This window comes from Dermacentor variabilis, chromosome 1 (assembly GCF_050947875.1).
Source record: "Dermacentor variabilis isolate Ectoservices chromosome 1, ASM5094787v1, whole genome shotgun sequence".
Lineage (NCBI taxonomy): Eukaryota > Metazoa > Arthropoda > Arachnida > Ixodida > Ixodidae > Dermacentor > Dermacentor variabilis.
In genome coordinates, this window is record NC_134568.1 from 267,273,959 (window position 1) to 267,411,625 (window position 137,667).

The window sequence follows — 137,667 nt, forward strand, 5'->3', positions numbered from 1 at the left end:
TACCAGTGCTGGCATATGGGGCAAAGACTTGGAAACTGACAAAGAAGCTTGAGAACAAGTTAAGGACCGCACAAAGAGCGATGGAACGAAGAATGATAGGCGTAACGTTAAGAACCCAGGAAGAGAGCGGTGTGGATCAGAGAGCAAACGGGCATAGCCGATATACTAATCGACATTAAGAGAAAGAAGTGGAGCTGGGCAGGTGATGTAATGCGTAGGTTAAATAACCGGTGGACCGTTAGGGTTACAGAATGGGTGCCAAGAGAAGAGAAGCGCAGTCGAGGACGGCAGAAGATTATAGGTGGCGTGATGAAATTAGGAAATTCGCGGGCGCTAGTTGGAATCGGTTGGCGCAGGACAGGAGTAATTGGAAATCGCAGGGAGAGGCCTTCGTCCTGCAGTGGACATAAGATAGGCTGATGATATATATATATATATATATATATATATATATATATATATATATATATATATATATATATATATATATATATATATATTATAAAGGAGGTTTATTGGGGTTCGTAACGACCGCCGGTTCTAGGAAGCACCGAGCAGTTCCCGAGCTCGAGCCTCTGCTGAGCGCTTGATGCTGCCGATGTTGCTGACTCTGTGCGCACGTTCGTTATCTTCCTTACAATGGCCCCGCGGAAATAAAAGGGCCATCCTGGCGACTTAGTTTTCTGGAAGGACGGTAGAATGGTGGTACGGCTTGAGACGCTGAACGTGAACGACTTCGCGGTTACGACGTCGCATGTCGGACGGCGGCGCTAGCGGCTCAACCAGGTAATTAACGGGTGATGTTCGCTCGAGAACGCGGTATGGCCCATCGTGCTTCGGAAGGAGTTTTGAAGCGAGCCCAGGCGTGCGGTGTGGCACTAACAACCAGACGAGAGCGCCCGGGAGAAAAGTGGGAGTCGAGTTCTGGGCATCGTGAACGGCTTTTTGACGGTTCTGGTCGTCCGAGGTGAATCGGCGGGCCAGCTGGCGACATTCCTCGGCGTGTCTGGCAGCTTCCGAGATCAGCAGGCATTCGGATGGGTCCGGCCGGTAGGGCAGAGTGGTGTCAATTGTGTGCGAAGGATGACGGCCGTAAAGAAGGTAAAAGGTTGATGCCTTGATGCCTTCACGTAGCATATGTGGGTTTATTGGCCAGTTGCCTTCACCCAAAAGTATCACGTTCTCGTGACGCCTGCGGCAAAAAGGACGTTCCACGTCCGCCGCCAAGGTCTGCGAGTGGTGGCACTGGCTAACACTCCCAGAGTTCTACTAGGACACATAAATACCCAAAAAAATTGGAGGACGCTTAAGCTTCGCCTTCAAGAGTGGAACGCGACAGCGTTCCCGTCGACCCGCCAAGGGGTGTAAGACAATGGGCTACGGCGCAGCGACTACGCGCCCCGCATCGGACGCGGTGAGCGTCGAGCAACGCAGCGTTCGGCGCGACAACGAAATGTGCGCCTGAGCAAGCGACGCACGCCTGAGCCTTAGAAACAGCTCGTTTCTAAGGCAACACCGCGTTCACTAGAGGCGCTTTTGTACCGCTTTGAAGCATCGAACTCGTGGCTCAGTGGTAACGTCTCCGTCTCACACTCCGGAGACCCTGGTTCGATTCCCACCCAGCCCATCTTGGAAGTTGCTTTTTATTTATGAAGTGCCTGCCGTGATTTATCGCTCACGGCCAACGCCGCGGACGCCGACGCCGCCTTTTCTGCGACACGAGCTCCTTAACGCTATCGCGTTAAAAGTGGATGGGTAAACGACGCCGCGGTAGCTCAATTGGTAGAGCATCGCGCGCGAAAAGCGAAGGTTGTGGGTTCGGTTCCCTCCTGCGGCAAGTTGTTTTTTCATCCGCTTTAATTTCCATTAATTTATCATTTCTTTATTTCATTTATTAAGCACAAGTAACTTCCCCTATGTTGTCCTTGGTGTCAGTGTTTGTTGGCTTCTTATAATTAACTGTTCGTAATCTGTGGGCTAGTCTGTCTATCCTGGCTGGCCGGGACACTAAAGGTTACTATGAAGTCAACGTGGACTGTTGAAATACCATCCCAGAAACCTCGGAACGCTTCTTTCTTGCCAAGGAGAGACTTATTTTAAGAGAAAATGCGTTCTGAAGCGTCCACGTACCTCTAGCGCAGTTCAAATCGCCGGCCCCTCCGATCGAGGAGTGGTGACGTCATGGTCTCATAGTGACGTTGCGCTGTCGGTGAGTAAAACGGCGCCCGCAGACTGCGCTACGGCTTTTCTGCGCAAAACGCAAACGCGCGGACAGAAATAGAGCAAGACAGAGCCGACCGGAGAACGAAAGCGGGAGTATGGTGGCTATAGCGGAAGGAGAAACGCGCGACCATAAGCTGGTACTTCATTCTATGACGCAAACTTCGACGCTCGTCGCAATGGACCCTGACAACGACAGATTGGCTCGCGATGGTGGGCTCAACTCCAGCGATTTGAGCACTGACGAGCGCGACCTGCTGCTGAGGGCTCGCGCTGCCGGTGTCGTTGCGTACTACGACGGCGGCCTCGACACCGGCTCTCTGGAGCGGGAAAGCAACGAGGGCTTCGCACGACATCACATGGACGTGGAATTCTCGCTGCTTCTTCAAAATGAAAGTTTCGCGAGCCAGCAGAACCCTCACAGCACGACGCGATAACGAAACTACTGAAACTCCAAAGCGTGCGCGGCGCACAGTCGAGCGCGCAGATTCGAGCGAAAACGAAACCTTTCGACCACCCATATTACTGAAGGGTAACGTCAAAATGTTATTTTTTTTCTCAGAATCGAATAGACGTAGACAAGTAGCATTTTTTTCCGTCTTATAATCGAATGAAATTATATTTTTAATACGAGTAGTTGAGTATTAGTAACACAAATTATGAGGAGTGCTTTCGTCATCGGGCTAGTACCGGAATGTCGCTGGGGGGTCTCAAATCGTGTCATGCATTTACCTCAATTTCTCAGTTACTAAAGCTCTGTTCGCGATTATACTGACGCCTTAGACGTTCTAGAACATTGATCTACCACTTTAACTTGAGTTTCTGGTAACCTTTAGTGTCCCTTTAAGATATACTGCAGTCCGAGGACCAAGCAGGTGGACATATATACAGCAAAATGCAAAATATCTAAAGACAAGCCAAATAAAAACAATAAGAAGAAAGAAAGGAGAGTAGTGATGACCCTAGAGAAAAAGAAAATTTTGGCAAGAAGTTAGATACAAGATAAAGGAAAAGCGCTTAATAACACATCTGCATGCTTTCACATCTTCAATCATCGGAACACTTTCTGGCAAGACGTTCCATTGTAGGATAGTGCGGGGGGAAATGAATGTCGAAGAAGCGCTGTGAGAGCAAAATATGGTGCTAAGTGAAAATTATGAACGTGCCGCGTTGTTCGTGATAACATGAGCGTAAGTGCGACTTAGGACTAATATTAAACTGACTGGAGGGCAATAAAAACAGCGTTTAGTCTAGCGGAGGCTCTCCTCTTATCTGAAGACAAATGTCGGCGCATCGTTGCGACAATAGGAGTTAAAGATGAAACAATCTGCCTTTCTTCGAATCATTTCAAGCTTGTAAATATCCTTTTTTTTAATTACGGATCCTAAGCTATGCTCGTGTATGCTAGTTCTGGCCTCACGAGATTATTATACGCGAGCCTTTTTATATGAGATGGGACGTGGCTTTTAGTTTTTGTCAAAGGAACATCTAAGCATGTTCTTTCTTGTGGCCTTTGTCCCAGAACACAGTCAGAGCTTTTAACATAAGAAATTATTAAAAAGTCACCAAGTATAGTCAAAATGCCTATAATATGCTTAGTCTACTAAAGCAGATATCATTTTTTAAAGCCACATAACTATACTATGCATAACACAGGTTACAGATTTAAGTGGGCCGGTGAGCCGTTTAATGAACTGGTTCATTTCAGTGAGCTGAGCCGTTCTGAGCCCCTCACTGAAGTGAACCATATTCCGAATCTCTAGTGTAATACGGTTCACTTCACGCTCTTGACACTGCCCAGGCGGCGCGTCCTAGCAGCGATCGTCAGCGCCTCTTGCGGCACCTACATCAAAACTGGCACTGACGGACCACGCTACTCACGCGGATCTGCCAACGTGATCGCATGTTCATGCTTGTTTTGAAACGAACCAATGGCGCAAGTTTTGCTATGTGGTTTCAGACCAATCTCAAAATTACACGGTCGGATACGCCCTGCCATTCGTCGTAAAGGGGAAAAGCTCTTACGCTTCCGGGCACGTTCACAGCGTGAAAGAAGTCGCCGGTGTGACTGTGCTGGCGAAGTGTCACTCCCAGCTAGGCAAACACAACTGCTGCGTATCTCTGGCCTCAGTACACTCAACTATCATATTATGCTTCGATCAAGCAGCTCAATTGAGTGTGCAGGCATGGCTGAGCTTATTAAGCGTTAGGCGTGGGTGTTCTTATCCAACCATTTGAGTTACCGTAGACAAAATGTGTCCTTCCGTGATGCTGTTTTGACACGCTTGCAAAGCCTCATTTGCCAAGAATGATGGGCGCCACATCTTTTAAACAACTTGCACAAAAATGTTATTAGACTGCTATGTTCTGCTAAGCAATCGCAGTACTTTGTTACTCTACACAAAACACAGTGCTCCTCTACACAGTACTCTAAAACAAAATTACACCCTATGGGTTGTACCTTGCCACACAACAATAATCGTCATCCTTGTTGCCCGCGTTTCCTTTCTTTAACGCTGCGAGCCCGGCACTTCCCAGTCACGAACGGCACGCGCGTTATCAGTGTGACGCAGCATTCTCGACAGGAAAGTAGCGAGCGCCGAGTTTTCAAGAAAGGAAACGCAAGCTACACTCTTAGAAATACTTACACCTTTTGGGGCGTATCTTTTCCCACAACAATAATCGTCATCTGTCTTGCCCGCGTTTCCTTTCTTTAACGCTGCGAGCCCGGCATGCACTTCCCAGTCACGAACGGCACGCGCGTTATCAGTGTGACGCAGCATTCTCGACAGGAAAGTAGCGAGCGCCGAGTTTTCAAGAAAGGAAACGCAAGCTACACACTTAGAAATACTTACACCCTTTGGGACGTATCTTTTCCCACAACAATAATCGTCATCTGTCTTGCCCGCGTTTCCTTTCTTTAACGCTGCGAGCCCGGTACTTCCCAGTCACGAATGGCATGCGCGTTATCAGTGTGACGTAGCTTCTCGAAAGGAAAGTAGCGAGCGCAGAGCTTTCAAGAAAGGAAACTCGGGCAAGACAGATGACGATTATCGTTGTGGGACAAGCCCCAAAGGGTGTAAATATTTCTAAGAGTGTAGGCAGATGACGATTATTGTTGTGGGAGAAATATACACCCCAAAGGGTGCAACCGTTTTAAGAGTGTGTAGGCAAAGTTACACCCTTTGGCTTGCCCCTTCTGCCACACAACAATAATCGTTATCTGCCTTGATGCGTTTCCTTTCTTTAACGCTGCGAGCCCGGCACTTCCCAGTAACGAACGGCATGCGCGTTATCAGCATGACATATTCCCGATAGGAAAGTAGCGGGCGTGGCGTTTTCAAAAAAGGAAACCCAAGCAAGGCAGATGACGATTATCGTTGTGTGGCAGATATACACCCCGGGGGAGGGGGGGGGGGGGGTACCTTTGTCTAAGAGTATACAACTGCCGAGGCACCGGCACGACCTTGAGCCGCTCCGGCCGCCAAGACTCGGGTGATCGACCTTATCCGGCAACCTGGAACCAAGCAGAGCCACACAGCGTGAAGTGCTCAGCGACTCACGCAAGCCACCACGCACTACGCTTCGTACAGCAAAATTAATAGCTCTAAAAGATATGGACAATTTGCAAAAATATGCAAGTCGGCTGCCCGGCAAGACTCTTTCTCGACCAAAAACTTTAGTCTACTGACTACAATCATTTCTAGCGCGATCCTCCAGGAAGGAAGCGCGAGCACAAAACCACGGCCGGCCAGGAAATCTGTAGAGTCGGGGAGCAGGCAGCTCTGCACGGCCTTTACAGCCTTTGACGCAGCAGTACCGCCGTCCCCACGCTATTTTTTCCTGGGCTGTTTTCGATGTCTTGCACATTTACCATCTTAAAACAGTGGTATGAGAACGTTTGCCCGCAGGACGGTGGCGCAAGTGGTTCAGAAGTTTCGAATCACACGCGGTCATGACAACAATACGTGCGCCAGCTGGATTCTACGCCGTCGAGTGAAGTTGTATCAGAAGTTTGTATAGGTGTTCTGTGGTATCAGTACCAGAGTTGCGCTTTTGACGCTACAGGTGGCGCGCCCGTCGTCGGGAAACTCCACTGTCAGGAGCGTGAATTTCAAGCTCCCCGCGCAACGTCCCACTCACCTATATTTTTTAATGAGTGACTTGCACATTTTCTTTATTCGCAGCCCTCCGAAGCAGCACCTTGTCATTTCGGGAGTAGTTGCCATGATATGTATGTCCTCCATCTCTACAGCACACATTAGGGGGGCATAGTTCTATACATAGCCATGCTTTCCGTTCTTACCCTTACTTTAACTTTACTAGTGTTCAACTATACTCACGGAAACCTTATGGTGGCTATGAAGGGAAAGCTACAAAGGCAAAGCGCGCACAAGAGAGAGCGCTTCTGAAGAGTCCCGTGCACCTTAGTTTAAGCTGGGGAAGAGAAAATATAAACGCCTTATTCATCATCATCATCATCAGCCTGTTTTATGTCCACTGCAGGACGAAGGCCTCTCCCTGCGATCTCCAATTTCATCGCTCCACATAGTCTTCTGCCGTCCTCGACTGCGTTTCCCTTCTCTTGGTATACATCTGTAACCCTAACGGTCCAACGGTTATCTAACCGGCGCATTACATGACTAGCCCAGCTCCATTTTTTTTCTCTTGATGTCAATTAGAATATCGTCCATACCCGTTTGCTCTCTGATCCAAACCGCTCTCTTTCTGTCTCTTAACGTTTAGCAACAGTTACAACACACCACTGAATGTAAAGGGTAAAGGTTTACTTATTTTGCGGCTTTTCCCTTCGCGGCTGGTCAAACGCGAAACCGTCTCACGTGGAAGCTGTATCGATTCAGCGTCTATTCCGAGGGTTCCGAGGAACCAAAAGCACTGTGAAGCGCTGGCGGACTACTTGGCGCGGTAACACATGTGCAAAAGCCCCCAAGCCACGGTGGAAGATAGGCTAGGCGAGAGAACGGAGCGCTGTCAGCGCTCTGTGGAAAGGCGCGGGCGGCGTTCTGGTAACTCGGCGCGACGAGAGAGGGCGCGCGAGTGGCGGGCGAGGAGGACATCAAGGCACCCTAGTGCCCGCTTTGCTTCCCGCTGGTGCCCGCACGCCTGCCAGTGGGATAGACAAAATTCCAATCAAGTTAATGAACTTGGCCCAAGAAGCAAGGAAACGCTGATAAAAGCATTGGAGGCAGTCACAACAAATAAGCAAATTCCGCACAGCTGGAGACAGAGTAAAATGAATTTGATTTATAAAGGGAAAGGTGATAAGAAGAACATAAAATCCTTCCGACCAATTACGATAACATCAGTTATATATAGGCTGGCGATGCAGGCGGTGAAATTAAAAATGCACCCATGGGTAGAAAGTAATAGAATACTCGGATAACTTCAGAACGGGCTCAGAAGTGGCAGACGCTTAGATGATAGCCTGTTCGTGCTTACCCAGTGCATAGAAATAGCTAAGGCGGAAAATAGACCTGTGTATTTAGCCTTCCTGGACATAAGCGGTGCATACGACAGCGTCAACAGGAAACTCCTGTGGAACATATTAAAAGATGAAGGCATCGGTCGTGAGGTAATTGATTTTCTACAGGAAATATATCGAGAAAATAAAGTTGAAATAACATGGGAAGGAATTAAGAGTACGACAACTGTCGAGGTACACAAAGGATTAAGGCAAGGTTGTCCTCTATCACCGCTGCTGTTCATGCTTTATATGATAGGTATGGAAAGAAGGTTACAACGAAGCAGTCTAGGGTATAATCTGTTGTACAGATTAGGCGGAAAGGTTGCTGAGCAACGACTACCGGGTTTAATGTATGCGGACGATATTGTACTGTTAGCAGATAGCCAGGAAGATTTGCAAACTCTGGTTAATTACTGTGGAGACAGGAGACAGTTTAGGTTTCAGTTTTAGTGCAGCTAAGTCCGGTGGGATGTTTTTCAACGATACAACTGATCAGGAGCTTACAATACAAAGCCATGAAATAGTACCCCAAGTGGCCGAATACAAATACCTCGGGGTATGGATAAACAAAGGGCAGATGTACATGGAAAAGCACGGACAGTCTCTCATAGCAAAAGGGCGAAGAGATGCCGGGATAATGAAACATAGGGCATTGTGGCGGTACAACAGGTATGAGGTACTGAGAGGTATTTGGAAGGGAGTAATGGTGCCGGGGCTTACTTTCGGGAATGCGGTCTTGTGTTTAAGGGCAGAGGATTAGTCAAGACTAGAAGTAAATCAGCAAGCTGTGGGAAGATTAGCTCTAGGTACCCACGGGAAAACCACAAACGAAGCAGCACAGGGGGATATGGTCTGGGCGTCGTTCGAAGCACGGGAAGCTCAGAGTAAAATTCTATACGAAAAATGCCTGAGGAAATTGGACGATAACAGGTGGGCAGCTAAGATATCAAATACCTATACAGAAAGAGCGTTCACTCACAATGGCGGAAAAGAACTAGGAAGCTAACCAGTAAGTATGCCAGACACGAGGACGGAGAAAGAGAGAGCATTAAACGACAGGTTAAAAACGCGGAAGGTAAAAATTGGATAAATTCAACGGAAAAGAAGCATAGTGTGGAACTATATCTATACTGGAAACAGCAGATTAGGAAGGAAGCGTTTTATGATAACTCAAGAGGCAGTGCCCTAGCTACTCTTTGAAGCTAGGCCAGGGTGTCTCAGAACGCGGATCTATAACAAAATTTAACGAAGACACATGTACTGTGTGTGGTAAATATGTAGAAACATAGAACACCTCATACTAAAATGTGACGGTATCAGTCCCTATGTCAATGCGGCCACAGTAACGCTCCCTGAGACCCTAGGGTTCAGAGATAACAATAGTCATGTAAATAAATATGCGGTGGAAATTAGCAAAAGGCGATTGGAGGATTGGTGGCTCAAAAGCAGAGAGGTGAAAGGTTAAAAGGGTAGGAATACGTATTTAAAGAAAATCGCGAATTTTAATAACACACAGCACAGGTAAACAAAAATAAAAGGCAAAATAAAAATCTGAGCACGGCGGCAACTACCATCACCCTGTTTCAAAGGGGACGCTCCCACGTTCCATCCATACATCCACTTTGCTTCCCGCTGGTGCCCGCACGCCTGCCAGCGCCTGCTCTGTTCTGCTGACACCTTCGCTACGAGACAGTCGTATTTGCTTTGTGTGTTAGTAATTTTATCAGCTTTATGCGGCTGTGCGATGGGAAAGTGCTTTGTGCCCTTCTTACTTATTTGCAAACCTGAGAAATAAGGTCTCATCATGATGTTCTGCCCGGGACTGTACATACCTTCTTGGTGGTTACATAAAGCAGCTGGTGCATCAATTTCTCTACCAGTGCTAAATGGGGTGATTACACTGCTTGAAAGCATGCTCGTAAGTAGGTTCCATTAGGTGTACAGAATAGATAAAGGACCGCGGAATCACTCCGTTGAAACTGGCGCAGCCACGTCGGTAAATCGCCTTCACCTCATGCCGCACACGGTTTTGACTGTTCTTTTGAGTCGTACACGAAACATATGAACCCTTTCGGTAATTCGTGGAAATAGTATTGCACATACAATGTAAGTGAAATCAAAGCGCCCACTGTAACTATGTACTATCACGCTCGAAATTTTCAGGAACGCGATCGAGTGCTCGGAAAGAATTTATATGCTGCATAGTCTGCAGTCGCCTGGAATGTGTCAAGGTATGAGGGGTTTGGCATGCGCTATCTGCTTGTAGCAATACCACGCAACTAACGCGGTTTAACTGTAGAGCTACACTAAACATTTTTCTGAAAATATGTGTCCCGTAAAATTTTTATCGGGACTTCTACGTGCTGCTTTTTAACACAGGCTGAAACAGCGACGATACATGGTTATTTCACCTAGCCCGGCGTTCTTTAAAGTGGGCATATAAGAGCCGTCAGTGAACACATATTTGATGGACTTTGCGCGGACGGCTGAAGTTACAGCTTAAATCGGTACAGGGGCCAGCGCGGAAAATTGCGCATCCGCCGTCTGCTTTCAGGCGCCTACGGAACACCGAGGGCCTCAGTTCGGAGCGCCACTGGTGGCGCGCTGCGGCTCCCGGCGTCGTTCGCTCACCTAAAGTATTCTTCCACCGTGCCCCAAGCTTAGAGTTACTGTATGTGCTACCGCAGGTACCTACGGTCCTCCACCCAAGCTCCCCCTGCCCCCTCCCGTAGCTTTCCCTCCATAGCCATAGAGTTTCCTACCATGTTTCCTACAAAAGTAGGAAACTCTTATGTTCATAGCCACAGAAAGTTGCCCGCTGGTCGACTCGGCAAATTACAATGTGCAATTTTCTCTGTGACTATGTCTAGCCTTATAAAGTGTTCGAAGATTGACAAGAATATAATATTGCGCATTTTTAGGTTAGAGATTACAAGTGATAACGCGCACCTTCAGAGGATGCATAGTTATTTGTAAATGTGTAGCGATGTCTAGCTACGGCAGAATGGTTATGGCATCTGGCCACATTCATGGCGACGTGCACGATAGTAGTTGTTGGAGTCATGGTGCTTGGAGTTATTGCGTTAACCGACCGCAGTGCGTCGAATGCCTGACTGGTTAATGTCTAAGCTGCTATGTTCAAGAGAATGGCGAAATATTTTAATCTAAGCACCTAGACGACTTTCGTGTAAACACCTCTGGGGTTAAGCAAAATACAAATGATTTGGAAAAAGCGATGGCAACGACCTTGACTGGACTTCGGCATCTAGCGCTTCGGAGGCTTCGAAGAATTGCACCTGCTTTGTGCCTGACCGTTCCTAAGCAGCAGTCACGCTCGCGGAGCGACCTCTTTGGAGCGCCGAGACTAGGTCCTCCAGAGGTAATGTCTTAAGTAACATGCGGAGTGTCCGCCTCAAATAACCTTCATTCCCACCTTTCGCATCATTTTTGGAGTTTTTCCTATAATATTCTGGTTCCAGTCAAAAGACAGGCCTCATGCGAACACCACGCTCTGCCGATAGAGTGGTTTTCGTTTTTCATACTGTTATCTGTATCAGAATTCACCGCATGATTCGCACGCTGAAGTTTTGTAAATTGTCATATAGATTTGGGAAGGGACTCATCTGGAACTGTTTATTCCCGCAGGTATCAAAGATACTCCGAAGCAATGAAACGTCAAGAGAAGTACAAGCCCGGTCTCTGCGGTCCTTCGATACAAATCAGCTTGCGTCCAACAGCCCCATGGAGGACCGCCTTGTTATTGCTCGCTGCCTGCTCACTACGGGACATTTATTCGGCGTGTTCGATGGACACGGTGGACCTGGTTTTGCACAACTTGTGAGCCAACGCTTGTTTGACTATATAGCACTCTCTATTCTTCCCCACTCTCTACTTAAGGAATACATAGAACAAAATAATAGGACACATCTTGTTCAAATTATGCACTGTATAGACTCTTTAACAGAGGAGCAAAATCAAGCGCACTTTGACAGCCTCTATGCCTTTGCTCGTAAACTGCTTTCAAGTGTGGGAAGGCCGTTTTCAATGCAAGATGCCCTGCACCAAGCTTTTTTGCAACTGGATGCTGACATTTCATGTGAAGTAACTGAGCAAAAGTGGCAAGACTCCCTTCGGTATGCTCTGATGGGAGCCTGCGCCTGCGTCGTGCATGTGGATGGGCTGCATTTACATGTGGCCTCGGCAGGTGACTGCAGAGCAGTACTGGGAAGCCTCACTGAAGACTCCAGCTGGCGAGCCAAGCCACTCAGCCTGGAGCACAACACAGACAACATAGCAGAGCTTCGCCGTGTGTTGAGTGAGCATCCAGAGTCTGAAAACAACACAGTGGTGCGACAGGACCGGTTGCTGGGCCAGCTGGCGCCACTAAGGGCCCTGGGAGACTACAACTACAAATGGCCTGTCAGCCAGGTGACCAAGCTTCTGGTGCCATTGGCTGGACCTCATGCCCTGCCACATAACTACTGTACACCTCCTTACCTGACTGGTGCACCTGAAGTGACGCACCACCATCTGGGCCCCCATGACAAATTTTTGGTGCTGGCCTCTGATGGCCTTTGGGAGCAGCTACAACCACACCGTGTGGCAAAACTTGTGGGCCAGCACATGAGTGGCCGGCAAACATTGGACCGATTGCGCCTGCCACAACCCAACATGCGCCTCATCCAGGTGGCACGCATTCTTGCTGCCCGCCAGAAAGACTTGGCCCAGAAACCTACAGATGCCAATGCAGCAACTCACCTCATCCGCAATGCACTGGGGCGCACTGAATATGGCATTGAGCACAGCAAGCTGGCTGCTATGCTGGCACTTCCGCAAGAAGTGGTGCGCAGCTTTCGTGACGACATCACTGTTGTTGTCATCTACTTTGACTCTGACTTCCTTCGGCTTTCACCTGCCGGCTAACAGCTCTGGACATCATCTATTTATTGCTCCGTCTTCATCTGCTTCACACTCTCATTGTGATATTTTATGTAAAAATATTTATTGTGCAGAAAAAGAAGCAAGAAAAACTGCCACTGCCATGGTGCTGAGGCACATAGCAGCTAGAATGAGGTTTGTCTAGTCTACAAAATGTTCCACGCAGCACAATTTCAGAATGTGAAAGTCATGCAACCAGGTGTTCAGTACCAGTTGTTACGATAGGAATAGCAACAACTTGAAAAAGGGTAAATAGTATATCGGTGTTTGAGGACTGCTCTGGACACCTCAGTGTGTAGTAATTACCTTAGGGTTCTTAATAAATTATGTTCACCATCTTATGACACAGCAGAATCTTTTCTTATCACCAGTTTCAACATAATTTATCAAGAAATTGCAGTTGTGCACAAGCAGTGCTCACTACTAGAACGAGGTTTGTCTAGTCTACAAAATGTTCCACGCAGCACAATTTCAGAATGTGAAATCACACTATGTTGCAGTAAAGAAGCAGGAAAGCACTGCAAGTGCATTCCTGCTACTTTGTGGCTGTTTAACATAGTCTTTTGTTTAATAAATAAATAATAAATTTATTTATTCACATGACAGTACATGGAAACAGACTGTTAAGTGTCACTACCTGGCTGCCTATAAATGCACTTCTGCAGTTTGACATGCACCAATAATCGCCAAGGTTTGGTACTGTTTTATTTTGCAGTAACCTTTCAGCGAGGTCTTAGCTGGGCAGACACATTGTTTTGTGCCTCAAAAAGTATCCTTCTACATGTGATATGCCAGTCTGACTGTTATTGACAGTGAAATCAGTGGTATATCAATAATAAAGTTGTTTTACTATAGTGATTCAGAGAGAAAAAATATAAAGCAAACGTCACATATGTTTAATGGTGTTATAAAGAGTAGGATTTTCTTTAGGCAAGCAAAACTGCATGAAGTTATGAATGTGGAAAAGCCAACAGGTTCACTGGAAGAGGGTGCTAACCAACATGTGGCCGCACAAGTTTTAAGCCTTGCTGCCCTTTTCTGCATTTATAACTTGGTGCTGCCATTTATGTCAATGGGTCACAACTTAAATTAAGTTGCAGCAGTGCTTGCAATAAAATTTTATCTGACCTGTTTGTACAAGTAGCACATGCTACCTACATTTAGTTTCAGTGAAATGGCCTTTGCTGTGTAAAGTTTGCTGACAGACGCTTTTTATTGAGGATGTCTCTTGCTGCAAGCAGTTGTTAAAAGTGTATGCTCATGCAAGTCTGGTATTAGCCTTCTGCCATTGCTGATACGAACATATAGTATATGGTGGTAGTAGTAGTAATTTATTGTACACATTAGAAAGGGAGAGGCCACATGCATCCCAACTGCCTAGCCTATTGGTGTAAACTGCCGCACTGCCATGGAGTGGAGGAGCATGAAAGTTACAATAAATGAATAGAACGGCAATATGGTTTTTAAATAGTATGAGTTTTTGATTAGACCTGATTCCACCACTATGCTCCACCTCGGTGGTTTGCCTAAGCACAGTACAGGCAGCCTCGGCAAATAAGGAATGCAAAGGCCTGCTGATGTCTGTCATTGTATTGTCAGTAACTTCATCTAGTAGCATCCACAAGTGCATTAACTCAGAAGTGACAATTACAGTATCACAGACATTGCATAGTTATCATCATCATCAGCCTGGTTACGCACACTGCAGGGCAAAGGCCTCTCCCATACTTCTCCAACTACCCCGGTCATGTACTAATTGTGGCCATGTTGTCCCTGCAAACTTCTTAATGTCATCCGCCCACCTAACTTTCTACCGCCCCCTGCTACGCTTCCCTTCCCTTGGAATCCAGTCCGTAACCCTTAATGACCATCGGTTATCTTCCCTCCTCATTACATGTCCTGCCCATGCCCATTTCTTTTTCTTGATTTCAACTAAGATATCATTAACTCGCGTTTGTTCCCTCACCCAATCTGCTCTTATCCCTTAATGTTACACCCATCATTCTTCTTTCCATAGCTCGTTGCGTCGTCCTCAATTTAAGCAGAACTCTTTTCATCAGCCTCCAGGTTTCTGCCCCATACATGAGTACTGGTAGAACACAGCTGTTATACACTTTTCTCCTGAGGGATAGTGGCAACCTGCTGTTTATGACCTGAGAATGCCTGCCAAACGCACCCCAGCCCATTCTTATTCTTCTGGTTTCAGTCTCATGATCCGGATCCGTGGTCACTACCTGCCCTAAGTAGATGTATTCCCTTACCACTTACAGTGCCTCGCTACCTATTGTAAACTGCTGTTCTCTTCAGAGACTGTTAAACATTACTTTAGTTTTCTGCAGATTAATTTTCAGACCCACCCTTCTGCTTTGCCTCTCCAGGTCAGTGAGCATGCATTGCAATTGGTCTCCCGAGTTACTAAGCAAGGCAATATCATCAGCGAATCTCAAGTTGCTAAGGTATTCTCCATCAACTTTTATCCCCAATTCTTCCCACTCCAAGTCTTTGAATACCTCCTGTAAACACGTTGTGAATAGCACTGGAGAGATCGTATCTCCCTGTCTGACACCTTTCTTTATTGGGATTTTGTTGCTTTCTTTATGGAGGACTATAGTGGCTGTGGAGCCGCTATAAATACCTTTCAGTATTTTTACATATGGCTCATCTACACCCCGATTCTGTAATGCATCCATGACTGCTGAGGTTTCGACTGAAACGCTTTTTCGTAATCAATGAAAGTTATATATAAGGGTTGGTTATATTCCGCACATTTCTCTATCACCTGATTGATAGTGTGAATATGGTCTATTGTTGAGTAGCCTTTACGGAATCCTGCCTGGTCCTTTGCTTGGCAGAAGTCTAAGGTGTTCCTGATTCTATTTGCGATTACCTTAGTAAATATTTTGTAGGCAGCATACAGTAAGCTGATCGGTCTATAATTTTTCAAGTCCGTGGCGTCCCCTTTCTTATGGATTAGGATTATGTTAGCGTTCTTCCAAGATTCCGGCATGCTCGAGGTTATGAGGCATTTTGTATATAGGGTGGCCAGTCTTTCTAGAACAATGTTCCCACCATCCTTTAACAAATCTGCTGTTACCTGATCCTCCCCAGCTGCCTTCCCCTTTGCATAGCTCCCAAGGTGTTCTTTACTTCTTCCAGCGTTACTCGTGGGATTTCGAATTCCTCTAGACTATTCTCTCTCACATTATCGTCGTGGGTGCTACTGGTACTGTATAAATCTCTATAGAACTCCTCATATCATAAGAAGCCAACAAACACTGACCTTCAACCTTCGCGAAATGCGAAAGTTGTGGGTTCGGTTTCCACCTGCGGCAAGTTGTTTATTCATCCACTTTAATTTCCATTAACTTATCGTTCTATTATTTCATTCATTAAGCACAAGTATTTTCCCCTATGTTGTCCTTGGTGTCAGTGTTTGTTTGCTTCTTAAATGATATGACTAAAAAACATCGGGCCCCTTAGTTAACCCCCTTCTCGTATAGAACTCCTCAGCCACTTGAACTATGTCATCCATATTAGTAATGATAATGCCGGCTTTGGTCTCTTAACACATAGATCTGATTCTTGCCTATTCCTAGTTTCTTCACTGCTTTTAGGCTCCCTCCGTTCCTGAGAGCATGTTCAATTCTATCCATATTATAGTTCCTTATGTCAGCTGTCTTACGCTTGTTGATTAGCTTAGAAAGTTCTGCCAGTTCTATTCTAGCTGTAGGGTTAGAGGCTTTCATACATTGGAGTTTTTTGATCAGATCTTTCGTCTCCTGCGATAGCTTACTGGTATCCTAACGGAGTTACCGCCAACTTCTATTGCACACTCCTTAATGATGCCCACAAGATTGTCGTTCATTGCTTCAACACTAAGGTCCTCTTCCCGAGTTAAAGCCGAATACCTGTTCTGTAGCTTGATCTGGAATTCCTCTAGTTTCCCTCTTACTGCTAACTCATTGATCGGCTTCTGATGTACCAGTTTCTTCTGTTCCTTCTTCAAGTCTAGGCTAATTCGAGTTCTTACCATCCTATGGTCTCTGCAGCGCACCTTGCCGAGAACGTCGACATCTTGTATGATGCCAGGGTTAGCGCAGAGTATGAAGTCCATTTCATTTCTAGTCTCGTCATTTGGGCTCCTCCACGTCCACTTTCGGCTAACCCGCTTGCAGAAGTAGGTATTCATTATCCGCATATTATTCTGTTCTGCAAATTCTACTAATAACTCTCCCCTGCTATTCCTAGAGCCTATGCCATATTCCCCCACTGACTTGTCTCCAGCCTGCTTCTTGCCTACCATAAGAAAATGTAATTCAGTAAGCGTGCTTGCAATATAGCTTTACAACAAACTGTTCTCTATAAGCTTGTCATATTTGTAACTACCCATAAAGCATCCTCTGAAAGAGTAAACAAGGAGCTAGATCAATGCTTGAAACAAGAAAATAACGCAAAAGGCATTTTTTTTTTTTTTTTTTTGCAAGAAGTTAACTGAGGTCTGCTCAAATAGTCTCTACCAAACAATTCTCACAGTTCCCCAGGCTAGTCAGATGCTTGCCACCTGCAGCCTAGTGTGCTGCAAATAGGCACACACATGGCCTTTGTTTCTGGAGAGCACCTTCTTTACAAAACTTACCTCCCTTCTGCACTTGTTTAAAGTCAGTGGGGTCTTTGACAGCCAGGCAACTGGCCACGCATTCCGTGCATGCACCCAGTATCACAACATCTGGCATACAAGGTAAGCAATCTTAAAAGCTTAACCGGCCTATTCTGTTTGGCAACTTCCTGTGCACTGAACGGGCTCTACTGACAATTTTTGAGCTATGAGAAGCTTCCACTGTAAATCTTGGTTTACATGTTGGGCATTCGTGAGACTACTGTTCCACAGTTTTGCTTAGTTTCACTAATTCTAACCGAGATGGTAGTGCTCCAGAGGCTTCTTGTTAGATTTTCTGGATGATGAAAGGTGTTCATACTGAGTAATTTCTCAAATTGGGGTTAATTATAAATCACGACATCAGTTCAGAAAGAATTCCATACAAATCGAAGCAGCATACTTTTTACTTTCATAATGTACTATCATTGTGGTAGATGGTAATGTCTTAATGTAGTGAGTGCACCAGATGTCTGTGATCTATGTGACCCAGATGCAAGGTCATTTTCACAATCTGTCACTTGCATGGACCTGCACTTTCCAAGCATTGTAAATAGTACGACAGACCTAATATTTGTAGAGAGGACATGGGATAAATGATGACTTGAGCCCTCTTACAAGCTTTGTCTGTAGCACTTCAATAAATCTGCCTCACAAGCTGAGCCAACAGCTTTCTCGCCCTTCAGCTTTAACCAAAAAAGTCATTAGGTCATGGGAATTTCTCGTATGGTGCATACGAAACATGACATTTCAAGTTTGTTCTCTGCAGTCCCTTTTATTTCAAATGTCTTAGCTCATTACAAAAAAAAAATATAATGCTTACTAAACACAGGCTGTCTACAAAGGACAGCCTGTGATATTAACAGAAGCCCGATATTAGAGGCTGTTCCACAACCAAACATGCAGGTGATGAATAAACAAGGATTACTTCTATGCTCCCTTTGCTTTCCAAGGATGGCAAGACCTATCACAGTGCTGTTCAAACATATATTCAATTGTGTGCTGTGCCATATTAAAACTAAGCTTCCCTGCCTGTAAAGTCTCTCAGCATTAAGGCTTTCCATAAAAATTGTGTTGGTTCAGTACTATCAGCATAAGCGGAAACGTGAACAGGAAAAAAAAATAGTCTAAACACTTCTTCCTTGTAACCACTAGAGTTGCAATGATTTCCCAGCAGGTTATTGAGCATGGTGTGGACCCAAATGCACATTGCAAGGCTTTAAAATTTATGCCGATAGCACATGACAATTCATTGGCGATAGGTAGTTTGAATTTTAGTGGTTTCCCATCACTAATGGTAGGGGAAATCATCCTGAGAAGCATCATTTTGCATATGGGGTGTTGCAGCAAAGCAAAAAAACATTTTAAACATTACACTACACTTTTAAACAAAGCCCTAATGGAACCTCACTTCTTTTTCACTTCTTGTTCCCTCACTTCTTGAGCAAAATATTTGCAGTGTGTCTGATTAGCATACAATGGCTGTTTCATCTGCTATAAATGTAAATGCATAGTCATACAATGTTTGAATGACAGGTGGAGTCAGATGGGCAAGATACCGAGATGTGGACAGAAACCTATTTTGGAGACTTTGCTTTGAACTTTGCAAATGTCACAATATTATGTAATTTTGCTGGTTGCTGCTAAACATGAAATGTCTGTTTGCAAGATCTACACAAGAAGGTTCAGTACTGGTTGAGTGATTATAATATAGTGTTATCCAGACTGCTTCAAAAAATACCCATGTCCAAAGTTTAACCTTTTGATGGCATTTCATGTAATCTAAATGTGTCCCAATGAATACTTTGCCATGCCATCATTTCATATATTGTATGACTCAAACTTTATTACGACCATTTGTATGCTAGTACCTGATCACCAGAATATACAGTGGCATGTTTACTTTAATAACTGCATTTCTGACTGCATATTATTGTGTGTGCACACTGTGCAACATATAGAACTAAGCAGTTAAATATTACAGCAGACTAAATAACCAAACAAGAGCTGGTATAATGTACAGGTGCGGCCACTGATACCAGGAACACGGGGGGCCTGTGGCAGCGCTCTGTAGAGAGCCACTACTGATGCCTCATGAAGTGCTGCTGTGCAGGCGCAGTCAAAGCGATAGGCAGAGTGCCTGGCACGTCGTCTGCTACCAGTTCTCTCCGCCGCTCCCACTCACACTGCTTCGATGTTCGCATTACTATGTTGTCGACGGCAACAAACTTTTGTGACTAAAGCGGGATTCACATGACAGAATGGATTGCAGATCCAGCCAACGGATGAGCATGACCTGGATTAGTGCCACAGAATCATGCCGCACACAAAAAACACTGGAGATGAGGTGCTACAGGCGTTAGTTGCAGCCCAATCGCTTCACGGTCGTCCTTGGACTAAATCGGCACTACATCCCGTCATGTAAATCAAGCAAAAAAGCCAGGTCGTGTATGTAGCTGTATTTTTCTTGATGCAAAGGCGATAAAATGCGCAGCTACACCTGCATTGCCAAGAATAAAGAACAGCTAGAGCACACCAGCCCTTCTCAACGTCAGTGGGTTTATGGCAAATACTGAAAGACACACTGGCACAATTGTAATGATCCCAACTTTTGATATGACCTTGATCTCCATAACACTTTATAAAGAACTGGCGCAATTTTGCGCCACTTCACTTTGTAGCAAGCTGCTGCGCAATGGCTAGAGTATCAGAGGACGAATTCTGCACGACTATTCCCGGTGGTGATGCGACCAAGTATTAAACGCTAGTTGGTGTCGTTCACATGGAACACACAAGCTGCATGTGTCGCTTATGGAATGCCTCGCTGCTCCCTGCTATGCTTGATTATTGCACAATTGTCGTCAAGAGCAATGCAGCAAACCAGAGCTAATCGCATCATGGGCTCGAACCACACAAGCTGAATGCGTCGTCCTACAGGGGTGGTATTCTCAAGCGTTCACTCTTGGGAACATTGAAAGTTCTTCAAGACTTGGCACTGCTCTCGTTGAAGTACATACGGTCGACAGAGCACTTGGTACTTCGTGAAGATAGCGAACTTGGTACAGCGCCAGAAACAATGTTGTCCTAAACACAGACGCATCTGGTGCCGACAGAGTTTCATACTAGTATAACTAGAGGGAAATCTGGCGCTGCGATCGTTCAATCATCATGGGAATGATGGGAAGTAGAGGCTACGGATTGGCATTTTGTTGACTGGCGAACTAGTCTACAAGTATTTTTTGGCAGTTTTAGTTTCACTCGAAGCGCAATTGCTATAACCTGCAGTGGTGGACAGTGCGACTCAAAGCTCTCTACCTTTGTTCCCTTGCTCGAAGTGGCGATAGAGTGGTGGGGCAACGGCTGGGCCGATGCTTGTGTCGCAGTGTAGTGTGGAGGCCCTGACGAGAAAGCGACGGCATCGTAAACATTGAAAGAACGTGTCTGGACTGTTTTGACCTTGGTTTGTTAAATGTGTTAGGTTGGTGCTGTAGTGTTACATGCTTTATGAAACTTCAGAAGAGCAAAAAGAAGGCACTACTGATACAAGACATAGACAGTTGTACTTCTAGTGGCTTGACAATCAAATTTTATTGAGGGCTTCATTATGTATTGCTCGTTTATGTGCTCATTGAAATGCGTGTTTTAGGACTTTGAGAACACAAACTTACTTGTGGTAGGAAAGGTTGCTGCTTCCTGGCTGTAGTCTGCTGTCCCAAAATTGGTAAGTACAGCTACTGGCGGACGCTTCAGAAGCGGTAAGTCAATATAAAATATAAAGAAGCATACTCATAGGAGGCCAGAAGCATCCTAGCTAGCACTGCAGCAGATGTGCTCAAAAGTACTTGAAGACATTCAGCAATCGTGACAGCTGACGCAGCCTTTCGAAAGAGCGAGAGAGTTCGCAAGTGCCTGTCGTCTGTGAAGAAAGTGTCGCGTTCGCAGCGAGCATATGGCAGCGATCAGGCATCGTAGCAGACGACACTTGTAGCATTGCTCTCAAAGGTGCAACACTTTCTCACAATACGAGATTTTTATTTCCATAAGTGCTTGATGAGTGTGTGTGTATATATATATACATACAGACATGCACGGTTGTTATTGCTGTTGTAAAAAATAATTATTCTCTGGCGCTATATCGGGAACAGAATTGCAGAAGAATGCATACCCTGGTGTGCTGTGCTGGCAAACCGTGCTTCAATCTCAAAGTCATACGTTTGTGTAATGTGTTGTATATTATATAAGATACTGTAGAAATAAAATTTGATTTGACAAGATAATATTTGAGTATAGCTTCGTTTACTGCACCAAAAGCAAACGCCGCAAGTCTAAAGATCGAAGTCAATCCGAAGCCTGTACTCTCCATCATTCCCATGTAAGTTGAGGCAGCGCTCAGGAGAGCCCCCGTAGAGACTAGCGCCACATTTCCCTTTAGGGTATTTATCTAGAAACTCTATGGGTGCCAAGTCACGCAAAATCGCACTAAAGTGAAAATATCGACGAAAGTGATCACCCAAGAATACGACCCAGCTCTTATCCCCACAGATGCTGGCAGAGTCTGATGGCTCCTCCGATTGTTGCCCCAGTGAAATTGCCATGATGCTATCCATAGTCCTTGGGAAGGGATTTTTCCCATTTATTTTCTAATGAAGTCAAAGCACGGCTTTTCGAAACCAGCATTATTCTTTACAAAGCAATAACAAAGGTTAAAATGATCCTTAGCAAACAAAAACTTCGTAGAAGTATTATTCACATTCCAAATTCTGTGTGCCTGCATTAAGCATGATAAATCAGCCTGCATACATTTGGCTTTCGCAGCACTTGCATGAATACTCAGAACCGCTAGTGCGCACGATACCAACGCGCACACGGCGAAGGTAGCAAAGGGAAGGTGCCATAGCTGACGGCGCGCCGGGTGCTCCGCCTCACTTTGATTGCACCTGCGCATGGCCTCTGAGGCGGGAGTGATCTCGGAGGCTATGACTTACGCCACAAGATTTCGCGAGGCGGTGGCACTCCGCGTAGCGCTGCTATTTATACTGCCACGGGCTCCCGTGCTCCCACTAGCAGTGGCCACGCCTGTACATATTCCTCTCGCTTGATTCTGTACCGTTTTTATCATCCACCATTCACAATCGGCCAATCAATCCCTCTGATAATGTGGATGGAGCACCGCTCAGGCTACTGACGAAGCACGATAAGAAAAGCACTGGAATAGAATCGATACATTATTCCGGCCCTGGTTGGTAAAAAAACTATATACCTTTTTGGTTTCCTGCCTCTTCCCTAATGTCCTTCAGATAATAAAAAAATGAAAGTCGCAGTTTCGCCCGTAAGGCAAACCATCGATTGCAACAGCAAATTAGTAAACAGCTATACAAAGTAAGAATAGTAGTTTTATCGGCCGTATAAACTTGTAAACATTCGCTAACTAAATTAACAAGCATGGGGTCACGTGCGCACAAGCAAACATGACCACATCTCACTCGATGACTGCGGAAACTAGCTGTCAAAACCCTGAGGTGAGGAAGTGCAACAGCAGGAGGGTGCGAATTGACCTCCATGCTGCCTCCCGCTTCAACGTGAACTAAGCGTCGAAACACAAAGCTTTGAGCCCTCCGCGCACCTAGACTCTGTACTCATCACAGTTTGCTTATAAGATAGCGACCGCGCTATACACAGCAGCTGCAAAAGTAGACACCCCCCCCTACCGGCGCCTTGTATGTGACCGAAGATTGCTTTCAGATAGGGTCTGCACAGCTGTGCCATACGCAGCAGCCGCCAGAGCAGAATGCACCCCCCCCCCCTCTTCCCAGTGTTTTGCGCGCGACGGAAGACTGCGCACTTCCACCCCACTTTCCTCCCTTGTGCGTGCGCGAGATTGAACCGCCATGGTCGGCTCACTCTCGCACGCTTTCACTAGCACATACAGCATAAGGCGCGTGGCGACGGTGTTATTGCCCTTGAACTTTATACGGAACATCACGGCGACAGCAGAAATGCGCCTGGAGTGTCCATACAATTGCTTTTGCAATATAAATGAGCGAGGTGTACAGTGGTGAGGCCTATTTCTTGACTTCACAAGTGTAATATCACCACTAAGCATAAATTGAGCGAACACAAAACTAATGAAACAGCTCAGCCATACTTGGGCACTGCGAGTATGCCTATCACTAGCACATTCTACCACCAGTCAAAGATAGTTGAGGGAGTGAGCGATTGTACATGGGTACCCTACCAACACCTCCTATACAATAGGACTATGCACTTCAAGCCATGGCATTAGACAGAAAGGCCAACAACTCATGCATTTCAGTTAGGGATGTGGGCAATGCCTAGTATGATCATTTCTAAGAGCGGTTTTCAATGGGAGTGTCAGCCTTGCAAGAGGATATCAGAGTCAGAGCATGGGTATCCTCTTATCTATTTGGTGTTCACTCAACTTGTGGGAGCTTTTGAGCATGTAATTTGGGTTAGAAAATGCTTCAACATTACCACAAAGTTCTTGGTGCAAACAGCCTACAAAGCACACTCATGGCACAGAAACCGCTTGAATCCCATGCAGGACACTACAGCAGAGGGCTCCAAGTTAATTTCGACCGCCAGGAGCTGTTTCATACGCACCTAAATATCTGTGCACAGGTGTTTTTGCATTGTCTCCATCAAAGTATGCAGCCATCACATCCAGGTTTCAATCTCTCAACCTCATGCTCAGAAAGAGCACACTATTAACCAAGTCACAATGGTAGGCACACTTGCATGTTGCTTATGTGCAGCATGTATGAGACGACACCGCTTGCACACTGGGCTAAAATTAAATGCATACCCACCACTAATTTTCAACTATAATATTGTACTTAATATTGCACATTAACGGGTGCTGTGCTGCTGGGAGACAAGCTTTCCCTCAAATTGCTGTTTTTTTAGCCTGGTTATTTTTTCACCACACCCTCCATGTCCAAAAAATCCATAAGCAAATGCATACTAGCACTGGAAGTGTTGCAAAATTAGGAGCAACAATGTAGCATTCTGGTACAAAAGTTGATTTGGTACATGTATTGTAAAAGGAAACATGCAACACAGCAAGTAAATTAAGTGTAATGTCAACATTCATTGTTCAAAGTCAAGTGCACATTCAACATTGAAGGTCAGGAAGGTCAATTCACTCTCATGCTTATATGAATTATTCAGTTTTAAACTTTTCCATTACTACATTTGCTGAATGAGCAAGAACTTATATTCATATTGATAGCCTAAATTGTGGCTGCATGGGTTCACAATCAGTTAAAGAAAGTGAACAGCTTGTTACAGAACATGTATGAATCTTATATGCACTACAAAGTTCTAGTGTATTATGATGTCGGCTAAATAACCTTTCAGCGGAGTAAGCCAGACTAAATGTGCATGACCACACCACATTCTTTTTATAAGCTGCAACTTACAAGTTTGTCACAGGCAGCTTCATGTACATCTTGTAATAAGGGGGTTACTATGCTATAAACTTGCCCAACTTGCCGTTCTAGAGATTCATGCAACCAAACGCAACACTATGCCATGAAAGAGATCCAGTCTCTGCACCATGCTACTCAAGGCAAATTAAAGCCCCTGTATTGGCATTGACTCCTGCAGCAGCGTGTCCACCCAATGTAGAAGACAAGGATGATAACAGGAACGTGGGCTTTGGATATTCCCGGCTTCAAGTCAGACCTGACATGTCTGTCAGCTGCTCTTGCCTCACAGGCACCTTTTGAATAAATGTGGCTGCAATCACCTCACTGCCGATCCCCACAGTTTGGTGAGCACAGACTGCGTGGACCACAACAACCTGCAAGCAATTCAGTTAGTCTACAGCTTATTTGCTGCCTTGGTTACAACCATGGCTTCTCACCACAACACAATGCGCCAGACCCCGCTCCTTTCCCTTGCACCACTGCCTCTACCAGCCTTCTACCATAACTTCCCAGTTGGCTGGTTTACTCAGTGCGAGACTATCCTCTATATGAATGTCATTACCTTCCAAGTAGGGCGTTTCCTGCAAGTGAAGCAGGAGATCCCCACTGAACTTTTCAACTAACTCCTGTCATCATCCGCGTCGTCGTCTGCAACCGAACATGCTGCTGCAGCAGGCAGCGCCACTACAACCCCAATAAAAAGTAAGTGAAGCCTTATAAAAGATTTACTTTCTGGTGCAAATATGGTCACCAAAACCTTTGGCAAACCATGACACTGCCGACTAGCAAGTACACAAAGTGAAAGCATGTCACTACATGACAGCGCTGTGCTGTGGACCACAGTGGATCAACAAAGCTATACAGCAAACAATATACAAATTTTACTTTCAAGCAGAACAGTTTTATTCAAAAAGTAACATCTCTGGTGAGAGTGCATGAATATTAACATGATCACACAAGAATGTCACCTGCCATATAGCCATCCTACTTTTATGCACAATGCAACTTGAACAAAATGTCCTCTAGAAATGCTGCACTACGCTAAAACACTTGCACAAATCTGACTCCTCACTGTTCCTTACTCTGTAAAAATGCTCTACTTGCATCACCTATTACAACTGTACAAAGTGATGCACAGAGTATACTATTCTTAACAAATGTGAAAACTACAAAAACACCTGCCAACAGGTTAAAGTAGTCAAAGGCGCACTGCATGTGATTCTCTCAACAGCTAAAAAAAATTTTACTGCACAAATAAAGCTGTACCGCTTGCATAATGGCATCAACAAATAAATTCTAATAAGGCTACCCATAAAACTGTAGAAGATTCTCAGGCAAAAAACCGATACCTTCCATACTGCCTCATACCAGAATTGCTGGGCATTTCAATACTAGTAGACCACACTTTATTTGGTATTCATTACAACACAAATATCCGACTGTACAGACAAGTATAATACATGGTAGAAACGGGGGAAGAAACCACACCATCTCACCTCTCCAAAAAACAGACTTTGCCGTGAAAAATAGTATACTCTCATAATGAAATGATTTATAGTACTAATTGTGCACGCATTTTCATGCTTACTTGGAAGGACATAATAAAACATTTCCTGCAATTCTTTATGTTTCCGTAAAGTGAGGACAAATTCTCTGTGAACAAAGCTCTGGCTAAAGAAAATTAAAAAAAAAAGAAAAAGACTGAACACGCCTTCGAGATAGGGTACTCAGCACCTCCTCTTGAAGATTGCTGCGAAGATACATCAGAGGGAATGTGCTGCAAAAGGCAAAATACTTTAATTACTTAAATATTTGCTGCTTTTTATAAATTTCTGCACACCAGGAAAAAAAATGGCCATGTATTCGTGATCTTAATTACATTGATTCATCAAGTTTAATGTCCCAAAGCAGCACTGGGTCTGTGAGAGCTGCCATAGTGGAAGGCTCTAGATTAAAGGCTTTAAAGGCCAACTGCAACAAAATTTAGAAATGCCTAAAAAAGCAAGTTTAAGAGGAAACTTAGCTCGGGCCTAACTTCAATGCCACCTATTCAAATACATGTAAAACGCAGAAACGCTTTTCTATAATAACCACTGGGCCGATTTTGATTAAATTTGTTTCATTTCAGAGAATGTTAAATTCTAGTGACTGTTGGAAGCGAAATTTTCATTTAGGGTCCGAATTTCTCAAAGGCACTTTCAAAAATTGGTAAGCTTAAAAAAAAATGGAAGCATGAATTTCACAAATCTATAACTCTGCACTAAAAACAGATATTGCATTTCTGTAAACTGCATCTGTTGCAGCATCCAAAACGGACAAATTTGATTCATCAATTTACATCTTACATGAATTTGTTACACTATTTGCAAGGGTTTTGCAAAAGTTCCACTCACATATTAGTGGCCTATTCGAGAGCCATGTATAATACATCAATTTTGTCCGCTTTAAATGTACTATTAGATATAATTTACAGAATTGTAATATCGTTTTTCATTACTGAGTTAGAGTTGTAAACTTCATAGTTTGATTTTGTGAAAATATGAGATTTTCATCAATTTTTAGAAATTTACGGCCTAAATCAAAAATTTGCTACCAACAGTCACTAGATTCTAACTTTTTCTTTTAAATGCAATGAACCTCATCAAATTTAGTGCAGTGGTTGCAGATAAAAACGATTTCTCCTTTTTCATGCACTTAGATAGGATTCCCCAAGCTAAATCTTCTTCTTATGATAGTGCAAGTATGGAGGAGCCTCCGTGCAAAATTTCACATTTGAAATAAAAGTGGAAGCATCATGAAAAGTTTGCAAAAATAGCGAATTTTGATATTGAAACGCACGGCTCCTCAGCATGACTTCTGAAATTAGCCGGTGCCCGCAACAGCCTACGGCAAGCTGAAAGATCTCGAGTGGTACATACTGGGACTTGCATCATGGCTGCTAACCACCAGGTAAATGCGCCATCTGCTTAGATGCTGTTCAGAGGCTGCTAATAGGAAAATCATACAATGCTCTGCCCAGCGACTTTGCCAAGATTGCTTTAGTGGTGTTATACTAATCACCTATAACCAACTTAGCCAAAGTGAAATTTCGTTGCAGTTGCCCTTTAATTTTTAGCCACCTGGGGTTCTTTAATTTGCACCTAAATCTACGTATGCATGAGCGTTTTTGCATTTCGCCCCCATCAACATGTGGCTGCCAAATTTAAACCATACCTGCGACCTCATGCTCAGCACGAGAACCCCACAACTGCAGCATCACTGTGGCAGGTTATCAGTGACCTTCAAACAGCTACAATAAAACTTCATTAATTCAGATTTCATGGGATGGAAAAAAATGACCGAATTAACCGAATGTTGAATTATAGGCGGTATCAAGAAAACAATAAGCAAATGCATACTATGTCAACATGCTTTTATTTACTGAATAAAATAGCAAATCCTGTTTCTATTTTGCACAGAAGCAGTGCAAAGCTGCAATTTTCATCTGATGACTGATAAGCGCTCGCAGCAGTGAAGGCCTCACGACTTCCTTCACAGTGCTGCCAGGGCACACGTCTTTATCCGAGACGCTTTTCACTACCGTGCACAATCCCGATTATTTTTTCACCAGTGTTGCCGGGTCATCACCCATCGCGATGTAGACAGTGCTCATCCTCGACAGCTTCGCACTGAGTAAAAACAGAACTACTGTTTGCCGCAGCCGTTGCGAACGAAACCGCGGCCGCTGTCGACGCGATCATGCATGGTGACCTTGTGGTTCTGAATGTGTGCAGCCGACGCGCGGACCATCGGCAGTGCGCACCGAGTCAAAACGAAACTAATGTTTGCCACAACCGCCGCGGACGAAACTGGGGCCGCTATCGATGCGATCATGTATGGCAACTACACAGCGGTGAAGGCACGTGGCCAATGCAGTGCTAAGCGCGGCGGTAAATGCAAAAAGAAAGACTTTAAAGCCACAAATAGGCATGCAGCGTTCTGGCGTTGCTGTCATTCACATACAATTTCCACTGATGACTACGGCAATGCAAACTCGGCCACTTCGTTTTGGTGGACGCTAACGCAGGGGAGAGTTATTAGTAGAGTTTGCGGAACAGAATAATATGAGGATAATGAATACCTTCTTCCGCAAGCGGGATAGCCGAAAGTGGACGTGGAGGAGCCCGAACGGCGAGACTAGAAATGAAATAGACTTCATACTCTGCGCTAACCCTGGCATCATACAAGATGTGGACGTGCTCGGCAAGGTGCGCTGCAGTGACCACAGGATGGTAAGAACTCGAATTAGCCTAGACCTGAGGAGGGAACGGAAGAAACTGGTACATAAGAAGCCGATCAATGAGTTAGCGGTAAGAGGGAAAATAGAGGAATTCCAGATCAAGCTACAGAACAGGTATTCAGCTTTAACTCAGGAAGAGGACCTTAGTGTTGAAGCAATAAACGACAATCTTGTGGGCATCATTAAGGAGTGTGCAATGGAAGTCGGTGGTAACTCCGTTAGGCAGGATACCAGCAAACTATCGCAGGAGACGAAAGATCTGATCAAGAAACGCCAATGTATGAAAGCATCTAACCCTACAGCTAGAATAGAACTTTCAGAACTTTCATAGTTAATAAACAAGCGTAAGACAGCTGACATAAGGAAGTATAATATGGATAGAATTGAACATGCTCTCAGGAACGGAGGAAGCCTAAAAACAGTGAAGAAGAAACTAGGCAAGAATGAGATGTATGCGCTAAGAGACAAAGCCGGCAATATCATTACTAATATGGATGAGATAGTTCAAGTGGCTGAGGAGTTCTATAGAGATTTATACAGTACCAGTGGCATCCACGACGATAATGGAAGAGAAAATAGTCTAGAGGAATTCGAAATCCCGAAGGTAACGCCGGAAGAAGTAAAGAAAGCCTTAGGAGATATTCAAAGGGGGAAGGCAGCTGGGGAGGATCAGGTAACAGCAGATTTGTTGAAGGATGGTGGACAGATTGTTCTAGAGAAACTGGCCACCCTGTATACGCAATGCCTCATGACCTCGAGCGTACCGGAATCTTGGAAGAACGCTAACATAATCCTAATCCATAAGAAAGGGGATGCCAAAGACTTGAAAAATTATAGACCGATCAGCTTACTGTCCGTTGCCTACAAAGTATTTACTAAGGTAATTGCAAATAGAATCAGGAACACCTTAGACTTCTGTCAACCAAAGGACCAGGCAGGATTCCGTAAAGGCTACTCAACAATAGACCATATTCACACTATCAATCAAGTGATAGAGAAATGTGCAGAATATAACCAACCCTTATATATAGCTTTCATTGATTACGAGAAAGCGTTTGATTCAGTCGAAACCTCAGCAGTCATGGAGGCATTACGGAATCAGGGTGTAGATGAGCCATATGTAAAAATACTGGAAGATATCTATAGCGGCTCCACAGCCACCGTAGTCCTCTATTAAGCAAGCAACAAAATCCCAATAAAGAAAGGCGTCAGGCAGGGAGATACGATATCTCCAATGCTATTCACAGCGTGTTTACAGGAGGTATTCAGAGACCTGAATTGGGAAGAATTGGGGATAAAAGTTGATGGAGAATACCTTAGCAACTTGCGATTCGCTGATGATATTGCCTTGCTTAGTAGCTCAGGGGACCAATTGCAATGCATGCTCACTGACCTGGAGAGGCAAAGCGGAAGAGTGGGTCTAAAAATTAATCTGCAGAAAACTAAAGTAATGCTTAACAGTCTCGGGAGAGAACAGCAATTTACAATAGGCAGCGAGGCACTGGAAGTCGTAAGGGAATACATCTACTTAGGGCAGGTAGTGACGGCGGATCCGGATCATGAGACGGAAATAATCAGAAGAATAAGAATGGGCTGGGGTGCGTTTGGCAGGCATTCCCAAATCATCAACAGCAGGTTGCCATTATCCCTCAAGAGAAAAGTATATAATAGCTGTGTCTTACCAGTACTCACCTACGGGGCAGAAACCTGGAGGCTTACTAAAAGGGTTCTACTCAAATTGAGGACGACACAACGAGCTATGGAAAGAAGAATGATAGGTGTAACGTTAAGGGATAAGAAAAGAGCAGATTGGGTGAGGGAACAAACGCGAGTTAATGACATCTTAGTTGAAATCAAGAAAAAGAAATGGGCATGGGCAGGACATGTAATGAGGAGGGAAGATAACCGATGGTCATTAAGGGTTACGGACTGGATCCCAAGGGAAGGGAAGCGTAGCAGGGGGCGGCAGAAAGTTAGGTGGGCGGATGAGGTTAAGAAGTTTGCAGGGACGGCATGGCCACAATTAGTACATGACCGGGGTTGTTGGAGAAGTATGGGAGAGGCCTTTGCCCTGCAGTGGGCGTAACCAGGCTGATGATGATGATGATGATGATGAACACCATTTTTGCTCGTTTGCGTTGGAAATTTGCATTGTTCCGTGCCTTTTAAGCTCCGAGAGTTGTCCGAATTAACCGATGTGCGCCCAAATACGTCCGAATTAATGAGTTTCATTGCATTAAATAATGCACATGCCTACCGGGACCAGATGACGAGTCCAAATTATCAGATTTTTCGAATTAACGAGGATCAAATTAACAAGGTTTTATTGTAGCAGTACAATGCCTACCAAAGCATGCACAACAGTAGTGGCTGCTAGTCAGTAGTTGAAAAGTGCAGATCATGGTTGATCGATAGAGTATAACATTCCGAGGCATTACGGACTAAGAGATGCCACTGTGGAGGGCTCCAGGTTATTATTGAAAACTTCAAGCTCCTTTATGTGCACCCAAAGGTCGGTACAGGAGCAATTTTGCATTCTGCCCCCTTCGAATGTGGCTACCACACAGGGAACTGAACCCATGACTTCATACTCAGCAGCAGACTGCGATAGCCACCGAGTAACTGCAGTGGGTTGTGCAGACCTTTTTGATTCAATAGATACTGTAGCACTAGGTGAAGTGATCCACACAACACTCTAGATATTATGTGGAGCCTAAAAAAGTCTTTGGGTACACTGTCCAGCTACCTCGCCAATTTCGTCAACAGTAAGTGGCATCAGTACAGGCACTGCGAAATCAGCAACACGAGTTCGCTACTGCAGTCACAAAAATTTTTCATGAGCTTGCAATGCCAGCAGACGCAGAGAATGCAAAACAGTAGCAACTAGGAGAGAACATTTCTGTCACACAGCGCCAAGGCAAATGCAACAGAGCACCCTCATGACACAAGATATTCTTCCCAAAGGCTTACAAGGGCCATACATGGTAGGATGAAGGTGCTGGAATATATGAGGGAAGTCAGCTGAACTGGTTCTAATACCTATACTGCCTACACTGCCACTTCAACTTTCCGAAATATTTTTGTGGAATGGTGTTTTTTGGACAGTTCCACAGAAGTGCCAGTAAAGAAAAAAATATTAAAACTAAATACGGTGTAAATGCACTCTGAAATGTCACCTGGTGTACCTTTTACTGTATTTTCACATCCGAAGATTAATCATATCCAAAAATAGCAACAGCAAGAAACAAAAGAAAGCAAAATCCAGCTTTAACAGGTTGTAGCTTGTAAAATAATACCAGTACATAACAGAACATGAAGCTCATAATTCTGCACTAACTGTTGACTAAGCAATGAGCAGGACAGCCTGCCCTTTTCACCCCACCAAGTTTAACGTATCATTGTTGATACGCTGAATTTGATGCCTAAACACCCTGATGTAAGTGGAGACGAGGACCTCAATTTTTCTACTTTGGGTGTGAACTGAATTCCCCCCCAATTTGACATTCTCATTCAGTTTTTTCCTGGTAATTCTAAATCTGCAATTGGATTTTGGATAGGTGCATATGAACAAGAGATATGAAATTTTTAATATCTAATTTCAGTCTGTTTCTTGCAGGGCCTTAGTAACTTCGCTTTGTCAAACACAAAAACAAAGTACATAGCCCGACTGTCAGAGTTGCTCTAGCTGGTGATGCTATTTTGCATTTCAATTGCTCAATGCAATTGAAATGCAAAGTAAACAAGTGCGAACTTGAGTGCAAAGGTTTTACATGTTATTTATGATTACAGGCAATTACAAATTGGCAAACAAGATTAGAACAAAATAAGTAGCATCACCTGTTCGATCTATTCAATATGAACACAAATGTATCAAACTTTCTGCCAGTACTCAAAAGCAATATATGATTAACAACTGAATAATGGTAAGCACAATTCTAAGACGGGACAGAAGGTAGAAACAGAAGCACAGGACAAGCGCTACTCGAAACTAAATTTTACTCTGAAGACTTCGCCTACTAAGTACACAGTAGACCAGGGTCATGAAAGTGCACTGTCCATCAAGCCAACCAATGCATCATATCAAGAAGCGTATAGCTTACAGCATCATTTCTAAAAACTGCTTTTCTTTGCTACGCAAAACAACCGACGTATCGCTAATACAGGCACTTCCTTCCTTTCTAATATGATATGCCTCCATGATTTCTCTGGCCAAAGCATTGCCACTCCAGCCTAGAATTCGAATAGTGGAAAGCACTTGTCCTGTGCTTCTGTGTCTATCTTCTGTCCCCTCTTAGAATTGCGCTTACCAGTATTGAGTTAAGCATGAACCAACTAGACCAGCAACAAATTTTGTTAGCAATACATGAAAATGTTCCATAAGGCAAGGTGCGATGTCGAAAAATGTAAAACAGAGAAAAATGTGTTTGTTTTCCATTTTTCTGTCAATTTACTTGGCGTTGTACTATAGCAATATAAATAGCATCACCATGTAGCTGTGTTCATCAACAAGTTCATGCCACATATGCTATGCCGCCACAACACAATAACAATAATAAAATATTTGTTGTAGCGTCATGAATAGTACTATAAAACAGTGTGAGAAAGCTACCACCAGCCACTTCACCAACATTTCTTTTTCAGTTTGTAGATGAACAGCAGTCGCACAAATCATATCCCCATGTGGTCTGCCCCTCTACAAGTAAAGTTGCACCAAGTCCATAGTCATGAAGCAAAAAAATATATTTTTTTTTTAAGGGACACTAAAGATTACCAGAAAGTCAAGTTAAAGTGGTAGAGAAATGTTCTAGAACATCTAAGGCGTCAATATAATTGCGAACAGAGCTTTAGTAACCGAGAAATTGAGGTAAATGCATGACACGATTTGAGACCCCCAGCGACATTCCGGTACTAGCCCGATGACGAAAGCACTCCTCATAATTTGTGTTACTAATACTCAACTACTCGTATTAAAAATATCATTTCATTTGATTATAAGACGGAAGAAAATGCTACTTGTCTACGTCTATTCGATTCTAAGAAAAAATTACATTTTGACGTTACCCTTCTGTAGTATGGGTGGTCGAAAGGTTTCATTTTCACTCGACTCTGCGCGCTCGACTCTGCGCCGCGCACGCTTTGGAGTTTCAGTAGTTTCGTTATCGCGTCGTGCTGTGAGGGTTCTACTGGCTCGCGAAACTTTCATTTCGAACAAGCAGTGAGAATGCCACGTCCTTGTGATGTCGTGGTGGGAAGCCCTCGTTGCTTTCCCGCTCCGGAGAGCCGGTGTCGAGGCCGCCGTTGTAGTACGCAACGACGCCGGCAGCGCGAGCCCTCAGCAGCACGTCCTGCTCGTCAGTGCTCAAATCGCTGAAGTTGAGCCCAGCATCGCGAGCCAATTTGTCATTGTCAGGGTCCATTGCGACGAGCGTCGAAGTTCGCGTCGTAGAATAAAGTACCAGCTTATGGTCGCGCGTTTCTCCTTCCGCTAGCCACCATACTCCCGCTTTCGCTCTGCTGTCGGCTCTGTCTTGGCTCTGTTTCTGGCCACGCGTTTGCGTTTTGCGCTGAAAAGCCATAGCGCCGTCTGCGGACGCCGTTCTACTCACCGATGGCGCAACGTCACTATGAGACCATGATGTCAGTACTCCTCGATGGGAGGGCGGGTGATTTGAACAGTGCTAGAGGTACGCGGACGCTTCAGAACGCATTTTCTCTTAAAATAAGTCTCTCCTTGGCACGAAACAAGCGTTTCGAGGTTTCTGGGATGGTATTTCAACAGTCCACGTTCACTTAATAGTAACCTTTAGTGTCCCTCCCTTTAATTCTTGCAGCACTACGGCATTGGCCTCTGATCGCTTTTAGACTCTACAGCTGACCGGGACTGTAGGCAGAGTCTATTGCTGGCTTGTGCCTATTGGCAAGATTGCTTTTTTAACAGCAGATCTGTCTGCATGGTGCTTGTTAGACATGTGAAGCTGTCAGCAATCTTTTTCAAGGCTCCAGCACACTTAATAGGTGCCTGCACTGTAGCCCGGCTTCTTGGCTATTGCAGTGTTGCCCATCTCACGCCCTGGTTGAACCGCCTTCGACCCACTGCGCTCTGAAACTGTGTAGTGAGGCATGTTTATTCTTCGGGACTTCCAAGATGACAGAATACAGGTTCTCACTTGCATTTTGAGTCATGCCACCACTGCACCACTCCAAGAGGGCTTCACTCAGCTGCTTAAAGACAGGTTCCAAAGCTTCCATGGCCCTTCAGTGCAAAGGCCATGCTTAGGAACATTATCAGTTGATGACATGTGCCGCAGTGTGGCCTCAACTGCACTGTTCATGCCTGGCACATCGTTCCTGTGGCTCTGAAGGGCATGGCCATGGTAATTTGTTATTTACTTTTATTTTGTCCTGGGCAAGACATCCTTTTCCTCCAATCGGCTTACCTTGAACCTCCTTTTGGTCAACAAGCCCATGCAAGGCTGCTCCCACGTACTTGGTAAACATAGTTGACAGCCTTATTTTTTTCACTTTAAAGAAGCTGTACAGAGATGAATTTGTCAAGGCATGGAAGGTCCTGCTGTACCCATCAAATAGCATTGTTGTATAGTGCAGCCTATAATGATCAAGGGGGTTTTGAAACATGTACAGTATAGCTGGCAACCCATTTGCCCAGCCTTATAGTCAATGTTCTTTTGGCACTCCATAGCATGTTTTTCATGCCAAGCTGTGTACTGTACTCCAGCTGACTGGGCTTTGGTTCATTTGAGCAGCCTAAGCAAAAGTTGGACAGCACAATGTGGTCCACAACAAGCCTGGAGTACATCTTGATGATGCTGCCAACAGCGACGTGAAAACTGTGGCTGCGTGTGAGCCAGGCTCTATCAAAAATCACATCTATATTCCCTGGTGGGTTGGTAAAGTCATTATATAGCTCCTTGATATGGTCTACATTTGCGGCCTCACAATCTGCTGTGCTACAGTCGAACCCGACTATATCGAACCCGTTTACATCAAATTATTCTTTATATCGAACAATTTCTGAACACGGTACTATAGTTACTATGAGTACATATAGCAAAAATTACGCTTACATCGAACAAAAATAGCAGCGACTCCCGATATGTCGAACGACAAGCGGTACAAAAGTGCCCCCAGTAGTTGGCTTTCCCTCACAGCGGCCTGGCTTTATCCAACCGCTCTCCCTACTGTGACCGCACTGCGTCGGGCGAGCCATTGACACCCCCCTGCAAAAAATTATCCTGGCCCGCCCGCAGCGCTTGCTCAGACAGCCAATCAGAGGCTCTTGTGCCCTCATTGTGCAAGATGGCGCAAGTGTGAGTTGTTTTGCTGCTTTTCTGGTTCATTGTGTTTTTGCCTTGTGGGCCTTCTCCCGCAGTGTTGCCGTGATGAAGCGGCAGAATTTGCTTTTTGCCGTGAAGCTTGAAATCATAAATCGGGTCGAACACAGTTAGAAGTCGGCTGACCCTGCAGTGTGCAAGATTCTGAGGAGCACTCTCAGCACGATCTGGAAGAATAAGGAGGAGATTAGGGCTAAAGTGGACAAACTCGCGACCCGGTGCCCGTGGCACCCAACACGTATGCACGGCCGTGTACAGGTGGACATGCCGGCTTCCGTGTGCCTGTAATGATGACTGTAATTCTGATGAGTGCGACAAAGCCGTTGCCGGTGTTGCCAAAGTTTGGAGCGAGCTATTAGAATTTCCAGAAGCCCTTGACGAGTCAACGGTCGACGAGTTTGTGAGTGCAGATGATGGTGTCGTGACCACGGGAGAGCCTGAACACGAAGACTACATTGCCGACATCGTACCGAGCACAAGTGAAAGTGGGCACAATGAGGAAAGCAACGATGGTCCTTTGCCCAGATCCTCCGAGGCGTTTGGTGCACTCGCACTAGTCCGGTGCTTCTGTGCGAATGTGGAAGGTTGCGGCCTCAGCTGCTCCGACTCTTTAGACAATGTGAAGTGTGTGCGTCGCTGGCAAGGAAATTCCACAAACAGAAGAAAACACAGGACTATTTCATGCCAAACTAAGCTAGTTTCATCAATAAAGTGATTTTATAAATGGTATGTGCTTTTGTGACGTCCAATTCTTTAGCAGGCTTATATCGAATTATGCCCTATGTCGAACTGATAGGTGCTTTTTTGCATGTTCGATATAGCCAGGTTCAACTGTACTGCTGCACACTTGCACCATCATGCCCATGTGACCCTGATAGGTGTTATGGTGCAAGCTGCAGTGCAATATGTTCATAGTTGCAAAAATGTCAAAAAGGGCTGTTGCTCCCTTACCCATACCTTGGATTGCCTTCATTGCTCAGACATTCACCTTGAATGGAGTTATCTAGGCCGCACCACTCAATCTCGACAAAGAAAACCATGAATTGCGCATGCTGCACATACAGAATGTTAGCACAAGCTTCACAAAGGGCCCATACTCTTTGTCTTGGTTCTCATATAGCATCACAGATTTCTCGCCATACTCGAGGCAGGGCATGAGCGTGAAAAACTGATGACGTTCAAATCCGCAAATCACAAATTCCATTCCACTGTCATTCCCTTCCTTCATGTCAATGCCCACCAGACTGAACTTGCTTTTCATTGGCAACTGTTAGGTCAAGCATTTTTTCAAGTTGCTGGTGCTTGCTGTGTGCTCGCTACTTTCTTCAGGCGATAAGAAAACAATATCGCTGCAGTCCACGCTAGCACTCGTGGCATAGGTCGACAAGGCATGCACGCTGGACATGCTCGGTCCAGCAACTGGCGATTCCAGGAGTATGATACGGTGTGTGCCAGCACTCGAAACATGGGTCGATGAGGTGTGCATGCTGGACATGCTAGGTTGCAGTTCCGTGTTCAATCCAGCAACCAGCAATTCCAGGAGTATGATGCAGTCCATGCTGGCACGTGAGGTATGGATCAATGAGGAGTCCACTCTGAACATGCTAGGTTATGTTGCGGCTCCGTCCTCGGATCTGGTAAACGGCAATTTTGGAAGTATGGCATGCCTTGCTGTTTTGTGTCGTGAATTCCACGGTCACCTTTGTTTCTTGTTGAACGCTTCATGTGTAGTCTTTTTAAGATGAATATCTCCACACAGTAGGGGCCCCGTTGGGGCCCTGAGCAAAAGAAATGCGGCCGGTCATTCTATGCGGTCGCGAAGCAAGCGGCTGCACAAAAGAGATAAAGTAGACAGATGCGATGCATCGAGCAAACGCTAAGAAGCATGCAGCCAAGAAGAAAAAAAAAGAAGTAAGAAAGAAAAACAAAGGCACAGGACCACACACTGATGCCATTTTGAAGATGGGCAAACTACGCACAAGAAAAGCAGTTTCAAAAGAAGCCCAAGATGGCGACTGCCGGTCACTACATTCGCACGTCACAAGTGTGCAAACTTCGACTATTTGGCGTATTCTCGGCCATTTCGTGTCCACCCTGGCATGTATATACCTGTATATACAATACCATGTATATACAATACCTTGAGATTGAATTTGGCTTTCACATTTTGTGGACATTCTTGAATGTATAAACATAGTAAAATGCATTTTTACGATATCAGTATTTTTTAGATTTTTTAGCATTTCAAGACCTGTATCTACCCTAACCGTAGAAAATTTTTTTTATTTATGAAAAGTCCAGATTCTTTCTACCTGCATTTACTTTGCCATTCACCTAAAAAAAATATGATACCAGAAATGCCTATAGCAATTCTATTTACTGCTGTTTGAAAAAATAGCAAAAGACATTGTGAATTATTTGTGTCAAAATTACAAGGTAGTGCAACCTTTGTCATGGCGAGTTAGCTTGTCATCGACAGGGATTAAGCACTGGAAGCCCAATGTAGAGCCCACACTAGCGTTTCTGATATGCTGGCGGGAGTTATGAATAGTTCAGCAAATCAATTACATGTACTAAGTAATCACCATACTAATTAATTTTTACTCCATTATCATTACATTGTTTTCTTCATACCATTATACTCTCCATGGCCCGAAATATATGTGAACAAATTGTTGTTTCGTTTAAGTGTAATGGTGTTTGGACTTTGTGGTGTTTTAGTTTCTGCAGATCTTGCTGTCACTAGAAAAGGGAGCAGATGCCCAAGATTTCTTAATAATGTGAGGAAACATCTGGAACCAAGGTGAACACAGCAGGTTTGAAGTTTGTACTACATTTGTAATCAAGGTGAGCGCAGTACATTTGGATTTTATGCTACATGTGCCCCAAAACACAAAAGAATAGAAAATCCTGATTACAGATAGCTCACCTGAAGATCAGTCTTTGCTGAATTTTTACTTATAATGAGAGGCCTGCATAAGATGGTCCTTCGGCATCTTGAGACTCCATACGAGTGCGTAGATGATCTAGGGTGTTCTGAAAGTGCTTCTTGATTTGGTCTGTCTCTTCATTTGCTTCAAGCTGTGGAAGCTCTTCTCTTATTCTACCTATAAGTTGGCCAACAGTGTCAGTCTTGATCTGAAAAATATTCAGATAAATATGTTAGTAAAAGGAACATCACTTCAGTTGAAAAAGGGTCATGTACTGTGCCATCCAGGCAACTTATTTTACCAGTAATCAAGATGGTACCCTCCCTGAATTTGTAAGTAACATAACATGAAATGTTTCAAATTACCAAGATTAGGCAAGTTAGACAAAACACTCCAGCTTAATGATCACAGTAAGTGTATATATAATTTCATATGCCACCACTGTTATACATTCTAAGTGATTGGCATAATATTAAAAACACTGCCATGATTTGTATACCAAATATGCACAGCATAGGCCATGCACTCAATGAGAGCAGAATGATGCACTCATCAAGCATGTGAAGGAAAATCGGCCCACCATACCTTCAAGACAGCCAGTATCAACGAAAGAACCAGCAGTGAAAGTGCCGTAGGAAAAAAAAGGGGAGGAAGCCCAATCATGCTGTTTTTACACCTGTCCTGTCATACTCATATGTTCTTGTGGAGTGGGCCATCCTTTCCTGTATGGCTGCCACTACTTCACCCTTGTGAAGCTTCAAATCACATCAAAGCAAATTTATTATTATTATTTTTTTTTAGTGTAGTGTAGTTGGACCATTAGGCTGCATGGCTATTTATCCAAAATGGGGCTGTATGTGTAAAAATACTGTGGCCTTAATCTTTTTCCAAATAGCCCATAATGGCCTTTGATTTTTTTTATATAAGTGCAGATCATTTTGCAGCCTTCGTATTACAACTTTACTATATACAAGTTTCTGTATCACCACAACTTTACCAGTAAAGTTATGAATTCTTTTAGCCATTAGATTAAATTGCTATATATTCAAGAGGGAAGACACCAGCCAGAGAAGTCCCCCTAGCCTTTGTAGTGCTGCCTGCTATGTATGAAATGGAGTACAGCTTGATGCCACAGGTGTGCACTACCATATGAGTTGCCCATACTTATAACAGTTAAATGAGGGCCACAAGCAAGTGTGAAAATGCTGGCTGGCGAGTGCTGGTGCATGTTAAAACACACAAGTGTGAGAATGTACTTGAATGAAATGCTGGTGACCAATTATATCCCTTTAGTTGGCCAAAGTATGTCCAATTCAAGTCAGCTGATTTGTAACTTCAGTTTGCAACATGACACTGGGAAAGCTGTTTTGTGTCCAAGCTAATGTGTTCGCCCATCCCCTCCCCTAGCTTTAAGAAGTCAAAGCTTTGTCAGATGTAGTTTCATCATACACGGCTAATTCTTCATCTACTAATTACTGTTCCCCAAGCCTGTAAAAGCAAACTGTATATGTTTCTTTTCATCGTCATCGCACCCATGCTATGATGTAGCAAATATATTTGGGTCCTTGATAAAAAGACTTTTCCCTATAGGGGTCCCCTTACCACTGAGTACAGCAGCTCAGTATGACTTACCGTCTCTGGAATAATAAAACAAGAAATGGGAAGCTGTCACAGGCAACAGCACCCTCACTCTACATTCAACACATGCAGGGCCCTTGACAACAACCGAGCCTTAGTGTCCTATATTTATGACACGCAGATCACGGCGTGCTGTGGGCTATGCGCAAATGAGAGGCAACACTTCCTGATATAAATACACCCTGAAGCATATCAGAAACAACAAATAAAATTATAATCACTATCGAGACAGTAGGTATTGAGCAAAATATCAAAGGACATGGATACTGCTACAGTTGTCTTTCTTGCCTTGCACCATTTTGTTTTTACTGCTAGGGTTTTCTCAGGAAGACAAGGACAAAGAAACTGTTGCCTATGCTGGCGGAGGTGTATGGAGAATGGCTCAAATTCTTTCTTGAGTTTGCTGACCATTTGTGTCACGATTTAGAATAATTTCTCTGTGTTCTTTTTATAGAATACCAGGGCCAAAAAGGTTAAATATACAATGTGTCAAAAATAGCCTAGTGACAAAAAGCAGGTTTCCTGGCAAGTCCATGAAAATAATTCAGTCTGAAGTAGAGCATTTTCATGCCAACTCAGCACCATGCTATACCATCACCTTGGCATCAAAGCAACTTATTACCACAGCTATCACTAAACATGAGCCCACACTTCTCATCTCTCAAAGCTGAGTTCCTTTGTCTTTGCGTAACACAGTCATGGACCAAAAAGACACCATCACCATCCCCAAACAAAAGGGTTCATTTCACATACAACCATTTTGTTTATGAATCGGTAGCAACTGGCAGTTACTGGCAGAATGCAGCAATGTGCCGTTGTCATACATTCAAATGTGCCAGCAAGCGCTATTAATGCTTTAGTTTATTATTCAATGTCCAGAATGTTTGATGCATACCACAGACTATAAGTTACACAAACATCACTTCCTTTCAACAACTAAAAAAAGGACAAATAAAACTAACTCATCACATGAAAATAAAAACAATCGGAACTCACCTGTTCATTGCCTTTTTCAAAGAAGTAAATATAATAATTCAGCAGCTCTACAAAAAGCTGCACTTTGACTGAAGGGTCCATACATTGTGTGGCAATACGAATTCCTTTTTTAAGGCATTCAACAACTCGTTTGCTATCATGCAGCTGCAAGAAAGCAGAGACACAACCAAAATTGTGCAAAGTCAAATAGAAACATTACAATCATCTGTTGTAAGCAGGCTACAAAACTATGAACAACAAAACTTGCACAATGATAGATTAGAGTTAATTAAATGACTGCAGACAGTTTCCAGTGCCTAAGTAAACCTACTACAATAATAACTGCAAATGTTTAGTTTAAATTAAACTTCGTTCTAAATAAAGTTGCAAATACATTATGAAGGTAAGAAAGTAAAGGCAGAGACAAGCTCGACAGTGCAGTCTCAATGGAATGCACCATAATCTATTGCTCCTCATATCAGCCACATAATCTAAGGAAGGAATTCTTGTAGTGATATGTCCAATGATGCTGAAGTATACTTAGCATATAGAAAGGCCACAAACCTCTTCACCTCCAGACTCCTGGGTCTTGCCCGACCAGAATAAGTGTGAACAAAGACCTACACCACGGCACTGGTCAGGCTTTTTGAGAAGCTTGGACGCTGCCAGTGCACACTGTGTACGCAGCGGCTCATGGTTTTCTTCAGAGAAGCAACTGGTCTGTTCTACTGTGCCCATAATCAAGGTTATTGCTGACAACTGGGCTTTGCTGTCTGAAATCTCATCCTCGTACAGAGAAAAAGCCTAAAAGAAAAAAAAGCAATTTCAGATGCTATGTGTTGATAACACAGAAAAATACAGTTTCGCCCTAATTTCAGCTCATGGTCTACAGCTCTCAAGTCTCAAGAACAAATGAAAGAGTAGCAAGCGTATGAAAATGCAATGAAAGTACCTGTGAGATAAATTCGTAGGCCACAGTCTCATAATTTTCAAACTTGATTTGACCAGCAACTAGTGCCCCTTGAAGAAACAGGCGTAGAGGTAGCTCGGCGAGTTCAGCTTTGATAAGTGCACTGATAGTTTGGTGGCAAAACTGAAAAATCTTGTTGCATTTCTTCTCCCACTTGTCATCCTGCATTAGATGGATAAGGTTGTCAGCTAGTTTTTGTGAAAAGCAGCGTACTAATTTCAGCACTGAAACCATCGGAACAAGATTACTGCAGCTATAGCATATTTTATTGCATGTATAGGTCACACTCTTTAACAAGAGACATGCAACGAGCCTCGTATGTCAGAAAATACTGCATGTTGAGAAAGCCTGTGTTCATTAAATCTTTAAAATTACAATTGTCATGCGGACAAACAATGACATGTGGATCCTTACATAACAGTGCAGTGCAGAAAAGTGCTTTCTTTCACACTAAACACATCCCCAGGTACATGTGACCACCTCTAGATAGCAATAACTGCTAGTACAGGTGTCCCATCAAATTGATACATTGCACCATGTTGTTGTTAAAGGGACACTAAAGAAAGATACGAAGTTGACGTAGACTGTTAAAATACCATTACAGAAACCTCACAGTGCTTGTTCCATGCCAAGAAAATACTCGGTTTACGAGAAAATTGCCTCTGAAGCGCAATGCTTAAGCACAATTCAAATCACCCGCCCCTGAGAAGGGAACAGTGATGTTACATATGCCATCACCACCCTTTACAGCCGTCAGTGAGTAAAACGGCTATGGTTTTCTGTGCAAAATGCAAACGCGCGGCCATGGAGGAACTGAGACAAGACAGAGCGTTGGATTCACCACTGCAGCTGCTCTTGGTCAAGTCACAAGGACCGTTCTGGAATACTGTAACATCACATGGACGAGGCATTCTCCCCTAGTTGCAGTTTGTGTGAGTTTCCTAAGCTGGCAAAACCAGCACAGAACTACACGATATCGAAATTGAGTGAAATGCGAAAGCGCAGCCAGCACAGTGTGGAGAAAACGAAACCTTTCGACTGCCTGCGTCATTGTCACGGGCAACATTGACGAGTTCTTTCTAAAAATCAAATAGAACTTGAAAAATAGCATTTTCTTTCGTCTTCTATTGCAATACATCAATTTTTTTTATTACAAGAGTGTTCGAATACTGGTGAAAGAATTACCATATTTACTCGATTCTAACGGACCCTCGATTGTAACGTGCACCAGTTTTTCATGACCAAAAGAAAGGGGGAAAAAGAAACGCCCTGGATTGTAACGCACACCTGTTTGCCGTCACCTAAAGACAGAAAAGTTCTTTACAGTACTGCGCAGCTCATTCTTTCACAGAATTACAACTTTCTCTCATTTGGAAACAACAAATATTTACTCCCAATGCACTGAAGTTGCAATAAATAAAAAAAGTTGCAGTTTCGCACGAAAGGCAAAGCATTGATTATGCTATCAAATTAGTAGACAGCTATACGAAAAGTAAGGATAGTAGTTTTATCAGCCGTATGAATATTTAAACATTTGCTTACTAACTAAATTAACAAGCATGCTGTCACGTGCACGCAGGCATGAACACGTCTCACTCAATGACCGTGGAAACTCTTTAAACGCTAGAGTGAGGAAGTGCAGCAGCAGGAAGGAGGGAATTGACTTTTGTAGGGCCTCTCGCTTCAACGCGAACTAAGCGACGAAAACAGCGCGATGCGCCTAGATGCGCAGACTCTTGTCTCCGCCGCAGATCGCTTTCAAGATAGAAGCCACGCGGCTGTGCCGTACGTGGCAACCGTCAGTGTGGAATGCCTCTCCTTTTTACGCCAGTCCTGCACGCAAGTTTTGAGAACTCCGAACGCCCGTGATGCGGCCCGATTTCAGCCTGTCTTCGCACACGTGATCACTTTCCTTTTAATTGCGGCATTGTGATGAACTCAGTATGTCTTTGCAGTCAGCACTTCCATGCTGTTAGAGCAAACGCAGAAAATGGGAAGACAGACCGCGCACTAAGCCAAAGGAAGCATTGCCTAAGCACACATACTACAGCACATGGAGAAAGCTACGGCAGCTAGGCTCAAAACGTGTACGAGGTGGCCATTTTGAAATGCCGATGGCGATAGGTAGCACAGATTTAGGGTCGTATTCGATTCTGACGCACACGCGACCAGTTTTATTGGAAAAAAAGTATGCATTAGATTCGAGTAAATATGGTATAATGAAGAGTGCCTTCGTCATCGAGCTAGTAGTTGAATCTCCCAGGGAAGTCCCTAATCATGTTTTGCAGTTACCTCAATTTCTTTATTACGAAAGCTCTGTTCGCAATACGCTTTCATACGCCTTTGATATTCTCAAACACTAATCTATCACTTTAGCTTGACTTAATATTTGCCTATAGTGTCCCTTTATATGCTGATCCCCGCTACAATGAATATGGCAAATCAGTTTGGAAGTTAAAAAGTGCGGAAACCCGCAAGGTGACGAAAGGTTTGTGAAAGGAAAAATTGTGATCTATCCGACTGTAGCATGAAGCTATGAAAGAACCCCGATACAGTTTTCTCAGAAGGAAAGCTTCAAAGTTAAGAAATTTCTCCTGGTATGAGGATCAAACCTGGGACCAAAGCCTTTCCGGAGCAATCACTACCCAATGAGCTAACCAGGAGGCCAGCAGATCGCAGAGCAAAGGCGAATTAACGAACAATTTGAAGCATAGGGAGGTTGAATAGGGCAATTCAGTTCTGTGGAAGGCCACAAGATGATGAAACGCTTGTGAAAGAGAGCTTTGAAAGAAAGGTTTGTAGCTTCGTGCTACAGTCAAGTGCATGACGATTTTCCCTTTCATAACTTAATAGCTTGTGTGGCACTAGATCAGCCCTACAGACTAATTGTAACATAGTGACCAAAATGTTTACAACACTCAGAGGGCAGGCAAATAAACTGTCCTACCAATCCTGGTAATCTTATACCTTGTCACTCAAGGAACGGTACTTGAAAGCCAGCTGATACGACTGGAAGACAAGTGGAGGCAATGTGTAGCGAATGCGCTTGTTGCCTCCACTGCCAAAGTGCTTCCTGGCAGTCATCACGATCTGTAAATTAAACAATACATGTTGAAAAATGTTTTGAATCACAAGAGCAATGTGCAATTTTTTTTTTTTTCCAGCTGAGTGACACTGATACAAACCAGATACTGTTGGTCAGGCGAGTCAGCCACCATGAGGTTTGCAAATCGCCCTACAAGCACCTGCTCTTCCAAGAAGTCCTCTGGGTCTTCCTCTTCGTCTGGCTGGTCTGGCTGGTCCTGAACCAGTGGGCTTATCAAATTGAGCACTTGATCTGCCTGGAAACAGCAAGCAAACCATTCGGTAGGCTTGAAGGGTTTGTGTTTGGCACATCAGGTCAGAAGTCTGAATTACTTTTAATGTGGCTCATAAGCTACCTTGGTCATCACTTGGCACAGTTTCTCAGTACAACGTTATGCAGGGAGAAAAATTATTTCATGTGTGGCAAAATTGATAGCTTTTGTGTAAGAGAGTGGGCTACTTGCTTTGTGGTCAACATCTGTAACAGTGCAAATGATGCAACAAGAAAGAAGTCGTGTACTGACTACATCAACTGACCCGTTTTTGATTGCAGTCAAATGAGATATAATCATTATAAATAATTTAAGAAGGTTTACCAAGCTCGGTAAGTTCTAATGATGACACATAAAATCAAAACTCAATTTAATGAAACCTGCAATGTAGCAAACTACCATATTTTCCCGTCTACAAGTCACAGTCCCCTCAAAACGGCAGTTTTTCTGTAAGAAAAACGTATATAAGTCGCACTGGTGTATAAGATACACTTGTTCATTCAGGAAGCAATTAAAAAAAAATAATGTTATGTTTCACTTCGTGAATGCGGGTCACGCGCAAGCAATGATATGAACACTCCAGGCACATTTCTGCTGTTGTGATCACCACAATGTTCTGTATGAAGTCCAAGGGCAATAACATCGTCCCCGCACGCCGTATGCTGCATGTGCGAGTGAAAGCGTGCGACGGTGAGCCGAAAGCGGGAAGGCAGCACAGCAGGGAAGGGGGGTGGCTTGTACTCTGGTAGCAATTGCGCAGTTTGCATCTTTGCGCAAACTGCGCAATCTGCATTTTTTATGTTCCTGTGCTGCCTTATGACGCACGCTGCTGGAAACGTTTTGGAAGAGTGCCGGGGATTTCGCCGGTTGATTTGTGTACCTGCGCCCATGTTGAGTGTGCGTCGGTTGTGTGTTTCGTGGATCGCGATTAATTATTAATGGCTTCTCTGGGGCAGCATGTCATTCACCTATCGACTATACTGGGCGAACAGGCCCGAGTATGCTGTTGTGGTAACAGTGCGGCCGATAAAAGGCACGCCGAGTTCCGTCTGCCGACGTGGCTGCCTTAGAGTTCGTTGTCGCTGATGTCTGCGCTTGCACATCGCTTTCTGTATTCTTTTTACACATTCACTAAACATTTCGCATATTCAAGAAGCCTTCGAGTGCAGCCTTCCACGTCGGATTTGCCAAAGCGGTGCATTTGTTTACATCTACATCTACAGCTTCAGATCGCTGTTAGCTTCGGATATTGTAGAAACAGCGCATCACTGATTCTCAAAACGTAACAAAACATACATATTTGTGCATGTGAGCCGTATTGTTCCACCCTGAGACGAGTCAATATCAACAGCCGAGCCACTTAAACAACTGCAACTGTGATCCAGACACATATATATTACGGGCTGTTACTACTGATTCTCGCTTTTGCTTAACTTCATCATACTTACAGTTTGCACGTACTATAATGTATTATTAGAGAACACTGCTCGGCATAAGCCCTCATTTATAGGCCGTGTAGTTCTCTCGCGAAAACGTGCATGCCATCGCTGACACCGTTGGTAACTGAGCGAGCTTATGCTGCTGAATGCACTGTCTCTTCTTTCCCGTTTGACGCAGAGGTAAAAAGTGCTTCTTTGGAATTAAGAAACATGTCAGCATAACAACACACACAGACCCACCATCTATGCAAATGCGACTGGCAGTGTCGGGAATGGTGATCAAAGTACAAGATGTTGGCACAGCACAGTGTCGCCGCTTATTGTGTACATGCCGTTCGAAGTGAAGAGTAGTTGTCAAATGCCACAACTGAACTATAAGAGTGGTTTCCTTCATCCCGATTGTTTAATTTTTAAGCTCAGGTCCATCGGTAGCGGGTGCACGAACGCCACGAGGTAAGGCCTAACCCAACCTTCACTAAACATGATCAACATTGGCTCAAACTTCACGTGCATGGCTTGAGAGGACTGAAGCTTTGTGCATTTCAACATCAAAGGCATGTCAACGCATTTTGAGTGCAAATAATTATATATACAAGTGAATGAGCTGCAGCTATAGCGTTGTTGGTTCGACGGCTGGTCGCGTAGGGTTCCATCAAGCTATCATGGTCGGCACGCTGATTTTGTCATTGCCCTCAACAAGAAAGCTTGTCGCACTGTATGACAACTCGTACCCATTTGTTGTGTCATTGTCGGCCTATTATGATCAAATGGTCTCAGTGACACAGTGCTGAACAGTCGTCCAATCGCCGGCATCAGCGTCTTGTCGGTCTCGTATCGACCCAGTGTTACCACGCCTTAAATGAGTATGTGAACTCAGGCATGCGCTGCCACCACATGCACCAGCAAGAGTGGGTTGACTCTGCAAGAAGACTGCGTCAGCAACGGGTTTTTGAAGTGTCACCCAAGTGTAACGCAGGGATTTATGATAAATTTCACAGCCGTCAATGCAGGGCGGCAACTACGTGGTTCACGATGCAGTCCGGACGAAGCCCTGGCCCTTTTCTGCTTTAAAGTGGAGTTGCAGTCTTACGCTACGCACGTTTTTGGCACCACACCGACATCGAGCTACCAGTAGAGTTTCCCCGCGGTACACAGCACAAGCGTTCGCTGCAGTGAGCATCCGTTTGTTTTTTTGTTTTTTTCTTTCTTTCGGAGTACTTTCCCCCGATATCTGGCCGTGCGGCCACACATGCGTCCCTTCCAAAACATTTCGCGACTAATCCGCCAGGGCAGGGCGCATGCGCCATCGTGTCGTGAAAAATGCGGATTGTACAGTATAGTTTGCGCAGAGGTGCGCGCCGTATCTTGAAAGCAATCTGCAGATGCGACAACTTTGGAGTCGATCGACTCGGGGTCGGCCTGCCACTGCTTGCATTGCAGCTCCGTCCTTCTCGCACAGCACTCAGCAACTCAACCACGAGAAGAACCCCGTACCTCCATAGCACGCACACAACCTGTAGCAACTGCCAGAGGAAGTCAACCCAGCACGCTTCGTGTGGCCATAGCATCCAAACCAATTTTGACGGCACTTTTTTCCAGAAAAGAAAAACATATACAAGTCACACCGTTCTATGAGACGCTCCAAGAGAAAAAATTTAGAGAAAACCACGACTTATACACCGGAAAATACGGTATTTGCGTTTCCCAATCTTAGTTCTATTAAAAACCTTGTATGCATTCTTGTTTCTTTTTTTTTTTCAGTGTTTTAACAAAGTAATTTCGTGACATGGTTTCAATTTAATGAAAGTTTCAGCCATTTCAAACATGTACTTGGAGCCTCTATGGCTATTAAATCTAGCAAAAAGAAGTCGCAGTTTTGCCCAAAAGGCGAAGCATCAATTGTGATAGCAAATTAGTAGACAGCTATATGAAAAAAGGATAGTAGTTTTATCAACAGTATAAACTTGTAAACATTGCAAGTAAACATTGCATGCGAACATTGTAACCAGTGAATGCAAGGAGAGGGGGGGGGCCCGAACTTATGATGGATGGATGGAAAACTTAATTTGGTCCTGCAAGTAGTGATAATTAACCACTAAGCGGGCCGCTCCCACGTCGAGACCGGAAGGCCAAGCCTCACGGCCACGTCGTAAGCCTGCTAAACGGCCCAGAAGTGTTCATCCAGGTCCGGGATGCGAAGTGCAGCCTCCCACCTGGACGCGTCCTTGATCGACGAGTCTTCAATTCTTTCGCAAGACCAGAGCATGTGTTCGAGCGTGGCTAAAGCACCACAATCCTGGCAATAAGGCTCTGTATACGTCTCAGGATAAAACATGTTCAGCCTCCGTGGGCAAGGATAAGTACCAGTCTGTAGTAAGCGTAATGTAAGTGCCTGAGCCCTGTTTAGTTTAGGATGCGGCAAACCGTAAACCCTGCGATTAAGAAGGTAATACTTCGTGATCTCACTGTATGTGGAAGGGGAGTCTCTGTTCTTGGGGAGTACCGCCACGCCGTGGCGCGGGGCAGAGCAGAGAGTAAAATCTCGTGCTGCCTCATGAGCGGACTCATTGAGATTCGGAGGGGCTCCCTCAATCATCCCAAGATGAGCGGGGAACCAACATAAGTAGTGTTGATAGATCTCACTTCTTTAGCTAGGCTGTGGCTGCGCATGGCTGTCCGTACGGTTGAGCGCTTGCATTGCTGCCAGCACAATCTACACCGCACATGATAGTGCTCATAATCGCGCCTTATTTTTATATTCTTTTATTTTATGGCCCGATCTTCTTGCAATAATTCATTTTTGAGTGCTTACTGACAGGATACTATCCACCAGGAATTTTCTGGAAAGCTATGAAATTATTTTAACAGCCGGAACTTAAAAACCTCGACGTAAAGAAATTCACCATTTAACAAAGCTTTTCATTGCAAATACAACTTTGTTTTATCAAAATTTGACTGCAGTAGTGATCAAGAATGCATATGCATAATAGTAGTAGTAAGGATAACGATGGTGCATACAGTACAGTAGTCTAATGTAGGCAAACCTCCAGAATTTTGGTTTTCGCTTTGAACTGATAAATGTAGAGAAATATCTGCTGGTAAAAAATCTGCCGTATCAGTGAAACCCACACACCAGCTTATAAATAATTTTGGCCTCCAAAAACCAAATATAGTCCAAGTTGGTCCAACGGCACTTTAGCTGCGCTGCTACATTTCAATCAAGAGAAACCATTTTGGTGACATCAAAGTAAAAAGATGGAAAAAAAATTCACAAACGATTATGATACTCCCTAATGCGAAATTTGAGCACAGCTGTGTACGTGTTTTCATTTTGCGATATGTTGGCTTGCATGGAAAATCTGTCTCTTGCAGCACTTTCAAATGGAGTGAAATATGGCGCGACTGCATCGCTTATTGGGAGATCACGAGCCGGTGGCTCGTGGGTGACACGTGCGAGAGATTTACAGCAGCCACTGCAGACAAACTTCCGCTCATGCAGCACTTTGTTTCCATACAGACAATGCACGCTACTCTGCCGCCATCTCGTAGCCATCGTCTCCGTAAAGCCCATCTTGTTCGGTACAGTAAAACCTCGTTAAACTGTATCCACTTAAAAAGTAGTTTTGTTTTAAAAGTAGTAAAGTCAAATCCCCGACTCAACAGCCATTGAACATCATGTGTTTGTATCCACATAAACCATACCAGCTTATTGCATATGTATAGGTTAACACATAGTGTTTTTGATACTCTTCGTCGCGCAATCACGGCGGTGCGTTATCCCCATCAGGTGGCCCGACAGAACAACAAACCTCAGAGATTAGAACGGCCTCCAAGCACCCTATGCGTTTGTGTGTGAAGCCACATCAACATCAACATTTCGGCACTGTGCCACCTTGCCGGAGAGCATTGTGGCGTTGTGCAAGCTAGGACTCGCATCATGCTGAAGCTCGGATAAAAAAAAAAAGGCCAGGTGCTCAGCATAGATGAAAAATTGGACATCGTTCGTGCTATCGAATGTGACACGAAGAAGTCGATGCTGGCACGCGACAGGGATATACTGTTGACTACGGTGTGTGGCATTTGGAATGTGAAGAAGTTGCTCGGCAGTGCTGATATGACCATGAAGAGATGTCGGCTACAAGGTTCAACTTTTCGCCGTTGCCTCTGTTGTTGCCGAAGTGTCGTCTAACAACAGTGATGAGGACGACACGGAAAGCGACAGCATGGGCGATTCAGGCCCAACAGTGGCAGAAGCTGTGCGTTACGTCAGCCTCATGAATGCAATCGTCGCGATGGGAACAGCACACAACAATGAAAAAGGCGCCCCGCAACTTCTGCAGCGCTACCGCGCGCATGCACGGAGAATATGTAATGCCAATGAGGAATCTGCCATGCGAGTGTTTGCCAAGAAGGGAAGGCTGGCTGAAAAGCTGGTTCACAGCTTAAGTAAGAGGTCGCTGTCATCACTGCTAGGCCGCCACGGCATCAAATTAAAATAACTTTTGCTGCACGAAGTGAATACTGCATGTTTTTGCCCTTTCATCGCACTCTCTCCGAGTTCTGTTTTTGACAGGTAAGTGGACAATCTCATGCTATTTTGGTTAAGCAGTACCGTTTAGTGCATACTTTTTCCGAGCTGCAGCCAACTATGGTTTAACAAGGTTTCACTGCACTGCGCTTTTCTTCTCACGCTTTTGCAATACCCTCCTCCTCCACTTTCTGCTTTATGGTTCCGCTGCACCCTCCTCCTCGCTCTCTTTGCTATTGCTATCTTTCATCTTCTGCTGCCGCTCCGCGTTCGCTTTCATTCTTCGCTCCATTCGTTCACTTGGTTATGAGGGACAACGCTGATGCTCGCCACAGGAACAGGCACCTAAGAGCGGTACTCTGAAATATGCTGAGCCAGCAGTGCCCTGCTGCTAGTATCACTGTCTATGCTATTCTCCTTATTTGCCGATAGGGAACGAAATTAGTCTATGTCTCTGCAGCCACTTGGTTCACCAATATAAAATTTGCACAGGTTAGACGCCTTTGTCAGAACCACGAGGATGCAAAGCTTTAGAGGCATTCGTGCGGACAGTGCTGCCCGACGCTGATGTTTTACCCTGTTTGCTGCACAGCACTGACATTCTCTTTCAGCTTTCCCCTGCTTCGCTTCTTCGAAGGTCTGCCAGGCATCTCTGGTGGTCTCGTCTCATCACAACTCAGATTTATACGATAAGGCTGCCTGTAAACACTTCCATGTGACATGTTCCTTGTTGTGATTGATGTGGAAGTCTATTGAATTGACGCTGGTATCTATTGTGTTTGACCTAGAGTTCTGTGCACTGTGTTCGAGAGACGTCAGGCGAGATTTTCATGTGAGTGTGTTGTGCTGGGTATGCTCTGCTCGAGACCTGCCAGACAACCAACCCAGTAGGGTATCTAAAGAAAGCTTCACTATAAAAGTGCCCATATGATAGTGTGCGTACGTGAATTAGATGAACCAGGTGAGCAATGACGCCAAGGGCATTATCAATTGACCCAGACAAGAAAGGTGAACGGTAAGCACAAAATATTTATCAGATGTTTGCAGGAACAAAAATGCAGGTCACTATACTAACATACAGTTCCCACGAGCACTAGCAGTTCTTATGGCATTATTATGCAGCACAGAAAACATTGAGTGGAACAGCACTGCATTTTGCTGCATCTTCCAAGGACATTTTTCAGAACTGGTGCTAATCACAAGCCTTCAAGCAAATGGGTTTGCTTTGTATAATGGCCGGTTTAATTTTGTAAAAACCGCCTCTAGTCTCTACTACAACGTTGAGCTTAACGTCGCTTAGTGTTCCTTAAAACACCTGCAATGCAGTTTCTCACATACAGCCTACCCAATAGCTGACAATGCTGACTCATCGCTACAAACAGCACTGTTATATACGGTATTGCTACCAGTGGATTGCAATGTCGCTTATTCCATGCTCATAAATGTTTGTGCCTAGGCTTTCCAGGTGCTTGAAATTTCATGATAAAATATGGAGCTTTTTCTATTAATTATACTGTTAGTAGCGTTCAACCAACAATACTTCAAGCCAGAAAACATGCACTAATACCTGTTCTGGTGTTGGAATCAGAGTGTCATTCTCAAGGGCACTGTTTACAAGAAAGCAGGCCATCACTTTTCGGCCACGGTAGTCGCAAAGCTGCAGAAGACTTCCAAAGTGGCTGAGCTGCAGAATTGTCAGCAAGTCATTGTATGACTGCACAGGTATCTTCAGCAGTCGCACCAACTCCTTTCCAACAGGTTTCAAGAGCTCCACTCTAGAGGAGGAAACAGGAATGAGAAGGAATAGAAGAAACAGGAATAGAAGGAAGGTCAGTGCAACAGGCCATAGCAAATTCTTATATTCATCAATTTTTTTATGTAAACAACATTCTCTACAATGAAATCAGCAAACACTTTTTAGCAATTATCAGCATTAGTGTTGCCATTTTTCTTGTAAAGATTTCACTAGAACATCATTGAAAACCCGTTGTAACCTGCCAAAGATTTTTGCAAACCTGCTGAAAATCCACTACATATAAACAATTTCAATAAGAACAGAAGCTATAGAAAATGGGCGTTATTAACCCTCTGAAAGTTTTTGCCGTATATGTACGGCGGCGGTTTTCTGTCCCGCAAGGTCTTTGCCATACGGGTACGGTTTCGACCCTCCGTTTGAAATTTCACGCCACAATGATGATGCGTGCTTACTGGGAGGTGCTGCCACCTCTTAGGACTTACAAGAAGCATTTGAAATTTGTGCTACCTTCTTGCAGAGATAAACAGAACTGATTTCTAGCTTCAGCGTGTCGCACAGACTGCGGCAACACCCCTTTTGCGGTTTCGTTGCGTGATCGCAACGGAGGCCCGCGAAGCGTGACCTTTGTCTTTGTCAGCACTCTCTTGCAGGGGTTGCAGAAGTTGATTCCTATCTTGATTGGCGCTGCTCTTAGCTTGTTGATTATCGCCGTTCGCGAGGTATTCTCGCTCTCAGCGGCAACGCGCTTTCGTGGTTTCAGTTCTGCCGCGTGATCGCAATGGAGGCACACGAAACACGATTTTTCTCTTTGTCGGCACTCTCTTGCAGGGGCGGCGGAAGTTGATTTCTATATTGATTGGTGTTGCTATTAGCTTGTTTATCACCGTCGCTCACGAGGTATTCTCACTCTCTTAGGCAACGCGCTTACGCGAGTGGGTACCTCAGACCTCTGCCCAAGGCAGCCGCACGCAGAGAATGTCATGTGTGTGCCAACACAACTCGTCGCTCCAAGAGGAGAACAGAGATGCGTTTTAGGTGTGCAGACTGCGATAAGGCACTGTGCGTAGACCTGTGTTTCAAGAAGTACTACACTCTGAAATACTATTGAACATTTTGCAGTTCTGAGTGATGCCGACACCAAAATAATGTTCCTAATTTTTTTTACTATTTATTCCCGACTTTATGCATTCTGTACATTCAAGATCCGCAATTAAGAAATTTGATCACCTGGGAAAGATTTTTTCAAAATAATTCAACCCTCAAAGGGTTAAGGTCTACAAACACTTGGCATTATTTTCTTGCATAATTTCAGCAAGAACACTAGAAATCAGATAAGATTTGGTAAATATCTACCAAGAAAAACTGCAATGAGGAATAAGATCAAATATATTAAGGCCTTTTTACTTAACGCAAGCACTATTACATTGCTAATTATTCTGAAAATACAGTTATACCTCAATATAATGAGCTTTTTAAGCATTTTTTTTTAAGCACGAGATGTTGGCTTCATTTGTAGCAGGGTTAAGAGGAAGCTTTAGCTCGGGCCCAACTCCGACGCGGCCTATTCAAATACATGTAAAAACGCAAAAACGTTTTTCTGAGATAACCCCTGGATCGATTCTAATGAAATTTGTTGCATTTGAGAGAGAAAGTTAAATTCTAGTGACTGTTGGAAGCGGAATTTTGATTTAGGGCTTGAATTTTGTTAAAATGATTTCCAAAAATTCAGACGTTTGAAAAAAAAAAAGAAGCACGAAGTTTACAAGCTAATAGCTCTGCATCAAGAACAGATATCGCAATTCTGTAAACGGCATCCATTAGACCATTCAAAGCGGACAAATTTGATATGTCAGTTTACATCTTACGTGAATTTGTTACGTTGTTTACAAAGGTTCTGCAAAAGTTGTAATTACACATTACTCCATTTTTTTAGGTTCATGTGTAACATATCAATTTTGTCCGCTTTAGATGTGCTATCAGGTACAATTCACAGAATTGCGATATCATTTTTTCTTGCTGAGTTACGGAGTTGTAAACTTGATAGTTTCGTTTTCTGAAAATTTGCGATTTATGCCAAATTTTTATAAAAATTTGACGACCTAAATCGAAAATTCAAAACCAGCAGTCACTAGATTTTAAGCTTTTCTTTTAAATGCAGAAAACCTCGTCAAATTTGGTGCAGTGGTTGCCGAGAAAAACGAATTCTCCTTTTACATGTCTTTAGATAGGAGCACCCGAGCTAAAGCGTCCTCTTAAATCACGTCGTGTTTCATCAGAATGATTACAGGCAAGCAATTCTTTAGCAGCATGATTTTTTTCACCCAACGACATCTTCGATATTGTGGTTACTTGGAAAATGTTTTAGAAAAGGGGTAGCTCAAGGCGAGGATTGCTGTTAGCTCCTGCATATGGTATTGCTGCATGTTTTTCCCTGAAAAATTTGAGTCATGTTTGTGAAGTCATTAAAGCTTGCTGCTTTATGAGCGGACTTACCACGCTGAGTGCTTTGTTCCACAGTCGGATGCCTTTTTCGTGTGCATTTTGTAATCATATGTAGGAGTGCAATGTTTACGCTGCAAAGGACTAAACCTGCCCTTGCCAGCAGCGCCCATGTACTTTGGCTGGCACTGCTCTGCATTTAAATATGTAATGCAACTACTCTCTTCAGTTAGATTTGAAGAAAAAAATTCACCGACAATTACACTACTCCCTAATGCGAAATATGGGCGCAGCTCTATACGTGTTTTCATTTTGGAATATATTAGCTGGCGCAGACACTCTGTCTCGTGCAGCACATTGCAAAGGGAACGAAGTGTGGTATGGCTGTGTCGCTCATCTGGAAAGCATGAGAGCCAGCGCATGGGTAACGCATAGGCACGATTCACAGCAGCGGCCACCAACAGACCTCCCAGACAATGTGCACTACTCTGGCACCATCTCGTATGTATCGTTGCCGCACTATGCTTTTCTTCTCACACTTTCACGATACCCTTCTCTGCTTTGTGCCTCATGGTTCTGCTGCAACCTCCTCTTTGCTTTCCTCCTCGAGTCTTTCACTTTTCGCTGTTCGCTCAGTTACATCGAGGCACAACGCCGACGCTCGCCGCAGGAACGGTCACCTAAGAGCTGCGCTCTAAAAGAGACTCGAAATTTGGTAAGACTTTAGCTTTGTGCATTTTCAAGCAGGTCACTAAGACAATTTCGAATTGAGATAACGACTAGCGGGAAGGGCATTTTGTCGACGTACGCAGCAGAATCGCATAAGCGGTGCAGCTCCAAGTTGTGCTTGTATTCACCTGTGCTTTTTTTTTTTTTTTTTGGTGACTTCAGACAAGGGTACACATTTTGGTTAACAATTTCATGATTGCTCTTGATGAGGCGATTTTCACAGTGGTTATTCAGTGATGTCACGTGTATTCAGCAGTAGCAAGATCACTACAATGTGTGTCATAATCGTGCTGTGAGAGTCGTTTGAGATATAAGTCTGCACCAACGTGTTCTTATTGTTGAGGTATAGAAACAGCAATAAAACTAAACAAAAAGCAAATTTTGGAATGTTGCCTTTTGATTTTCTTAAATCAAAATGCAGCAAGGGTAGAATTTAGAAAAAAAAAATGATTGAGTCATCACGTTAGTGAACAAAACAAAATAGCTGCTTAACACGAGCTCCACTTCGTACCTTGCAGTCATTATGCTTGTCTACGGGACGCATCTGGCATGTACGCGGACTAGTCTGTCCTAAACTCCAGTAACATAGTGTACATGTCTGCCCTCATAGGGGCCCACGCCTTTCCTGCAGCTGTCACCTTAGCAGAAGCCGTCCAGCACCTGAACAAAGGAGAAATTGTAGCCGCATACTTCAGTCATCCTTGTTGCAAAGAGTTGTCTGCTACTGTACCGAAGTGTGCTTTTGAAAGTGCCCGGTAGATGGTAATCAGTGGCTCCTCTACAGGCACCCTGCAGATGCAGCCCCGACAAGGGTGCCTCTAGCAGCGGCATGAGCGTAACCTGAGATCAGCAGCAGCAGCCATATAGAGTTACTAATACTGGCAGCAGCAACCAATGTTTTTAAAATGGTGACGGTGTCATTATACAGAGTCCGGCCACGCTCTTTGCATTGTTTTGTTCTGGACCATTTACATTTCAACTGAAAACTGAGCTTGTCGACATTAACTGCGATAAATCCATGTCCAAACCACAAAACCTGCTGTGCTGTGGGGTGCAAGAATGTTACAGCAATGCTCCAGGTGCGCAGCTTTTAGGCACCCGTTCCTGTGGTGAGCTTTGGTGTTGTCCCTCGTAACCGAGCGAATGAGCACAGTGAAGGATGAAATAAACACAGAGTGCAGTGGGGGATGAAAGATGGCCACAGCGAAGAGAGAGCGAGGAAGAAAGTGGAGGAGGAACGTGCAAAGGAACCATAAGGCAGAAAAGGGAGGAGGAACGTAGGGCAAAAGTTTGAGAAGCATAGTGCAGCGCAAGACACGCTTTGCGGCGACAATGGCTACAAGATGGTGCCAGAGTAGCACGCGTCGTCTGCATGGAAACAAAGTGCTGCATGAGTGGAGATCTGTCTGCAGCAGCTGCTGTGAATCGCACTCACGCATAACCCACACGCTGCATCTTTTGATCTCTCGATTAGAGAGGCAGTGTGCCACACTTCGCTCCATTTGTAACATGCTGCACGAGACAGATTGTCTGCACCGGCTAATATATCCCAAAATGAAAACACATATAGAGCTGCGCTCAAATTTCGCATTAGGGAGTATCGTAATCGTCTGTGAATTTTTTGCTGGCATGGATATCAGGGAAGCAATGGCCCAAACCCCTGAACCCAGCTGGTTCATTGAAGAAAGTCAGCCACATGTTTGGTATTTTTGTTGAACTTGTTCTGATAACAAATGGCCCATCGTGGAGTTACCTGTCCATTAGGTAGCACATATTTTGTGCGGGAGACCGGGCGTAATTAACGCGAAGTTGATGAAAGTAAATTCGAATGGCAACTGCTGCTGGGTGGCACTCTGACGTTAAAACCACGACTTAGGCCAACAGATATACCCCTGCTACATTGCCAGGACTGCCATCAACAAGCATTAATTATAACGTTTTGGAACAAGCAAACACGCATGTGGTGTGGTGCTGACAGTGATACGATGGCGTCTTGCAGGCAGCCATCCCGCTGTAGATATTCTTTAAAAATTGTTTATGGCATTAAGAGGAGTTCACATTCCAAACTATGGACACTATAGCGTAAAGTTATTCCAAACTTTTCTATTCCAATTCTGCAATCAGCCCTCCACAATTGGTCAAAAAATGTTCAGACCACCCCAACTTCGCCTGTCTGTCACACAACATCACGAAAATTGTGATAGCTACGTATCTACGACATGTACACACTGATAATACATGAACATATTGAATAAATGCAAAGTTTATTTCTGATTCGGCGCCTTTTCACCACTAGCCCTCTGTTATTCGTCAATCGTTTTTGGGCTGCACCCACTTTGCCTGTCTGTCACACGACGTCACAAAACTGTGAAAACTCATCGCGTCAAAGTGACATGTACACGTTAAAGATGCATTAATTTGATGAACAAAACTGAAGTTTTTTTTTTTTTCTGAATAGCCAGTGACTGCCCCATTCTGAAAGGAATATAAGATGGCTGCCCAACGATCGCTCAGGCACTGAACTATTTGCACCTGCCAGAGAGCATGGATTTGTTTGCATATAATAATCTTTTTGCATGGCAGTATAACGTTATCAAGCCCTTTCAACACGCATATGACATCACTCTGCCAACTCTGCTGGGGATCCATTTTATCGGCATTCTTAACTTTCCATCACACACCACCGCAATTTTCAACCAGCCACCGCAAGCTAAGCAAGGCGAAGCAGACTAATCGCAGACACCGGAACCACCCTCCTCATCCAGTCATCTATTTTTACCGTGCTGGCTCGTCCCCACTGAAACCCTCTCCACTTGAGCATGCTCCTCGCCTCTTGTCAGCCAATCAGATAAGAACAACCACTCAATCTAGGCAATCTTACTCCTTTTGAAAGCAAACAAAAGTGACCTCCTATAAAGGAGGAGAGCATTTGATTGGGCTGTTCAGACAACGCTGCGGGTCACCACCCAATGCTTGTGTCAGCAGTTACGTAATTTTAACGTCAGAAGACTGGAATAAAAACAGATTGGAATAATTTTACGTTATAGGGCCCTATGTGTCTTTTATCACTTGCCAAGTGGTTACTTGTACACATGACAAACTATTGCTTTTTGCAAAGCAACAGCAGATATTTAGTATGCTTCACTTTGGTAAAAACTTGTAATAAGGTGAAACAAATTGATAGGACAAAGGCAAGCTTAGTACGTATACAGTTACCACCCCAGTGACAGTTGTCGAAAAGTCATTGCAGTACATTGCATACTCTTGATCGTGTAACACCGTTGTATTGCGGTGAAGATGACTTTCGGGAACCGGCAACATGCAACACTTTAGACTCAGCGCATGTTTTACACAATTCGACAGCATCCGTGAGGATAACGACGACATAGTCGGTACCATTGCCGACAGCGGCGAATCTTTTAAATAAAAAACACGGCAGCTAACATCAGGAAGCTTGATAGCAAACGTCGCGGCAGCTAGGCCTAATGACAGCACAAAACAACTACTATGGTTGCCAGTGGACCAGCATGCGAGAGCACTGTTTTGAGGGGGCGAGATAATCAAAATGGCGGCAGTGGTGGCTTCAACTGATGCCACTTCTATCCTGCGGTCATGGCAAAATATCAGAAAAATTGGCCGCCACAGGATTGTGAGCATCTGAAATTCCAGAAGTCTTTGTACATTGGCTTTAAGGGGTACATGGCGATGCCAGCAAGGCGTCAGGTTATCAGACATCTCCGAAAAATCGGGCGTTGACTGTATAATGAATTCGTGATATAACAGAGCACTTAACTTTTTTTTAACTTCTTGTCCATAGAACACCATGTTATTTTGAATCTCAATATAATGAAGTATTTATATACAATTTTGATATAATGGAATTTAATTGCAGCAATATTGAGGGCATAAATGAAAACTGTCACGGACATAGATGGTCAAATGTATGAATTACATGTGCTTGCTTGCTAACGCAGCTCTCGAATCGCATGCCGCACAACAGAGAGAAGTCGCAAAAGCAGAACAGCACCTTCGCCGGTAGCTGCGAATTCAGCTGGTCATGGCGTCCAAAATCTCGCAGCACTAATTTCCTGATTTCATCGGTCATAAGTAGCAAGTGTGGTGGCAGCGCAGCCTAACACGCATTCTACGCCGCATATAATTCTGCATTCCAAGTTTGCATCACGTAAGCACCTGATTTGGTGTTTTGGTTGTAGCCAATATTCCTCCCTCATGTGGCAATAACATTGATTTGAATTCTGCGGTTTTACGTGCCAAAATCGCAATTTGATTATGAGCACACCGGCACACTCCAGATTAGTCTTGACCACCAGGGGATCTCTAACATGCCCCCAATGCATGGGACACAGGTGTTCTTGAATTTCACCTCCAATCAAAATGTGGCCGCCACGGCTGGGGTTTGATCCCGCGACCTCGTGATTAGCAGCGCAACATCATAGCCACTACGCCACCGCAGTGGGAGGCAATAACACTGATAAAAATGAGCAGCAGTAATGGTACTAAACGCAAACCCTAACGTCGCCATGTTCTGTACAAAGTCCATGTGTGATAAAATCCTATCTCGTCCCGCACGTCGCATGCTGTGGGTGCGAGGATGAGCTGAGAAAGATGGCTTGGGCCTTGCATGGCTGTCTGCACAGCCAAATGCATACGTGAACTGCATGCCCTATCTTGTGGGTGATCTGTGGCGGGTGCATATGCTAGAAGAGTCGCAATGGCTGGTGGCTTCATGTGCTCTGTCTTTCTGCCCATTTAGTTTTGGAGGTCACGCAAGTCTCAGGTTACAGAGACATATTGAAGCAAGAGGCAGACGAAGCATTCGCTCCCCTCTGCTTGCGCTCATCATCACGCCAGCGTTGTGGTCATGGAGTATGATAAACAGGAGTGCAGACTCGACTGATAAGGCATCTCAACTTTTGTGTTGCTGAGCCAGCTGCTTTGTGCATCATGTTCGATAAAAGTGTTTTTCCGATTGTGAAAGCCTGCGAATACACGCAAAGTGCCTCGGGCGGCCAGTCGCGCGCTAATTTTGTGTGTAGTTGCGGGATTCCTTCACGCTCGGAAAAACACTTATGTAGCATGTATTGAGCAACAGAAAACTGGATCGGGAGTTTTACTTGCTGCTCTACAATTTTCTCATTGACACCTTTCATCTAATTACAACATTTGAGAAGAACCTAATGAAGAGAATGTAACTAGGCGAAATGCAAAATATACTCTGAGTATCTCCAAGAGACAGCAAACCTTGGTTTTGTCCGGCTATGTGGCATTTGCACATTTTTAAATCTTGGTGTATCATAGTTGGGACACCCTGTACATGGAAAGGATTGTAATGAGCTTATTAAAAGGAACTATCCAAACTGACACTGCCTCAAGGAGGGGCGTTCGAAGAGCTACATGACGACAAGCCACGAGACTTCTTTACAAGTATTGGTACTCCACTGGATGAGTAGCAGCATCCATACGCACGATCGGTTGCAACGGCCAAAGCTGTGGCCATAGCCCTGGCCACACGTGCCGCGGAAGCTAAGGGCCAATCGGCCTACGTGCTGACAGACTCGCAGGACGCCTGCCGCCTCTTCCTTGGGGGGGCTTTACCGGGCTGCGTCTTCCGCATCCTAGGAACGGAACTCACCCTGGATCATTGCGTGACCTGGTGCGCGGCGCACACAGGGATAGCGGGGAACGAACGGGCGGACCGCTTGGCTCGAGGCATGACTGGCCGAGCCGCCGGCCACACCGCCCGAGAGAACACCTTGACACCCGGTGCGCCAAGAGAAATCCTCGAATTACAACGGCTAAGTAGGCGAACCAAAGCCCTTCCTCACCCAGATCTAGATAGGAGGCAAGCACGGGACTGGCGCCGCCTGCAAACAAACACTTTCCCACATTTATACAGGCTACACAAAATGCACCCAGACAAATACAGCAACACATGCCCGTGGTGCGAAGGAACACCGACATTGGAACATATAACATTCCAGTGCGCGTTACGTCCGGCGGCTGCCACCTCGCCGCTGCTAGACAACACTCTACATAACTGGTCGTGAGAGGCGCGACTCGCGGAAGTGGAATTGGGAAGCAAACTGGCGAACCTTGACCAGGCCCGGCGAGCCGCTGTAACCAGTGGGGCCCTGGAGGAGGGGCTCCACCCACCATAACCAAACAACCTCTATTGCAATAAACGTTTACTTTCTCTCTCTCTCTCTCCACTGGATGAGACATCAGCGTTGTCACAGTCTTTCTGGAAGATGGCATATCGCCAAAGGAAGTTCAGTTGTTTCGAGTTTAGATGCATCTCCTGGACACAGAACACTTTAGTCTGATATTCAGAAAGTATTTTAGTGATGTCATCCAGGTTGCAAATGAGACCCCTCACATTCCAATACATTATCTGTCCCACCACAGCAATAATAAAATGAAAGTGTTCTGTGCACCAGGGAAGCGTTTATGTTTATGTTCATTGGTCTTTGCCTGAACCAGTGATCTGGTTTTTCATTTTTGTTGCAGTCATGTGAACCGCGGCGCTGAGTTGGCACCAAAGGAGCTGAAGTTATGTCCATAGCCTCCTGAAAGGCGCTAGATGCCCTGTTCCTGCAGGTTCTTCATTTGTGCGTCAGGCTTCGCCTGATGAGGAGAGGCCTTCTGGCCTGATGGTCCAGGAGTCACCAAGCTCTGTTGCTGAGCAGGTGGAGTAGACTTAGCTACTGCCACCACGAAGACAGGTGCGACGCTGTCCTCTGACGTGCCACATCAGCAAAAGCTGTGCTTTTAGTCCTTACTGTGATGGCCCCTTACCCAATGCCTCATACGAAGCCTGTAAAGAAATTTTAAATAAATAAAAAAATAAAATATAAAAGCTGAGCACCTTTTCCGAGCTTCTTTGAGATTTTCTTTCAGTTTCGGAGTGATTATTTCTTTTTTGTTTTTCATGTTAGACAAAATCTTGAATATGCCGCGTGGTCATCGTCACAGTGGAATGTAGCAGCAAAATCACCTGCGGGGAGGCCTTGGGTCCCACATTTTGCACATGTGAGTAGACCACGGCAACTCTGTGAGTCATGGCTATACTTCTGACATTTGAAGCATCTACACAGGTTTTTATAGATCAGATTTCAAAGCTTTCTGGCAGAACATTGGATTAAAATGTAAGAATCGAGTGTTTGGCAGGAATCTGTTTTCTTACTTTATCACAATCTGCCGCACGTCTACTACATTCTGGTCTTTCCAACCCTCCAGGAGCTCTTTGGTAGTAAGAACAAGCAGATCAGAATTGAAGATAACGCCTCGTACGGTGTTCAAGGATTGGTGTGGAGTAAAAGTGAGTGGGATGTCAGGAAAGACTACAAGTTTCGAGAGCATTTCCTGCTGAAGCTTGTCACGTAGCTCCAGATGGAGGTTGCCACTGGTAATTTTACTAGCTTTATACCCAGGTCCAATTGTTTCGGTAAGGCTCTTTACGACAAAAAATGGCGAGATTAGCTTTACTGGCTTTTCAGGTTTGGTACTGTGTAAAATACACTATACTGATGGGCGCCTTCAATGCCAGGGTAGGCAAGAAGCAGGCTGGAGACAAGTCAGTGGGGGAATATGGCATAGGCTCTAGGAATAGCAGGGGAGAGTTATTAGTAGAATTTGCAGAACAGAATAATATGCGGATAATGAATACCTACTTCTGCAAGCGGGTTAGCCGAAAGTGGACGTGGAGGAGCCCAAATGACGAGACTAGAAATAAAATAGACTTCATACTCTGCGCTAACCCTGGCATCATACAAGATGTGGACGTGCTCGGCAAGGTGCGCTGCAGTGACCACAGGATGGTAAGAACTCGAATTAGCCTAGACCTGAGGAGGGAACGGAAGAAACTGGTACATAAGAAGCCGATCAATGAGTTAGCGGTAAGAGGGAAAATAGAGGAATTCCAGATCAAGCTACAGAACAGGTATTCAGCTTTAACTCAGGAAGAGGACCTTAGTGTTGAAGCAATAAACGACAATCTTCTGGGCATCATTAAGGAGTGTGCAATGGAAGTCGGTGGTAACTCCGTTAGGCAGGATACCAGCAAACTATCGCAGGAGACGAAAGATCTGATCAAGAAACGCCAATGTATGAAAGCATCTAACCCTACAGCTAGAATAGAACTTTCAGAACTTTCATAGTTAATAAACAAGCGTAAGACAGCTGACATAAGGAAGTATAATATGGATAGAATTGAACATGCTCTCAGGAACGGAGGAAGCCTAAAAACAGTGAAGAAGAAACTAGGAATTGGCAAGAATGAGATGTATGCGCTAAGAGACAAAGCCGGCAATATCATTACTAATATGGATGAGATAGTTCAAGTGGCTGAGGAGTTCTATAGAGATTTATACAGTACCAGTGGCATCCACGATGATAATGGAAGAGAAAATAGTCTAGAGGAATTCGAAATCCCGAAGGTAACGCCGGAAGAAGTAAAGAAAGCCTTAGGAGATATTCAAAGGGGGAAGGCAGCTGGGGAGGATCAGGTAACAGCAGATTTGTTGAAGGATGGTGGACAGATTGTTCTAGAGAAACTGGCCACCCTGTATACGCAATGCCTCATGACCTCGAGCGTACCGGAATCTTGGAAGAACGCTAACATAATCCTAATCCATAAGAAAGGGGATGCCAAAGACTTGAAAAATTATAGACCGATCAGCTTACTGTCCGTTAGCTACAAAGTATTTACTAAGGTAATTGCAAATAGAATCAGGAACACCTTAGACTTCTGTCAACCAAAGGACCAGGCAGGATTCCGTAAAGGCTACTCAACAATAGACCATATTCACACTATCAATCAAGTGATAGAGAAATGTGCAGAATATAACGAACCCTTATATATAGCTTTCATTGATTACGAGAAAGCGTTTGATTCAGTCGAAACCTCAGCAGTCATGGAGGCATTACGGAATCAGGGTGTAGATGAGCCATATGTAAAAATACTGGAAGATATCTATAGCGGCTCCACAGCCACCGTAGTCCTCCACAAAGAAAGCAACAAAATCCCTATAAAGAGAGGCGTCAGACAGGGAGATACGATCTCTCCAATGCTATTCACAGCATGTTTACAGGAGGTATTCAGAGACTCAGCTCTCAGCTAGCAGCAGTACAATTGGGCAAGGTGGGAGAGGGTTCACCATGCATAATGCATTATGTTTGGCAGCAGTGGCAGCCACCTACCATGGAGCCTTGCACGCAATATGAAGACTTGCACATGCAAGCTGTACATTCCTGCTATAACCTAATGTGTTATATACAAGGCTGAATACATTGCACCCAGGTTAACCCAAGCCACTACGGAAAAACTGAAGTATATCGAAGAAAACAGAAAACAGGACTGAAAGAGAATAGGAAAGGAAAAGTTGTAGAGAGAGATGGTATTGGGCTTAAAAGAATAAAAATAATTGTCCTGCCTGCATTACCCAAGTATCACAGGGGTGTAAAGAGGGACAGGAAAAGGCGACAACTGATTTCCCTCGGGTGGGTTAGTCCAGGGGTGCTGACAAAATGAAGTGGAGGTCCAAGAGGTGTGTTGCCTCTGCCGAGGGGCCATAAAGGTTCAAACACCATGCATAGGCTCAACCCCCAGGATCTCTATTCTCCAGACTAGGCTAAATTTTTAAAAAATTATATTATGGGGTTTTACGTGCCAAAACCACTTTCTGATTATGAGGCACGCCGTAGTGGAGGACTCCGGAAATTTCGACCACCTGGGGTTCTTTAACATGCACCTAAATCTAAGTAAATGGGTGTTTTCGCATTTCGCCCTCATCGAAATGCGGCCGCCGGGGCCGGGATTTCATCCCGCGACCTTGTGCTCAGCAGCCTAACACAGACTAGGCTAAGGCCGTGCATGGCTACGCACGGGAGGGTCCAACCCCATGTGCTTGAGTCCGTGGTGTTGCAACACACCAAACGCCCACTTACGCAGATTCCCCTGCGGGGAAAACCGTGGTAGCATGGTGAGCTGAAAGTCCAGTATTTTAACGGATGTGCCAGCCAACGAGCAGTGACAATTAAGCCATTATGAATTAGAAGGTGTGTGTGAATATAAAGATTTTCTCATACAAATTGAATACGAAGACTTAGCTTCAAGTATTGAATGATATGCACATGAATTTATTAGCAGGTTGGGTTTTAAGGTGAAAGCCTTAGATGTCTATCTCAAGGTCGCGTTGTGAGGTACAGAAAATATCCTGTGACCCAAGGAAGGCCAGAAGCGAACCAAAGCATGTCCAGCCATGTATGAGAGATGATCAAGGTGTAGCAAAGTTAATGATTGATTAGTGATTCGATTAGGTTGTATTAGGGTGCATTAAGGTGTATCAAGGTGGATTAAGGTGGATGAAGGAGGATTAGGGTCAATTCATGTGTATTAGGGTGGCATAAGATGGATTAGGTCGATTAAGGTAGATAAAGGAGGATTAAGGTGGATGAAGGAGGATTAATAGGCTTTACAAGGCTTTTGCCTTTCCATCTCTTAGGCGATAGCTAAGGACAACTGGGAATTTTTTTAACCTATTGGAACATCACAATTCCATTGTTAATGGCAAAAATTAGACAAGTAAGCCGTTATACTAAAATATTGTATATTTGTCTCTGGTTAACTTGGAAAATTGAGTAATTCCCACTAGATGTCTGTTCTCACCTACCTGTGCCTTATCAACATCACAAGCCCGTAATATCGGAGGCGTTGTACCCTGCGTTAGTCGTCACTCATCGCATTTTCTGTCAAGCAATAAGCACAGGACTGGGGGTGGCACTGCCAATGAGTGCACCCGCACTGTCCGCAAACCAGTGTCCCTTGCTACTGATAAACTGGCTTTCCCGCACAGCTTAGACGCCCAGTGGCTAAGCGTGCTTTACAGGCAAAATTTCACTAGCAACACGAAATTACCAAAAAATTGAGCACAATATCAGCCACATACTCTTAGTTTAGACAAACAAACGCTAAGAACCGTGTTTGCTCCTGCATCGCCAGCAATATATTCGATTTGTTTCGAATATACGCATCCAACCGTATATACCAAAATGTTCAAATATCTAGTTCTCAAACCGAATATGAATATTAAAAATATAATATTCCATAAGATTAGAAATTTTCGAATATTTGCATTTCAAATATTCGCGCAACAATATGAATTTTTCCTTGCATGCTTTGTCAACATAGTAATCAACCTTCTAAACTCCCATCATGTCCCCAAACTTCACGGCATCTTGCTAGCACATACTTCAGCTGTCTCAGTTAAATACACTGCCCAAGAGCCTGTTGCTGAAAGCTTACCAACCGTGCTTGGCTGTCCCGAAGTACCACCTCTTACTCTGTTGATCTAGGAGCATTATTATTGTGGTTGAAATTACGTTATCTACTAAGATCCTAAAAATCCACTGAACGGAGGAAGACCTAAGAGGTTCTGGAGCCTTGAACGAATGAAGAATCAATCGCGTGGTTATCAGGTCATGATGACAACCTTCTCGGTAGAAATGCAACAAAGAGCACACACTTTACAACCATTACATTTCTACAGTTTCCAACTGACTTTATTACAAGATGAATCCAGCACAATGTAAGAATATTTTCGCATGCATGCATATATAGATGTGTCAATGCACTTTGTATGTTGATGCTGCCACATATTTATGCAAATGCCAGACACGCCAAAGCTGAATTATGCGGAAAGTGCCTACTGTCAGCCACTGTTCTTTATTCACTGCATAAAATATTGCATTTGCACACCAATCCATATCTAGATGGATGAGGAGCATGCCATTCAGCTCTTCTGGTGAAAGAGTTAATACATCTTGAGCTAAATCTGCTGCATGTTCGATTTACTGTGGTCTTTTCATTTAAAATGAACATTCAGTGGATGGTTGCACTATTTTTGCAGTAATGTGGCCCTGCAATTGAAGCTACAGTTGGCATAAGCCAATCAGCAACATCACCTAAATGCAATCCACCTTGCGTTGTGTGCATCTGTGTCATATCATCACCTGCCGAGTCTTAAGTGCCAGAACTTCATAGCTTTCACTCCCGAGTCAAATTATTCTTAAATGTAGTATAGCAATGTGTCTATTTCTTTTTTGATAATGCTTTGTTCAAACATGGTATCAATCTAAGTATAACAAATGACTCTGACACAATGAAGCCTATGTTGTGTTCTTGAAAGCCATGTCATGTAAGAAGGATATTAAGTTTGCTAAGCAATTAAATTTAGAAAACAGTTGGGCACAGTTTAATAAATCTTTCAAAAAATTAGAAGGTTGTAGAGCATAGATGAAAAGATGAGCTAGTGCCAAAAACTGTTCAGACATTTTTTTCTAAGCACTAAACAAAGTCAAAAATAAAATAACCATTGGCATTAGAAGCTTGTTTACACATGCATAAGGCAGGCACAGCCTAACCATTCATTTCTTGTCCCCATGGTGCTCATGCAGCTGTAGTCATGTGCAGTAAACAATAACCATTATAATTTCTTACTGTAATGTGCTGCATGAATTCTTTCGAGCAAGCACAATTTTTTTAAGCTTGATTACCGAAACACTCTACATATTTATAACAAAGCTTCGATATTTATCTTCAATGTCAAATGTTACTGCTAGCTAGATAGATGATTTAAACAGCAACATATTCTTTCTTATGCAAGACTGCCTATAATGACCATGTTCAATACACTGAGTTCATCTGCAATTTGTGAAGTGCACACTTTTTTTTTCAGCAATACTTTCAAGTTATTTTTGATGTCATTTCACATACTGCAGCTCTTTTTGCTGCTCAAGATGAGAGTAAACACTGTTTCATACCTAGTTATGCCAAGCTTGATGAAGATTTCCTCAGTTGTCTGAAGCACTTTGTCGACATAGTCAACTCTTTCTCGGTAGCATTTCAAAGCCAGGTGAATTAAGGAAACTTGCAATGACACGATGTCTTCTGTTGGCATGTCCTGCCTCATCTTCAAAAAAAAGGAGAAATTATGTGCAGCATTTCTGTAGATATCATATGCAGTATTTCTGTACATTTTGTGAGTTGTTTTTATACACAAGATCTTTAGAACCAATCCTGCAACTATCAAGGGTTTAGTCAAACTTTACAAGCATTGATACAGACAAGTGCCAAGGGTGTGCACAACCAAAAGCTCTGGAAAAAAAAAAAGCTAAGTAAATGCAAAGCTTTTGCAACACTGTCCAATTCCCTCAAGCACCACTCTTGGTGACACCAGTGCCAGAGTAATTCATTTCATCATGCATGTGATAAATTTGTCATTTTTTATAATCATGTTCGACAAGTAAGAGCTAGTCATTTGTATATTTGTACTATTGTCAATAGTTCAATGCGTTCCTGCATTTCTTTGCTGTAATCAAGATGTAGCATAATCTGTTTTGCTGCCGCTGTCCCTTGTACGTCAAAAAGGGGCACGGTTACCCCCCAATCCAACGTCTGGGTTGACTTTTTGACCTCATATCTCTCAATGCAGAATGAAGTAAATCTGAAAAAGCAAATCTTGCTATATAGGCCGAGGGGTTGTCTATAGTTAAAAGTGGTTCTAAGCCAACTAACAGAGGTGCACATGTGCCAGTAAGGAAGCTAATAGGCCTATATTCTTGAACTCTTCAAGACCTCCCTTATTATGGATTATTATTGACACATCAACTCTTCAACGTCTCCCTTATTAAGGATTAACACTGACACGTGTACTTGTGGACTAGGGCATTTAGGCGAGGATTGTCTTCATTTTCCCTGCAAAACGACATCCTCATAATAATTCACCAGTCCATGCCAACTACCTTCTTGTTGTTCCCTCAGCACTGCATCCATAAGTACTGCACGCCTCACATGACAATCCAACCGCTCGGCACCTCAAATTCTCCCGGACGCTATCGAGGATACAAGAGAAGTACTAGTAGCCGCGCCTGACCACCGACATCACCCACTACATCAAGACAAGCCATGACTGCCAGCGACGCAGGACACCACTGACAAGGCCAGCAGGTTTACTACAGCCGATCGAGCCTCCTTGCGGAACGTTTCGGCAGATCAGGATGGATTTGAAAGAGCGTAGGTAAGGGTGTGTTGGTTGTTGGATTTGTTGGGACCCTTTCCGACGTCAACGTCTGGAAAAAAGTGGATCGTCATGGCCACTGACTACCTTACCCACTAAACCGAAACAAAAGCCCTGCCCAAAGGTAGTGCAGCAGAAGTAGCCAAATTTTTCGTCAAGAACATCCTGCTACGACATGGTGCACCAGAAGTCCTCATTACTGACAGAGGAACAGCTTTTACAGGTGAGCTTACTCAAGCTATACTGCAGTAGAGCCAGAAAAGCCACAGGAGGACAACTGCTTACAACTCGCAGATGAATGGTCTTACGGAGCAGCTGAACAAGACCCTCGCTGACATGCTTGCAATGTACGTCGACATCGAGCACAAGACGTGGGTTGCTGTCCTGCCATATGTAACCTTCGCTTACAACATGGCGGTGCAAGAAACAACGCAGATCACACAGTTCAAGCTGGTTTACGGAAGAAACCCAGTGACAACTCTCGATGCCATGCTGCCGCAAGTCACCGACAGAGAATCTTGATGTCATCGCCTATCTCCAGCACGCCAAAGGAGCCCATCAGCTCGGCCACCTGCGCATCAAGAACCAGCAGAAGACCAACCACCGGCACTACAATCTTCGACAATGTCACATGGAATACCAGCCCGGCGACCGTGTTTGGGTCAGACTCCAATACGCCGACGACTTTGAGAGAAACTGTTATGACGCTATTTCGGGCCCTACAATATCAGCCGACGCATTCGCGCACTAGACTATGAGGTCGTGCCAGACGGCATTTTACAATCACAGCAGCGCCACGCATGACCTGAAGTCGTCCATGTGGTGTGTCGTAAGCCTTTTTATACCAACTGCCAAACTTACTGACTTTTTGTTGCTCATTATGCGTGGTTTGTTTTCACTTTCATGTTTGTAGCATTGGGACGATGCTTTTTAAGGACGAGTTATTGACACATGTACTTGTTTATCTTTCTCTGCTGACCGCTTTTCACCGTCTAACAAATGTTATCACTCAGCACAGGGCACGCCCGCATGTATCGGAAGTTTCTCGAATGTTATCTATGGTTCTATCTGCTGTCTGTTGTCACCGAACCTCGTATAATCTGATTGTATGCGCGATGCGAATTATGCAGTACTTTCTAGGATACACACGAGCACTAGAAATTACTCTGGAACATTAGATGACTCGTGTATAAAAGTTGATGTGCTTGACCCGCAAATCAGATTTTCAACGATCGCCGACTGCGTTCGCCGCTATAGTTGTGCTATGAGTTTAAGTTGCTTTTGTGGGCACAGGTTCACCGAATAAAAAGTTAGTTTCATCGTACAGTTTTCCGACTGTTTTTTTCATAGTCACTACAACATGACAATACTGTGACGATTCACAAGCAGCAAGAACTGATAAAAAAGGGCAGGACACTTTAATTGCAGGCCAAATAAAAAACAATAGCGCAGGGGCCTCTTCTTCTCTTCCACAATGTGCGAGATCTTCTTCCTCCTCTACGTACCGCATATTGGATGTGGCATTTGCCTCCCTCCAGAGAGAGCATCGTCCCGATGCTCACCTAGCGGCAGGAAGATGTGTCATACAAGGTGTGGGCACTTCATTCTGAACAACAGGGCTTCGTGTGCACAATGTGCACAACTTCTGGTGGACGCTGCCTCGCCCTGGAGGAAGCAGGACTGTCAGGGATAACCTCATAGTTCAGGTCGCTGAGGCACGGTAAAACCTTGTACGAACCAAAGTACCGCCTGAGTAGCTTTTCAGAAAGCCCTCGCCGAAGGGTAGGACTCCAAACTCGCATTTTGTCGCCTAGCTGATATCTGATGTAGTGGCGCAGTCATGTGGCAACATCGCATCGAGCATCGTCGTCACTTCACGGCCATGAAGAAGGCTAAATGGTGTCTTTCGCGTTGTTTCCTGTTGAGCAGTGTTGCAAGCGAATGTGATTTACAGTAGAATGTCATCCCAATTTTTGTGCTCCACGTCTACGTACACACTCAGCATATTGGCGATAGTCTTGTTCAAGCGTTCTGTTAGGCCGTTCCTTTGCGGGTGATGGGCTGTGGTCTTTCGGTGAGCTGTGCCACTGAGGCTAAGCACTGTCCTTAGAAGTGTAGCCGTAAAGGCAGTCTCTCTGTCCGTTATTATCCCCGATGGTGCACCGAGCCTCAGAACCACGTTTTCAATAAAGAATCGCGCTGCTTCAACTGCGGTGCCACTCGGAAGGGCCTTGGTTTCTGCATAGCGTGTCAGGTAATCAGTGGCAACTATTACCCACTTATTGCCAGTATTGGAAGTCTGTAATGGTCTGAGAAGGTCCATCCCGATTTGGTCAAATGGGGTCGTGGGCACTTGGAGTGGTTATAGTAGCCCAGCTGGTTTCATATATGGTGGTTTGCATCGCTGACAATCGAGGCACGTGCGTACGTAATGTTTCACAAAGGTGGCAATCCTTGGCCAGTAATATTTCTCTTTGATTTGGGCCAGTGTTCGTGTGTAGCCGAGGTTGTCAGATGTCGGTTCATCGTGGCAGGCTTGCAAGACCTCATGACGGAGGCACTTTGGGATGACAAGTAGGCAGCTGCTTCCGCTTGCAGAGAAGTTTTGTAAAGAACATCATTAAGGAAGCAGAATGATGGCAAGCTCCTTGCAAATGTTTTGGCCACGCTTGTAATCTGGCCTTCTAAAATTTAATAAGCGGAATCAGTTTGCTGTCTTCCCGCTGCTGACGAGCAATCGTGGCCGTGTCTAGAACACTTATAAAAGCCATGTCTTCGTAATCTTCTGTCGAAAGCGTGGCAGTTTGGGTGAGTTGGTATGTCATGACTTTTTTAGGCTTTTAGCGCAGCTCAGAACGAGAAAAAAGGAAGGTGGAAGGGGTAATGAATAGGAACGAAGAACAGGGTGAGCACTAACAGGGATATCAATCAGGCATCATCCTATCAGGATATCATCAGGCATCAATCTGGTGCTTCCTGCTCAATCGGTTACCTTGAAAGGCAGTCGGCATCGGAGTGCTTTCTTCTGGACTTGTACACCACTGTCATCCAATTCTTGAAGCCTTAGACTTCAATGCACTAGTCGACTGGACGGATCCTTCAAGTTCGTCAGCCAGCAAAGTGAGTGATGATCGCTGACAACACTAAAGGAACAGTCATAGAGATACGGGCGAAAATTCGTAACTGCCCATACCACCACAAGGCATTCCTTTTCTGTGGTTGAGTATTCAGCATGTGAGAGCGTCCTGCTTGAGTATGCAATGACTCTCTCAGCTGAGTCTTGCCACTGCACGAGCACAGCGCCTAGACCTACGTTGCTAGCGTCCATATGAATCATGGTAGGAGCGTCCTCATCAAAGTGAGCCAGTACAAGAGGTGTTTGCAGACCGCTGTCGTAGATCATTAAACGCCGCTTGTTCATCTTTGCCCCATATGAAGGCAACATCTTGTCTAGTAAGGCGCGTTAACTGTGAAGCTATATATGAAAAATTGGCTATAAATCTTTGGTAATACGAGCAGAGACCTAGGAAACGCCTCACTGCCTTCTTATTCGTTGGCGTTGGAAACTTTGTGATGGCCGTGATCTTGTCGGGGTCAGGGCAGATGCCTTGATGACTGGTGACACGCTGGTGATAAGCTCGCACTCACGTCAACATGATTCAACTGGAGTTCCTCGAAACCACAGTGACACTTTTCTGCTTTCAGTGTTAAGCCAGCCGACCGGATCATTTGTAGAACTGCCAGCAGCCCTCTCAGGTGTTCCTCGAACGTTTCTGAAAAAACTATGACGTCGTCGAGGTATACTAGGCATGTCTGCCACTTCAGGCCTGACAAAACAATATCCATGAGTCGCTGAAAAGTTCCTGGAGCTGAGCATAAACCAAAAGGTAGAACCTTGAATTCGTAAAGCTCATCAGGCGTTACGAAAGCAGTTTTTTCTCTGTCTCTCGTCAACCTCGATTTGCCAATAGCCACTTTTGAGGTCCATCGACAAGAAGTAGTGGGCATGCCTCAGCCTGTCGAGAGAATTGTCGATACGCAGTAATGGGTATACGTCTTTCTTTGTCACCCGGTTCAGCTTACGGTAGTTGCCACAAAAACGTAGACTGCCGTCTTCCTTTTTGACCATCACTACCGGTGATGCCCACGGGCTTTTTGATGGTCGGATAACATCATCGTCGAGCATTTTCTTCACTTGCTCTCGGATCACTTCGCGTTCTTTTGGTGCTACACGGTACAGGTTTTGTCTGATTGGTCTCGCTTTCTCCATGATAATCCTGTGCTTCGTCAGTGGCGTCTGACCAACTCTGGATGTCAACGAGAAGCAATCGCGGAACTGGTGAAGCAGGTTCACAAGGCGCTGCCTTTCCGCTGGTGATAAGCTCGCACTCACATCAAGGACAGGTAACGGTGCCGAAGCGTCTAGCTCTCCTCGTTGTAATGCAAAGCATTCGCCGCATTCCGCAATCTCGTCAAGGTAAGCAACTGCTGCGCCTTTTGCAATGTGTCATCGTTGCTTGCTGAAGTCTGTCAGCAGTAGTTCTGTTTGCCCATGCATTACTTTGACATGACTTCTGGTTGTGGCGATACCTTGAGTGAGCAAAAGCATAATTATCTGCTCGGCAATACCTTCCCCATCGTACTCTGTGTCGCACCTGACAGAAACAAGACGGCAAGATAATGGTGGTACGGTCACGTCGTCTACGATGCGCAAGGACTTCATTGTAGTTCTGCACTTTCATCCCCATAAAAGGTTAGTATAACTTTTGGTATGTTGATGACGGTGCCATACTCGCGTAAGAAGTCCATACCTAAGATTACATCTTTGCAGCAGTCTGGGAAAATAACAAAATTTGCGCCGAATGATGAATCTCCTATGTTGACCCTTGCAGTACACTTGCCAGTCGGTGTCAGTAGCTGGCGTCCAGCACCTCTTATGTGCGGCCCTGACCATTCCATTTTCACTTTGCGAAGTCTGTCCACCAGTTTTTCAGTTACAATCGAAAAGTCCGCACCAGTGTTTGCCATCACCATCACATTGTGGCCGTCAATTGATACAGTAACATCGGCGCTAACAATCTCGTCGGTCGTCAAATCATCCGGCTGTATCAGCTTTTCGTTTGAAGGCAATGGGGGATTTTCGGCACTTCGACGTTTGGCAACCTTCTCCCCATGAGGGGGGAAGGCCTTCAGTTTCGCCGGTGTGGGCTGGGAGATTACCCTCGGGCCACGTCGGTGGAACTGCGTCTTGAAGCTGCAAAACGATGTCCCGGAGAAGGGGAGCGCAACCGGTAACCGGGAGAATCGGCTTGCGAGCTTGTCGAATTCGCGTCGATGTTCGCTCAGCTGCCGTCAAAAGTACAATGAGAAGCAGTGGATGGAAACAATTGGTATCCTTCAACGCGATAAGGGCAATGACGGCAGATGTGGCCCGCTTCCCCACAGTGGAACCACAAGGACCTGTAGTCAGCTGTGCGCCAAATGTCGGTTCTGCGAAGCGGTGGTCGCGTCAGTTGTTCCCTATAGTACCAAGGTGATGCCGGTGCTGACTGCTGGTGATACTGCGGCGTCAGCATCGGAGGTGGTGGTTGACAGACAACATCTGCGTAGCTGGGCTGCCACGTCTGGTAATTTGGCTCGGGAGTCGCAAACACTTGCTTTATTTCTTGGCGCACAACTTTAGCCACCGACACAACTATGCATTCATTTGGCATGACAGTGAGCTTCTTAATTTCTTCCTGAACAATTTCGCGTATCAGCCGGTGCAAGGAACCCTCATCTGTGACTGTGACTGCTGCGGTGCTTGCCTGTCCAGTGCGGGTCAGGCGATCATACTGGCGGCTGCGTAGGTGTAGTGTGCGCTCTATGGCCGTCGATTCTTTAATAAATTCATCGACGCTCATCAGCGAGTTCCGCACAAGATCGGCAAACAGCTGCTCCTTTACGCCACGCATGAGGTGGCCGAGTTTTTTTGCCTCGGACATATCAGGGTCTGCACAACGACAAAGACGAGCCATGTCCTCAGCAAACATGGCAACAGTTTCATTCAGCTTTTGAATCCGCGATTTGAGAAGACGCTGTGCACGGTCTCACCTTTCGGTGCTCTCGAACGTATGGAGGAACTGGCGGCGAAACTCATCCCAGCTTGGCCAGATTACCTCGCGATTTAAAAATCACGTGCGGGCTCCGTCTTCAAGAGAGAAATACACATGGGATAGCTTCTGCCAAGCATGCCACGCATTATACTTGGCTATGGGCTTGTATTCCTTGAGCCAGTCTTCTGCATGCTAGTAAGGATTGCCGTGGAAGCTCACGGGAGATCAAGGAGTCAAAAGAGTCACCTGTGCAGGGCCTGGGTTTGCCATGGCTTGGGCACTCATGGTAACAGGCAGACTTGCTGGTAGGAGACCAAATTCTGGGCTTAGGCCTAGTAGGCGACGGCTGGCGCGGTGAACGGGTGTTTCAACATGCGGAAAACGTCCTGGGCTTTATGTGGGGCTGTTGACAGGCGTCCCAAACATTTACCCAGTGCCTCCACCAGTGTAACGGTTCACAAGCAGCAGGAACTGATAAAAAAGAGCAGGACACTTTAATTGCAGGCCAACTGAAAAGCGATCACGCAGGGACCTCGTCTTCTCTTCTGCAATGTGCAAGATCTTCATCTTCCTCTACGTGCCGCGTACTAGATGTGGTAATATGATGGCATTCTTCCAAGTTTCTAGTACACTTGAAGTCATGAGGCATTGCATATAAAGGGTCCCAAGCTTTTAGAGTGCAGTATGCCCTCCATCTTTTAATCAACCGTAATTCCTTCTTCAAAGCCCTTCTAACCTCATCTCTGGCTACACGTAGAACTTTTTCCCTCTTCATCACTACGTTGAATCGCAGTTACGTGGCAAGTTGGGTACTAGCACATATAGAATTTCCTCTGCTGGCTTTATTATATCGTCGAAATTACTGATGACATTGCCCTGCTTATCTTTGCCTACATACACCTTGACTCTTCCAATGCAATTTTACCTTACAGATTTCATGTTGTCCCCCTTCTTTACTGCTTCCTCAACCTTTCCAATGTTATAATTTTGAATGTCACTTTTTCCTGTTTATCAGCTTCAATAATCAGCCAGTTCAATCTTATCTCTGAATTATACACTGTCATGCTCTGTTATTCCCTTATTAGTTCCTTTGTTACTTGGGAGAGCTTGCCTTTTTTGCTGTCTTAATGGCTTACCTCAAACTTCAATTGTGGGCACTGAAATTAGCTTAGTTAAGGTCTCATTCATGAGTATGAAACCTATTTCTTGATTTTAGTTGTACTGAGTATGAAACCTACTTCTTGTTTCACCCACCGTGGTTGCATAGTGGCTTTGGTGTTGCGCTCCCAAGCACGAGGTCGTGGGATCAAATACCAGCCACAGCCATGCATTTCGATGGCGGCGAAGTACAAAAACACCCATGTACTTATATTTAGGTGCACGTGAAAGAACCCCAGGTGGTGAAAATTTACCAGAGTCCATCACTATGGCATTCCTCATGATCCGATCGTGGTTTTGGCCCGTAAAACCCCATAAATGATCATTTATTACTTCTTGTTTCCTCATCTGAGCTTTTCCAGGTCCACTTGCACTTGTGGAAGAAGGTATACATTACTCACAAAGGCTTCTAAATTCTTGCAGGTTGAACTAGGGCACATATTTAGAGCTCTGAACACCTGATTTAATTTTACCACTTGACCACCATGTGGTGCACCCATGACTTTCACTGCCACCAAATTAGAAAACTTGTGATAACTTAATGTCATCGACCAATGAGTGCAAAGAATCAAGCAACTGGCGCTAGTCTCAATTTCTTTAACTTCCACTCTGACATGCATTCAGCACTGATCAACTTCCGTCTGAAATCACACCAGGTGCCTTAATGTACTTAACCATACTTTTTTGAATTGAAATTTGCTTAATTACTGTAGTGAATGTTTTGATTGCTCACGAGAGTAGTGCCAGCCTCTCTGAACTGACTAAACTGTACAGACTTATCTACAATACTTGTTGCAGGTGATTCTTAAAAATTTGGTGTAGCAAAAAAAGAAACACCCAGTATATACTGACCTACAATATGTGACATTTAATGCTAATGCAGCCCTGCATGACTTAGGCCGCGTAATCTTGTCAGTTCCTCATGAGTGCTAGCTGTCCTCTTAAATGTGCTGTCACCCTGTTGTGTCAAACAATGCCCTCCATCCTTATCAAACAAGCGATTCATCGTGTATCTGAGGCTTAGGCCCACACATCAATGTCACAGAAAACTGAATACAATGAATGTAATGTAAGTGTTCCATCTCCCAGTGAGAAAGACTGCAATGAACAGATATGACATATGAGGCCATTTCATGTTCACACCTACTTCAGGAAACAGAATAGACTGTGCTTTTCCTTAATTAACAATATCCAGCACTACACGTCAACAAACCAAACACAAACAGTAGTAACATCCACAAACAAGGCCTAATAAGTGCTAAATGTTCAAACAAAAGACAACTAAGTGGTACAAATTAAGCAACACACTTAACAAAAGCACTAACCTGTATCACTTGTGCTATCTGGTCAGAAAAGATGTCAAATAATTTGATGTCACCTGGAATGCCTGGTCCATCTTCTTTCATTGCATAGGCTGCTAGTCTAGTGGGTAGAAAAAAAAAAAGAAAAACTGATATGCTCCACAGTTAAGAACACCCTTCACAGTAAAGGTCTCTTCAATATGCTGAGATACAGATGTAGCTAGATCCAGCCAATAACTAGTTACACATTCAAAAAGTCTTCAAATTTTAAGGCTTTGAGATGGATACATCGTCTCAAATATTTTTTCTTCAACAAGCATTTTCTGTGCTTCATGAGTAAAAAAAAAAAGAAGGCTCTGCTACATAGTGCTGACATCCATGAATGCACACTGCTCATTACTGATATGCATTCACAATTGATATGTCGCTTTAGGAACTCTTAAAACACTGGCATTGAATAATACATCACCCATCTCTAAATACTAGATGTGCAAGATATTAGAGAACATAACTTTGGCTCACCACAGAAGAAATTAACACTCCTGTATTATCTGTCTAGGTGCTGAAATTTGTTTTCATCAACTCTTCTGTCATTGATGTTTGTTCAAAAGTAGCTGCTTCCATTCTGATGGGAGAGAATGGAGAGGGACGTAAACGTATGCAGTCCTAGTTGCTCTCGCTGCAAGCTACAGCAACTTGGAAATTGCCACATTCTTAAATGTGACAATCTCCATCGCAGAGTATTAATATAGACTGGTTGGTTTATACTTGGGCAAAGGGACAGTGCTTTAAGAAAGCTTCCATATCTTTGCCCAAAAAATAGTTGGCATATTTTGAGTGCGATTTGTAAACATTTCTTGCTGGTTTGCACTTGGTGACACCTGCATACATGTAGCTCTTCACCACAGATAAAGATTAAAGTTTCCCATCAACAATTGTGCGTGTCGACTGCTGTTGTCCTGTTAGAGAAGTACTTACATATTTTCGACTACATTAATTTTGTGTTAAATTGATGTTATATACTGATAAATCCTAGAAGAAATACTGGAAAGTGTCAGACTAACCTAATTAATTTAATACAATTGCTTTTCTACAGGCAGTTACGGTTTCATTTCCAGGAGGTTATTGTGTTGTGACCTCACAATGCAGAAGGTCATCGCTTGGGAGAAGGTCATCGCTTTGTTTTGGCACTTGTTCTGGCTCCCTCAGTCACCTTCTATGCTGCTACTCGTTGAGAGGCCTTCTGTAGCAGCACAGCAGACAACTTAGCAAGCTGGAGCAAGTGTCAAAACGTCATGATGACCTGCTGTGTAGTGCTGTCGCAACACAGTAACCTCCTGGAAATGAAACAGACACTGGCAGTAGAAAAGCAATTGTATTAAAATATTTAGGGTGCTCCAAGGCTTTTCAGTACCTTTTCTAGGATTTCAAGGTTCAAAACCTTCATTTAATGAAAAAAAAAAAATGAAGAGTTGAAAGTATCATGTCCGCACTCCTTTAAGTGCCGTTTCTCCTGTCACCTATGTCCTTTGTTTTCAAGGTCGGAAAAGAATGAATTACTGCTAACAACATGCAATCTGTAGCAGAGAGAAAGAAGCACTGCCGGCAGTAGGATGTCATCCAGATGGGTGAATATGTCCAGCAGGTACACAAAATCATGAGTGAGAACACTTGAAAGTCAATGAAGACCACTGCCAAGCCATTGCCAAGGGGCAGGGTCAATAGTCAGGCTTTTTGTACACAAGCACACAGGGGACCAGTGCTACGTGATGGCTTTGCATTCTCCCACACAGCTGGCTTAGCCCAAGAGTAGCCAGCCATCTGTGAACTTCTACAGGCCCGTCAAACCCACCTCGTAGTTCCCAACATTTAAATCCACTAGACTGCAATCTCTGCAGCGTCAGTAAAAAGGATCTTAAAGAAAACACAACATTAAAAGCTTGCTGAAGGCTGCAATTGCAGAATAAATATGTTGCATGTTTAGAGCATGAGGAAGCATGACTCTGCAAACTGCTGGCTGGGACCAGAAAAGTATTGCTGAGAAGTGCAGGTGTGCATGTGTTTGACTTTTGATGTGCACAGTGGAAGCCCACTCTTGTTTCAATACAAAGCACATGCATGTGGCACTACATGGGGCCCTGCCCTGTCTGCTTGTTAGCTAAGGAAAAATATGGCCCATTTGCAGGGTCCAAATGGATTGTGTATTTGCCCAGCAAATGACCCAGTCCTTTGAGAAGTTTGGCATAGTGTTCTTCAATGCATTCTGTTGCACAGAGGAACTTCTGGATGCCCAAACTTTCTACAGCTGGTAATCCAAACTTAGGGCACTTGAGATATTGCACAACATTGATGGCTTGCTTTGAATTTTTTTACTGCCATGATGCACCTCAGTCAAATTTTCTGAGGGCTTGGTCCTATTTAACTCATGACAGTTTCTTTGACCGGTTGAAGGTCCTGTGGAACCACAACAAAAGTTGAAGGGACAACATGTCACCTGCACACCAGCGCTGGTCCTCTCAACCAATGGCATGGTGTCGATGTCAACTTCCAAAACCTTGACGCTGAGTTAAACATCAACTGGTCAAGTGATGGTGCCAAGAAAAAATGCTTAAGTTTCAAGAAAAATGCTACAGTATGGGTAGCCATCTGTGTGCTTGCCCTTTTGAGTTGTGCTGGGGAAGTGTACTCTCCTATTAACACAACATGTGACATGTATCTGCCATGCAAGGGTACACTACGTGGCAAGAGTGACATGTCACAAAATGGTCAACATCGGGCACGCAGCCAAGCATGCAGTCATTTTCAAAGCCACATTAAGTCAATTATTGAAGCCAAAGGTGGCTTTACTCACAACAGTTTTTGACAACAGTAAATAGTCTACAATTGTGCATGAACATATTTAATGTTGTGTGAAACATCAATGCTTCTCTTGAAGTCATCATTATGTTCTCAAATTCCTTGCGTGTCACCTCATCAGATTATCTGTAAATTTTCATCTTATCATCATAGTATGCAAGCTGTCCAAAACTGCGAGGTACAGGATAGCATCACCACTGCCTTGGTGTGAAGTACACAATGTACTGCCTTCTATGGCCGAGACATGCCAGCATACGAGAAAGAAGGATATGCTTTAAGTGATAAAGGTATAAAATGATCAATAAAGAAGTTCTCACTAACCTGCCAACTCCAACAACTTTATGTGTGATCAACCATGACTGAAACATTACAATCAAGGTGTGCAGTATTTCACAGTATCATGGGTAGGCATGCTGAAAAGCCTCATGCTTAAGCAATATGTTAGGTTTATTTTATTTTAGAAGTGTATGGCACACATTCTTAAGAAATTTGGCCTGAGAAAACACACCTTTTCTGGCATACATATGTGTGCTTTATTATTGATTTAACTTCGGACACAGCACACAGACAGCAGCAAACTTGGAACAGCAGAGACTAACCCACAACACATTGTCTTTAGATTGCACTGACATTTTCAGCGAATTCGCTGTTGCCAATTTCACCTGCTACAGGAACTATACTTAATTAACCTTTTCAAAGCAAGTACCCCATTAGTATATGTCTTGCACTGCCTCAAGAAGGCAGCGCAAGTGCCACATAATTCCTTCTTCCAATGCATTTTTTTTTTTTGCAATCTTGTGCCAGCCCATCTATCACACTTTTAAAATTTCATTTACAAATAAGATTTATTTTTTATGAAGTGTGGCACAAAATTAATAAAATCATAGAACGAGCCCAAATTTGAACATGTTACGAAATATTCAGGAGTTGGTAGGTATGAAATGTGCACCTTTGCATTCAACAGCACAACACCACAGCTGCTAAGCCAATTGCAATGTATTTTAAGGATATTGATGGTGGCCGAACTTAATGTCTCGGATATTTCTTGGATGACACTAAGTTGCATAGCTGAATTCAACGATAAGACAAAAAAGTGCCTCGGTGACTGCAGAAAGTGCAAAGCACACATTAACTTCAGCATCTCTTTAAACTGAATTTAATTTTCTTTCCAAATGCATTTGGCAAATCAAATCAAGGTCTAACAGAAAAGGTCTGAAAAACAAGAAAAATGGCAGTTACCTGTCAATAAGGGAGATGATGATGTTCTTGACATTTACTTGCGGCCTGAGCTCTGCACAGGCCTTCAGGAAGCAGCTCAGAGTTTGTAAGTGAAATTCATCAGGAAAAACTTGAATTATGCACTCCATGAGGTACTCCTGGGCTATGGCATCCCTGCAGCTTACTACTTGCTCCAGAATGCCTGGCAAAACCACCTGATCACATACACACACCGAAAAGAAGCGACATGAAATGACAGCACTCATACACCTTTCACAAAAGAGTTAAGCCCAGCCAGCTGCTGCCAGGAGGCCAATTGGACTTTATTTTGATGACACACTGCGAACAACACACTGTATTTTCCAGTCTATAAGTTGCACCATTGTATAAGTCACACACCCCTCAAAACAACAGTTAAAAAAAAACATATACAAGCCGCACCGGTGTATAAGATGCACCTGTTCATTCGGTAAGCAATTTAAAAAAGATAGTGACATTTCACTTCATGAACACGGGTCATGCGCAAGCAATGATATGAACACTTCAGGTGCATTTCTGCCGTCGTGGTCGCCGAGACGTTCCGTATGAAGTCCAGAGGCAATAACATCGTCCATACGCACAGTATGTTCTATGTGCGAGTGACAGTGTGCAACGGTGAGCCGAATCGCACACAAGGAAGAAAAGCAGGAAGGCAGTACAGAAGGGAGGGGGCTTGTACTCTTTTAGCAACCGCATAGTTCGCGCAGCGGTGCAACCTGCAGATGCAACTTCATAGTCGGTCGACTCGCAGTCAGCCTGCTGCTTCTTGCATTACTGCTCCACCCTTCTCGCAGCACACTCAGCAACTCGATCACGAGAAGAACCCGGTACCTCCATAGCATGCACATAACCCATAGCAACTGCCAGAGGAGGTCGACCCAACGCGCTTCGCATGGCCATAGCATCCAATCCAATTGTGACGGCAGTTATTTTCAGGAAAAAATACAACGTATATAAGTTGCACCTTCTATAATATGCACAGACAAAAAATTCAGGACAAAATCATGACTTATACACCGGAAAATATGGTAGGTAAGCAAGACCACACAACAGGCATCGAGAACAGTTTCATTGCAGCAACACAAAAAAAATAATGATCAAGATGGGAAAAGCACACAAAGATAAGTAGGAGTTTCAATGTAAAATTAAACTAAAGGATTGCTGCCAGAATATATTCCTCTTCCAAAAATGATTCAGTTTACCAGCTAACGTTTAGGAAAAATCACTGTTAAATTGCTTCAACCCACACTACTTGCTGAAATAATCATTGTTGTGATGCCCTGACTAGATTAAAACTGTATCTACTTCACACCTACTCACTCCTGGTCATCCTCAAGCATGAAGCCAATTGCTGTAGAAAGAAAAGAGAGGGCAGACAGGGAAAATGCCAGTGCATTTGAAGATAATTTGGTCCAGCAATTTGTCTCACTCCATACACGGTGTACACCCGTGAGCAAAAGTATACGGACCAGGGATTGCGCGATAAAACTAATTTTCTCCTCTGTCTGTGAATGCAACTTCAAAGTAAAGACTACAGTGCAAACTTAGCATTACGAATTTTCTAGTGCACTCATCAGTTTCTGTTTATATGTGTTAATTACAAATAAATCCTGTTCTTTTCAGCAACCCTGTGGTCCATATACTTTTGCTCATGGGTGTACATAGCTTGAAGGCACATACTTGCAGTGTTCCAAGCGCATACAGTTCAGATTCTATAAAGCTGTTTGCTTGAGGGCACCAATACATATTACTGCTTGCCAATTCAAAGATACTGACAATGGGTGAAAGACATACCGAGTGCAGGTATGTGTTCAATAACGACGCATTTAATGGAAAGTTCGGACTTGTAAATTGCAGGCTGCTCAACATAATTTCAGGACAACTCGGGACAGAAATGTTGATGAAAACCAAGTGCATAGTGCTTAGTAGATGTCCAATGGTACCTGACATTATTGAAACACTGTACAAAACTGGGACAGGTCCTGAAAACCCAGCCATGGTCATCATTAAGGTGACTTAAACACCAAGACTTTGAAACAGTCTCAACACTACTGTCTCGACTATTACAGCAAATCTACTTTTATTTAATTGCAATTTATATTACCATTCTTCATTCTGCTGACTACATGACAATCATAATCATTATCATATTTTATTTAGGAAAAAGGATCCCACAGATGTGTGTGCAAACATCTGAGTCTCTAGTCAACAGCTAGTTGGGTACATTAAATATTATGAAGATTCACCACTGCATCAGAAAGCATCCAATGGAACCAAGACAAACAGCATTCTAAGATTAAACATAGGGTGGTGCTTCTTGCTGAAATGTTAAAATACCAAGGTATAGGGGGGCACTGAAGACCAATGACGAAATTAGTCAACTACCTATGATGCAGTAAGCAAGGATTACAAGGTGTAAGCATCAGAATATTTTCTGTAAGCTGACTAGAAGGATATTTGGTGCTTGAATTCAGCACTGTCCTTTGCAGCTGTCATAACCATGCTGCCTCTGGTTAAGACGACAGAAGCGTAATGGAACGCTATGCAAACTTTGTGTGCATTTGAAAATGCCAGTAGCCTACAAAACATCAGACGTCATTTGATGCTTCTCATCGCACCTTTTATTCATCACAAGGAAAACCTGTCCACATTTATGCAGAAAATAACTAGCACAGCAGCCTACCTTCTTGTAGCGTTCCATGTCCACAGCATCAAGCTGAGAGAGACGCACCAGATTGGTTCCTACCAGCAGACGCAACTCCTGGCGTTCCTTTTCTCTGCGGTCTCGATCCCGAGAATGGCCTTGGTGTTGCATCCGCACCCACAATTTGTTCATTTCACCAAAATTAAGAAGAACGAAGTCTACAGAATCTTTCACTGTTCCACTCACTTCGCTGTCTCTGGAAAAAAACAGCAACAAGACCGCTTTGAGCAGCTGCCTTACAGAAATAGTTCTCCTTGCAGTTGGAAATTTAAAACTGCAAACTCATACTAGACAATTACCTTGTGTACATCAGCAGTTCAACTTTCCCTCCATCAGCATTCAGGTTTGCATCATTCCTGGAAAATACCAAGAGGTACTCTGAAGTGGAGTGAAATGAACTTTCATACTGTGCAACATAAGTATGAACAGATGAAAAAGAAAAAAGTTATGTAGCCACCTACTTTTGTGACACTGGAAAACTGATTTAAAACTACACATTTTTTTTCCCACAGAAAGGTATTCAGTTTCTACTGCAGTTACCTAGTTACCATAATCAAGTACCTGCTATAATAATGCATAAACCACACCTGTGTTGCAAGAGCACTGAAAATGACATGTGGTGTTTGATGTCTCTCTATAGATGTCATCTGCACCCTGCCACACAGGTAAATACGACAGCATTAGAATTTGATTCCACAAGCAATTTACAGACTTCTGACCACTCCTTGGGACACTAGATGCATATTCCTGTACCTTGTTTGGCTAAATAGCATAGAATTTAGATAATGCTACACAAATCTGCCATTACAGCCATCTTGACCGATACTGATGTGACACCACAGCTACTTACAGGGCTGCATCCTCTTCATTGTCAGGGAGAATATTGCGTGTGCACTGCAGCAAATAATTGCGCAGAAAGAGCCCCCGTAGTGGGTGTTGCACTCCACGGCACATTTCCACAAGGTCCTTAAGGATGTCTTTTTTAGAGTGTTCATTTGACTTCATATAAACCAACCCAACGGTTATTAGAAGATATCTATCAAAAGAAAGCACATGCTGTAGTATACTGTGAATGGCAAGGACATGCTTAAAGGACAGCAAGACATTCAGGTGATGGGAAATAGCTATTTGAAACCAGAATATCAAGACTAGGAAATCCAAACACACAGTGAGCTGTATATGTTAGCAACACATCCTTACCAAAAAAAAGAAAAGCCCACACTGAGATAAAACTGGCATTTATACAATGTAATGTAGATTAAGACAAATTGCAAGAAATTAAATTCAAGGAGAATATTAGACAGGCCCATAACAGATAATAACCGCAAGACACTATCGACTAAACCTAATTATTCTAAAAATTTGTGCATTAAGAAAGTTTACCAAAAGCTTTGATGAAAGTGTTTCCTTCTCAGGAGTTTATATTGAAAAAAGCTTCCTCTAGGGTTCATATGCTCTCACAATAATAAAGCACAGCCACATCTGATTGATATGAGTAGTTTTGTGTTTTACACCAAGGTTTATCCTTTACACCAAGGCTTAGACAGCTGTGAGCAAGTGCAAAGCACATGTCGCTGCCTTCTTCTTTCATCAGGTGCTCAAGCAAGCTCACAACAGTCTGGCAATAGATTATGGATGCCAAGGAACCTCCTGTTAGAAAGGTCAATAAGCTGGGTCACCTTTTGAAACAATGGTATAGAAAATGAAATGTTTGTGCATGTAACCATGGATTGATTTCAGCTGTGTGTGCTATTTGGCAGCTATGTAAACATGTGCTATAAACAAGCTAATTTGCACAATTTCCAATGTGCGATTCACTTCAGGGTTTAACACTACTCATTAGAGCACAAGTGACACCCTGAATACACTACTTTTCAGGTGCCCCAGATTCTGATCAAAGTCAATTTTCTGTAAGAAAAAACACGAGAGAGAGAGAGAGAGAGAGATGATGCATAGAAAAGCAGGGAGGTTAACCAGAGGTAACTCCGGTTGGCTAACCTGCCCGGGGGGGAAAGGTTAAGGGGGGTAAAAAGGAAAAGAGAGTGAAAGGGGGGAGATAGAGGAAAAGATGAGATGCGTCAAATCCTAGTCAGACACCTACACCTACTTCCGAAATGAGACTTGGAAACCACATATTTTATGTTTAAACTACCAATTATGATAATTTTAACCTTCCTAATAGTAGTAGTCCATGTTTATTTTTTGAATGAAAAATTAGGAAACCAGTTTAAGAGCTAGCTAGCATGGAAGGTCATTTTTTCATAATACAGGGCATAACAGCAATTTTTATCATCCTGCATCATTCTACCCATCCGCAAAAAAGATCACGTTCTCGTGACGCCTGCGGCAAAAAGGACGTTCCACATCCACCGCCAAGGTCTGCGGGTGGTGGCGCTGGCTAACACTCCCAGGGTTCTACTAGGAGACATAAATATCCAAGAAAGTGGACGGGGAAACAACGCCGCGGTAGCTCAATTGGTAGAGCATCGCACGCGAAAGGCGAAGGTTGTGGGTTCAGTTCCCACCTGCGGCAAGTTGTTTTTTCATCTACTTTAATTTCGATTAATTTATCATTTCTTCATTGCATTTATTAAGCACAAGTGATTTCCCCTATGTTGTCCTTGGCGTCAGTGTTGGCTTCTTATGATACGATTATTTATTATAGGGTTTCAAAAATATGCATTGCTACCGATCGCAGCAACGCCGCTCCCCCGACATTTCAGTCGCCCCATCTCGACGCGTTTGGCCGAACTGACATCAGTTTGGCGAGCTATCCGATTGGCTACCCTGGTCACGTCATTGATAATTTTTACTACTTTATGGTGAACAAATGTTCTCTGTAAAAGTTGGAACGTTGGTTCATTTGTTTTTATTAAAAAAAGTTGCAGAAGGAGAATACAAAACAACTAATCACTGCACTCAAGCACTTCTGGCACAGCGCAAGTGTCGTCTGCTTGTGTTCCAACGTGCTCCATGGTGACGCGAGCTGTGTGGTCAGTGTCGGACTTGAGCTTTCTTTTCATGAGAATGAAAATTTAAAAATTAAATTATGGGGTTTTACATGTCAAAACAATTTGATTATGAGACGTGCCGTACTGGAAGACTCTGAAAATTTGGACTACCTGGGGTTCTTTTAATGTGCACCTAAATCTATGTACGTGGGTGTTTTCACATTTTGCCCCCATCGAAATGCGGCCGCCATGGCCGGGATTCGATCCTGCGTTCAGCAACTCAACCCCATAGCCACTAAACAACTACAGTGGGTGAGCATCATGGTTCGCCCTTGTTGCATTGTGGACTGCAAATGTAGCCATCACCGTTATGTCAAGCTGCAACATCGTGTCCTTCGGCAAGGCAGCAGATGAGCAGAGTGGCTGCAGCGCATCGGACTGTCAGTATCTGATCAGCGCCAGCATCTATGCGTTGGCAGCAATCACTTCACACAGGAAGATTACTGCCATAATAGAGAGCTTTAGCATGTCCAGTATGCAGGTAAGCGCAAGCAGACTGGATGTTTTACTGAATGAGTGGAGGCACAAACGTGAACTTCCTGCACAGTGTAGCTACCTGGTGGCACAAAGCTCAACCAGACAAACACATAGCTAACATAGCAGTAAACAAGTGTATTCTACTTTGCTGATGGTGCAAATTTTTGTGCAAATATTTAAAATGTTTTACACTGGGTTCCAGCAATAGTAGCTCTGTCTTTGGCTGGTTAAGCTCTGTGCGGCCAGGTGGCTACACCATGCAGGCAGCTCATGTTTACACTAAAGCCCTTCATCACAGCGGTAGTAGAATAGAGGGGCTTTAGCTTAAGCCTCCACCCATCTACCAAAACGGCCAGCTCGCCTGCGTTTGCCAGAATACCGTACACGCTTGGCACTGCAACAGAACGCTGGCTGCTTGGATAGCTCTTGTGGGAGATCGACGGCCAGGCAGCTAGCGGAGAGGTTGAAGGGGCTTCGCGTGCTGGCTCTAAGACAACTGTAACTAGCAGACATGACGTCAGATCATGACGCAGAGCCAGTGAAGGCGGATGTTAGCCCTGATCACTCGGCGAACGTGTTGAGGTGGAAAAGCATGTCTAGGGAGGAGGGCAACTTGTAATCGTCTGTAGCTCTCTTAATATAAGACACTTCACTTAAATTGTGGCACCAATGGTTTACTGTAGCTATGCCCTACGTGTCTACAAAATCTGTCCAATCCGTTTCAGGGACCCCTTAACTCCTGCAAACTTTATATTCTAACAATAAAACTGCAATGAAAAAAGCACTTTTCTACACTGTCTCAGTGTCGTTGCACAACATTAAAATGCTGTTTTCTTGTGTTGCAACACAGGTTGGTTTTTACACTTTTGTGCAGTCTTCCGTAAGATTCTGCATCCACGCTCTACAATGTGTACAGAATGCAACTGTCTACTTGTGGTTACTGCACTTCCCATCCATGCAAGTTCTTATTGCATGGATAGTTATACATTGGGCACATTATGAAGATGGGGCCCCATAATTCTCATAGTTGTAACAAAGGTCCATGAACTAGATGTTTTTATATAAACATAATAGGCACATTAATAAAATTTTAGTAAAAAAAAGTGACTATATAGGAACCGTATCACCTTTCTCAGACGCCACGGATAAAAATTTTTGGTTTACCTTGATTACACCACATGCATGGCTAATGAACTCTAGCTGTATAGTCATGGAGACATCTGCTCCCTTTTCTGAGTGTATGCTTCAGGGATAAGCCAATAACCCGGGCATAATTCAGGGTGTTTGGACTGGTTCCTTTGACTTTTTTATCTTAGAAAAGTAATATGTACGCAAAAAGTCAAGACTACAGTAACTTCAAGCCTCTCAAACAAAGGCAAGGAAGAGTACGCATTGAAATAGCTATGACTACATATAAAGTTATTAGACAGGGCCATGATGTCCGAAGTTTTAATGCCCTTCTCTCTTGAAACCTTTGTTTTGTTAACCATACATTTTTGATCTAGTACACTATTTCTAACTAGCCATGGGATCTTTCAGGTTCTCTCAATGCTGCAAGACAGTAGCTATGTTTACATGAATGTAACAGTAGTGTGTCACCTTCTTTAGCGCACCCCAATAATTGCCATGTGACAGCATTTACATATGGCACATCCACCCTCATCCGAAACAAGCTGAAACCTGTTTCAGGTATTTGCATTCCACCGGCAAGTGGAGGGGAGCACATGGTGGCAGCTGTCTCTGTCTCTCTCAGTGCAACACACCATCGTTTACATGCACCATGCGAGACAACTTGTACTATCTCGAACTACCCTCTCCTGTCACATCAATGCTATTCACCTTCCTAGCACACTGCCGCCGTTTACATGAATGTGATGGGCTGGAAATGCGATGCAATGCACCACTTGTCACATTCATGTATATGCCACTAGCTACAGTGCAGGCGGGGCCTCCCCATGATTATTTTCCCCTATATTCATTACTATATTGCAGAAGCATGCAACGCTGGGCTAGTTAGTTGGACATGGCTTTGAAGGTAAAACAGTGCAAAGAATGACAACATACAGAAGAAATGAACAAAAACCATGAAATGAAGACTACCAACTGGAGGGTTTATTGTGATGACAGCAATAATAGAAAGAAAAAAAAACATGTGACAGCAAGAAACATTGTCACATGAGAAAACTAGCAGGAGGAAAGTTATTGAAAAAGAAATGGTACAAAGAAAAATATGCAGAGACCCTAGCGTGGATTTTTACACACTGGCAACGTAACTGATCTGTTTTTTAGTTAGAGCTAAGGATGGGCTGCTCACACAGGCCTCAGTTCTTTTATTGATCACATACACTTCAGCTACAGGCAAGTTTATGTTCTGCGACAGCGTCTTATCAACTCGCACTTTGTAATGTCTGGAGCACAACCAGACTCGACAACCACGTTTGCTGGCATTATGCACCCTGCACCATAAAGGGCCTGCTCCTGTTCCCCTCTTCCCACTCAAAACTTGTCAAGCATGCTGTTGGCACCACCATGCTCAAGAAAGCTCTCACCTGGCCATGCCATCACGAGGTAGGGTTCAGCTTCAAGGCTCAAGTGGAAAGACTGCAGAACACAGGTTACCCAGAAAATTGACTTCCAATTCCGAGCCAAAGAGCTTTTCACTGAGCTTCTCTGGTAGACTAGCAACATCCAGCAAACTTAGAGAAGGTCCCAGACGAGCATTTTTCTGTACATACACAGCCTTTCGCCACAAGAACGAGAAAATTTCCAATAGAGTGAGAGTCAAAGTTCATTTCTCAGTCCCCGACAAGCTGAGTTGACTATGTAGACGCGTCAACACAACAGGGCCCAAAAAGGCTGTGTGTACCACAAAGCACACAAAGTCCTTCGTGAAGTGTACAGTCAAAGTCGTCTATGAAGTCCTGCTCTCCTGTAAAAACATCTACATAGGTCAGACCAGTCGCTGTCTTAACCAGCAGCTCAGTGAGCATGCCAACAAGTGTTGCCAAACACAAGGCAGCAACATGGCTCTTCACTGCAATGCCTGCAGTTGTGCTCCAGACTTTGCAAAGTGCAAGGTGCCAGGATGTTATCGTAGCACATACGGTTACCTGATCGCTGAAGCATACACAATTAATAAAAGAGGTGATGCTTGTGTGCATACCCCATCCTTAGCTCTAACTAAAAAAGATCAGTTACCTTGACAGTGCATAAAGATCAGCACAGGGGAATCTGCACATTTCTTTTTTTTTTAATAACTTTCCTCAAGCTAGTTTGATCAAGCAACAATGTTCCTTGCTGTCACATGTTGGTTGTTTTTCTTTTTTATTGTTAATGTCATCACAATAAATCCTCCAGTTGTTATCCAGTGCTTTGTGGCGTGTGTCCATTTCTTCTGTCCGTCATCGTCCTTTATGCTGTTTACCTTCAAAGTCATTGCTAGTCTGTTCTATATTTTTGTATATAGGAATTCAATCTAATGTCGAAATGCTCCTTATACAAGCATGGTAATTCCAAGTTGACAGAATTTACGTTGTACAAAAGAAGCACAAAATGAGGATTAAACATTGCCTAAGGCCTGGTAACAAGGCTGGCAGTACTTGTAAAATAAATAAATAAAATAAATAAATAAATAGATACTTAAGCAGCTTATGCACTGAGATGGTGGATGGTTATTGCCATATGACCAGCAGAAAGTATTACATAGCATTTTATACCAACACCGTACCCCAAATAATATACCAATACAGGTAAACTCTATCTAACAAAACCCGACTTTACGAAGTTCCCAATTCAACAAAGAAACTTCCATTCCCCGGCAGGTACGTATAGGGTTCAACATTGACACAAACCCGAATTAACGAAACTTGGCCACCAAACTCCGATAAATTAGTAAAAAAAAAAAAAGTGATTTCTTTCTAATTTTGACAAAGATTGGTTTTTCTTCAAGCAGGCACACTAACGCTACAGCGTTAAAACGTCTCAGTGTCCTAGTCACGGCCCTAGCTTTATTTTGACGCGGCTGCACGCCGCGCCTACGCACGGAACAACGGACATGTCAGTCAGTAGCGCTCTTACTTACCAGATGGCATTAAGATGCCATCATGCGTGCCGCTTTGTCTGGGAATGTATCCAAGAAAAAGATGTTGAAGATAACACTACACGAAAAGCTGGAGGAAGCCCTCTTTATGTGGTTTATGGACATGCAAGGACCGGGAAAGTGGTCCAACAGAAAGCACATAGCTTTGCCTGCTTTCTTGGGTACCATGAGTTCAAGATGAACCCAGGCTGACTCTCATGCTTTAAAGAGCAATACAGGATTGCAAGAAAAGTGTTAAGTGGTAAGTCCAGCAGCGTCAACCGTCAACACGCAAGCGTGGATTAGCAGCAAATACAATGCCGTGGCAGCTTTTGGGTGTTGCAACATTACAATTTGAGATTTCGAAGGACCGAACAATCCCTTTCTCGATTTTACAAACTTCTCGATTTAACAAAATAATTCAAGCATGGTCATCACTTCGTTAAATCAAGTTTCAACTAACTATTCGGACAACAAAATACAGCCTACACAGCAAGAGTCAAAGTGTGCACCATTTTACAGCAATGCACTGCCCTTTCCCATGTAGCATCAATAAAGACAGCCAGGGACTAAGAAGGCGTTGCTTTTTTCATTTTGTATTTAAGCATGTTACTAAGACCACTAAGCAAGCTGCCTTGCACAGTACAACATTAGTTCAGTCTGGCCACAGAGTAAGCAGTGAGCATGACTGCCTGCATTCGAAAAAGTTTCACGCCAGTAAAGTGGAAGCCAAAGAAACTTACAGACGAGGGATGATGTTGCCAGCATATTGAACAAGCTCATAGAGATCAGACATCTTGCGCCCTTTCTGAATTTCATCTAGAAGGTGAATTTCTAGATGCCTCAGCTCATCAGTAACCGCCATATCTAAATAGATAATTAAGGAAACCGTCACAACATTATCCATGCAAAAAAAATTGCAGTGAAAATTGCATGCATCTTCACATATCAAAATCCATGAACTAAGAAAAGGATACACAACTCGTAGTAGCTCTTCGGGCTCAAGAGAGAAGTGCGAAGTTCACCGAGCATGTTAGAAGCATGTTTTAATGCTTCCATAAGCTTTCCTTTATCGAGACAGCGTTTCATGTGAAATGCTTGGACTTTGACAATGCTGGCCGCATCATCGAGTAGTTTTTCTTGGTCTTCTTGCGGGGACGCTTGTGGTGTCTGAGGCTGCAAGATATGAATTTTTTTTTAATCAGGGTGAACTAAACACACGAGAGATGTATTTACAATAGATCGTAAACCAACAAGCAATGATCAGCATTGACGCGGGTGTGCATTATCTGCCGACAAACCTACAAACCATCTCTCGCAGTGACACACGTTAAACTGGCCATGCACTAACGCTATACGCCTGGTCATGCCGTTTCGCCAACTATATTGATATAATATGCGCAGAAATTTACTAAAGCTTTGACGAGGTCTGCGTTTGCTACCCATGTAAGGTCAACGAGTTAGTGACCTAGAGGTTGTTCCACGGAGTTCTCGCGACAGACAACAAACACAACTAAAAGGAGCTACAAAAATGATTTTCGTTTATACAGCCGTCAACTGTTACTTGGGGTATACAGATTATTTATACACACAAATGCACGTAGTGCGTACCATTTCGGGATGTCCACAGGCAACGCTTCAGTACGGAATAGTGGCCTCCCGCCGAGTTGTAAGTCCAGTACTACGTCGTATACGTGGTCTATGACTTAACCAGCTTGAATACTCAGGCAGTACGCCGCCGTAAACACACCAAAATGACTTCGTTTGACGCCCACCATGAAGTGCATACAACCACAGATACAACGTCGACGGTGAGCCACTATTACGCTGGTACAGAAGTCCCATTAGCTCCAGACAGCTATGATGCTATGACATCAGGAAGACTTTAGACCCTCTAGTGGACGAAGAGCGAAGTCTACAAAACGCAACTCTGGCTCCCTCCCAACTAAAGCCCCTCCATCCATGCGCCACACACGCGAAAACGTGTATGGAGGGGTTTTGTCAGGTTTTGTTTTACTCCCAACTAGAGTGTACTAGAATACGGTTGAGTTTTTTCCTTCTTCCATGGTTGAGTGGGACGAGCCATAGAAACTCTATGGGACGAGAGGCTGGGGCAGCGCATGGGCAGCGCATGCTTTGCAGTGAGGCGCGCGCACGTGGGCGCGCGACGACGAAATACAGTGGCGGCGCTTCGTTCGAAGTGGATTTAAAACTCCCTAAACCATAGACCATAGACTTTCACATCTATGCCCATGTCTATTCCTAAACTATGGTACCTAGAATATACGTAAAGTAGCGACACTCTCCTCCTCCGCCTTCATTTCTCGTTTATCCTCTCTTTCACGCTCTCTCTCCTCGACCGTGGCGCCGCCTACACCGCTCGAGCGTGGCAGAGGCGCTTGCACGCATAGAAGGCGGTGCGCTCCAGGCGTTCGCGTTGGCTTTCTAGCTCCGAGTAATTTCGTATACAGCATAGAATTTCTATACGGATGGTTATACAAATTCAGTGACGGCAGCTTTTCTTTTTTCCTGTTTTGATAATTTTTCAAAGTATCTGAACGAGCGCTAACGCTGTGCCATGGCGACTCCGAATGTATCGCGTGCACTACAATTAGGTACGCAACATTTGTCAAGTGAGTGTCGCAAGATGCTGTTGCGAGTGGTTGTAGATAACACATTTACGATCGAATGCCAACATCCTGACCTCCAGCAAGCCCTCAGCAGCGTAAATAATCCGCGCCGTCCTTACCATGTGAATTCGCGGCGCGTATCAGCTATGGCCGCTATGGCATACAAAAAATTAAGGCCCATAGAGGGCACAAACGATCGCTGCTCTGAAGGCAGGAAGTCAACAACAATACAACAACATATCCTAGACGAAGATGGAAACAGACTGGAAGGAGAAGCGGCAATAAATTACATCCGAAAAATAACAGCCGAATCTTTCCAAGGCAATGCCGAGGTTGTATTTGAAGAAAAAAAGAGCATGAAAGAGACCCAGGTGGAAAAGGAGCTGGTGCTCACAAATTTCAACTGGAAGAAAGCCGAAGAGAAAATTCCTAAGCGCACAGCCACAGGGCTAGACGAGGTTCCCGTTAGGCTGATTAACAAACTAGGACTAAAAGGTAAGGAAGCTCTGGTGAAAGCAGTGGAAAAATCTTTGAAAGATAGAGGAATACCAGAGTTGGCGACAAAGTAGAATGAATTTAATTTATAAAGGTAAGGGGGTGAACGATAGAATTCACTTGTATAGACCGTTGACCATTACATCGGTAATATACAGGCTAGCTAGCAATGCAGGCAATCAAATTAAAGCTTCAAGCATGGGCAGAGAATAATGGCATTTTGGGAGAACTTCAGACTGGCTTCAGAATAGGTAGGCGTACGTTTAGATGATAACTAATTTGTTCTTACTCAGCGTATTGAAATATCAAAAGTAGAAAGCAGACCGTTGTATGTGGCCTTTTTAGACATTACAGGAGCCTATGACAACGTAGACCGCAACATTTCGTGGGATATTCTGGAAGGCGAAGGCTTAGGTTACGATTGTCTGCAGATTTTTAGAGATATTTACCTAGAAAATACCGTTTGCGTTGAACGGGAAGGGGTGAGGAGCGAGGAGAAAGTTCGTATCAACAAAGGACTGAGGCAGCCGTGCCCTTTATCCCCACTGCTGTTTATGATGTACATGGTGAGGCTGGAGAGGGCGCTAGAAGGAAGTAATATCTGGTTTAATATCTCTCATAGAAACAAGGGGGAACAGTAGTAGAGCAGCAGCTTCCCGGTTTATTTTATGCGGACGATATTGTGTTGCTAGCTAATAAGCAAAGTGATTTGCAACGTCTGGCTGTGGACAGGAAGGCAACAATTTAGGTTTGAAATTCAGTGTTATAAAATCAGGTGTTATGGTGTTCAATGAAAACAGTGAACAGACAGTGGCGATACAGGGCCAGGAAATAGCTCGGGTAACAGAATATAAATATATAAACGAAGGCAATAGATATATGGAAACACAGGAAAAAACAATAACAGTGAAGGGGAAGAGAAATGCAGCCATAATGGAAGCACAGAGCGCTATGGGGATACAATAGGTACGGTCCTCCGAGGTATGTGGAAAGGTGTAGTGGTTCCAGGACTTACTTTTGGAAATGCGGTTGTTTGCTTTAAATCAGGGGTACAATCAGGACTCGATGTGAACCAAAGGTCAGTGGGTCGCCTCGCATTGGGCGCTCACGGGAAGACTACAAATGAAGCTGTGTAGGGTGATATAGGCTAGACTAATTTTGAAGTGAGGGAAGCTCGCAGTAAAATTGAGTATGAAGAACGACTGAGGGATATGGAAGAAAGTAAATGGGCTGGGAGAGTGTTGAGGTATCTGTACAGGAAAAACATTGATTAACAGTGGAGGAAAAGGACTAGGAAGCATACCAGCAAGTATGCGGCATGTAGGGTGGGCAACACAGCAACAAAGAACGTCAAGCGAAAAGTCAGAGAACCGAAATAATCTCATGGGTGGCAGCAATGGAAAATAAACCTGCCATGAGTAACTACTTAAGAGGAAAAAACGAAATCAGGAAAGAAACAATTTATGATAACTCAAAGGGAAGCTCATTACTTTTCGAAGCGAGATCGGGGTGCCTTAGAACACGCACCTATAAGGCGAGATATAAGAAGGAAGAAGAAGCATGGGCTTGCTGCGGTAAAGCTAGGGAAACGATTAAGGAATACCATACCATACCATACCTAGGGAAACGATGGAGCATGTTTTATTAGAATCTGAAGACGTCTACCCAGCGGTCGATTTAGGCACCACTGGCCTCCTTGAAGCCCTTGGGTTCAGCGAGAGCAGTGGAAAAGTAAGCATATCCGCAATAGGGATTAGTAAGAGGCCGATTGGAGGATTGGTGGAATAAAAGTAGGGAAACGACAAAAAACGGAGACGTACAAAAGCCCAGTTCGCAATAGGGGATCAGAAAATTTGCTTGTGGGAGTTCATCGTGTTCTTTTCTTTTCCTTTTTTTTATTGTTTAACCTAGGTAGGACATTAGACAGTATAATAGCAAGAGCTTGGTGGCCCAACCCACCGCCCCGTTCCAAAGGGGATGCTCAGAACATCCATCCATCCTGAAGGTTCGAAAGAGTATTACAAGCTACAGTGATGCCAACGAGCGTGCTTGCCAATCTTGTAAGCACGCGCAAAGGCTCAGAGGTGGGCGATTGCTGTTGTGTTTCTCGTGCCTCAAAGTCACGGTGTCCGTGTCTCGGGCCCAACTCCGACGCGGCCTATTCAAATACATGTAAAACGCAAAACGTTTTTCTGAGATAACCCCTCGAGCGATTTTAAGGAAATTTGTTGCATTTGAGAGAGAAAGTTAAATTCTAGTGACTGTTGGAAGCGGAATTTCGATTTAGGGCCTGAATTTTGTTAAACAAATTTTTAAATATTCGACCGTTCGAAAAAAAATAGAAGCACGAAGTTTATAAATTTATAGCTCTACATCAAGGACAGATATTGCGGTTCTGTAAACATAGATCATTCAAAGCGGACAAATTTGATACGTCATTTTACATCTGACGTAAATTTTACAATTTTACAATTTTACAATGTTTACAATGGTTCTGCAAAAGTTGTATTTCCATATCACTAATTTGATATGTTTAAATTGATATGTTTAACATATCAATTTGACCAAATGTTATGTTAAACATATCAAAATTGATATGTTTAACATATCAATTTTGACCGCCTTGGATGCACTATTAGATTCAATTCACTGAATTGTATTATCATTTTTCGTTGTTGAGTTAGAGTTGTAAACTTGATAGTTTCGTTTTTCAAATTTTTTTTATTTTTGACAATTTTTAATAAAAAATTACCGACCTAACTCAAAAATTCGAAACCAACAGTCACTAGATTCTAAGTTCTCCTTTTAAATGCAACAAACTTCGTCAAATTTGGCGCAGTGGTTGTTGAGAAAAACGGATTCTCCTTTTACATGTATTTAGATAGGAACACCCGAGCTAAAGCTTCCTCTTAAGCGAAAATGGCGCTGAAGCGCGACTAAAAACTAGTGCAGCAACATCAAACCGGTTTTGCGGAAAATCCGATTATTCGATTCACCGGTTATGTGGTTGGTAATTCGGTTATCTGTAACCGGATATTCGGATAGCCGGTTATTCGGATACCCTGGTATTTGTTCATCTGTACTTGTGCCCAAATTACCTCTCTTACTCTTTTGTATTAGATTTGTAGTTATTATTGCAACCGCTCGTGCAAACACGACATCCTGTCTCGTTAACCTCCTTGCCTTTTGTTTTAAATTTATCTTTCCGAACTGCTGTGCTATCTAAAACAGTACTGCAGTTTTTTCCCCTCAAATTATTCCAGGCGCCAGCTATGTAGTCGAAGCGCCAGTCAACTTAATCACAGTGCAAATAATTTATTCTACACGCCCCGTATTTTAATACTAACGCCAGTGAATTTGATCCAAAGATGCATTTGCGGAGGTGTTATACAAGTTCAAAACATTGACGAAATGTAATAATTTTGTGCCCACCAAACATAACTGAAGAGCTTTCTTGAAAAGCATTGTCATGAAGGAATTACGGTCACTGACCAAGTCTGATGAATAATCTGACGTATCGGAACCGCGTACGGGTTCCTTGTTCACTGAGTTGACAAGAAATCGTCGTCACTTTTATAGCCAGCACGTGACGTAATGAACGTGCGTAAACGGCAGACATAGTCCCTAGTGTCCGGTTCATTGTAGCTGGCGTCGATTGAATGATTAGAGATTCTAGCAGCCGTCGGGATGACACGTTCTTTTCTTTGGCAACAACAGTGGCATTGTCCCAGTCAATCTTGTGATTATGTTCATGCGCATGCTCGGCAATGGCGTTCGTCGTGTGGCTATTATTTCTTACACCACGTTTATGTTCCTTGAGGCGTCTGGAGAACTTCCCTGTTTCACCAATATATACTCTGTGGCAATCAGCGCATGGTATCTTATACACAACTCTTGGGAATGATTCAACAGGCAACCTGTCTTTCACATTCATGAGCTGGTTCCGGAGCTTGCTGGTCGGGATGTGGGCAATGCGCAAATCGTATTTCGAAAATACGCGCGACAGTGCCTCGCTGAGATTAGACCGTAATTCCTTCATTTCCATGCCTGACCAGACGAACTTTCGTCGAACCCTTAATTAAAGCATTGTCATGTGGCTACAAAAATTCCTTTCCCGCGCGATACAGCACCAAAATGTTGCATTGTTATGGACATTATATTACTGCCATGAACAGGTCATGCAAAACCTAGCTAGTTTGATAGCTTTGCTGAGATGCATTGAAACAAAGCGGCGTCCCGCAACAAAATGTTGATTGCTAAAGCTGGTGGTGGTGGTGCTGGTGATGATGATGATGATGATGATGATGATGATGATGATGATGGTGGTGGTGGTGGTGGTGGTGGTGGTGGCAAGATGTAATTATCGAGGGATGGCTCGAAGGCCTATAATGGGGAATAGGAAGAGGAGGGAGGAGGCGTGTTCAGAGCCGTCCTAGGAGCTTCGCGTCCTTGGCGAAAGCCAGGAGCGAGTTGATAAAAGCAAGCTGAAAAGAGCGTCACGTGCAGTGGCGTAGCTAGGTCGTCTGGCACCCGGGGCCCATAGGCCTTCTGTCACCCCACTCCCCGGGTGTAGCCGGTGGAAAGAGAGGTGTCTTCAGATGTATGACACCCCCCCCCCTCACTGGCCCCTTGCACCCGGGGCCCACGGCCCCCCGGCCCCCCCTGTTGCTACGCCACTGGTCACGTGACCTCTCATCATTTTGTTCTCAACAAGGCCCGCTGACATGGATATCAAATGAATGAGCTTGGAGCAATCTATGCGATTATAACTACGTAATGCATCTGAGATCACGTGGAAGAGGCTGTTACAGGATCTCACGTAAGAATAGCCAGCATATTCCTGATTCTCAACCATATTGACATGGATACCAAACGATCAGGCTTCGAAGGAGCTCTGTCATAGTACCCACCAAGGGTACGCTAGACCACATGGTAAAGGATGTCACGTGACCTTGCGTAACTTTTGGAAGCCCACAGGTGATTCACAAACACAGTGAGATGGGGGTCAAACGAACGGGAATCGCAAGAGCTATGCGATGGCACACACGTAGCGAACGTCAAATTACGTGGGAAAGGGTGTCACGTGACCTCACGTATATTTCGCTGGCCCATGCGTGATTCCCAATCATACTGACATGGACATCAAACGACCAGGCTTCGGACAAGGTCTGCGATAGTACACGCTTCGCGTGCTTCAGACCACTTGGGTAAGAGTCACGTGACAAACGTAACTTTAGCCAGACCATAGATAATTATCAACCATGCCGACATGGATATCAAACGAACGGGAAAATCAAAAGCTATCCGATGGTGCATACGTAGTTAACGCCAAATCACGTGGAAAAGGGTGTCACGTGGCCTCACGTATCTTTCGCTAGCCCATGCGTGTTTCCCAAACATACTAACATGGATATCAAGCGATCGGGCTTCGAACAAGGTCTGCGATGGCACGCGCGTCAAAGCGCGAGAAAAGGGTGTCACGTGGCATTACGTAATTTTCGCCAGGTTCATGGGTCTTTGCCAACCGTACTGACATGAATATCAAACAAACGGTCTTCGAAAAGGCTCCGTGATGGCACCCACGCAAGACACGTCGGGCCAAGTGGTAAAGAGTGTCACATGACCTAGCGTACCTTTCGAAAGCCGACATGTGATTCACAAACACACCGACGTGGTTATCAAACGAACGAGGATCGCAAAAGCTATGAGATGGTACGCACGCTGCGAATGTCAAATCAGATGGGAAAGGGTACGTGTCACGCGACCTTACCTATCTTTCGCCAGGCTCATGGGTTACCATAATTACATGAATATATCAAACTAACCGGCTTCGAAGAAGCTGTGCGACTGTACGCACGTCGCGTACTTCAGACCACGTGAAAAAGAGTCACGTTATGTCACTTAAGTTTCGCAAGCCAATGGTTAATTTGCAAACATACCGGCATCGATATCAAATGAACGGGAATCGAAAAAGCTATGCGGTGGTACCCACGTAGCGAACCTCAGACTAAGTGGCGAGGGGTATCACGTGACCCCTGTCATATACGGGACCGTTTCCTGAGCCTACTTCGAGTTCCCCAGACCACATCGAATCGCACCACAGCTAATTAAGGAGCGCAGAAGCACGGATACCACATTCCTGAGGCGCGGCACGTGCAAACAAGTTGGCGGCCCCCACTTCGTGTGCCGCCGGTGGAGCTATTCACTGCTTGACTCTTCCCGAAAGTGAAGCGAGAGCCTGGCGCTGTTGCGGGTAAGGTGGGTCCCGAAGCAAGACGGCTGTAATGCGCCGTGAAAACCTGGCGGCGTCGCCCCCATCCATCTATTGTGACGGCGCATTGCAAGTCAGCAAGGCAAGACCGCAGGGGGACCAAGCAGCGACTCTCTTTGCCGGGTGTGACTCCATCGCGCGGGCGCCTACCATTGGCCGAAAATGACGACACCCGAGCGGGCTCTCCCATTGGCCGAACGTGACGTGTCTTCGAGACACCGAAGGGCTTAAAAGACGCAGACCGGGAGCAGCAGAGAGCATTCCTAGAGCATTCCTTGATTCATCTCTTTCGAGTTCTTGCCGCGGTCCGCAGCGTCCGAGTTGCTGCCGGCCCGTAATGACTTTAAGACTGTTAATTGACTCTTACTGTAAATAATGTAAATAAACCTCCCAGAGTTTTCATCCCAAAGTCCTCCTCAACTCTTACAACTGGTTGCTAGCGGTATGATCGCCTCCAAATGCAACACCCCACATAACTTTCGCAGGCCCATGGGTGCTCCCAATCATATTTTTCGTTTATTTTCACCTCCTTGGACATTAATATTATACGAACTGGCTTCGAAAACGCTCTGCAATGGTACGCACGAAAAGCACGTGAGACCACGCGATAAAGTGTGTCACGTTGTCACGTGCCCTCACAAGACTTTCTCCAGTCATTCGGTGATTCACAAACATAAAGATGTCTCGGGGACAGGGTTTCGGCGACCTTCAACAGCGTCTGCTTAGAGTTAGAACCAGATTGAGCATCGTTGAGGGTCCGACAGGAAAGATGATATGATGTAAAAGCTAAGAAGTTTAATGCATCATTACGAGTGAGCTAACGTTCAGCGTGCGTGATCCTGCACGCATGGGCAGAGACGATGTGTTCGTGGCATCTCGCTTACCTCCTTATATACGCTACACAATCCGGGCAACCTCATTCTCTCTTTCTCCGTGGTAGAGGGCCTTGTCATCACACTGGTCAGCCCACACAGAGAAATACGGAGAAAAACCACTCACTGAAGTAGTGGTGGGGAGCGTAGGTCACGTCGCGTGAACACGCTGGTTAACCGACTGGCCAACCCGCACAGGGGAATTCGGAGCGATACCACTCCCTGGTGTAGAGGGGAAAAACGTAGGACAAACGAGAGTGGGATTTGCACTGATGCATAATCCCGTCGCACACACCCAACGGACAATCAGGCACGTCGTCTCAGGCGCTTGGCATCCGTTCCATTCATCGTAACAACATGCGCATTAAACGCATGGAAATCAAACAGCCAGTGCGTCTTTTGCCACGCAACACCACGGAAACAGAGGTGAAAACCGCCTCACATGACTTCACGTAACGCTGCATTGAACGTGACTTACTGCTGAACCGATTGACGCAGATTTCACGGCGAGAGGAATTTTCGTGGAAAGCCATATGTGGTACTGATACAAGGAAGGAATTGGTAAAGCTTGCCATTTTTTCTTCTTTCCTCGCACACACACACAGAAAGCCTGAAATGCTTTTAAATCCTTCCTTTGGTAGTTGCTCTTCACACATTAACGACGCTATCGAATTAATGTTATGGTCTCGTTGCTGGGAACTCTGGGCTGCTTTGTGCGTTATCATTGCACAAAATTCCTTAGTATGTGAAAAGAGATACGCGCCTTTTCGAACCATGGGTGAGCAGAAGTGACTAGGCGTAATAGAAAATAACGGTCATTTCTTTTTTTTTTTTTTAATATTCGCCATGCGACCTTGGCTCGGACAAGTTGAGTGTCAACTTTCACCGGAATTCGCCACTTGACGGAACGGAATATATGAACAGAATAATATCGGCCAGAATTATCCTGGTATTATTTCTCTACTTCAAACAACGCAATGCTTGAACTCGTGTAGCGTTGTACTATATATTTCCTTGGCGCTATTTGGCCATACCTGGCCCTTGCGCCAATAAACACCACACATTAATTCATTCATATATATTTCCTATTTTTTTCTAATATTTCAGTTCGCCATTTTAATCTATATACGCGCTTCGCGATGCGTTGAGGTGCGCAAATAGCAAGAGAGTGTCATATAATAGTACACTATGCACATCAAAAGGATACCAGTCTTTTAATACCTTCTAATCTGCATCGCTGCGCTTTCTCGTGACAAATTTTTCTAGATTTCTCTACAGCACATGTGGCTCATTTGGGGCAGCTAGCTCAGTTAACCATTGTGTGCACAAGAAAAATGTAGCACCGTTTATGCAACGAGCAACCTGGCAGGCACCACCGAACTTTAGCAAACCTGTTTACCTGACATGTCTATATCAAATTATTATCGCTTACCACGACTGCCTCAGTTTCCTAACAGCTTCATTTCCAAACAACAAAAACCTATTCCTGGGGTGCGGGTGACGTTTTCTAATGGAACTGGAAAAAAAAAGCTTTTAATAAATTTTATTAGCACGCAGTGCTCCCGCGATAGTTACAAACACTTCCCGTGAAGCTCCTGACTCAGTGTGCAGTAATTACGCACAATGTAGCACAGCATCCGGATGAACGAGACCATTACAACAATTCAATGGCATCGTTAATTTGTGAACAGCAACTATAGAAACCAGAATTTGCAAGTATTTCAGTCGTCCTGTGCGTGTGTGAGGAAAGAAAAAAAATTATGGAAAGCATTACCAATTCATGTTTTCTATCAGTAATAATAATAATAATAATATTTGGGGTTTTACGTGCCAAAACCACTTTCTGATTATGAGGCACGCCGTAGTGGAGGACTCCGGAAATTTTGACCACCTGGGTTTCTTTAACGTGCACCTAAATCTAAGCACACGGGTGTTTTCGCATTTCGCCCCCATCGAAATGCGGCCGCCGTGGCCGGGATTCGATCCCGCGACCTCGTGCACAGCAGCCCAACACCATAGCCACTCAGCAACCACGGCGGGTGTTTTCTATCAGTACCACATCACCTTCAAGGTAAATTCCGCTCGCCGTGATATCAACGGCAACCGGTTAAGCAGTTAGTCACGTTCAACGCAGATTTACGTGAAGTCACGTGACGCGCTTTCACCTCCGTTTTCGTGGTGTTTCGTGCCAAAAGTCACACGGGCTGTTCGACTCCTAATCGTTTAGTATGCATACCAGTATGCCTGTAAATCATAAGATTACTGGAGAAAGCCCCATGATGTCTTATAACACTCCTTCTGAATTCGTATGCTATCCACGTCAACATGGTTGAGAAGCATCTACGGGCCTGTGAAAGTTATGTGAGGACACGTGACACCCTTCGCCACCTGCTCTGAGGTTCGCTACGTGGGCACCACCGCATAGCTTTCTCGATTCCAGTTCGTTTGATATCCATGTTGGAATGGTTGGAAATTACCCATGGGCCTGCGAAAGTTACGTGATGTTACGTAGCTCTCTTTCACGTGGTCTGAACTACGCGACGTGCGTACCATCGCAAACCTTGTTCGAAGCCCGATCGTTTGATATCCATGTCAGTATGGTTGGCAATCATGCATGGGCTAGCGAAAGACACGTGAGGTCACGTGACACTCCCACGTGATTTGACGTTAACTACGTGTACACCATCGCATAGCTTTCTCGATTCCAGTTCGTTTGATATCCATGTCGGCAAGGTTGGTAATTACCTAAGTCTGGCTAAAGTTACGTGATGTCACGTGGTTTGTCTGAAGTACACGAAGTGCATACCATCACAGACCTTGTTCGAAGCCCGATCGTTTGATAGCCATGTCAGTATGATTGACAATCATGCACGGGCTAGCGAAAGATACGTGAGGCCACGTGACAACCTTTCCCACATGATTTGACGTTAACTACATGTAACCCATGGTATAGCTTCTGACTTTCCCATTCGTTTGATATCCATGTCGGCATGGTTGGTAATTACCTATGGTCTGGCTAAAGTTGCGTGATGTCACGTGACTCTTTTCCACGTGATCTGTCTGAAGTACACGAAGTGCATACCATCGCAGACCGTGTTCGAAGCCCGATCGTTTGATATCAATTTCAGTATGGTGGGGAATCATGCATCGACTAGCGAAAGATACGCGAGGTCAAGTGACACAGTATTGCACGTGGTTTGACGTTAACTACGTGTACACCATCGCATAGCTTTTGATTTTCCCGCTCGTTTGATATCCATGTCGGCATAGTTGGTAACATGGAGCATAGAGTTTCCTACAATAATTTTTGTAGGAAACACTATGACATGGAGGAAGCAAACTAAGGAGAGGCCCTGACGTCACTCTTTGTGAAGCTAAAGTGAAGCCGCAAGTTGGCGTTGCTCATGGCGTTGCTCCGCCTATCGGGCCAGCTCTCCTCTCTTGTTTACATTTCTCGCGAAACCACGCCGCGCTGCACGCAACCGTGCTGCTCGGACCCGCGCGCTCCGCAGCAATACTAAGCAATTGTTAGCACGTTAGCATGATTCCGCGAAAGAGGGCAAAATTTCCCGCCGATATTCCTTCGTCCATTGCCATTGCCGTGGCGCAGTATATTGCGTACAGCGTTGCATGCGCGTTCATTTCACGAACTTTAGTTCCTCCTGTCCCATCTGGCTACAGCAACATCCGGTAGAGCATGCTCCAGATAACACAGCGCAACAAAACACGGAGACCAACGCAAACCTGCCCGCATGGCGCCTTTGCCACGGTATGAAACCTACGGAGCAACACGTGTGAGCGCACATAACCATAACAAAGCCGCCATTGTGACTCGAAAGGCGTGGCCGCTACAACAATGAAATAAATAAAAAAACAGCAAGAAAGAGCAGAACCTACTACGTCATTTCCTCCACACTTTTCTCCTAGCGCACGGAGGGGGTAGGGCCTCTCCTCAGTTTCCTTCCTCCATGGTTGGTAATTACCTCTGGTCTGGCTAAAGTTACGTGATGTCACGTGACTCTTTTCCACGTGGTCTGCAGTACGCGAAGTGCGTGCCATCGCAGACCTTGTTCGACGGCGGATCGTTTGATATCCATGTCAGTATGGTTGGGAATCACGCATGGGCTAGCGAAAGATATGTGAGGTCACGTGACACCCTTTCCCACGTGATTTGACGTTAACTACGTGTACAACATCGCATAGCTTTTGATTTTCCCGCTCTTTTGATGTCCGTGTCGGCATGGTTTGTAATTAACCATGGTCTGGCTAAAGTTGCGTGATGTCACGTGACTCTCTTCCACGTGGTCTGAAGTACGGGGAGTGCGTGTCATCGCAGACCTTGTTCGAAGCCGGATCGTGTGATACCCATGTCAGTATGGTTGGGAATCACGCATGGGCCAGCGAAATATACGTGAGGTCAGGGGACAGCGTCTCCCACGTGATTTGACCTTCGCTACGTGTGTACCCTCTCATGGCTCTTGCGATTCCCGTTCGTTTGACACCCATCTCACTGTGTTTGTGAATCACATGTGGGCTTCCGAAAGTTACACAAGGTCACGTGACATCCTTCACTCCGTGGTCTAGCATACCCTTCATGGGTATGCTAGACCACGGAGCTCCTTCGAAGCCCAATCGTTTGATATCCATATCAATATAGTTGAGGATGAGGAATATGCTGGCGAATGTTACGTGACATCCCGTAACACCCTCTTCAACGTGATCTCAGGAGCGTTATGTGGTTATAACCGCAGACATTGTACGAAGCTCGCTCGTTTATTATGCATGCCAACGGGCCTTATAGAAAACAAAATGATGAGAGGTCAGTGACGCTCTTTTTAGCCTGTTTATATGAGCTTTAGAAATCAACGATTTATTGCTGGACGCCCCTTTGTTTCAATGCATGTTAGCAAAGCCATCAAACAGCTACGTTTTACATGACCTGTTCATGGCAGCAATTTCCATAACAATGTATTATTTAGATCATGTATCGCGCAGGAAAGGAATTTTTGTTGTCACATGACAACGCTCATCAAGAAAGCTCTTCAGTTAAGTTTGGTCGGCGCAATATTATAACATTTCGTCCTTATTTTGAACATGTTAGAACACCTCCGCAAATGCATATTTACTTTGTATTAGATTCACTGGCTTTAGGATTAAAATATGTGGTGCGTAGATAAATTCTTTGGCGCTGATAATGAATGCGTCGCATTGGAGTTAAATTCACTGGCGCTTGGACTAAGATAGCTGGCGCTTGAATTAATTTGAGCGGGAAAATGTAGTAAAAACGAATATTCGAATATCCGGCTAAGCGGTTATTTAAATCGGATATCCTCAATATCCGTTTCTTAAAATCCGGATAACCGGATAGCCGGTTTTCGAGACCGGATTCACTTACCTCCGGTTAAACCGGATGTGAACTCTACTGTAAACAAACGAAGCCAGCGCGAGGGCCCACGTGATGCCGTTAGGCCAATGGCGACGCGGCGTCGGCCTCGACCAGAAGTTGGTTCTTTATTCTATGTGGCATTGGGACGCGTAAAGGTCGCGCCGTTGGAGAGTGCTGGCGATACTTCTAGGATGGGTCATTTGTACTACTCTGCGCGCTGGTATATGCGTTCAGGCTGCTAAAACAGTGTTTATGATTGGATATGACATGTACTTATGCCTTAGCAATATATATTCCTTTCTTCTTTATTTCACTTTTTTTTTCTTTTTTAATGCCGCTCGGTTATTGCGCGCACATTGCGGCCGCAGTGTCGGCTCTCATTCTACTACGGTATTGTACGGTTCCCTCTGGAGAACAAATATTTTTCTTGTTTTTCAAGCAGCATGTATCTCTCGTGTGCATTTCTGCGCATATAGTTTTCCATCAGTACGTCTTGCGAAGCGCATGAGGCAAAAATATATGTAAACTTCCTGCTTGCCGCTTCAAAGAAATAAAACATATTGCCCCATCCGGCGCCCTGTACTCACATTTACGGGAAGTATTCTTATAAAAAAAAAAGAGGAAAAAAAAACTGCAGTGCAACAGTCCATTCATGTTTCCGTCTTCCTCGCGTAACAGAATGCAGAGTAATTGGTACGGGTTCTTTTATTGCGGTCGGACCTCGGGCGCCGAAAACAGTTTTAGGGAGCCATTATATATCCTAATCTTTGACCCCTAAGCCATGTGAAATTTCTTTTCCAGTCCATGCTTAACAACAACAACAACAACAAAAGAAAAATAAAGAAAAAAAAACGGCGAGGTAGCCTAGCTACATATAGTGGATATGGCGTTGCGCTGCTAAACTCGATCTCACGGGTTCAAACCAGGTCGCCGAATTCGATGGGAACGATATGGAAAAACACTCGTGTACTTCTGTTTAGGTGCACGTAAAAAAAGCCCAGGCGGTGAGAAGTGAACAGGGTGCTTCATGCTCTTATCGCCAGACGTAAAATGCCAGAATTTGTCTTAAAAAAAAAAGGAGGTATAGCTGCAGCGTCCAATTTTTTTCTAGGGTCTTAATTATATTTCATACCTAATTGCAATGTCGTTCCGAACTGTACGTCCACTCAACTAGCCTCTGTATTATAAACGGCTGCTTTCAGTTATCCGGTGCACTATCATAAAGACAATAATAAATATGAAGCAATTAAAGGCACGGCATGCCTCACATACACGTAGAGATATTTGTAGATCTGCTGTGTTAGTCGAAGAAGATATAAGTGTGGTACCACATTAAGCACACAGTTTTAATAGGTTGCAGACATATATGATTGTAAAAAAAAAATGTTATCCCTGCCTGAATCAAGTTAGCAGATTTACAGGCTGGCCCAAAACGGGGCGTTTATATTCAATGACAGCTGCGTCCTTGTTCAGCAGAACCGAATTAGCACCAGTGTGTTCATTCTCTCAGGAACTGGTGCGCCTCTGCGCAACAGCCACGTCTCTCCAGCGGCACAATCGTTCGGAATAAGAGTCCTCACTTGCATCGGGCCCTCACTTTCACGACGTCAAAAGTGCTGTTATATGCGTTACATATTCGAATAGAAACGGCGATTCGCTAATTTTAATAGTGAATTCTGAAGTAGAATGCGATCTGAACAGCAAATACCATATTCGATTAACTAATTTAATTATGGGGTTTTACGTGCCAAAACCACATTGAACCATTCGATTAGACTGTGTGTGTGTGTGTGTGTGTGTGTGTGTGTGTGTGTGTGTGTGTGTGTGTGTGTGTGTGTGTGTGTGTGTGTGTGTGTGTGTGTGTGTGTGTGTGTGTGTGTGTGTGTGTGTGTGTGTGTGTGTGTGTGTGTGTGTGTGTGTGTGTGTGTGTGTGTGTGTGTGTGTGTGTGTGTGTGTGTGTGTGTGTGTGTGTGTGTGTGTGTGTGTGTGTGTGTGTGTGTGTGTGTGTGTGTGTGTGTGTGTGTGTGTGTGTGTGTGTGTGTGTGTGTGTGTGTGTGTGTGTGTGTGTGTGTGTGTGTGTGTGTGTGTGTGTGTGTGTGTGTGTGTGTGTGTGTGTGTGTGTGTGTGTGTGTGTGTGTGTGTGTGTGTGTGTGTGTGTGTGTGTGTGTGTGTGTGTGTGTGTGTGTGTGTGTGTGTGTGTGTGTGTGTGTGTGTGTGTGTGTGTGTGTGTGTGTGTGTGTGTGTGTGTGTGTGTGTGTGTGTGTGTGTGTGTGTGTGTGTGTGTGTGTGTGTGTGTGTGTGTGTGTGTGTGTGTGTGTGTGTGTGTGTGTGTGTGTGTGTGTGTGTGTGTGTGTGTGTGTGTGTGTGTGTGTGTGTGTGTGTGTGTGTGTGTGTGTGTGTGTGTGTGTGTGTGTGTGTGTGTGTGTGTGTGTGTGTGTGTGTGTGTGTGTGTGTGTGTGTGTGTGTGTGTGTGTGTGTGTGTGTGTGTGTGTGTGTGTGTGTGTGTGTGTGTGTGTGTGTGTGTGTGTGTGTGTGTGTGTGTGTGTGTGTGTGTGTGTGTGTGTGTGTGTGTGTGTGTGTGTGTGTGTGTGTGTGTGTGTGTGTGTGTGTGTGTGTGTGTGTGTGTGTGTGTGTGTGTGTGTGTGTGTGTGTGTGTGTGTGTGTGTGTGTGTGTGTGTGTGTGTGTGTGTGTGTGTGTGTGTGTGTGTGTGTGTGTGTGTGTGTGTGTGTGTGTGTGTGTGTGTGTGTGTGTGTGTGTGTGTGTGTGTGTGTGTGTGTGTGTGTGTGTGTGTGTGTGTGTGTGTGTGTGTGTGTGTGTGTGTGTGTGTGTGTGTGTGTGTGTGTGTGTGTGTGTGTGTGTGTGTGTGTGTGTGTGTGTGTGTGTGTGTGTGTGTGTGTGTGTGTGTGTGTGTGTGTGTGTGTGTGTGTGTGTGTGTGTGTGTGTGTGTGTGTGTGTGTGTGTGTGTGTGTGTGTGTGTGTGTGTGTGTGTGTGTGTGTGTGTGTGTGTGTGTGTGTGTGTGTGTGTGTGTGTGTGTGTGTGTGTGTGTGTGTGTGTGTGTGTGTGTGTGTGTGTTTCTATACACTTCTTTTCGCAATACTTTTTTCCCTATCACTGTTGTTCATATTGCGTCCAATAACCAATAATTGGCTTGGTTCCTTTTCCCGGAAAGTCTATTGGTTCACCTGGGGCTGGTGCAGCTTAAAAAAAAAAAAGCTTATCCCGGTCGGCAATTTTCACTTTTTCAATCAGTGCATTTACAATATTTGATAATTTTCTCCTACATATGTGTCGTGGATATGTATGTCTATGTATCCTTAGATTTATCTAGAAGTGCATTGGCCATATGCATCTTCTCGTGCTACCCAGTTAACCTGGTTTATTTCACTATATTATTACCTTTGATCATTGTCCCTGATCAATATTCCACCCAAGAAGCGCGCGTAAAATGACACGATATCAATAAAATTCTCTTACGTAGCTTCATGTTGCAGATAGGCAGCTTCTGTGGCTAAAATTGCGTGTTACTCTTAGAAAACAGTGTAAAATACAGCAGTTCAACAGGCGAAAACTACAATTGGTACCGGCTGACAAGAGTCGCGGGCGCACCAAAGCAATAAAGCCATAAACAATTTTACTGCACAAACTCGTCCGCGCAACGAACGCACGCCGCTAGCAGACGACGCACTCGACAACGACAGCAAAATTGAAGATATAATGTTGCATAACCCATGCCCCAATCATGCATACGTAGCAAAAAGGTGTCATTATAAGTTTGCAGTTGAAATAAAGCCCCATTATCAGAGTGTACGCGCGCACTCGGTCTCAGCGCCCGAAGCGAAATTACGTTGAATTTGCCGCGAAGCGCGTCTCCGCCCCAATCCAGTTCGCTCGCAGCGTCCTCGCACACGCGATTCAGCGCATCAACGGGAGAACGCCGTTCGGCCCATTCGTAGAGTGGAGCTATGGAGCAGAGTAGTACACTCTATTCCCAACTGTGGAGAAAGGGAAAATATAGGAGAGAGTATTACGTCCCGCAGACAGCCTTGGCAAGCGAACGCTCCGTGAAGCCACAGTGGTGGCCCAACACGTGACCTAGCTCTTTTGTAGATATCACGGAGCAAGAATTGAGATTTCTTGAGACGTTTGGTTCCCAGTAGATATGCCAGTAGTTTTTATTCGGCGCGCTTGTTCAATTGCCCTGCCGTGGCTCGAACAGCCTGTAAAACGGGAACACTAAAACCACGCGCACTTTGACGTGCAATCTAGTGTTGGGCCACCACTGGCCCAGCAGATTTCGGCTTCAATCGCGTTGCGGTATGCTCCCTCTTTATCTTTTTCCTTCCTCCATGCTCCAAACGTCTACAAACTCAACGGAAGGACAGCATCCCACGTGCGCGACTCCGACAATTTTATCAAACTCACATCAAAAGTACGTATCGAAGATGATCAATGCCTAGTCTAGCTCTTTTGATGTGATCTCTCTATTCACCAGAGTACCCATTAAGTTGGCTATTTCCGCAACTAGGGATAGGATAGGAAACGCGACGATACCCTCAGCGAGATCACCCCCTTGAGTGTAGAGATCTGCCGCCTTCTCGAACTGTGCCTGTCCTATACCGATTTCACCTTCCGAGGCAGCTACTGCAGACAGGTTAAAGGAACTCCCATGAAGGCTTCAATTTCCGTTGTCATGGCTAACTTGACTATGGAGAATATCGAGGAAGGAGCTATGAGTACCTTTTCCCTGAAACCAAAAGTCTTCCTCAGGTACGTGGATGGTTGCTTCTGCATCGTGAAGACGGGGCAAGTCGAAAACCTGCAGAGACACAAATTCCATAGACCCAGATATACAGTTCACATATGAGCGCGAATTACAGAACGGATCGCTCCCATACTTAGATGTAGAAGTTACACGAACAGATAGACGTACGGCATTCTAAGATTTTCAATCTACCGAAAACCAATCCACGCGGGCCATCCGACCATCCGGCAAACCACAAGATGTCTGTTGTAAATTCTTTATTCAAAAGAGCCGAAACTCATTCCTCTTCGGAATCAGATCAAAAGAAAGAAAAGAGAACGGTTCTCAACGAATTTAAAAGGAATGACTACACTAGTCTAGCTACTTCATTCGAAAAACAACCCGACAACAAAAAGAAGAAACAAACGACGGGACCTTCAGCCGTTGACTTCTCCCCCACCCCAGAAACGATCGAGTGTCCATCCCATACGTCAGAGGTACCAGCGAAGCTCTCAGCCGAATGTTGAAAAAAGAATGCCTCAAAGTTGAGCACAAACCGACAAACACTTTCAATATCCTCCTCCCTAAACCAAGACATCGTCCACCAAAAGAAAAAGCTCAAGGCTGTTAGGAATGGCCGTACAGGGTGACAACGTGCCAGCTATTTCAGCCCGCTGCACGTGTTCCTATCCAACCGGACGGGGCGCACTTCAGAGAACTGCGAATAAACCGGCAGCCACGTGGCGCGGGGTCAGCTCAGGAATGTGGTACCCGGCCGCGCCACCCGGGACGAAGTAGAGTTCTACGAAGCCCCTCTGACGTCGGCTCCGGACCTTTACACCTGTGTGTGTGTGCGGCACTGAAACCTGTGCAACACGTGTTTGTGAGCTCTCCTACAAAAGGGCGGGTCATCTACGGTGACGTCGAACGATGACTGGACGAACGATGACTGGACGAACGTTCCGTCCACTGGGAATTAAGGGGGGACCAAGTGCTTATAAGCAGCGTTCACCGGCTGCTAGAGCGGTGCTCGTTGCATGCTCGTCGTAGTGAGCTGCGTGCTCGTCGTCGGGAGCTGAGTGCTCGTTGTCATGCTCGAAATATACTCGTGAGCTGTGTGCTCGTAAGCTGTTTGCTTTATGTTAGTCTTGCGGGCTCCATATGGGAGTCACGCTAGACTGTCGATATATGTCTGGTCTAAGATGTAAAAAAATGTAAATAAATCCTGTTCACCGAGTTCCTCTCCACCACCGTCAACTCCTTCAAATGGTGGCGGCGGCGAGATCGTCGGACGAATCTAATAAGGCGTCGCCTACAAAATCAGCTGTGCCGACTGTCCGGCGTACGCACATCGGGGAAACAAAAAATCTAAAAGAAAGGATCAGACAACACGAGAACGACGTCAGAACATCCAAGCGCCGTCGCCGAACATTCTGAAGACGCAGACTACAAGATTGCTTTACAAGAAACCCAAATCCTTCAAACAGAGCGAACTCGCGAAAAAGACGACTACTGGAGTCGTGGCACATTCAGAATACGGGGGGTAACATAAACCGTGTGAAGGGCAATCTACCGACATGACGAAAAGAGGAAAAGGACGCCCGGCGCGGCGGTGGTGCGTGGATGCAGGGGCTTTATAGCCCAGCCAGGTAGATTCCCGCTCGAGGTCACCAACACCAAATAAACGTCTGCGCCCCCCGTACCCCCCTACCCCTTCAACGGCACTCTCGCAGGTCAAGCTCCCCCAGCACTGGTCATCCCATACGACCAGCACCACTGCATGCAGCCATTTCACCCTTTCGCTCCCCGCCTTCCCGTCTCTGAATTAAGTGTCTCCCCACCATGGAGGCTCCCCACCTTCGTACTCTCCCCTCCTTTTTTTCATAAAAGACCCTCTAAATAGGGTGCCTCGATCGATGCACGTGCTCCCCTCCGCGCGCATCGAGGCACCCTACCTCTAAAAGCTGCACACCGCCACCCCCGAAGAATAACCCCTGAAGGGGGAGCCGAATATATATAGGCTCCGAAACGCGGGGCTAATAAAATTCACTCATTTGGTTGGAGTCAGTCTGAAAGTCCTAATCAATTCACAACCACACAGGCAATTCTGTCGAAATGTTTAGCTTCAACATCCAAGGATCACGAGGAAAACTAGGGGAAAACGAGCAAATAAACTTCTTCGTAGTACTTTTTGGGCAAAGTCACACATTCCCCCAGATTTTAATGTACGTGATAGCGTTAAGGGCCCTGTCGCATAAAATCCGTGTCGGCGTCCTGTGTCTGACGTCGTTCACCGTAAAATCATCTATGGTAAAATCGTTCCGCACCACAACCACGCAGGCCGTCCGCTAGGCGCAGAGGCATTAATGAACTAATTTAATTCCTCAAAGTAAGATGCGTCAGAAAAATCGTAAAGTATAACCTAAACACAAGCTACAAACATATCATAGTGTCGGATTGCAATTTGAATATAGCAGAAAACATGATTCTGTTATCTGGAAACTCAAACATAAACCCCTTTTCCAGCGTTTCTGTCATTCATAGAGCGGCGCGCTGCTCTCAGTACCTTGCAACAAGACTATCCAGATTGCGCTCGACTTCGCGCATCCGCAGCCCACGCAAGAACCGCGTTTCTACCAGAAAGCTCGCCCGCTCGCATTCATGCATAGCGTCAGACATGTCTATTTTGTCTGCTGCTGAAGTTCTGATCACAGGCAGTATGGAGGACAACGCGCTTTGCTCGATCCGTTTGTCCCTAGCCTAGCTCGGCGTGACAGCGGATATATGCTGTATTACAGTAGGTCGTGTGCTGTATATTCAGGGGCGATTACGATACTCCCTAATGCGAAATTTGAGTGCAGCTCATGCAAAAGTATGCTTGTCAGTATTTTGTGTATATATATATAAGGCAGAGAACGCTGTGAGTAGCGTGGCTGCGCAGACACACGGTCCAGTGCGGCAGATTGCAAATGGAGCGAAGTGTGGCGCGACTACAGTGTACTAGAACTCTATTCTAGTACACTGTAGCGCGACTGCCTCGCTAATCGGGAGATCGTGAGAGGCAGCGCGTGGGTGACGCGTGGGCACGATTCACAGCAGCCGCCGCAGATAGACCTCCATTCATATGCGGTGCTTTGTTTCCATATATGGCATCGGTGGACGCGCTCGCCACATGCCTCGAGCATCGATGGCGTCATCGGTAAAAAGATGACGGCGTGCTACTCTGGCACCATCTCGTAGCGATCGTAGCTTTCGCCATACCCTCCTCCTCTGCTTTCCTCGCGCCGGTTTTCATCTCTCACTGCGCTCCATGTTCGCTACTTCATCCTTCGCTGTGCTCGTTCGCTCAGTTACGCTGAGGGCGCCGATGCTCAACGCAACACCGGGCTGCGCTCTGAAAAATCGGTGTAGTCGCACGCGTAGCAATGTTTCGTCGCGCCGTGCGTAGGGCCGGCTCGTGAGTACGAGGTACTCTGTTTGAATCACGTGATTGATAATTTTTTTTAATGTGAAGCGTTTCTTCGCCTATCGGGGTCAAGGTCAAAGGCGAGGCCGTCTAAGGTCACCATAGTTTGTTGCCGATGCGCGCGCAACCCCATGCGCCCACACGCTGGGCTGGGCTAATAATGCAGTAAGCAAGTATATTTTACTTTGCTGGTGGTTTAAAATTTCGGCAGCAACACGATTACATTGCTACCAATAATTACACCAGCAGCGAAGTAGAATCCACTTGGTTACTATAATATTAGCTCTGTGTTTGTCTGGTTAAGCTTTGCGCCATCAGGTGGCTGGGCACTGCGCAGGCTGTTCACGTTTGCACCTCCGCTCATCTGATAAAAATCCCAGTGCACCTGCATTTTTTTTCCGTTTATTTACCCTAAAGGTCCAACTTGGGGCTTACATAGGGGGCGGGGGGGGGGGAATAACAATTCTTATACAAAGGTATAAGGCAACGTGCATGTAAGTCGAAGCGTTTTCGGTTGTTGCCGTTTCTGTCCCCAAGAGCCATGGTCTTCGAGATTCTCTATAGAGGTAACTGTCACTGGGGGTAGTACTGGGACACCACCTATTACTTCCATCGTCCGAAGGACGCAAAAGCATTTCCTTTAAGATTAGTCAATTCAATCTGAGAGGGAGCTGCTTGGGCCTGTTGAATTATCCGTCCATGACAGTCCCGGATGGCCCAAAACGTTGATTTCAGCCAACGAGCGTTGCATATGAAGCATCTCAGGCAGTCCTGGACCAGCGCCTCCTCTGCCTGGACAGCCCAGGACAAGTTCAATAGGCCCACTGACCATATGGCGGCTATGATATGTATATGTATTTAAGAATGGCACTACTAAAACAACTGCAAAGGGTCACGGGCGGCAAGTGACATACGAGCTCCGCCGAAGCATCACTTTGGTGGCCCCAAGAGGCACCTTTTAAAATATGCGGGAAGGTTGGTGCGGCAGCATCTCAGCTTGAGAAATTCATAAACGCTGGAACGAGAACGCCACAAGCATCTCGCCATGTACTTAATTCCCACTGACTTACTAGAGAAAACCACATGTCCGTCATTCTTGTTTGCTCTATGCAAAGTTTGCTGACAACCTTCGCCAAGGCATCCATGTGCTCCATCTTGTGAAGCGAAAGGTCCCTCGTGAAAACAAGCCCATGAGGGACTGAATCATCTACAGGTCGTCCTGCGGGGACAATGTTGAGGCAGCCTGCCCTACCGCGTCAGCGCTGCTGTCGTGGCTGCCACTGTCACTATCCAATGCAAGCAAGTTCGCGACAATCGCCTCATCGGTTATATCGGTAGAAGCACTTCAGTGCGCTTTCTTTTCACCGGCAATGTCATGCATTGCCAGTGATCAGTGGGCGGATCAGCCATCTTCCATTTCGACGGCTAGTCAAATGAAGCTGAGAAAACGTGGCCAGGAACGACTTCGATGCAATGAACAAAGGCAAGCGCTTGCGACTTCATCCTTTCGCAGAATTGCGTAGAATGAGGGCCAGACAATAAAGCACCAACTGCGAGGGCCGTGTGCGCAATTTGGTAGCAGCGCCGGCAGCGTTCTCAGTGCAGTTGGCGTGGCGCAGAGCTATGAGCGCAGCCCATTCGTGTTCTGAGGGTTGGAAGGGCGACGAGAGAGATGCGTGCAAGGCTGGTGTGCATCTCTTGAGACAAGAGCTATGATCCCTAGAATATATTCTAGGGACCATACAAGCGCGCAGCAGCAGTTGGCAGGGTAGCCAAGTTTGGCGATTTCTCACAAAATTGGCTACGTTGAAAGGCTCCTGGCGACCGAAAATCATGCTTTTGGCGACTTGGCTACTTTCTGGCCAGATCTTGAAGGCCGTGCTTTTGTGCCTTGCAAGCTCCGGAAGCAAATTTAGGAGCTGAATATACATATCATAGCCGCCATATAGTCAGTGGGCCTATTGAACTTGTCCTGGGCTGTCCAGGCAGAAGAGGCGCTGGTCCAGGACTGCCTGAGATGCTTCATATGCAACGCTCGTTGGCTGAAATCAACGTTTCGGGCAATCTGAGACTGTCATGGACGGATAATTCAACAGGCCCAAGCAGCTCCCTCTGAGTAACAGGAATTAACCAATCTTAAAGGAAATGCTTTTGTATCCTTCGGACGATGGAAGTAATAGGTGGTGTCCCAGTACTACCCCCAGTGACAGTTAGCTCTACAGAGAATCTCGAAGACCATGGTTCTTGGGGACAGAAATGGCAACAACCGAAAACGCTTCATAGCAGCCATGACATTACAGGTGTCAATGTCTATGTGCTTATGTGACTACGTACCAGGGCGTGAAGTCTGTCATGTCATATAGTTCGCACGGGAATGTTTGAAATGAAGTCATAGCTAGTGGTGCAAGGACGGCGTGCAGTGAGCTTATTGTACTGAAACTGTTGACACAGTTTCGGCTATGAGAAAGCAGGAAAGTGGGCGGCGAAAATTATCAAATGTCAGTTGGCCATTATGGTAAATTATGACACAATAATATGTGATAACATTTGTTTTGTCCTGTTATTTTTGTTTGCCATCAGTGAAGCACGAAACTACAACTCTTTCTTGCTTTTTTCTTTATTTTTGCGTCAAAAATTGGCAATTGTTGGCTTGTTGCACCGTGACAACTTTTTTTGGCACTTTTTGGAACTTTTTAGCTACTTTAAATTTCCCCCGAAGACCTGGCAACCTTGACAGTTGGGGTGGCAGGCAATTGTGCAGCGGCTCGCATTTCACTTTTTCTTTTCAAGGATTTTGCATTCAATTACCTTTCGGCACAGACACGTAGCACCCAGACTTCATCGTTTGAACTGATAACGCGGCATGGGGACATTGTAGTAAGCGGGTTATTTTCCTATATAAAACATACAAAAGTTGTCGACATATTATTAAAACCGATATTGTTATAAGTGGGCTTGACTGTACTGAAATTCTTGTTTGTGGCTGGGCTGCGCGTAAGCGGAGGGTGCCCATGTGGCACGTACTGATCTTCTCGTCGCCTACAATCGTGCCAGTGGCTGCGCACCGAGGACGCACTGCGAAACAGCAAACCTCATGTTGCATGTGACACGGGCCAACCACCGACGACAAAAAACTGACGCTTTGCCATCTGTATCGGCCGCTATGATCCCATCTGCATGAAAATTTAAGTGGCCAACGAATCAAAGCATGCCGTCTTCATAGCACCTAGGCAAAGGTACATTCAGAAGCAAGATTCCCCATTAAGAAGTCCCCAGATTTCTCTTTGAGGGCTTTTTGGGTCAGGAAAACGCGAGAATAAAGTTTGTGTGCTCATAACGCATGCCAAGAACAGCGTGGCTTCAGACGTGACTGAAAGCAGAGGTAGTACGTAGTCATGTGGCACCACAAACAACTCATCACAAACTGGTAGCAAAACCATTGGCGATACTTTATGGCCGAAAACGCAAGAGGACCCGCTCTCTCGATCCCCTCGTCCTGTAGAGAGCCAAATCAGAGCCTCCTGGCCGAATGGACTCGGCTTTCGGCAGCAAAGTCATAATGTGTGTATGCACTATGTACAAATCCGTGGTATCTGGTACTGCGAGACCACCACAAGAGGTTTAGATGATGTGACAAGTCCCCTTTTTTGTGTATAAGCAGCACTACAATTGTGTGCCTTTTGAACTGGTCACATTAAAACAACATAATTAATAATTCATTGCGCTCTTGAGGAAATGATGCTCCACATCATAATTGCTGCGTTGACAGCTACCAATAAAGAAATATAAATGTGACCAAAGTTCCAAGAAAATCTTGCAAACTTGGGGGCTAATCTTGTCCCTAAACAATAATCGGCCTTGCGTGTGTTTCATGTGTTTGGGCACCGAGATTTCTCTCGCAGACTTTCCGAAATGCTGCAGGCATTGAGTGAAAGTGACCACGGGATCATACTTTCGACCACCATCCACACCGCGGTCGAGAGTCTAAACTCTTTACTACAGCATAGTAGTTATATTATGTCGATACTACTGAACTGCTTTCGCTTTGAACACTGGAGTTGGCAGGAGCTACTGATGCACTCTGTAAAAACGAGAAGGGGATTAACCGAGAGGCCCAATTTTTATTAATCATATCATGAGAAGTCAACAAACAAAGACACCAAGGACAACATAGGGGAAATTACTTGTACTTACTAATTGAATTAAAGAAATGATAGAAGGATGAGAAAACAACTTGCCGCAGGTGGGGAACGATCCCACGTCTTCGCATTAAGCATCGCATGCGCAATGCGATGACGTGGGGTCGTTTCCCCACCTGTGGCAAGTTGTTTTTTCATCCACTTTCATTGCCATTAATTTATCATTTCTTTAACTCAGTAAGTACAAGTAATTTACCCTATGTTGTCCTTGGTGTATTTGTGTGTTGTATTCTCATGATATGATACCTTCTGTGCCATTTGGATTCTCTATGTGGTCTGTTGATTTGCTGTAGCCTGTATAGCCCATGCCAGGAAGAAAAACTTGATGCTGGAGCCAACTCTTTTGCTTAGACAATCAACATTTATTCAATCAATCGACACTGGGAGAAGATGAGATGGAGCAAGTGGCCATGTTTCCGGCACCTTCATCGTCGTGTGCACAACCACATATATAGACTTTGCAGTCTATTTCACAAGCACTGATCGCAGTGACTGTGTTTTCGCATTTGTGACACTTTCTTATTGTTCGCATAGGCTTATCAGATTTTATCTTAACGAAAAAGTGTGCGATAAAGACGTAGACGACAAAGAGAGAAACGACAAACTCTTTCTCGTCTACGTCATTTTCGCACAATTTTTCATTAAGATGGAACCACACCAACTCGCCCAGCTCTCAGTTTTGATTATCAGATTTTTTTTTTGTTTACAAACAAGGTTTAACAATTAGAAATTGCTTAAGTTTTGTGTTTGAGCACATTTTTCCATCAAAACAAGATAAACAGGCAAGCCTCCATGCAATTTAGTGAAAGCTAAGGGACGCATTAGCCAACCAGAAGGGCTACTCCATTCTCAGCCTCCGATTGCCCTCGGCACGATGCCGATCGAATAACATGGAATAATATATTAGCACACAATGGGCGATCTTTCCTCTGTTCTTTGGAACATGCAGCCTGCTCTTGTTACTGATTGGCTATCATGTGCCCTAGCCTTCACTATGCAGAAAAGTTAAGCCAAAAGCACAAAAATAAACAATTTTTCTAGAAAGCAACTTTCATGGTGACAAAGTTTGACATTGACGATTGATTAATACAAAGCTTGACGATTCACAACTTTGCCAGAAAGAAAATGATGCACTATGTTATTGCATGTTTTCTTTTTCTTTTTTTACTAAAGAGAATTGCTTGTACGATGCTTGAAAGAATGTAAGTGGAGGTTTTCTTTCTCAATTTTGGAAGAAAGGCAATATTTGCAATTTGACAGGAGTTGTGAATTCTTAATACTTCACTTTTACATTGTGGCCAGTGAAAATCAAGATATTCTTTTGTGACACAATGCAACAAACTTGGAGAAACCCTGGTGTGAAATAACAGAGATAAATGTCGCGATGTTTAGAACAATACGAGCATACACCAAATTTTTGTATTTTTAACAAATATATCTTATTTCCAGGGCACCAAATTATTATTTATCTTACTCCCTTCATTGCTTTTAGTAGCCACATGAATAATTTGGTAGCCATGGTTTCATTATTCTGCTTATGAAGTGGCTCCAAAGTTCACAAAATGAAGTTTTCCATGGAAATAGTAACTTCAACTGCAACCCTATCATTTTTTTCATCATGTTCTTGCTTAAATTTTTCTGTTTTTGACTGATACATACATGATTAATAAAATTATATACATAAAATGATGTGAAACAGAGCCTGTTTTGATAGCTTGTGGAATTGCCCATGAGTGGTAAAATGGGCTTTACTTGGAGATAACTGGAAGCTGCTTGGTGTAGATGGATGTTTAATGTCCCATAAATAATTATTTACTTGTTAAATTACTGTTTATTTGTAAATGCACCATGCAAAGTATTAATATGTACCATACCTTATTGCTTAGCAAAGCCATGCATACACCCCCCCTCCTCCCTAAAGCATATCTCCAAACAAAATAATCAGGTTAACTTTATTCTTTTAATTTTGTGGCCTGTTATACTCATGGGCATTTGGTTTGAAGTGTTTATGCATGTCCACAAGGCCAGCAAATGAACACAGAGCTCTCTGTCTTCCTAAAAAGTTTTGGGACTGTTCATATGTTTTCTGTGGACTTGAATGCAGGACCAGAGTTACCGGCCTAAGATGACCTGCTGTGTGTTTCCACAAGAAAATGTGTTTTACAATCTCTTGTGAACTATTGATTGCTACAAAAGGACAGCAGTGGAAGAAAACATCCTTGCCATTCTTCCCACGCACTAAATAAAGGTCACTGATGCTCAGACAAAAACAAACAACAAACTTTATTTAACAAAGAAGTACCTACAAAGAAATAGATCAACAATACATTACATTGCACAAGACTGTCCCCAGCCAAACTATGGTGGCCTTCTAGCTACCATACCATAATCACAAATCAATGCAAGGGCTTTCGAAGTATGCATATGTGATTTTTCACTAGGCTGCATCCCAATGAACATTTCTGAAGAGCTATGCAGACTGAATCCTAGCACACACATTCGGAGGGGGACAGTGCAAAAATTTCCGAAGCAGGCTGGCTCCATGAAAATCACAGTAAACAGTCACTGCACTGGGAGCATCTTCTGCTACCCAGAGCCAGTACCAGTTTATCAAGTGACAAGGCTATGTAGTACAATACTGGACAGCAGAATGACAATCTCTGTTCTTGGAAAATTAATACAAACCTACTAAATTACAACTAGCACTCAAAAGTCAAATAAACTTCCCAATCCTTTTACTGGCTTAATTATTTTTCACAAATGACGGAATCCATCTTTTACAATAAATACCCTGTTTGTAAGAGCCACTGTTGGCATGGGAGAGAGCAGAAAATTTGCAGTGCACTTTGTGTTAAGAAAGGATGCACCAATTTGTCAGGGCAGCCACAGTGCATTCTTATAATGAAAGCAATATTACATGCCTCAAGTCACAGAAAAGCTCTGGCTTCTGGTTCCCAGAGCAGTAAACACCAGACAATGTCCATCTCATGGGCACGTTCATGCACAACGTCAATTTACACTTTAAAACACTGCGGTAATATCAGCACTCAAAGATGAATTAGAGACTAGGTGGAATACAGACTAGTTTCAATACCTAAGCTTTTTCTTTTATTTTAAAGATTTTACAGACACAAACACTGCACCAGATCAACACCAAACAAAATGAACACACTACCAAGTTTGCAGCCAATGATGCAAACACATGGCACACCACTGCTATTTCAAGAAAACAGCATGAGGCAAACTGTTACAATCCTAAGCAACCTCAGAAAGACAGCAAATGGTAAAATGGTGGTTCGCAAAAGGAGTCACAAAGACTACCACAAAAATGGATGCAACCACCTGATAAAAATGGTATCAACAGTGTGTCACCTGTTCCAGCATGTTTGTCTAGCCCTGGTCCTTGTGCCAGAAACACCTACATATCAAATCAAATCAATGTCTGCCTAACTCTGTACACTTTAGTATAACACTGCTGAAATAACATTGTCCAATAAAGACCAAGATGTCTCTAAATGGATATGAATACTATAACTCCTTCAAATTACGATATGTAAAATGAAATGTGGGTGATAAAGAGCCTTTCCAGAATTCAGTTTCTTGGACAAGCAGCACCTTCTAGTGCACAATAAGAAAACTTTCTTCAGTTTTTGTCTTGATCGTATGTCATGTGCCACTGCACAGGAGAGTCCACAAAAACTTCACAGTCAGAGGTAAGAACTCATCAAAATACACCTACGAAAAGAGTGTCATGCTTTTCAAAACATAAGACAGCAGCTGCTTTGACTGCAGGCTGTTCTAATGACAGCTGCTCTTAAGGCAGAGTAAGGGTGTGGGAACATCATACAACCGACTATGGCAACAATATTTCACAATAGAGTTGTCAAACCTGCACAGATACTCAGTCCAAAAGTACTTCTTTAGCTTTTATCAGACACATGTATGCCGAGCAAGATTATCTATGGAGGCAGTTGTTTGTTCTTAACCTTTAGGATCTCAAAAATATACAGACAAGACACTATGCCACATGTGCTGCAATACAGTCTTTTTTTTTTTTTTTTTTTTTTTTGCCTATACAGCAGCCATATCTTTCCTTCACGTTACTTTTGGTATGACAGCCCTACTGTCTTTTTTTTTCTTCTTTCTCCATGGCATCAACATTGCACCTGGAAATTTTACTCTTCATTACACATGCAACACAGTGCTTAATGTTCCTGAGCTAGGTTATACTGCTTGGTGACACTGGCTTGCTTTCTGTTCACAGCTCATCAAATGGATCTTCAGTTCCAAAGAAAGCCACAGACCTTTTCAACTATAATAATCTGCGCCAAAAGCCCAAACGTGAAGTGAAATGAAGAAAAAGAAAAAAAGAACTGCAAACTGATGCAACACAAAAGCATATAATTATTATTCTTTGCGTGATATACAAAATATGCCCACATTTCATCTGTACAGAGGTCTGTTCTTCTGACACGCACATGGAACAAGGTTGCAACAACAAAGACAGCAATCTTTTTAGAATGCTTTACTTTCAGAAGTCTAAGCTGCAGGCACGGCATATTTTGCATACTTTGGATCCCATAAATCACAGTAGATTTCAGCACAGTTGCAATCATTGTTTCTTGTAGTTTGTGCTATTTTCAGTGTTTACTCATAATTTTGAATAAATATTTTCAAAAGTTCTTGTGCATGTTTTGCTTGACAGGCAGACTAAAAAGCTACATTGAATATATCACATTATTTCGTTATGACCAGCAACCTATAAAGCAAACATATTAATCTACCAAAATACTGCACATTTTCCAGGGACAAGCATAGAGTCAACAACAGCTTCTTTCCACATGGTTTTGCATATCCACTCAAAAATTGCCCAGAAAATAACGTTCTCACACTAGCAAGGATCCAATATAAATTGCAAGCCATACAATGAACATAGCTAATTGGTGTAATTTATAATTTAAAGGGGTTCTTTAACATCCCCCCACCTCCCTCTTTTGAAAAAGGTAAATAAAACCATCACTGTCAGTAGAGAATGATGTGTTTGAATCAAATATTCCTGTATTTAAATGCCAGCTGCAGAGAGCCTACAATATTGCTCCAAGATTGCTCGTCCTTTCCAGCAACATTTTGAAATACTTGCTGCACACCATGAGCACTGGGTCGACATTTAAGCTAGTGGCTAAATGAGCTGCATTCCTTTAGTGGCCATGAAAATGCAGTGCCAGTTACGAAAATTGAGGGCTGAGATCAGTAAGTCAAGCAGCAGATGAAGCAAAAGCCAAAGTACAAAAACGAAAGTGAGTTACAGTATGTCTCATCACAATGGCACCTAAATGTGGGAGGGAGCCAGTGCATCCACAAATAGTAAACACAGTTGTGTACTATTGAAAACTGTACAAGACAGTGAAAGTGCAGGGTTGTGAAAAGCATCTGAAGCCAACAAGAGTGCTACAAAAAGAATTACTGTATGCCGATAACACTTAGCAGTGTAATCATAAATGTCAAAAAGACTTCACAGAATATTTTAGCATCTTGTTTACTTGAATTGAAGCATCCTCTTTTTTTTTTCATGTCCATGATGATCAAATTACTTAGATTCAAAGGAAACAGAACAATATTCCAAAGTCCAAAACAGAAATATTTTCTTACAGAAAAAAAAAAAACATTAGGTAGTTCAGTGTGCCTACCGATGGCAAAGGTACAGATTGAGGAACTTTTCGGAGATATCAAGACAGTAGCAGCAGTCTCCAGTGGGAGGTCAGTGCCAGTTAAATGAAAAGTTAACACAGCAAATTACTGCTAACAGCCACCATACTAATTTATAGTAACTGGTTCAGTAAATTGACATGGAATACTCTGTGCTGCAGTTTGAGCTGCTGCTCCTGCTGCTCCTGCTGCTCTTGGTATCTCAGGACAAATTGAAAAACTGTTCCATGAAGCCCCTGTGTGAGGCCACCTTTTATAAAAGCATTTGCCCCGTCATTGGCTCAAATGCCAACATCTGATATTTAAATCCAAAGGGGCTGTTACATTCACGTATTCTTTTTTTGTCCTCTTTATCCTGGTAATGCAGGATACTTGCATTTGAAAAAAAAAAAAAAAAATTGCTGTCAGTCTCTGTGTCCAAGAAGAGCTTATTCTACTTGCAAGCAGACATAGTAACATACACATATGTATTCTGTCATTCTGTTGTATGACCTCTCTCCTTTGTTGCAAGTGAAGTCAAGGTTTCATTATGCTGTACGCATTTACTGAGGCCACCGATGTAATAAGCACTGACGCAAAATATCTGTGAACAACTGATGCATTGAAGTGATTCTTGATGCAAAAGACATTTTGCAACTTTGCCTTATAGTGTTGTGGGACCTTTTCCAGCCAAAATAATAGCTCCAACCTAATTTCAGTCGTGTTCTCACAGCATCCCATTTTACTGCTCGCCCAAAAGAAGTATATCTGCAGTCATCACATAAATAAGCAAACCAAATTTAAAACTTCTGAGACCTGGTCAAGCTGGGAACTGAGCCTACAGTTCTTCAATCGTCATTAAAGGCCAACTGCAATGAAATTTAACTTTAGCTAAATTTATTATAAATGAGTAGTATATAGCACTAAAGCAATCTTGGCAAAGCCACAGGGCTGGTAATTGCATTGTTTTCTTGTTAGCAGCCTCTAAACAGCATTTAAGCAGACACCCGGTGGTTGTCACATGACCTAAGTCCTAGCCTGGCACCTTTGAGATTTTTTTAGCATGACACAGGTGCCACCTCATCCTAAAGGTCATGAGGGTCATGCTGAGGAGCCTCGCGCTCTAGGTCATGTGCCACTTCTGTCGAGCGATAATGGCAGTGTTCTTTTCAGTTTCGGCATCAAAAGCGGCAATTTTTGCTGTCTTTTTCTGATGCTTCTACTCGTCTTTTCAAACATCAAATTTTGCATGGAGGCTTCTCTATATCTACACTATCTCAAACTAGGCTTTTTATGCACTCCAAAATTTTGTTGCAGTTGGCCTTTAAACACAACCATGAGCCAAGCAATAGCAGCATGTACTCGGAGAAGCAAGCACTGCTTATGGAAGATGCCATACATGCTGCAAGACATAAATGAAAATTAGCAGAGCTGTGCTGCAGATTTGCCATGGATTTGTTATCTATGTATACATTATTGTGAAAGGTATTAAGAAAATGGCAAAGAAAGCAACTCAACAAAAGTACAAGAGACAAAAAAATTAGTCAAACAGCGAATCTGCATGAAGCCAATGATACCGATGTCACCAAACATTGGGGCACTGACAATGGTGTAAAAACATACATGTAACAATGCAGAGGATGCTTGGTGTGCACCGCCCCTGCGCTGTTTCGCACATGCACTTGATTTTCGCTGCTTACCGTACATGGTGCAGCATGAGCCATGCGCTTGCATGTTCCCTCCAACAGTGGACCAACCTGTACATCGGGGTTCTTGCAGAAGCAACTGAGTGTAGGGTTTGCAAATTATTTGGCCGACAGCACAAAAGTATAGACAACAAACTTGAAACTAAAATTTTCCAAAACTGCTTAATGATGCTAACTTCCTGAAACTTCCTACGCACTGCAAATTTTCACAGGACTCACTTGCTTATTCAGTATTACTGTGCTTGAAGTTGCTGATGAACTGCCTATAACCCCGTTAGCTGCCAGCTTCCAACTCTGCTGGTAGAGAAACTGCCAAGGAAACGCAGTGGTGCTGTGTTTGAACAAGGCGAACTTTCCTGCTGTGACATTTTATTTCTGAAGAAGCCATACGAATTTCTTTAGTGGCTTCATGCTACTTTTAATCAGATGCCTACTTTTCTTTTCAGTATTCAAAGTTGCTTCAGACAAGATGGGCTTTAAGACCATTTTGTGTTTAAGGCCCACATGACTAATAATGCATCAAAAAAAGAGAGAGAAGGCATTTCTTCCAATTTGAGGGACAAGTCACGAGATGTATGGCAATCTAGTGTGCTGCATGAGAAAAGCAAGAATGTCTCTTTGCTCACTTTTAACTGATAAGTAACTGCTACACAATGAGTTTTCAGATTTTTCATCCCCCCCCCCCAAGCATGGCTCCTTCAACTCACATAGCACAGCTGGCCACAAAGAAAGCCAAAAAAAAAAAAAAAAACACTGTACGTGGCATGCATACTCTTGAATGCATGCCCCCCCCCCCCCCCCCCCCCCCCAATGTACAGAGTAATACCTACGTATGTAATATCAGCGCAAGAAGGCCACACATGCAAAAATGCACGGCCTTCGTGGCAATATAAGGAGGCCTGACTGAGTTAGCCATTTATGCATTTTCATACCAGCTCAATAACGTACAACAAACACTCATCGTAATAAATTTACTTGATTTCATTGGCCACTTTTCTCAAAGTGCAGCAAAAAAGTGCATGTGTTTGATAATGGATTATTTGAAGTGAAGTAACACCAGCCCCACATGTTATAAGGAGAGAACCAGATGACAAGGTGAAAACTGCCTTTTCTGCATGTCCCATATCCATGCCTATACATGCATTGAACTCACTGCATCAGATAAGTTGACATGGAGTATTAGAAAGGTGAGAATGCGAGGATAAGGATGGCCCACTTTGGTCTAACTTTGTCTCCACTCTCACACAACCTTACACATCAGTGCAGATAGCTTCCTTTGGGAGTCAAAGTGCATGTAGAGCCTGTCTGTACTGAATGCAGCTACAAATACAGCCTGCATCAAAGGTTGCATGGCACCTTTTGTGCTTCAGAATGTCTGCGAGTGAGTGGCTCACATACATCACTGAGGTTTGCATCATTGTTCTCGAGCAACCCTCAGAATGCTGTCATGGTTCTAGAAGCGTAGTACTAAGTATGGCCATCATTAAAGGCCACTGCAAAAAAATTTTGGGCCGTGTAAGAAGCCTAGCTTCAGATAGCATAGACATATAGCAGCCCCTGTGCAAAATTTCACATTTTAAATATGAGTGGATGCATCCTGAAAAGCTCACAAAAACAGACACTTTTAATACCAAACAGGGAATAGAAAAAAAAAAAAATGGTGCTCGTTGTCTAGGCACTGTAAAAGCAGTGTCATGCATAACCTGATACCCATCCTGGACAGAAAGTCATTTTGGAGTGTGACAATGCACAACCTCAGTTTACTCCCTTACCCTTCAAACAAAAGAAAAGAAAAAAAGTGGAAGTTACTTCGTGCCCACACAACAGTTGTAATAAGGCAACTTCATACCTCAACCAGTTTAACCCCATCTATGCCTTTTTATTTTAGAAAATCACAAAAATATTTTGAATCTTTTAATGACTGATTTATTGTAAAGAGCTTTCACTATTGCAATATCAACAGTTCATCTGTCATTTTCTGTCATCTTTTACTGCTAGATTTTATTTTATTTAAAAAATTTTTCGTCTAAGCAAGGCTGCAGAAACATTATATATGAAGCTCGACATTTCTTGGAACTGAAGTCACATGTGGGTCTGTTGTGCTACATGCAACATGTTATTCCTCGAGCCATGAGGAAAGGAAATAGCAGAGGCGCCGGTGGCAGAGCATTTTTGTCGAGCCACTTCCACGCAAAAGAGGGCTCCAGCCGGGGGCTCTACATCTTTCTCACAAGTCAGTACTAAGTTGAAGCTTCGAACCAGACTTTTGCAATTCTTGTTGTTTATTTTAGCGAAGAAATCTCAACAATCACGATTCTAGGATTAAAAAAAGGCGACTGCCATCACTGCAACCACTTCGCTTCGCACCACATTTAAAAGCCAGGGTAGCCAGACTTCTACTGTGTTTCAATCAATGGCGCCCTCAAGAAATCTGTTTTCTGGAAAGCTGGTGCCATATAATAGCTCAGCGTTCACATCAAACTCATGCAACTACTGCCACTCATATGATGCACTCTGTAGATGAAAGGAAGTACTTGTATTAGCGAGACTCATCTCTGGCATATTTTGCAGAAAACGCCTGGATGAGTGAGACTTGTCCAAACATGTTGTACAATTTGTGTTGTATAAGTCCCTATGACAGCTATTTGAAGTGACCCAAGCAACAGAGATCGCCAACTTCAGAAGGTTGAAACTGTGTTTCACTGGGGGGTAATTTTCAAATGGTAAAAAAAGAGAAAGAAGTAAGGAATGAGGACTTAAAGAAAAAAGCAATAGTATCCACTATGAAATGGTACTCTTTCACCTTCAATATCGCAGCAGGAAAATTCGAAAAAGAAATACTTTCAGCAGAACCCTGCTTTATAAAATATGTTATTTCAACTCACAACTTCACTAACATTACTGAGGAAACCACAGCACCCCTGTGTGGTGTTCAAAACAGAAAAGAAAATACATTTTAGTCCCACCCTTTACTCCCTGGCTTTGTTTGTGTATATACATTTTGTATTAAAGGGTCCCTGAATCTATTGTCAAACCTAGGAGAATGTATTAAACACAAGAAGTGTCCATTCAATCAATACTTTTTTACAAGAAAATTCACTGCAGCATGCTGTATCAAAAGAAGGTGCATGTGTAATTAAAAATTACTTGCATTCCAAGCAGTGGCCTATCTCCTCAATTCAAATTTTATGTGTCTACATCTATGTTCCACTTACTAAGGTACAATTCAACCAGTCTGAGTAAGTGTGCGTCTGCATCTTTTGCCTCCACTGCCGATATGCAGGCTCCGAGGTAATGAGGTACCGACTACACCCTTAGTGCATAATCACTGCCTGCATACACAAGCTCCTGCAAAGAGTTAAGGTTGACACCACGCCTTTTCATAGTGAAAACATTGTGAAATCACAGTATGTATGGTATACATGCCATACTTAATCCAAAATATTTTACCTTGTTTAGGGCCCCGTTAAGGCTTACAAGAAACGTAGATACCTTTTCTTTTTCAGTCATACATATGGTTGTAATAAAAGAGAAAATTAAATTATGCATTATTTGTGATAAAGGCTAGTGTGAGGGCCTGAGACACTCTTTCCAATAATTACTGTTTTTCTGGTGTCAGATATAGCTTTTGGATGTATATTCTTAAAAGTAATTTGTAGCTACTAGGTAATACTTGTCACCACTTATTTAATCCCAAGAATTTGGTTTCATACCACAGTTATATGTATGATGATGGCAGGGCCTCAACACTGCTTTCTATGCATTCTTTATAAACACAGTGCAAAAAACTCATGGCCGTAAGATGTGCTCACTCAAGTTACCACAAAAAAGGAGGCAAAGTGTCATGTAAATACAGCTGACCATTAAAGTTGACTCTGATGTAATCAAAAGAAATGGTTGAATTACCCAGCAGATCAATGAAACAAGAAAGAGAAGCTCTCTGAATGTTCTACAAATTCATTTGCCAACATAATCTGCGACCATTACCATTAAAAAAAAATACTTGACGATCAAATTAAGAGTGTGCAAATGCTATAAATTTCCAATATAGATCTAGTACTTCTGTTTCAAACAGAAATGCCTGATTCAAGAATTTGATGTATGCTTTCTTCAAATATTCACATTTGATTATAGCCAAATACACTACGACTATTGTTGCTTGTTTGCAGTGAGAAAGGGCCAATGCACATGATACACTGGTGTGTAAGTGTCTGTTGTATGCCAACCAGCAACTTAGGTGACCCTTCTGTGTGTGGACTGAAAATGTCTGGCTGCTAGCAGGGACCTTCCAACTGCATTGTAAGCAAAAATTCAATGAACTGTAGCTACATCAACATAAGTCCACTAGAGTGACAGATAAACACCAGCAACCCAACCCCTTCATGTGAATAATATGGTTTAATGTCAACAATATATAGTCACCAAAAAAAAAGGCCTTATGACAAAGATCAATAAAAGTATGTCAAAGTTTAAAAATAAATAGAAACCAATAATGCTGAACCCTACTTCAAACTGCCACTTGCACAAAGTACTGTTATAGTATAGACCATAACTCGTTGCCTCCACTATCACTTGATGGCGAGGAAGTGAGATATTGACCACTGCCACCCACATGCGCTGCACTGAGTGACTGCATTGTGTGCCATGTTTTGACTGACTTCCTGAACACAGCAGCATGGTAGACATCGTGCTAATACATCTCCAGAACTCCATGTGATTTTAAATAAAAGGCAATGTGTTTCCCGAACTATTCAATTACATGTCACAATCAATACACATAAGTTTCTCCAACAAATCTTAACATTATGTGCATTGTGTATAAGTTCAGTGCATTTTTGCTTGAAAATTGAGTTTAAACATGCTCATTTCTTAAAGGTTAATATTCACAAGGTAGTCACTTCCCCTTTAAAGTGGAAGTTAGTCTGAAAGTTAGTCAAAGTACCAAGATGCCTTAAAAGGTGCACCCTCCTAAAGCAGCACCCTGCCAAATTAAAAAAAGTGCAGCTTTTTGTACACGAATATTTTTGGGTTGCAGTTTTAGGTCAGTTAGAATAGAAGAATAGCTTTATTTCCATCTACTTGATGGAGGAGGCTGCAAGTAAAAGCTGCTACAGTAAGCAGCTTGACGAGGCCCGCAGCCCCCTCATATATATATATATAATTAGTTCATATATATAATTATAATTTTTTACACCAAATGGGATTCCAGTTTATTAAATATCTATATATATGGTATGCACTGCACAGAGTAAAGCTCTGCTAGACAGATGAAGAGGGAACAACCTATCAGTTTACTGCATAGGCAGGTATAGATAAGCAAAAGCACCTCCAAAATGCCGCTACTGGAAAGACTGCTTGAACAACAAACAAAAGGTTTGTTAAATAAAGCTTATCAAGAAATAGTGTGAATGCACAGTCCCCAATGAATCAAATGAATACATTAAATTCAAAGTAATCAGTATATTTTACGTTTCATCTTGATGTTCTGGGCAATTTGAACCAAAATACAATAATTCAATAGTTAAATCCTCTCCTCACTTCAGTCTACTACAATCAACAATTCAAAAATGTGCCCCTAAGTTTCTATAATTCTATAGACAATAAAGCTTAATTTTGAACTTGACAGTGTCAAACATTGGATAATTTAAACTAGCGGGAATCAATGATGAGTAGATTATAAATGCTAACAGCCATTCTAATAATGTAACAGCAATATTTTCTGATCAAGCTGTGAAACCCATGTCAACAATGCTGCTACCATGCCATTTGCCAGGTGCATGTAGTATTTTAAAAAGAGATGTGAACAGGAGAAAGCCAGAAAAAGTGATGGAGAAGTTGGGGGGTGGGCAGGTTTTGCAAGTATGATAAAGGCACTAGATTCATGTGCAAGAGATAATCAGTCATGACTGGAACCCACATGTGCTAGAATGGACATGTGAATTTTCAAGTGAGCTTCTTTTGCAGGTTAGCATATCTACATATCGTAACCCCTCTATGCCTCCATTTAGGTTTGTATGATCATGACAGGTTGAACTCAACGTTGAGACAGAACACTTTTTCCATTCATGGAAACAATGTTGACCATGCTTTACAGTGTACATCGCTGTTTAATGATTATACTTAGAGTACTTGGTTACACGACCACCTTTTCACAATATTTTGCAAAACAGATATTGATATTTTGGAGCACATTTGAATTCATCCCTTAATTTGAACATAGGATAATTTAAATTAGCTTTGTGTGTCCTGGCAAGGTCTGATTATGGAGCTGAGTGTAGTCATTGATGCTAGTTTAAGGCAGTAGATGTGATGGCATTGCATATTTTTTATGGCCTTCCAAGCATGTACAGGGCAAATGGGGGGGAGAGGTGGAGGGGGCTAAGTTAGTGGAAGCACACAACCGTGCAGTTTGCATTCCATTCTATGTTAGATGTAGCATGCTAATGAATGCAATGGGGACATACCGCACAAGTGCAAAGGGGAAGCGAAAGTTGCCTTCACCACACCATCTGCCATAGCATCAATGCTGTCTGATTAGCTGCGAAAAGAGACTGATTCATTCACACCAAATGTTGCTCAGCTAAAAGCCATAAACCGAGCACACTGCAGATTAACTTCCAGTGCTCAGTAATGGCCAACAAAATAGAACTTAGCACGCAACAGTCAATTTCTCTTTGCAAGCTAGTCTGCACCCAGTGCCATAGGAGATGACACTGCAGAAGCAGCTGTCTCAATGCTGTTTGTGCCTGTGGAGTGAACTCAGTTTTGTCATCGGTGCCGGCATCTGGCGCAAGAGGGTTTGTAACCCATGCACCTGTGCATTACCACTAAGTTTAGCTCCAACTGAATGCGTCACAATGCTACAGAAGGTACAGCAGGCCAATAGCTCATATTATCGCTGCTTGATTCAGTGAGGGCTATATGAACAGAAATAGATAAACTGCAGCATGTTAAGCTGGATAACACAGGGTGTCCTAGTTAACATTATCGAAGCTGTTAAAAAAAAAAAAAAAACTGGTGCAAGATACCTACGGTGTTCGGTCATTAGTCCTCTTCAGTCACAAGGATAATTTTTGCGCATTAATTACCTGTCTAATTAGAGAAGACTAACTAATCAACTTTTTTATTTTTACTTAAGGGCATGGCTTCCAATGGGAAAGCTGTTCTCCCCTCCTAAAACATCCCATTCTGTCGTTTTCTGTGTGTTAGAAACTAACTGCTGCTGCCAAGCATTCCTGACTTGGCAGCAGCCTGTTCATCGTGTATGCTGCAATCTTCATGCTTAACACACAGCTCGCAATCGGCGGAAGCCAACAGCAACATCGACAGCATGCCACTTCCAGGAAAATTTCCGAGTCAGGTATTGAGCAGAGTTACTCCCTTCAAATAACTGCCGAGGCTACTAATGTTGCAACATGTGGGCGCGTAATTTTGCAGCACTTTTTTATTTTACATGGTACAAATAAAGCATGGAAATAATTGTGCAGCTCGTAATGCACTGAAAATGGTGAAAGGGGATGTTTTAGGATGGTATAATAGCTTTCTCATCGAAAACTATGCACATAACTCAAGAATGAAAAATTGATTATTTTTTCTGATTGGCCAGGTAATTAGTGGACAAAAAGTATTGTGATAGTGGAAGAGGACTGTGACCAACACCATAGGTTTTATAATCATATAATGTAGCAGTTTTCTTTTATAGCTTGGCTACCATTAGCTGGGACACCAGGTATATGACCTGTACATTAAAAAATCATGGAAGCACCCAAAGCAGAAGCCTTAAGCCATTAGTGGCAGAAAGCTTCCCTGGTATGCCACCATGTGTTTTGATGCATCACGTGTTTTGGTGCTAACATCAACAGCTTTGGAAATAAATCAGTGGTCACTACAAGAAGTTGTGCTCTTTAAGAAATGTAATAGCACTGCCAAGGTTGCTGGTGTTCTCTACTACAGGTTTATCAAGTTTCTTTCATTGCTATACTGAGACTTCTTGCCACAGCAAACGTAGGAAGTTAATACGGACAACTTTTATTTTATTAATAAAT

At 44.0% G+C, this 137,667-nt stretch overlaps 2 protein-coding genes across 2 annotated transcripts; one reads left to right on the top strand and one right to left on the bottom strand.

The window, feature by feature from the left end:
• The first annotated feature begins 10,428 nt into the window (after window positions 1-10,428).
• Window positions 10,429-13,499, top strand: Pdp (pyruvate dehydrogenase [acetyl-transferring]-phosphatase 1-like protein, mitochondrial). The gene is made up of 2 exons (XM_075675202.1): window positions 10,429-11,084; window positions 11,351-13,499. The coding sequence occupies exons 1-2, from the start codon at window positions 10,941-10,943 to the stop codon at window positions 12,626-12,628; spliced, it is 1,422 nt and encodes a 473-aa protein (XP_075531317.1). The 5' UTR covers window positions 10,429-10,940; the 3' UTR covers window positions 12,629-13,499.
• A 12,119-nt stretch (window positions 13,500-25,618) lies between these two features.
• Vps35 (Vacuolar protein sorting 35) lies at window positions 25,619-96,009 on the bottom strand. Its single transcript, XM_075675190.1, has 17 exons — window positions 95,781-96,009; window positions 95,147-95,345; window positions 94,913-95,036; window positions 87,454-87,639; window positions 86,903-86,959; window positions 86,583-86,799; window positions 83,882-84,075; window positions 79,811-79,907; window positions 69,977-70,125; window positions 53,780-53,987; window positions 46,075-46,230; window positions 45,857-45,979; window positions 42,872-43,051; window positions 42,484-42,723; window positions 41,941-42,084; window positions 39,306-39,514; window positions 25,619-26,522 (listed from the first exon to the last, which is right to left on the bottom strand). Exons 1-16 carry the CDS (start codon window positions 95,781-95,783, stop codon window positions 39,335-39,337), a joined length of 2,457 nt encoding a protein of 818 aa, XP_075531305.1. The 5' UTR covers window positions 95,784-96,009; the 3' UTR covers window positions 25,619-26,522; window positions 39,306-39,334.
• Window positions 96,010-137,667: the final 41,658 nt, after the last annotated feature.

Coding starts and splice junctions, on each gene's coding strand:
- Pdp (XM_075675202.1), top strand. CDS start 10,941: ATGGCAACGACCTTGACTGGACTTCGGCATCTAGCGCTTCGGAGGCTT. Junction 11,085..11,350: donor CGAGACTAGGTCCTCCAGAG/GTAATGTCTTAA, acceptor TTATTCCCGCAG/GTATCAAAGATACTCCGAAG.
- Vps35 (XM_075675190.1), bottom strand. Junction 70,126..79,810: donor AGATAGCACAAGTGATACAG/GTTAGTGCTTTT, acceptor TTTTTTTTGAAG/ATGAGGCAGGACATGCCAAC. Junction 43,052..45,856: donor ACCGTTCCTTGAGTGACAAG/GTATAAGATTAC, acceptor CATCTAATGCAG/GATGACAAGTGGGAGAAGAA.